General features: G+C 39.8%; 2 protein-coding genes across 2 annotated transcripts; both read right to left on the bottom strand.

Annotated features, from left to right (window-relative positions):
* Nucleotides 1–2,907: 2,907 nt before the first annotated feature.
* Nucleotides 2,908–5,680, bottom strand: LOC104095848 (small ribosomal subunit protein uS4y-like). Its single transcript, XM_009602069.4, has 3 exons — nucleotides 5,504–5,680; nucleotides 4,279–4,660; nucleotides 2,908–3,273 (listed from the first exon to the last, which is right to left on the bottom strand). The coding sequence occupies exons 1-3, from the start codon at nucleotides 5,529–5,531 to the stop codon at nucleotides 3,090–3,092; spliced, it is 594 nt and encodes a 197-aa protein (XP_009600364.1). The 5' UTR covers nucleotides 5,532–5,680; the 3' UTR covers nucleotides 2,908–3,089.
* Nucleotides 5,681–31,198: 25,518 nt separating this feature from the next.
* LOC138901791 (uncharacterized) lies at nucleotides 31,199–98,874 on the bottom strand. Its single transcript, XM_070189583.1, has 2 exons — nucleotides 98,454–98,874; nucleotides 31,199–31,356 (listed from the first exon to the last, which is right to left on the bottom strand). The coding sequence occupies exons 1-2, from the start codon at nucleotides 98,872–98,874 to the stop codon at nucleotides 31,199–31,201; spliced, it is 579 nt and encodes a 192-aa protein (XP_070045684.1).
* Between the last annotated feature and the right edge of the window lie 16,189 nt (nucleotides 98,875–115,063).

Genomic DNA, 115,063 nt, shown 5'->3' with positions numbered 1-115,063 from the left:
TTGTTGGAATTAAACATCGAGGAAAAAGAAATAAAATGGTACCAATATTTCATCAACTTGCTTTTTCTTTGTGTTTGTGTGTTGTTTTTTCCTCGTATTCTAATTTGAAATTTAAAATATATCTTTATTTTAGTAAAATAATAAGTAGGCTTATTGGTAGCACAATAATTCATAGGCAACACATTTTGGTAATTTTCGGGCGTGTTAAATTTAAGAAAAAAAGTCCCTAATTTATTTAAACCTCGTTAACTTCTGAATAATCAAAGAGTTTGTATTTTTATTCGTTGATAATTCACTTGTTAATAGTATTAAATAAGATGAGATATCTTCTTTTAACATAAGAAAAACCATGTGTTACATTAGAGGTGGACCTCGATATATAGAAATAAATATTTGTAAAGGAGTATCAACTCTACTCTTTCTTTTTATAGACTTTTCTCATTAAGTTCTTGAATTAAAGATAATTGATTGAGTAATTGTACCTTGAAATATTTATTTAGCATTCAAGATAATCAAGAAAATTCAAATGGTGAAATTAATGCAACTTGAATAGTAATACCGTGAGTTCTAATTTGAGTATGTGTTATTTCTTAATCAGATTACTCTTTTCTACATACATATACATATATATATATATATATATATATATATATATATATATATATATATATATATATATATATATGCAAGATTTTTTCTAAATAAGAATAGCTTAATTGATAATTAATAAAAGTAACTTTATGTTTTGGTTTAAAATGGCGTCTTAATATTAAGGATTAGCCTTTTGTAAAATAATTTATATTTTGCTTGGTTATAGTAGTTAATATTCTGCTTATTCTTATTTTTAATATCAAATAGAATATTAAGACGGAAAATGTTACTCGCTTTTAAACTATAAAGCAAGAGAAAAAATATTTACACAAATTAAATATTACATAATTAGTACAATATTTAATTAGTGTATTCATTTAAGGGAAAAAATTATTTTTCAAACCTAATGTAATTGTTTCTTTTGAGTTGAGAGTGTATCTGAAACAGTCTTTTTACTTTTGCGAGGTAAGCGTAAGGTTTATGTATACATTACCATCTCCAAATCACATACTCTAAAAATATATTGGATATATTATTATTGTTGATTTAAGGAGAAATTGGATGTGAGATGATAAATTTAAGTAGAGTTCACATAGTCAATCATCTAAACATGTACATAGGAACGTAAATTGTAAAATTATGGTGTGAAATAATAAATTTAAGTGGGGCCCATGAATATAGTAGCCTTCAACCTTGTTGAACGTGTAAATGGCAAATTAAAGGGACCCACTGTTTCAGCATTTTATCTAGACTGATAAATAAAGGCAGAGTATTTAAAGCACATTAGACGTGAATACCAAAACTACCCCAGATAAGTAAGGAGGATGACAGGAGATAAACTGAAATGATTTGGGCTTTTCAGTCCATTCACTTTGACCGGAAGCAGCTCCTGATTCTCCTTTACTAATAGTAGCAATAAAAACCAGAAATTTATTTCCACCTATTCAGATTCTTTGAGATAATTTTTTTTATATTTTTCCCTTCAATTTTTTTTAAGGTCAAATTTATCCTCGGGTTGAAGCTTTATTACAGATCAAAGGTAAAAAGTAAGATTTTAAGGTGTAAAATTATCCTTGGGTTAGAGATTTGTTAGGGATTAAAGGCAAAATAAGATTAGACCAAAAATTTAACACATGCCGAAGTTATACTCGATACTAAACAATACATAAGCAAATTTGGACTTCTAATAGTAGAATGGGTGTAAGAGTTTCGTTCTATAATACAAATATATATATATATTTGTAAGTGATTGAATCATATTAGAAGTATATTTAAAGTAGTTTATCTTATAAGAAGTATGAAGAAATAGAGTGACTACTAGTTCGTATTCTAGTATGATCTCGCTAGTACTAAATATTTATGAAACTTATCAACATTCATAGCGTCACCTACTGTTAATCAAAGCACAAAGACATCTCTCTTTTTTTCGTTTTGTTTTTAGCACAAAGGCATCTAATAGCTCTGAGAATTTGGGCAAAAATTTCCCAAACTGACATGACCATTGAACCTACCTTCACACTTAGACAGTACCATTTTTGCAGTTATGAACTACTGAACCCAGACTCCGTCCTCCCCAAACCTACAAACTAATCGAGGTGCTTATCCTTTTCTTCCATGTTTTAAACAGAAAATTCAGTGTTGAGCTCTGATCAGTTGATATTAAACTCAATATTAGCCAAGCTTTTGGAAAGTCAGGAGAACTTCAAAAAAAAATTAAAAAATTGAAGATTTGGAATGTTACGCCAAAAACCCAATAGACCGGGTTCCTAGACTTTCTTATGTTCATATAGACCCAGTGGTATAATCACTGGTAGTTTCTCTCTCGCCCATTTCATATGATGCACTTTGATTGGAGCAAAATTTAATTAAAAAAATAACTTCTAAAACTTATGACTTAAAGCAAATCATATAACTCATGTAATTAAGGATAACACGAATAATTTAAAGTTAAATATTTCTGAATGTAAAAAGAGTGTATTTTTTGGGACAAACTAAAAAAAAAAATATGTCGCCCAAATTAGGTTTGAAGGAGTATTATTTCTTTGGAGTCGGGCATCAACTATAAGCAACACTCGACAACAAAGTCCAAGTTGCATCTCATTTTCGCTATTATTTTAGCAAGTCCAACGCTTCTATATACTTGCAGCTTTTTCCCAACAATATCTATCAACTGCAAGCATCAAATACCTAAGTACTGTAAATCAGACAACTGCTATAACTAGCCAGTAAGAAACGACTGGGAGCTGTTATGTATGATCTCCAATTTGATTCAAGTAAACCCCAATTCATTGTCTTCTAGTTTAAACAAGACAAAACTGCTCTTAAAACAAGGTCATCTGATTCAATCATAAATTTAGGCCAAAGCCTAACAAGTGATAAACCAAACCCAAAATATCTTCATTAAAAGCATCTCTAACACACGACAGTACATAGAAGTTGCAAAACATAAAACAAGTACATAGGCAAGTATAAATCCAAACATAAGAAAAGATAAGGGCTCATTCTTCATCTTCCTCATCTCCATCGCCACCAGATGCCTTCTTTGCAGCAGCCTTTTGGTTCTTTCTCTTCACTCTTCCAGGGCGCCCACCACCGAAAGGACTGATGAGAGAGAAGTCAATGTGCTTCTGGGAGTCCAGTCTCACCATAAAAGAAGGAACATTCACCACCTGCCTACCAACTCTGCAATACAACAACATTAGATACATACTAATAAAGTGATAACTAGCCTAAAGTGAGTTATGTGCACAGAAGTACTAACAACAACAACAACAACAACAACATACCAAGTAATATCTCACACCGTGGGGTCTGGGGAGGATAGTGCGTACACAGACCTTACCCCTACCTTGTGAGGGTAGAGAGGTTGTTTCCAATAGACATTCGGCTTAGGAAAGCATAAGCACCACATTAATGACTGCACAAAAGTACTAAATAGAGAACAAATAATTTTAATCTATTACCACTGTAGAAACAATGGCAATAAATGTGACAATATTTTTCCTTCATTTCCTTAAATATAAAATTGACAGTGCTAAAACAATCTTCACAAGATGCATTCTGATCCCGTTCAGCAGGATCAGACTAGGAACTATTGTTATAGTTCAAGGATCTTACTCGGCCTTAAAAGATGCTCTGAAACTTTTTGGTACAGAAGCACATCTTGAAATAAATTGGTGCATTCGGCAGAGGACTCGAAAATGAAAGTAAAGAACTCAGGGAGGCCTTTCAAATGGAAGTAGAACCCAAATACGACTTATCTTTTTCCTCAAATAACACATCAATTATATATGAGCGCAAGGATTCATGATTATTTGATTATTCGAATATTTTTGCTAGCCCTCAACGTACGACAACCATGCCCCTTTTATATCATAAGCTCATATTAGTAATTTCAAAGTCTACAAAATATATTATGTTACCTCAAACATAAAATATATGTTAAACCTCTTTAGTAAAAAGAAAGTCACATCATTGACTGAAATTGTAACATTTCTTATAAAACAGTAAATTGTTTGCCTATTAACATTAAAAAGCCATATATTGTTTTATCATTGTAGCAAATTCTTCTTCGCTACAAGAATTCCTGCTACGTACATTTACAATCAAAGAAAGTACCAAAAAAGAAAAAATAGACTTGAGGTTATTTATTTGAACTGTGTCACTAAAACTGTAATATGTTATTACCTGATATGCCTTTGTCTAATGAGCACTCTAGCATGGTGGATAGACTTAGCCATGCCAGTCTTGAAGACAAGGGTTTGGAGACGACGCTCAAGAAAGTTCTCCACAGTGAGAGACAAGACATAATCGAGCTTGTTTTGGCTCTCATCCAATAACCCATATCTGTTCATCCTCCTCAAGAGTGCTTCACCTTCAAAAATACGACGTGGGTCTTTCTCATCCAAGGTCAGAAGCATTCTTGCAGCATTCCTGATACGGCTCAAAGCATACTGAACTCTCCACAGCTCCCTCTTGCACCTCAATCCATATTCTCCTACAAGCTTCAACTCTGCATCCAATCGCTCCTTTTCATAGGGACGCCGAGGCTTCTTAAAGGTCTTCCCATCTGGGGTACACATCAAAGTACAAAAATTAAATATATGCTAAAACTATTAAGAGAAAATACAGATAGAGACAATGGTATGTATCTTGAAGATCATTAAAAAGGAATCATTGCATGTTACTGGATTTTTTTAAGTGCTCTTGCCAGCTGACATTCCAATACAATTTCATAAAGCATTAACATCAAAATAAAAACTCAACTCTTCTAACATAAAGCAATCTGTACTACCAAGAATATAATAATACGAAAGCAGGCATTAATCCCAAACAGAGCTGGGTAATTATTAGGCAGTTCTCTAAAACTAGAGATTCTCTATATTTTTTACATCCCTCCACTGACATAAAATTTTCTAAAATATTCCAGTATTTATCAGCTGATCATGAAGAAATGAAGTTCCAATACAATGGCATAAAGCATTACCATTTAAAAAAAATCAATTCTTCTAACATTATGTATCCATATTACCAAGTATATGATCATACAGAAACAGTCATCAATCCCAAAACGAGCTGATCTTCTATATCTTTCTGCTCAACTTGGGCATGTTTCATTCCAATATTAAAACTAGAGATTCTCGAAATCTTTTACATCCCTCCACTGACATACAAATCTCTGAAGAACACTGCGCCTAATACCAATAACAGCTCTCACTTACTAATTTGTATCGCCTATTAAATTTTTTAGCTTCCTAACTTATAACTGATCGAATTTATCAACACCGTCAAAATGAACCATACAAATTGCTTAAATTCCTATTAATAATTTTAAAAAAACAGAGAAATCAACAGGACAAGCGGATAACACGGCAAGCGGATAAAGAGAAAGAACACAAATTTGAAGACTTACAGTTACGATAAAAGGCGACGTGGACCATGTTTTCCGATCACCGCCGCTGTCGTCGGCGATCTGCTGAAGGGAAGGGGAAGGGGAAGGGGAAGGGAGATGATCAGAAACTAGGGTTTTCAGCTAGCCTTTTATATTTCAACTCTAAACCCTAATGGGCTATAATGTCTCATAACTGATATGGTTTTAACGTCAGGCCCAATATTTATCGGTGTAGTCACCCAAATGGCAGATTAAACTTCATCTCAACTCATTTTATTTTATTTTATTTCGTCTAATAACTCTTTTAATTGATTTTTTTTTTTTTGGTTTCTAATTCAGTGTTAAGTACTCATATTAAGGCCCCAATTAATCCAAATTTACACTTCATAAGACCTATTTAAGGAGAAACACTTCTTAACATTCTTTTTTTATATTCAAGGCTCGAACCCGAGACCTCTGATTGAGGATGTAAGGATTCTATCTTTTTCACCACAGTCCTTGTTGGTTCTAATATAATTTAATCATGCTCCCCAAATTTTAGATGCCTATAACTTATCTTGGAAAATGCTTGCATGGCTTATTTTATGTAAATCATTTTTCAAGAAAAATAAAATTCGGTGTTTGATTGCGGAGTGAGAATCATTTTTCAAAAGGATTGTTAGAGACTAGTAATAATGTTTGCAAACGAGTTAGTGATTAGATCAAAAGAGAAAATTTTACCTCATGTATCAAAGGTATACACTCTATTTATTATAAACTAAAATTATTTAAAATATTATTTTCTATAACTACCTTTTATATTTTATAGCAAATAGGTATTTATGGTATATACTACGCTATTTATGTTTTTCCTCTCTCTTTCTTTCAATTAACACAAAATTCTCTCCCACAATTTTTCTTCTTTCTCTCTCTCTCTCTTTCTTTCAATTAACACAAAATTCTCTCCCGCATCTCCCTATCTTTCTTCCTTTTCTCTCTTTCTTTCAATTAACACACGATTCTCTCTCAAAATCCCAACAAAATTTGTCTTCTCTCTCTCTCTCTCTCTCTCTCTCTCTCTCTCTCTCTCTCTCTCTCTCTCTCTCTCTCTCTCTCTTCGAGCAAAATACCTGCTTAGTTTATATGTCGGATATTGCAATGGATATGTGTAACGACCCGGCCGGTTGTTTTGAGTATTACAGCCACGTTCCCCCATTTACTGTTAAATTTATGCATTATAATTATTGTATGACTTGTCGGGGTAATTGGTTTGGGTCCGATGAGGTTTTGAAAAGAATTGAGACACTTAGTCTCCAAGATAAAATCTTAAGTTGAAATAGTAGACAGGATGACAACTTATGTGTAAAGGACCCCGAAATAGAGTTTTGATGATTCAAATAGCTCCGTATGGTGATTTTGGACTTAGGAGCGTGTCCGAATTTTTTTTATGGAAGTCCGTAGTTAAATTAGGCTTGAAATAACTAAAATAGAAATTTAAGTTTGGAAGTTTGACCGGGAAGTTGACTTTTTATATAGGGGTCGAAATCCATCTCTGAAAATTTTCATATGTCAGTTATGTCATTTATGATTTGTGTGCAAAATTTGAGGTCAATCGAACTTGATTTGATAGGCTTCGGCATCGAATGTAGAAATTAGAATTTTCTCAGGTCATTAAGCTTGAATTGAGGTATGATTTGTGATTTTGACGTTATTTGATGTAATTTGAGACCTCAAGTAGGTATGTGTTATGTTACGAGACTTATTGGTATATTCGGACGAGGTCGCGAGTGACTCGGGTGAGTTTCGGACGGGGTTCGGATCGATTGATGCCTTGATGGAGTTGCTGGAAATTTTGGGTTGCTGGTGCAACCGCTTCTACGGAAGCTTAGTCGCAGAAGCGACTCCGCAGAAGCGAGCAGCCCTCCATAGAAGCGACATGGGCAATGCTGGGCAGGAGCTACATATGCGAAAAAATGTGCACAGATACGGTGGAATTGATCGCAGAAGCGAAAGGGCTGGCGAGTGGTCTCCACAGAAGCGGCCTCCTGATCGTAGAAGAGACGCCGCAGAAGCAGCTACTATTGTCGCAGGTGCGAAGTGGCCTGCACAGAAGATAAAATCGTGGGTTTTGGTTTCTTTCTTCATTTTCGGATTTTGGAGCTCGGATTGAGTGACTTTGGAGATAAATCTTTTCACACAACTTGGGGTAAGTGTTCTTGACTCACTTGTGATTATATTTCATGGATTAATCTTCATTTTTGGCGTATGATTATCGAATTTTCAAGAGAAATCGAAGGAAATTTATATAATTCCATAAAGCGAATTTTTGAGTTTTGAATACCGATTCGGAGTCGGATTTGAGTGAAATTAGTATAGTTGAACTCGTAATTGAATGGGTTGTCGGATTTTGTGAGTTTCGTCAGATTTCGAGACGTGGTCCCCATAGGTGATTTTTGAGTTAAATTTCGATTTTTGTTGAAAAATTAGTATTTTCATATGGAATTAATTCCAATGATTTGTATTGACTGAATCGAACTAATTGTGACTAGTTTTGAATTATTTTGCGTGGAATTGAGGAGATATGAAGGCGTTTAGAAGTTGATACGCGCAAAATAGAATTTCTAGAGCATTGTTTAGCTTGCTCGACATTGGATTCGTCTTGTTTGAGGTAAGTAATACTTCTAAACTTGATTCTGAGGGTATAAATCCCTTAATTATATATGATGTGAATTGTTGGAGGTGACCCACATGCTAGGTGACGAGCGTGTTGGCGTGCACCATAGAAACTGTGACTTAAATAAATTCTGGGGAGTTGTAAAAATTGAAGAATCGTGTTATTATCCGCATATTCTCCTCGTGTTAGAAGAATTGAGCTGAGGCTTGTAGTAAAGATCATGATTACGCTACGTGTCGATATTTTAGGACCCACAGGGTCATGTTGCTGTTGAATTTAATTGTTTTAAAAATATATATTTCATACTCAATCATGTTCATCCATTGTAGGGATATTTATGGGATCGGGGATGCCCGCCTGCAGCAGGCCATATCGATTATATATATATTATTATTATATAGATCGGGGATACCCGCCTGCAACAGGCCTTATAGGCTTTATTATTATATGGATCGGGGCTGCCCGCCTACAGCAGGACTTATAGGCTTTATCATTATATGGATCAGGGCTGCCCGCCTGCAGCAGGCCATGTCGGCTTTATATCACGCTTGGGCTAAAGAAGCCCCTCCGGAGTCTGTAACCCCCCCAGTGAGCGTAGATGATTATATATATTCGGGATGGACTTCCTAAGGCATAGACTTTCCTTACTTATTTATATTGTGATGAATTTTACCTAGACATGGATCTTGTCTGTATCATTTACATGTGGGGATAAATTACCCCAGGGCTGGATTGACCTTATACAGTACTGAGTGACTGACTGTTAGTCGATGTGTATATATATACGGGATGGAATATCCCAGGGCTGGATTAGCCATAAATAATATCGAGTGACCGAATGATTAGTGACCAGTAGTACAGGAGGTTTTTTCACTGAGATGTCATTCCGCATATCATGCAGTATTGATCTATTTTGCTTGTACTGAGTTTAACTGTTGAACTTGAAAGCATGCATGCATTCCTGTACCATTATTTATGTACTGGACTATACCTGCGGAGCTCGTCACTACCTTGAGCCCAGAGGTTAGTCTTGTTACTTATTGAGTTGGTTGTACTCATACTACACCCTGCACCTCGTGTGCAGATCCAGGTGCTTCCGGACACGACGACTGTTAGACCTCAGTGTGTTACCAGTTGGAGACTATCAAGGTAGTTGCTTGGCATCTGCTGACCTTGTCTCTCGTTCCTTCAGTTATTATATTGTTATATACTTTCAGACAGTGTTTTATCAGTTAGGCTTTGTATTCATATTAGATGTTCATGTACTCAGTGACACCGGGTTTGGGGAGTGTTCCTATATGTATTTGTGAGATTTCTTCTGCTGAATTTAAATATTATGTTTCAAACTTAAAAGATATGGTGGTTTATTGAGATTGTTGGCTTGCCTAGTATTGAGATATGCGCCATCACGACAAGTGAGATTTTGGGTCGTGACAAGTTGGTATCAGAGCCTATGTTACATTGGTCTCACGAGTCATGAGCAAGTGTCTAGTAGAGTCTTGCAGATCAGTATGATGACGTCCATACTTATCTTCGAGAGGCTACATGGCATTTTAGGATAAACTTCCCATCTTCCTCTCCTTATCGTACAGAATTGATTCAACTTGAAATATAACTCTTTGAATTTCTTCCACGCATTCGTGTGCGCATGTGAGCGCTTGGTATCAGCTGTGTATCGCCGACTTATGATTCCATGAACGAGGTTCGAGATGAGTATTCTGTGTTTTGGTGATGGACCAGTCTGGAGGGCTTGAGGCCAGGGTTAGACCGCAACTTAAGCTCGGTAACTTCAGTTGTAACTTGTACATTTGGACTCATATATCCGGTAATGTTCCTACAAGTGGAACTTGTGGCTCGATGAGTGGTAGAATGGCTTTGTGATGAGTATGATGTTGACTGCGGGATGCGTTAAGACAATTTGAATATGACGAGAAGTGTTTCCTTGAAATATAAAAAGGGCCATTGGGTGCTTGATTTTTGTTTTGATGTGACGTACAGTCTCGAGTATGAATGTTTTGAAGGACTTTTCACATTGTTTATTTTGGGACAAATTAAATTCTCATGTCTTGTGGTGAGTTCAGACCCAGGAAGATTATGTGATTGTGTAGTAATTGTGGCTGCAAAAGGGTGTTGCAAGATGCCAATTTGAGGTTATGCAGGTGGGTTGTCTCCTGTGGAGTAACCTACGTAGGTGTGTTCCTTATAATGTTGAGTGGGGAGCTTGTTTTCTACCAGCGGGGTATATGTGTTGAGATTTGAATTTGATTCTGGTTGGGAAAGTTGATTTGACCGTCAAGAGAATGAATGCGAGATTAGCGGATGATTGAGGTATTTTATGGTTGGTGTCGCATGAGTTTCAGAAATTCTTTTGTTGAACTGGCGGCAGTATTATGGCAGTAATATAGTATGAGTTTGTAAGTTATCGAGTGTTTTAATCTATGGCTTTGAGCCAAGTGGGGGATCCTGCTATTGATAATTCAATTTCATGATTATATGTTAAATTTTAGTTTTGGTATGAGACATACTTGTGGACCAGTTATGACTGCAGAGGTTGAAATTGAGGATGACTCGAGTAAGAAAATTCCTGGATACGGATTACATTGCACTTAATGAAAATATGAAAATTATGGAATGATTAAGTTGTTATTTTGAAGTATGTAGTGCTCACGAAGTATGAATTTGATTGGTTGTGGTAAGGCATGATTACTTCTTTGAGGGTTGATTATGCTAAAGGAGCACGTGTCTTTCAGCCCGTTTGGGCGGAGCAATTTAGATTTGAGCAGAGTGGATGACTTTCAAAAGGGTTCTAACTGATTCAAAATTTATATATAGCAATTGAGAATTTTTTCGAATTTGTGTATGGATAGAATCTGAGATTTACATTTAATAGTGTCAGACTTGTAGTGATTCTGTATGACTATGGATCATTCTAGTATAAGAAATGTAAGAAGAACAATTTTAAATTCACATAAGGTATTTTCAGAGTGAGTGTTACGGTTGTGGTATTTATAGAGGTGCTTAAGAAGAATACAATGGCTTGTGGGCCTTAAGACAGTGTGGTTTTATGTTAGGATGTCTTGTAGTGATCTTTGGGTAAGGATCGTTGAATTTTGACAGGGAGAAGTGTCAACTTGAGGGTAATTGAGAAGAAACTCGGAGGAAATAGGACGACTGGGTAATAGGCTGAACCAATATGGTATGATCGAGTCTTTAGGTACCTATGAAGTGGTGAGGCTTTACGGATGTTTTGGTGGAAATATTCTTGGGTTGGTGACCTGTGTGGCTTGGTCGAGTTAGAGGAATTCAGTTCTAATAGCTTGGTCATGTGCAAATGGATTTCAAAGTTTTCTTGATGGTTTCTACCATGGTTCGAATCAGATATTTTCTACCGGTGTGGGAAACGTGTTGTGTATTGTGATTTTCTCCTAGAAGGAAGCAAGAGGAAGGATTCTAACTGATCATGTATGTAATTTGCTGGTGACTCAGAGTGTTAATGAGGTTCTTATGTTTTCATGTAATGGCCTAATATAGGCGGCGCAGGGAGTGAGATTGAGATTTGCATGTGCAAGATGGTAGTTCAATCTTGAAGGGAAGGTCACGAAGTTTGGGCAGAATGGTCAGTTTCAATTATTTAGACGAATGTTATAATTGCTCGGTAGATCCGGAGAAGGATGCGCATTTCAGAAGGGGCATTGTGTTTTGAATTACGGATGTTCGTCGGTATGACAGTACTAACATGGTTTATATACTGCTGATATTCAAATTATTGCTATGTGGCACGAGAGAATTATGGAAGTATTCCTCGTGGAATGATCGTGCATGAAAGATGTGTTAGTCATTCGAATGCTAGAATTGGGATCAATTATGATGATTCATGTGTTCTATGAATTTGGAAATTGGGAGTTCTCAGAAGCATATTGTTTAAGGGTTGTGACATGTTTGAGGTGAGTATTTTATTTAAACTCAATGGAGGCACTAGTTGCGTTAATTATTTGTGATAGCTACGCGCTATGAGTGTGCATATAGGTGAGGTGTGAGCCCATGTGCGGGCATCAGGGCAAGTATTCATACTCGGAAGAATGCTTAGGCTATGATAACATTTCTCATATTTGTACCTTTGTGGAGAACTATCTGGGTTATACTTGAGGTTATAAAGAGGCTAACTCCTTGAGAAAACTTAGTAGTTACTATTTATGCGTTAACTTGCCGATTTGAGTTGTGATAGCAGACTTTGCACATGCCTACACTATGGCGTGTTATTTATACCAGTCTGGAGCATGAGAATCTTATTTCATTATCATATACATGTGTACTTGTTTAATTGCTCTTGTATGATATGCTGGGACTGGAGGCATGTGACCATGCCGTGCGGTTGATGTTAATGTGAGATCTAGAAGAGCTGGTTACCGTTTTTAGATTCGTGTGTCTTAGTTCTAATATATATGATGAGCTTATAGCATTGCAGTTGTGGTGGTGCTTGTTGAACTTGCAATATGGTTCTCTTCTTTGAGACATTTTCCAATTTTTTTGGGTACCCGGATTGCGCAGTTGTGGCTTGAGTTATATTGGTGTGGCATGTCTATGGAATAGTTGTGTATATAGTCATTTGACCTAGAATGGGTACTATCAAGTTTAATTACGGTATATTTGGGAGGATGACATTGAAAGTCAGCTTAGAAAGTGATTATGGTTCTGGTTGAGGCGGGAGAGCTCCATGACTTGTTGATCTGATAAGGGATTATGAGATTCCGCGTGTTTCTTTTATTATCAGCAATGTACGAAGGTTTTGGAATGAGGTTTGGCTTGATATGAGGTTTAATACTAGTATCAGGTTAGTTTGGAGTAGTTATTGTGATCAAGAATGGTGATGCGAGGATGCGAAATGTGTAGTATGTTATGCGAATATATCCGGGGTTATGGTTATGGCTTGATACAACTTGTTTAGAGTCATACAGTGTGTAGATGTGAGATTCGTGCCTTGAAAATAATTCTGGATGTTGGAAATTTGGGTTCTAAGTTTTACTGACTAAAGTTAAAGTAATGATCTTCAATTATGTTGTATCATGAGGCCTATATGGAATAGGGTGGTGTGGAATCACCCCCGGGTACTTGCATGGTAAGATAGAATAGTGATTTGATGGCTTGGAAACAACTCTTGGCACGTTCGAGGACGGACGTATGTTTAAGTGGGGGATAATATAATGACCCGACCGGTCGTTTTGAGTATTACAGCCCCGTTCCTCCATTTAGTGCTCAATTTATTCTTTTTGCAACTGTTGTATGACTTGTCGAGGTAATTGATTTTGGTTCGATGAGGTTTTGAAAAAAATTGAGACACTTAGTCTCCAAGATGAAAGCTTAAGTTGAAATAGTGGATCGGATGTCGACTTATGTGTAAACGACCCGGAATAGAGTTTTTATGATTTCAATAGCTCCGTATGGTGATTTTGGACTTAGGAGCGTGTCCAGAAAAGTTTTTGAAAGTCCATAGTTTAATTAGGCTTGAAATGGCTAAAATAGAAATTTAAGTTTAGAAGTTTGACCGAGGAATTGACTTTTTGATATCGGGGTCGAAGTCCAGCTCTAAAAATTTTCATATGTCCTTATGTCATTTATGACTTGTGTGCAAAATTTGAGTTCAATCGGACTTGATTTGATAAGTTTCAGTATCGAATGTAGAAGTTGAAAATTTCTTAGTTCATTAATTTTGAATTGGGGTATGATTTGTGATTTTGACGCTGTTTGATGTAATTTGAGACCTCGAGTAGGTCCGTGTTATGTTACGGGACTTATTGGTATACTCAGACGAGGTCCCCGGTGGCTCGGGTGAGTTTCGGACGGGGTTCAGATCGATTGATGCCTTGGGTTGCTGGTGCAACTGCTTCTGCTGAAGCTTAGTCGCAGAAGCGACTTCGCAGCAGCGAGCAACCCTCCATAAAAGTGACATGGGCAATGTTGGGCAGGAGCCGCATATGCGGAAAAATGCGCTGAAGTGCGACCGCAGATGCAGTGGAATTGATCGTAGAAGCGAAAGGGCTAGCGAGTGGTCTCCGCAGAAGCGGCCTCCTGGTCGCAGAAGCCACGCCACAGAAGCGACTACTATTGTCGCAGGTGCGAAGAGGTCTGGACAGAAGATAAAATCGTGGGTTTTGGTTTCTTTCTTCATTTTTGAATTTTGGAGCTCGGATTAAGCGACTTTGGAGAGGAATGTTTACACACAACTTGGGGTAAGTGTTCTTGACTCACTTGTGATTATATTTTTAATGGATTAATCTTCATTTTTGGCATATAATTATCGAATTTTCAAGAGAAATCGAAGAAAATTTCTATAATTCCATAAAACGAATTTTTGAGTTTTGGTTACCAATTCAGAGTCGGATTTGAGTGAAATTAGTATGGTTAAACTCGTAATTGAATGGATTCTCGGATGTTGTGAGTTTCGTCTGTCCCACAGACAATTTTTGCCACATACAATTTTTGAGATAAATTTTGAATTTTGTTGAAATATTAGTATTTTCATATAGAATTAATTCCAATGATTTGTATTGACTGAATCGAACAAATTGTGACTAGTTTTGAATTCTTTTGCGTGGAATTGAGAAGATATGAAGGCGTTCAGAAGTTGATACGCATATAATGGAATTTCTGGAGCATTGTTTAGCTTGCTCGACATTGGATTCGTCTTGTTCGAGGTAAGTAACACTTCTAAATTTGGTTCCGAGGGTATAAACATCTGAATTATGTGTGATGTGAATTGTTGGAGGTGATGCACATGCTAGGTGACGAGCGTGTTGGCGTGCACCATAGAAACTGTGACTTAAATAAATTTCGGGGAGTTGTAAAAATTGAAGAATCATGTTATTATTCGCATATTCTGCTCGTGTTAGAGGAATTGAGCTGAGACTTATATTAAAAATTATGAATAGGTTACGTGCTGATATTTTTGGGACCCATAGGGTTGTGTTATTATTGAATTTAATTATTTTAAAAATGTATATTTCATACTTAGTCATGTTCATCCATTGTGAAGATATTTATGGGATCGGGGCTGCCTGCCTGCAGCAGGACTTATAAGCTTTATTATTATATGGATCGGGGTTGCTCGCATGCAGCAGGCCTTATTGGCTTTATCATTATATGGATCGGGGCTACCCGCATGCAGCAAGCCATATCGACTTTATATAACGCTTGGGGTGAAGAAGCCCCTCCGGAATCTGTACACCCCCTAGTGAGCGTAGATGATTATATATATTCGGGATGGACTTCCTAGGGCATAAACTTGTCTTACTTATTTATATTATGATGAATTTTCCCTGGACATAGATCATGTCCATATAATTTACATGTGGGGATAAATTACCCAGGACTGGATTGGTCTTATACGGTACTGAGTGACTGACTGTCAGTCGATGTGTGTGTGTGTGTGTATATATATATATATATATATATATATATATATATATATATATATATATATATATATATACGGGATGAAATTTCCCTGGGCTTGATTGGCCATAAACAATACCAAGTGACCGAATGATTAGTGACCAATAGTACACGAAGTCTTTTCACTGAGATGCTATATTCCTCATATCATGCAGTATTGATCTATTTTGCTTGTACTGAGTTTAACTGTTGAACTTGAAAGCATGCCTACATTCTTGTACCATTATTTATGTATTTGACTGTACCTGCAGAGCTAGTCACTACTTTCAGCGCAAAGGTTAGTCTTGTTACTTATTGAGTTGGTTGTACTCATACAAACTCTGCACCTCGTGTGCAAATCCAGGTGCTTCCGAACACGGCGACTGTTAGACCTCAGTGTGTTACCAGTTGGAGACTATCAAGGTAGTTGCTTGGCGTCCACTGACCTTGTCTCTCTTTCCTTCAGTTATTGTATTGTTCTATACTTTCAGACAATGTTTTATTAGTCAAGCTTTGTATTATATTAGATGATCATGTACTCAGTGACATCGGTTTTGGGAGTGTTTATATCTGTATTTGTGAGATTTCTTACGCTGAATTTAAATATTATGTTTCAAACTAAACGATATGGTGGTTTATTGAGATTGTCGGCTTGCCTAGTATTGAGATAGGCGCCATCACGACAGGTGAGATTTTGGGTCGTAACAAGTTGTACTACTTAGTTTCTACGTCAGATATTTGCAACTTATTTGTACTGCAATATTAGAAAGAAAGAGACTACGACTTTCTTCTACGTCGGATATTGCAATGGATTCCTCTACACGGATACTACAATGTTTTTTTACGCCGAAGAAGATTTGAGGGCCGGGGTTTTTGTTCGTCTCCATTTTTAGTTTAAATACAATGTATATAATATTTTGTTTGGCCGAAAAATGCCATCTCCAGCGAACTTTCTTCCCTTCTTTGCTATTTAATCACATATAATGATACAAACACATTGTATTCTATACAAATTCACTCAAATACATTGTGTTTTTGTATAAATATATTATTTTTTGCATGTACTTATGTATTTCGAAGGTTTGTATTTTTTTAATACAGCTGAATACACATGTATTCATGCATGAATACATGATATAAACATTGAAATACACTGAATACAAACATTAAAATAGAATAGAATATAAATAGTGAATACATTTAATTTTAAAATATAATGAAATACACTGAATATAAATAGAAATACAGTTAATACAATCAATGAAATATACTGAATACAACAGTTATAACATATATTAGGAATAACTACAATACTGTTAATACAAATTCATTTGAATACACTGAATGTAAAATAGCGAATACAATAAATACAAACATTGAATCTAATGAAAGCAACAATCAAAAAAAATATTGAAACACACTAAATACAACAGTTATATACAAGTGAAAATTCATTCTAATTAATTGGGTTGATAATGAGGCATGTTAAAATTGATTTTGTTGAGTTATATTAGGAGTGTATCACAATAATTGATATTATTTCCGTTATTAGACAGCTGGACATACCTATTTTTAAGGTGAATACATGCGCATACAACTGGACTGCACTGATTTTAAGCGCTTTTTGCTGATGTATTCATGAATACAACAGCGCGAATACAACGAATACACTACCGTAACAATTGAATAGTAGCTATAGGAAGTAATTATGTATATGGTAGCTATAGGAAGTTAATAACCATTAAATAATAGTGATTTCTGAAAATTTCTAATTAAAATATTTGATTACTAAAGAATTGATAGATGTGTAAATATTGGTTGGAGTAATAACATAAACTTAGGAATTAAGATAATTATTAGTATAAATGATATTCACTCAAATGCAGAAGACATTATTTTTCCCTTTTGGTAGAAAATTTTGCTTGACAAAAATATTTTAAATACCAAACATAAAAAGATGACTTACTTTCTTGTTTTGTTGAACTTAAATTGTAGTATGTGATTTCTACTAGTCTTATATTATTTTTGCATGGCTTGAACTTTATCAAAATCATTCTTCTCTTCTATCTTCTACCTTCTACCTCTTCAATATTACAGACCATTCATCAAACCTAACTAAATCATCTTTAATAATAGAACGACCTGACCAGTCGTTTTGAGAATTAGCATCCCATTTGGCGACATAAGTTCTCAAACAACTTTTTATTATGTGTTATGACTTGCGTGTGTGTCCGAGTTCAGTTTTCAGTTGATTCAGGGTCAATTTGGAAGAAGGATTCTTGTTTTAGAAGCTTAAGTAATAGAAGTTGACCGAAATTTGACTTTAGTGTAGACGACTCCGAAATAGCATTTTAATGATTTCAATAGCTTCGTAAGGTGATTTTGGACTTAGACGTGCGTCCGGATATGAATTTGGAGTCCCGTAGGATAATTTGAAGCATTTTGGCAAAATAATGAAAAGTTGAAGTTTTGGAAGGTTAAACGGTTTGACCAAGAGTTGACTTTGTTGATGTCAGGCTCGGATTGCGATTCTGAGAGTTGGATTAGCTCCGTTATGTCATTTGGGACTTGCATGCAAAATTTGACGTCATTCCGGGTTGATTTGATATGTTTCGGCACGAGTTTTGGAAGTTGGAAGATTTGGAAATTCATAAGTTTAATTCATGGTGCGATTCATAGTTTTGATGTTGGTTGATGTGATTTGAGGCTTTGAGTAGGTCCGTGTTATGTTATAAGACTTGTTGGTATATTCGGACGGGGTCCCGAGTGGTTCGGATGGGTTTCAGACGGGTTTCAGATCGTTTAGAGCATGTTGGTTAAGGTTGGTTTTGGGTAGAGTTCTGGTATGGCTGCACCTGTGGACCACTGGGCGCAGGTGCGATGATTGAGGAGTAGAAGTGATAAAGACTGAGCTTGGGAGGCTTCGCATGTGCGGGATATGGGCACACTCTTGCGGCTTCGCAGAAGCGATATGTTGGTCGCATAAGTGACTTGGGGCGTCACACCTGCTGTTGCGCTGAAGCGGAAGAAGGTCCGCAAGTGCGAGGGGTTGACTATTGAGAGGAATCGTCAGATGTGGAAATTTGCTCTTAAATGCGAGTGCGCAGGTGCGCAAATCATGTCCGCCAAAGTGGACGGCACTGTGCAGAACATATATTTCGAAAGGTTTTTGGATTTTATCATTTTTGGAGTTGTAGACCTCGGCTTTGGGAGATTTTTCATAGATTTTTCAAGCAATTTATTGGGCTAAGTGTTCTTTACCCAAATCTTATTATATTTCATGAATCCATTGTTATCTTCATCATTTAATTAGTGAATTAATTTGGAAATTTGGAAAAAAATTGTAAAAATCTTTCAAAATGTATAATGATCATTTGAAGGGCGATTCGATATCAGAATTTGATAATTTTGGTATGGTTGGACTCGTATCGGAATGGGTGTTCGGGTTTTGTGAATTTTATCAGGTTCCGAGGTGCGGGCCCGGGGGTTAACTTTCTAGTTTAGTTAAAGATTGAAGCTTTATTATCCGGAATTGTGTCCTATGAGTTTGATTTATAATTTGAAGTTATTTTGGCTAGATTTGAGCCGTCCGAAGGTTGTTTCACTCGAGAAGGTCATTTTAGAGTACAGTATAGCTTCTTTGAGGTAAGTATCTTGCCTAACTTTGTGGGGGGGGGGGAGGAACTACCCCTTAGGATTTGAGTTATTTGTGCTAATTGTGTCATGTGAAGGCCGTGTACGTGAGGTGACGAGTACGTGCTTGGGCTTATTTATGGAAATTTGACTGTTTAGGGCTATTAGGTTCTTATGTTCATTGAATATGAAATTGTTTTGTCATGCTAAATCTCACATTTACTAAATTCACCCTTACGCGTTTTATTTGGAATTAATTGCTTCATGTTCTACTCTTACTGCCGATTAAACTCTTACATGCCTTAACTGAAGTTATTAGTATCTCTTCCGTAATTGCTTAACCTTAATTGAAATCACTATTATCTCCTCCGTAAGTGCTTAGCCTTAATTGAAGTTTGTCATTCCTTCCATTGTTGACGTATTCTTATTTGGAGTCACTGATTCATGCTATCTCTATTGTTGTCTAATTGTACTTTTGTGGAATCATTGTTACACATTATCTCTCCCTTGTTGAGCTTTTTTTTTTGAGACCATTATTCCCTGTTGTGTCTTTTTTGTGAGCGCACGTTCTTCCGTTTCTTTGTGTTCTGAAGTCCTTATGATGATTTACTTGCCGTATTCTCATGTTATTATTGTTGTTGTTGTTGTTGTTGTTATTGTATGTTGTGGTTGAGCCGTGGGCTTCTTATTGTGAAATTCTGTTATTTTTTGGTTTCTCTAGTAAATTATAATTTTGGGAACTTGAGGTGCGATTTGTGATACGTTGTGATATTGATACGCATGTGGTGGTATATGGTCTGGGTGTTGAAACATATGCGGTGAGATAAGGTGGGCTTGATATGTGTGGCTAGTAGGGGAACTACTAGAAGCCATGCGGTGTGATAAGGTGGGCTAAAACACGAAATGCTATTTCGGAAAAAATAATTTTTAAAACTAAATGTAAAGGCTCCCGCAGTGATATAAGGAAAGATTGTGATTCATTTTGTGATTTAAGACTACAAGGCCGTACCTCAGTAGTGACTCTTGTTGATATTTCCCCATTCTTTTGTACTTGTCTTTGACCGCTGTTTTTTAGCATACTATTAATTGTCTTTCTCTGTGTTGCACTATTTGCTTAGTTTTGTGTAGCTAGTCTTGTTATACTATTCGCTGTTTCAATTCCATTACTGTCTTTATTACATTATACATTTTGTGATGATCGTTTCTTATGTGCCATTCATTGTCTCTACTCTTACTTGTTGACTTGAATTGTGGTAGAACACTTGCACAATCTTACACGTAAATAAATCACCCATATCGGTCTAAGAAGATGAATCCTGATATTTTAACCATTTACATGTACTCCCGTGTACTTGCCTTATGTGTGAGAGTTATCCTGTTGGAACGTAAGTTGTCTGTGCAATCATGAGTCATTATTATTATTGTCACGCGAGTGGTCCGTGCGGATATTAGATATTTTCACTCCCTTGGCATATGAGTCATCCGTGCTGTTATGAATTGTAACGTGGGTACAAGATGCCAAGTGATTAGGATTCACGAATTGGGACTCGTGATTTGTTATTTTGAGGTTTGGTACCTGTCCTCAAGAAAATAAGATAACTCCCACCTCCATAAGTTAAGAGCTATTCCAGCTAATAAAAAAAAATATCAATCACACATCAATTGGTACCAATAATTACCCACACACTTATAAATTATTAACAAGGCAATGTGTTGAACTTCTAAGCACAAATAGTTCTAATGTGACACTTGAACATCAAGAGTTGACTTAATTCATCAAGGAAGCTCGCTCTTTTATGTAAGCCATTGTGGATCCCAAACTCCTCCTCTTCTATTCTCCGTTTGCTTATCTCACTTAAGAATGTAGCATTCAATTCAAAGATTTGTGAAAGGTTCACTCATCTCTCTCAAAAGAATGTCACAAGTAGGACTTTAAGTACCATAGGCTTGCCCCTCATGTAAATCACCACTAATGTAAGCTCGCACGACTTGAAATCACGTAGGGATTTTTCGGAATGCAATGAAGGCTTTTGGACTAAGGTTGAATATGCTATGATAGAACATGTTCATATTTTCTTAAGCACTCCATTTTCTCTTATCGGCTCATGCTTTGTCAACTTTTTGAGGCATTTTCTTTTTCATAGAGGGATTGGAGAGACTTAGCTTCACTCCTTCTTGGTTATGATATTCATTTTCTCCTTCTTTGTTTTTTTCATGCCTTGCATCATTACTATTCTTTGAAATCCCTTCAACTCTTCAACTTATTCACTTTCTTTTTACATTTTTCTTTTTGTTCTTCTTTCTTTTTTTTGCCTTTTCTTCTCTTCATTTATTTTTTCTTTTTGTGCCTTGATACCTTTTTCAAACTCCTCGTCTCTCCCCCAAACTTACATTTTTAGCCAATTATTTCACAAGAGTGTTAAGGAAAGCTCAGGTGCTACGAGAGGGTCACTACAGAACTGGTAAAGGCTTGTAACATGGTGATTAAATGAGAAGGGTTTTAGGCTCAAATGGGTTGACTAGGGATAACAACATTGGTGAGCCATGGAAAATTTTAAGCGGGTCAAGGAGAGCCTACAATCACTTCTCAAGCCAAGCAAAACTTAAAATTTCGCCTAGAAACACATTCGGGGCAAGTTCTAGACCATTTGCAAGGGTATTTGGACTTACAACAAAAACATCTCACCTCTCACGCAACTAGATTGTTAAAAAGGATAGAGTCGAGGTCCCATAACGACCATAATCAAGATTTGAAAATCACTATGGCTCGAGTAAACCACTCGATGATTGTCTAAGTCAACACAAGAGTCACAAGGTCACTAACTAGAGCTATTTCTTTTCAAAAGAAACTTGTTTCTAACCATAAGCACGTAGTTAAGTGAGTTGGTATCAAGTGAAATATATTTAACTCTTCGAGCTTGACTTAATTAGTCTTTTTATTCCTTATTACTACTATTCTTACTTAAACACCAAAAACGGACTCAATCCCTTAAAAAGGTTATCACGCCATCCATCGTTGGGAAGAGTCCCCCGGTTCACACAAAAACTACCTTTGGAAAGAACCTTGGCATTAAGAAAACCAAAGGATTATTGTCCACTCAAACTTAAAAAGAAGCTGCTAGTTTAAAAACAAGCTATTAGATTAAAAATAAGCTACTGAATTAAACATTGACTAATAAAAAAATAAAATAAAGAAGCTACAAAGCAAGCTACTGCAAGCATAATGAATGTACATAATGAGAGGGGAAAAGAGAAAATATATACATCAATAGAGAGAGAAAGAGGATAATCTATACATGATAAAAAGAAAAAGGAAAATGTTATCAGTTATTACAAACCAAATGTCAAATCATCCAAATATCCAAGTAAGCATTGTCCCCCGAATAAAAGTAAGCATTGTCCCCAATGCTTAACAAAAAAAGAATAAAGAAGGGTAAGAGTGAAGAGGACTCCCTATGTGGATGTGTCCATAGCAACGTCACCGCCCTCAGTCTTCTCTAACTAGATCTCATCATTCTCGGCTCTGGGAGTAACTGGGTGGGTGAACATCTATCGCACAACCTGAGCAGTGTCGGCAACCATGTTTGGCTCCTCAGACTGGCCAACTGGTGCCACTGGAACAAATGGTGCTGCTGGAGCTGTTGATGCTAGTGGGTCTGACCCTATGAGCAAATCGAATGGAAGCTCTCCAGCTGATGCTATCTTGGTCACCTCTCTCCTCAATATGTCAACTGATTTCTTGGGTGCCTGGGATTTCCTCTTTTTTTTTTTACCTGCTTCCCCAACTCCTCAATCACTGATCTATGTGCTACCAAGGTGTTCATGATTGTGGTTTGGTTTTCCAAGATCTTATTCAATGTGTCCTCCACTATTGGAGAAATCTGGGGTGTTAGGGTGGATGATTGTGCTACAACAACACTGGATAAGTCAGACAGCTTTGCAGTAGCTGTCTACATCCAGTTATCGAAGCTCGCCAGTGTCTGGGAGACTCGCAGCGCAGATAATGGATGAGTGGGCATAAGCACCGGCCTTAAAGTCGAGGTGGAGGAAATTGCTACTGAAGGCCCTGAGGAAAAAGGTGGTGGCATGGCAACTGTACTGGTAGAAGGCACTACTGGAGGGGAAGGCATGTCTGATGACTCTGCCGCTATCACCAAAGGCTCATCAGATTGGCCTATTGTAGTAGTTGGCTGACCCTTATTCTTCGAGTTCCTCGGGTCCTTCGGAGAGTACCAAGTGAAAGGCTTCTTTTCCCGAACCTTTGTGTCAAAATTCCTCGGCTCCACCCCCGCATCCGTAAGGTACTCCGTGATAGTGTTGGGGTAAGAGTAGGAGCCATCACTTTGCCTTCCAACCAAAAACATGTTGGCCGACATCACGACACCCACATTGATTGGGTATCCGGCCATGATAGAGGCAACTAGTACTGCCCGTGGGATTGGGAGATTTGTTTCATTTTGGCATGGGTCTATTCTGCTACACACAAACGTCTACCATCCCTTTGCCTCAAAATTTAGGGTGTTCCGCTGAATAGGAACCCCTGCTGTGATCCATGGTGGTGGTGGTCCCAGAGCTGCCAGAATCTCAGCTAGTTATGGGTGAGCTGCATCGCCCATAGCTAACTTTTTCAAGTATTGCACCGACTCAACATCCTCCAACCCTAAGTATGTGTTCAAGGTGCTCTGGTCAAACCTCACTTTAAGATTCCTCACTTTCGTCACTTTGGTCCCTTTCTTTATGTGCGCCACATTGGCGTAAAAATTCCCGGACCAGGTACTCTTTGGCATCTACCACACTTTGAGTGAACCATGTCCACCCCTTCTGCTCCCGGAATTGTCTCAACACCACTGGGTTGTATTTATCAAGATCTTTCAATAAGAACTGACGCTCAAGAGTGAGCTATCTCGACGACCACCACTCTCGGAAACCATTGAATGCAGTTAGACTGACGAACCTATCTTCCCAAATTTATTTATTCTTCGACCTCTCAAGGCCATAAACTCTGGTATCACCCCTTCGGCCATCATCCGGGATCTCATCCACATCCACTGTAGTAGATGGTGCGTCGGGTGAATGTGTAGATGAAGGCTCCGAAGCTTGACTGTTACCTTCCGACCCCTTAAAAGTGCACTCAGAAGAGGTAGGCCCATTTCTCAGTTGGTATATGTCCTGAAGAGGTTGTGGCTGTGATTGCACAGCAGGCCGCTCTTGCACTGAGTTGCCCTCTGATGCTTCCCTAGACTGGGCATATGAACTTGATTCGAAGGGCTCGAGCTGTCTTCGTCGGTCTGCTGTGGCTTTCTTACTGATTACTCTTTGGAGGGCGAGGGGTCAATTGCTTTTGCCTCTACCTCTGGAAGGTTCACCCCTCCCCTTTGATATATCACCGCGACCACGTGATCTAACCATTTTCTGCAACAAACAGCAGCATGGGTCAATTCTAACTCAATTGCAGATAAACAGAAAGTCATATAACAAAATATGTTGCAGGGTGGGGAAGTGCGGTCCACACAATTGCAAGTACAGTCGCAGGTTGGGTTGTGCGGACTGCACATTTTTAAGTACGGCCGCACAGTGAATACCTTAAAAATGGCAACTCTCTGAAGACAGAGAATGCCCCGATCTGCGGCCGCACATACTTTTCTGCGATCGCGATTGAATTTCTGCACTTTTGCCTAACAAATGCCCTAAGCACGTAATTCTACGGACCGCACAATTCCTTGTGCGGCCTCACATTTCAAAATTAAATTGGGCACAGTCCTATAGGGTTTCAATCTTTTACACAAATTGGGCATGGTAGTAGCATTTAAACATGATAAACCAAATACCCATCCCCCAAATAGCAACTAGGAGTTTACCTAACACAAATTACACCCCTCATAGATATGAAATTGACAAATGGTTTAAAATAACTAATAAATTATAAACTAACGAAGAAAATTGAAGAATTCTAGAAATGATTTGAACATATCAGTGATGAAGTGGTGTTAAGGAATGATAAAAAATGCTCAATTAAGTAGCAGATAATTGACTCAGTAGTGTGCAAGATTTTAGCCTTTGTTTTAATTTTTCAGAGAGTGTAAAGTCTCAATAGTAGCCTTAGGGCAACTATTTATACTATATGGGATTGGCTAAGGGTTCAAGAGACAAGTGCGGCCGCAAAATTCCTTTTGCGGTCCGTACTCTGTTACTTGTTGTTCAATTTCCCTCCGTTGATCTGCGGTCCGCAAAATTATATGTGCGAGCACAAGTTTTGGTGCAGACCGCAAATTTCCTTATGTGGCCGCACTTTGACCATTTCTCTGATAGACAAACTTCAGAGAGTTTGCAATTTTCCATCTCAGTTGGTGCGGTCCGCACAAGAATTATGCGGCCGTAGTTGACTTCTGCTATAGCATTCAAAATTGTGTAGTCCACACTTTTTTCATACTTAGCCAATATTTCTAAGCACAGTTCCTGCAACACACTTCAAAATCAGTTAGCATAAAATAAGACCTGTCTAAAGAAAAAGAAACATGGGTTGCCTCCTAAGAAACGCCTGATTTAACATCACGACACAACGCATATTATCCCAAATAATGCTTCACCCGGTGTCCATTGACTCAGAATACCTCATCACTTTTGTTCTTCAAGTCCAATGCACCAAAAGGTGTCACACCCACAATTTTAAAGGGAACACTCAATTTGGATTTCAGCTTTCCGAGAAACATCTTCAATCGTGAGTTGAACAACAAAACAAGATCGCCCACTTTGAACTCCCTATTTCGGATGTATTTGTCATGAAGGTACTTCATTCTTTCTTTATACAAGGACAAACTTGCATATGCATGGTACCGTAATTTATCTAATTCATTCAAATATGCAACCCGCAAGTTAGCAGTTGCATCCCAATCAAGATTTAACTTCTTTAAAGCCCACATGGCTTTGTGCTCGAGTTCTATCGGAAGATGAAAAGCTTTGCCAAACACCAACCGGTATGGAGACATCCTGATAGGAGTTTTGAAAGCAGTCCGATAAGCCCATAGTGCATCATCAAGCTTTTTTGACCAATCCGTCCGGTTAGCATTTACTATTTTGGACTAAATACTCTTTATCTCCCGGTTGGAGACCTCCACTTGACCGCTAGCTTGAGGGTGATAGGGAGTCGTAACTTTATGAGTGACATCATACTTGCTAAGCAAGGTGTCAAAAGCTTTGTTGCAAAAATGCGACCCCCCTATCGCTTATGATAGCCCTTAGAGTACCAAATCTTGTGAAGATGTTTTTCTTCAAAAATGCCACCATACTTCTTGCTTCATTGTTGGGTAGAGCAACGGTCTCAACCCATTTAGACACATAATCAACCGCGACCAAGATGTAGGTGTTTCCACAAGAACTCACAAAAGGTCCTATGAAGTCAATACCCCACACATCAAAAATATCAATCTCCAAAATGGTGGTGATGGGCATTTCATTTTTCTTTGAGATTATACTGGCCCTTTGACATTCATCACAATGCTTGACTAGATCACTTGCATCCTTGTAAAGAGTGGGCCAATAGAAACTGCAATTTAGTACTTTGGCCGCCGTTCTTGCTCCACCATAGTGACCACCATATGACAAAGAATGACAAGCCCCAAGAATTTAAACTTGTTCCTCCTCCGGTACACATCTTCTAATCACTCCATCCGTACAAATCTGGAAAAGATACGATTTTTTCCAATAATAGTCTTGACAATCCCGTTTGAGCTTCTTCCTTTGGTTTGAAGAGAACTCATCCGTAGTGATCCCACTTACAGGAGAATTTGCTAGATCCACGAACCATGGCACATCTTTTCTTGAAATGGCTAAAAGTTGCTTATAGGGGAAGGAGTCATTGATTTCAAGGCCATCATGCGGCCTCCCCTCCTCCTCCAAATAAGACAAGTGGTCCGCCACTTGGTTTTCACTTCCTTTTCGGTCTTGGATGTCTATGTAAAACTATTGAAACAAAAGCAACCATCTCATCAACCGGGCTTTGGAATATTTCTTGCTCATAAGGTAATGAAGTGCCGCATGATCCGTGTGGACAATCACTTTTGCACCCATCAAGTACGGGTGGAACTTCTCAATAGCAAACACAATGGCAATGAGCTCTTTTTTGGTCACAGTGTAATTTACCTAGGCATCATTCATGGTATTACTAGAATAGTAGACCGGATGAAAGATCTTGTTGATACGTTGTCCCAAAACTGCTCCAACCGCCACATTACTAGCATCACACACGAGCTCAAAAGGAATGTTCTAATTCGGGGCGGTGATAATGAGAGTAGTTGTCAACTTGAACTTGAGCAATTCAAATGCTCTCATGAAATCATCATTGAAGTAAAATTTAGCATCTTTCTCCAAAGGCTTGCACAAGGGGTTCACCACCTTGGAAAAATCCTTTATGAAATGCCGGTAGAACCCCGCGTGACCCAAGAAATATCTCACGCCCTTCACGGATGTTGGAGGTGGAAGTTTAGAAATCACCTCTATTTTTGCCTTGTAGACCTCTATTCCCTTCATTGAAATTTTGTGGCTAAGGATAATACCCTCCTCGACCATAAAATGGTATTTCTCCCAATTCAACACCAAGTTTGTTTCTTCACACCTGCCAAAACCTTATCCAAATTTGCCAAGTAATCATCAAAGGAATCCCCGACTGCCGAAAAGTCATCCATGAAGACTTCAAGGTAGTCCTCTACCATATCCGTAAAGATCACCATCATACACCATTGAAAAGTTACCAGTGCATTGCATAAGCCAGATGGCATCTGCTTGAAAGTGAAAGTGCCATAGGGACAAGTGAACGTTGTTTTCTCTTGATCTTCCGGGGCAATAAGGATTTGATTGTAGCCCGAATATCCATCTAGAAAGCAATAGAACGTCCAACCGGCCAACCTAGCAAGTATTTCATAAAGAAAAGGTAGTGGGAAATGGTCTTTCCTTGTGACTTTGTTTAGCTTCCGATAGTTCATACACACTCTCCACCCGGTCACCGTTCTTGTTGGAATCAACTCATTCTTATCATTGGTGACCACAATTATGCCCTTTTCTTCGGAACACATTGCACCTAAAAAGTCCACAAACTGTTAAAAATGGGTTAGACAACCCCGACATCTAACCACTTTATGATCTCCTTTTTGACCACGTCTTGTATGGCTTAATTGAGTCTCCTTTGATGTTCAATGGAGGGTTTGGCATCCTCCTCCAAGTTAATCTTGTGCATGTAAAATGCGGGGTTTATTCCTCGAATATCTGCCAAAGTCCACCCAATAGCTTTCTTCCTCTTGTGGAGCACCGCCAATGTAGAGTCAACCTGCATGTTAATCAAACAAGAGGAGAGAATAGCCGGTAAAGTAGAGTAAGGGCCAATACCTGAGATGTGGAGGAAATGGCTTCAACTCCAAGATAGAAGGCTCTTCAGTTGAAGACTTTGTTGGAGGAGTTTTCCTATTTTCGAGATCTAAGGAAAGTTTCCGAGGTGCATAATTATATGACCCCATCCATTGCAAAGAATTGACATTTTCCATGAAGCCATCTATTTCAGCATCATCAAAATTTAGCAAAACGGCCTCCAACATGTCACCTACATTAATCGTGGCACTTGTATCATCAATAATCACATCGGTCACCAAGTCCATAAACAAACACACTTCATTGCTATTCGGTTGCCTCATAGATTTGCACACGTGGAACGCCATTTTTTCAACACCCACCCAAAAAGTGAGTTCACAGGCTTCCATATCAATAAGAGCCTTTCTCGTTGCAAGGAAAGGTCTACCAAAAATAATCGGCACCTCTTAATCCACTTCACAATCAAGAATCATAAAATCCGCCGGGAGAATGAACTTGTCAACCCGAACTAATACATCCTCAATCACCCCAATGGTATCTTCATTGTACGGTCAACCATTTGTAATCTCATAGATGTGGGTCTTGGTTTCCCAATGTTTTGAAAATCGAATAGGGTATCAAATTGATACTCGGCCCAAGGTCACTAAGAGCTTTTGCAAATTCGGCACTTCCAATAGTACAAGGAATTGTGAAAGCACCAGGATCTTCCAACTTGGGAGCCACCGAATGCACAATTGCACTCACTTGATGTGTGACTTTGATAATTTCAAAATTCATCGATCTCTTCTTTGTCATCAAGTCTTTCATAAACTTAGCATATTTGGGCATTTTCTCCAAAGCTTCAACTAATGGCACATTTATAGAGAGACTCTCTATCATATCAATGAACTTCTTGAATTGATTCTCGCCATTTTTCTTGGCAAGACTTTGAGGATAGGGAGGAGGTGGCCTAGGCAATGGTGCCTTAGCTTTTTGCACTATCATTCCCGGTATGTCAATCATATGATCCCTAAACGGGTTCACATCCTCTCGAGTCTCTTCCACAGTGTCATCAATATCAATCCGCACTTCATTAATTGCTTGCACCACATTGTTCGAGATCTCCTCTTCTTCTACCACTTGCTCATCATCCACAAGTTGCCTTTAGCTTGAGGTAGGTTCATTCCTACCTTTTTTACATCTCGTAGTAACAACCATGGAATGCCCCGTAGTGTTCCCACCCTTCGGTTTCACTACCGTATCACTTGGTAGTGCCTCTTTAGGATGAGAATTTAAAGCTTGAGAGATTTGACCCATTTGCACTTCTAAGTTACGGATTAATGTGTTGTGTGAAGCAAGTTGGACATCAGAATTGGCATTCTTCTCCATCATTTGCTTGAACATGTTCTCAGTACGAATCATTTCATTGTTGGAGGAACTAGGACCTTGAGAAGGAAAATTAGGTGGGTTGCTCGGTTGTTGGTACATCGGGGGCCTTTGAACGCCCGACCCCTGATTTCCTTGGTTGTTGTTCCACCCGCCTTGGTTGTTGCCTCCCCAATTGACTTGATTATTATTATTTTGCCAATTCCCTTAGTTATTTCTTCCACTCCAATTGCCTTGATTGTTTCCACTATTCCAATTACCTTGGTTGCTAGAATTCCAATTGCCTTGATTATTCTAAGGTCTCCATTATTGTTGACTAGGGCCTTGGTAGTTTTTTCCTTCCCCTTGAAAGTTGTTCACATATTGGACCTCTTCATCTTGATCATTGTAAGAACATCCTTGATCAAACCCAATATTATCTTGCACAAAATTATCCACTCTTTGTTGCACTTGTGGACTTCTAGTTCTTCTCTTGTTTACCATTATATTGACTCCCTTCATAACATTGACTTGCCTCAGGTTTTGCACTTGTTGAAGTTGAGCCTTTGCCAATTGATTCATGGTGGTTGTCAACTCGGATATTGCTTGCCCATGGTCATGTAACTCTTTATGAAGAAGAATCACATTTGGATCACCTTGAGGGACATTGGCTCTAGATTGCCACGCCGATGAAGTATCCACCATTTCATCCAAAATATCACACACCTCCGCATACGGCGTAGTGATGAATTTCCCACCGGCAAGTTGATTCACTACATATTGGTTGGTGGTATTGATCCCCCTATAGAAAGTTTGTTGAATCATGTTCTCCGTCATATCATTGTTGGGGCACTCTTTCACCATTGTCCTATATCTTTCCCATATCTCGTGTAGTGGTTCATTAGGCTCTTGCTTGAATGCTAGAATTTCATCCCGAAGAATAGCCATATGCCCGGGAGAGAAGTACTTTGAAATAAATTTCTCCGCTAGTTCATCCCAAGTATGAATGAAATGATTTGGAAAATGTTCCAACTAATCTAAGGCTTTCCCCCATAGAGAGAAGGGAAAAGGCCTTAGCCTCAAAGCATCCTCGGAGACATATGTTTGTTTGCTCCCCCAACACTATTAACGAACCCCTTCAAGTGTTTATATGCATTTTGACCCGGTGCACCGGTGAAGAACCCTCGTTGCTCGAGAAAAGTGAGCATCACATTGGTTATTTGAAAGTTGCCCGCCCTAATACGGGGTGGGACTATAGAACTTGCATACCTTTCATTCAGCAACACCCGGTGTGGAGTCGCTCATGGTGGAGGTGGGGGTGGAACGTGCACATTGTCTTGAGGTGGTCTGCCTCGTCTATTGGCTTGAGGTTCAAGAGGGACCTCATCCATTGCATCATCATCAACGTCCACATCCCCTATGGCTATGTTTCCGAGCTCGTTGTTTGCCATGATTGCACCTACAATACTCACACATTAGTAACAAGGAAGGAAAAGAAGATATTACAAAAACACACCTAAATATATAGCTAACACTGGTTTTTAACTCCCCAGCAACGACGCCAAAGATTGATCTCGTCAAATTTCACTCCTCTATTTGAGGATATAAAAACGGTCGATGCAATAGTAATACCCAATAAGGAGTCGGGGTCAATTTTCCACAGGGAGCTATAAATGTGTCTTAGGGATATATATTATAGTGTATGAGCTTGAATTCTCTCAAATTGCACTTCCACAAACTTGGGTTGTTTCTAGGTCTAATTTAAACTAGAAAATTATTTTTGGTTGTTTTTCAAATGATATAAAAGGCCTAGGGCTATGACCTTCACTTAGGCGTTCACTTAATGGGTTGTAAGCCTTAAAGCTTGTTTTATTGGTCGGGGTGTATTATAGCTATCAACACTTAACTACTCACTCGATATCTCTCGGTCAAAGAGTGATTTTGCCCAATTTGGCTTTCTCAGGTCCAAATGGATATTAAACAAAGTAGTTGATAATAAGCTCAAGTCGGGGTTTACTATCTCTAGGTTCAACCCTTTAATTGGGCTTATCAATCTCTCGATTGACCCAATTTCTTGCTAGCCAACTTTTCCTAGACTAAATCTCTCTTTCTCAAGTAGAGACCAAGTCTAATAGGCATGAAATAATGTTTGCAACTATTAATTCTTCAAATTAAAGCAAGAATGAGGCTAGATAATCAACACCCAACCATAAACAAACAATAAATCAAACACCCATTAAGTTCACACACTAGGGTTGGGTGACAACCCTAGTGAGAATCTAGCTACTCATGCTTAAATTGGAAGAAAAAGAAGAAGAAGTGATAATTAAACCCATATTGATAATTAAAATTATGAAATCAATGTTCAAAAAGCTCAAAATGGCAAAAACTACTAAAAAGAGTAAAAGAAAACATCTACTCTAGCTGCTGATGTTGTCACGACCCAAAATCCATTAAAGATCGTGATGACGCCTAACACCACTGTCATGCAAGCCAACAGTAAAAGTTTAACTTAATTATACATTTTAGTATTTTGAAATCGAAATTTTCCTTCAATTAAATAATCAGGAATAAAATTAACAGAGTAAATGATAATATTTTCCCAACTACAATACTGAGCAACTCATAAGTATCCCCAAAACCCAGTGTCACAAGTGCATGAGCATCAACTAGGAAGTAAAATAAAATATAGCATCTGTCGGGAATAATAATTAGACAAGAAAAATACAAATAACCCTAGAAGAGACCCTAATGGCTGCGGATTGTAACATGAAATGCAGCTCACGGTAAGTCCTCGCATCATCCGCGCCTCCGCACCCAAAGGACCACCAGACATAAAGGTACCTTCATGAAAATGTGTAGCAAGTGTAGTGTGAGTCCGTAAATCAACGTGTACCCAGTAAGTATCTAGCTTAACCCCGAAGGAGTAGTGACAAGGGGTCGACATCGACACTCACTAGTGGTCCAATAATATCAGGTACAGTAAAGAGGTGAACAAATATGAGGCAGAGTAAATAAATAAAATAAACAAGTATAGATCCGTGGTACAATTCTCCTCTTTATTATAGGCTCAAACTCTCAATTAATAAATTTTCTCCTCAACTGGAGCATATATATAAATATATAGTGGACCTTACCAAAATGGATCGTTATACTTCAAATTACGAAGCACTCACAGATACACTGGCTTCTTGCCAAATATTACGCACGATTCCATGAGGATATTTTATAGAAATGCCGAGGCGTACGACCCGATCTAACATAAATATTAATCTGTGCACTGCCGAGGGTCGAACGACACGAACTATAGATGCATCTATTAAACTGCCGAGGCGAACGGCCTGCTCCCATAAGAGTGTGATACATAAGTCCTGCTGAGGCTAACGGCCCGATCCCATTAGAATGTAGTACATAATCCTACCGAGGCGAACGGCCCGATACCATTAGAATAAGAAGCTTTAGCGGGTCTTTGACCCTACTCACGAATAAACGTGTGAGTTATAATTTTAAGAAAAAACTTTCGATGAAAATGCAAAACACGGGAGAAATCCATAAGAGGAACACAATTATTCCGTGGTCAGTCATGAAACTCGCGAAAACTTTACAATAGCAAATCTATTACTCTACCCATGTATAGTCTTAAGTTGTAATGCGAAATAAAAGAATTAAACGAGCAAAGATAATCCCTATAGTACAAGTACAACATGGGGTGAACCTAAGTCTACCCGGACAATAACATAGATCTAACTACGTACGGACTCTCGTCACCTTGTGCGAGTCCCCGCAACAAGTTTCACATATTAAATTTATCACCTAGGGGTAGTTTTCCCTTCACAGAGTTAGACAGGAGACATACCTCATCTCAAAGCTTACTTTCCGATCCAAAATTGTGCTTTAAATCCTCAACTCGGTGCCAAACGACCCAAAGCTAGTCAAATGTTATATAAAATAGTCAATACATACTCAAGAGTTCACATCCCAACTATTAAAGTGATTTTTCCAACCCAAATTGAAGAATTCCTAAAATTCAACCCGGCCCCACGTGCTCGGATTCCGTAAAATTTTGAAGAAAATTGTTACCCATAACACCACGAACTCAAATATATAATTTATTCCTAATTCCATGCCTAATTTCGCGGTCAAAATCCAAAAGTATAAATTTCTAGGTTTTTTCATAAATTCTCAAATTTCCACTAGTTTTCATGTTAAAATCTATATATAATCCAAGTATTTAACTCAAAATGAGAAAAAGTCACTTACCCCATAATAGAGGATGAAGATGGCACTCCAAACCTGCTCCAAAATCGGCTCCCATGGACGAAATGAAGTGAAGTTGAGCCAAAGTTCCGATTTAAAGACCTCACTGCCCAGCCACGACTTTCGCTTCTGCGGTGAGAAGGTCGCTTCTGCAACAGTCGCTTCTGCGGTTCCACATCTTGCACCTGCAAGACACCACGCCAAGGTCGTTGGCCGCTTCTGCGGCCCTCATGAGCATCTACGCTAACGTTTCTGCGATGACCACTCTGCAGGTGCAGTCCCGCTTCTGCGGCGAGATGACCGCATCTGCGGTCTCAGCTCTGCCCAACGAAAATCCGCATATGCGCCCCCTCTTGGACGCTTCTGCGGCTCTGCACCCATGGCCCAAACCTCGTAGGTGCGGTTACACAAGATACCGACTGCCTCGTCATTCCTTTAGTCCAAAAGTTGATTCATTAACCATCCGGAATCCACCTGAGGCCCTCGGGATTTCAACCAAATATACCAACACATCCTAAAACATGACACAAACTTGCCCGAGACATCAAATCACATCAAACAACGCCAAAACATGAATCATGTCCCAATTCAAGCTTAATGAACTTTAGAACTTCAAACTTCTACATTCGATGCCGAAACCTAACAAATCATGTCCGATTGTCCTCAAATTTTGCCCACAAGTAATAATTAACATTACAGACCTACTCCAACTTCTGGAATCGGTATCCGACCCCGATATCAAAAAGTCCACTCCCGATCAATCTTTCCCAAAAACCTTTAAATTCCTAACTTTGGCCAAATGACCCCAAAATGACCTACGGACCTCCAATTCCACTTCCGGACGCGCCCCTAAGTCCAGAATCGCCATACGGAGCTATACCTAGGTTCGGAATCCCAAATGGACATCGATAACATTGAAATGTACTTTAACCCAAATTTATGAAATTCTTCCAAATGCCAACTTTCCACAATAGGCGACGAAATGCTCCCGGGTCATCCAAAACCCAATCCGGACATATGCCCAAGTCCAAAATCATCGTACGAACATGTTGGATCCTTCAAATCCTGATTTAGAGGTCGTTTACTCAAAAATCAACCCTTAGCCAACTCTTCTAACTTAAAGCTTCTGGCATTAGAATTTTCTCTCCAAATCAACTCCGAATTTTTCGAATTTCTATTCCAACCACACGTACAAGTCATACTACCCGAAGTGAAGCTACTCATGGCCTAAAACCGCCGAATGACGCGCTAGAGCTCAAAACGACCGGTCGGGTCGTTACATTCTCTCCCACTTAAACATACGTTCGTCCTCGAACGTTCTAAGAACTGCTTCGGAGTTTGCTGAAATCATTATTTTAACACCTTGAGCACCTATCCATGCTACCACAACCCAATTGAGCATATTAGCTCGAGCCAGTCTGAAGATTCCCTCGTTTATTTAGTTAAAAATCCTTAGAGTGAGATTCCAACATCCAAAATTCCATACCAGGCCTGTTTCCAGCATACGAACAATGTATCAATCATTACACACTGTACCAAACATGATTGTATACCCTTACTGAATTCACACCACGCACCGCATAATTCACATGACCATAATAACATCCTTTGATAACAATAGTTGAAATTTCACGAATCCGATGCCCACAACGCACCTCATAACACATATAAGTCATGTCCCAACTCTTGCGATGCTACCACGACGGAAGAGATGTGTAAAAATTCATAACCAACTGCCAAGTCAACAAATCATCGAGTCTCTCCTCTTGACAAGAACCATCACCTCATTATGAACCAAATAACGATATTTGCTATTTAATATGCTTCATATAAATCTGATCGCACTAATCCCAGGTCCAATAATCCCGTCTTCCCCAGTACAAGATGCTCACGCAATAAGCCACCTCAAACACTGCCAAAAGTCTCGTATAATGCCATAAGGTGCCAACAAATTACAAGCTCACTTGTGATACATAAGGAAAAATAAACTCTTGAAATAAATACTCCACCCACGTAACTACTTAAACAACCGAACCGCAACCTTGATCCTCAACTTCCAATTCCCATGCCGCCCACTGCATCTAACATGCCAATACGCGAAAGCACAAGAATTTCATTAAAATTCCTGAACCACTAATATGGTACACACTTCATTATATAGAAACCTTTCACTAAACTCATTTCAGGAGAACCATTGCAACACGCGACCGAATTCTCATAACCGCAGAAAATACAACCCCAAGTAGTGTTCTAAACCACCATGACTCTTTCGGGATCCATCTACACATAACATGCCCTAATAATTCGAATGCCTCAACCGCCACAACCACCTGTAAAACTTAACGCGTTGAAGGAACTGATCATTGCCACAATCATGCCGATTCAACCATTGCTAACCAATCCGACTTTTTCTAATTTACTCCGGACTTGCCTTAGGAATAATAATAGCTCCATTCAAAACATGACGAACCCAATTCGCACTCATCCAGAAGAACCCTATTTCACGAGACCACGTTGTCTCAAAACCCATAAACCATCTCATACCCTCCTTGTTCTCACATTCGCATCTTCAACTCGTACACCCTTTCTGATATTTCCTTTATGAATCCGAAGTTATTTTCTCCCATTTCTCCAGTGCTACACCACAGACCGATGATAACATAGAACACTCCAAGCCCCTTTTTCGTAATCCGCTGCAATGCTCGATACTTAACTATACTACGAACTCGAAACCCTTAGGCACCACACTTTAAATTTTTTAATCCACTAGGACCATTGTTGAGAGTCACCCACTCTGACTTGTTCCCAAATATGATCAAACTCCAAGGCTCTGCTAGTACATGAATGCCCTCACGAAGAAGCACCCGACTGAATCACCTATCTTGTACATCACATATACATGAAGCATAAATCCTGAGTCTTCCCAAAGCCTGAACATGAATCGATAAGGCCAATTATAAAATACATTCCTTAAATCGTTTGCTCAAATAACCACTGATGTTCTCTTTCCTTAGTCGTAATAACCCACTTGTGGAAATTTCCATGCCGACATCTTCCAACGACGCTGCTCTGGGTACCATTACTACGAAATCAAAAAATTATTCTGAGCGCGTGCTCCTCCACCAGCTGTGCAAGTCCGTTCCCTCACCATTGACATCAACTACAGGTGCGACACTACATTCCAACCTGAAGTCATGTTGCAGTCCTCTTCATATCAAGCAACTCCTTTCTGTAGTATCCAATCTTCCTCAGAATAGTAGCCATTATTCCAACCTAAGTCCGTAGACCTAGTCACTACCCATCATGAATCCCAAATCACTCAAAAATTTCCTCAACGCATGTAGCTATCCTACCATAGAACCCATATGATACTCTGCCACTCTCCCAATTTGGTTAAACCCTCTCCTTTAAGCAACTACTCGACTTATGTTCTCACACTTGGCCTCCTAGAAATCTAACCATCGCAAGACACCTTCCGCCCTGTCTTTCCTCATCTTGTGCTGCCCAAAAACTGCCTCAAAGCAAAACCCATCACTATAGCACCTGACATGATAAATTGCTACCAACTCTAAGCCTCCTCGAAGATCATCTTTCTCAAGCCATCGGTATTAGAAACGCCGATTCGATTCTGAACCACTGCACACCATGATTTCTGACACCCGCTTCACCGACACCCTTTCACAGATGAAAATTCCACCATACTCAAAAATACCAAGTCTCGTTACTCCATCAACCCAAATCTAAACATTGTTAGTCCGATTGCCTTTCCTCCACCGGAAATAAAATACTTAATCTCTGAATCATGCACTAAGTAAAACCTCCTTTCAGGTCATTGATTGCCTCGACGGTTACACAAACATCCTACCATTACATCACTACTGTGCGATAACAACTTACGAACATCATGCAACCCGCGCATAACCTCAAAACCATCAGAAATACAACTACTGAGCCGAAATGATAGAACACCCTTCCGCAAGAAGACAATAATAACTTGCTCGAATGCGCAGGGAGACACATCCTGCACCACCTCTGCAATACCATTAAAATCCTTCGATTCCCAATTGATAACAAGCGCTTCACATCGCATAAGATTGAATAGGAAAGAAATGAAGGCATAAGCCTCAAAGGAATCAAATCGCACGATGAGGAATCAATAAGGGAAGTGCTCCTAACAGTCCTGTAACCTCTCGAAGATAAGTACATACATTTCCGTACTGATCCGCAAGACTCTACTAGACTTGCTCATGAGTCGTGAGATCTATGTGAACCTAACGCTTTGATACCATGTTGTCACGACCCAAATCCATTAAAGGTCGTGATGGCGCCTAACACTACTGTCAGGCAAGCCAACAACAAAAGTTTAACTTAATTATTCATTTTGGTATTTTGAAATCGAAATTTTCCTTTAATTAAATAATTAGGAATAAAATTTACAGAGTAAATGATAATATTTTACCAACTACAATACTGAGCAACTCATAAGTACCCCCAAAACCCGGTGTCACAAGTGCATGAGCATTAACTAGGATGTAAAATAAAATATAACATCTGTCCAGAATATAAATTAGTCAGGAAAAATACAAATAACCCTGGAAGAGACCCTACTGGCTGCGGATCGTAACATGAAATGCAACTCACGATAAGTCCCGCATCATCCGCACCTCCGCGCCCAAAGGACCACCAGACATAAAATACCTGCACGAAAATGTATAGCTAGTGTAGTATGAGTATGTAAATCAACGTGTACCCAGTAAGTATCTAGCCTAATTCCGGAGGAGTAGTGACGAGGGGTCGACATCGACACTCACTAGTGGTCCAATAATATCAGGTACAATAAAGAGGTGGACAAATATGAGGCTGAGTAAATAAATAAAATAAACAAGTATAAATCCATGGTACAATTCTCCTATTTACAATAGGCTCAAGCTCTCAATTAGCAAATTTCCTCCTCAACTGGAGCATATATATAAATATATAGTGGACCTCACCAAAATGGGTCGTTATACTTCAAATCAGGAAGGACTCACAGATACACTAGCTTCTTGCCCAATATTACGCACGATTCCATGAGGATATTTTATAGAAATGCCGAGGTGTACGGCCTAATCCAACATAAATATTAAATTGTGCACTGCTAAGGGTCGAATGACACGAACCATAGATGCATCTATTAAACTGACGAGGCGAACGACCCGCTCCCATAAGAGTATGGTACATAAATCTTGCCGGGGCAAACGACCCGATCCCATTAGAATGTAGTACACAATCCTGCCGAGGCGAATGGCTCGATCCCATTAGAATAAGAAGCTTTAATGGGTCTTTGACCCTAGTCACGAATAAATGTGTGAGTTATAATTTTAAGAAAAACCTTTCGATGAAAACGCATAACATGGGAGAAATCCGTAAGAAGAACACAATTATTCCGTGGCAAGTCATGAAACTCGCGAAAACTTTACAATAGCAAATCTATTACTCTACGCATGTCTAGTCTCAAGTTGTAATGCAAAATAAAAGAATTAAACGAGCAAGGATAATCCTTATAGTACAAGTACAACATGGGGTGAACCTAAGTCTACCCAGACAATAACATGGATCTAACTACGTACGGACTCTCCTCACCTCGTGCGTACGTAGTCCCGGCAATAAGTTTCATATATTAAATATATCACCTAGGGGTAGTTTCCCCCTCACAGAGTTAGACAGGAGACTTACCTCATCTCAAAGCTTACTTTCCGATCCAAAATTGTGCTTTAAAATCCTCAACTTGGTGCCAAACGACCCGAAGCTAGTCAAATAATATATAAAATAGTCAATACATTCTCAAGAGTTCACATCCCAACTATTAAAGTGATTTTTCCAACCCAAATTGAAGAATTCCTAAATTTCACCCCGGTCCCACGTGACCAGATTCCGGAAAGTTTTGAAGAAAATTGTTACCCAGAACACTTCGAACTCAAATATACAATTTATTCCCAATTCAATGCCCAATTTTGCGGTCAAAATTCAAAACTATAAATTTCTAGGTTTCTTCTAAAATTCTCAAATTTCCACAAGTTTCCATGTTAAAATCTATATATAATCCAAGTATTTAACTCAAAATGAGAAAAAGTCACTTACCCCATAATAGAGGATGAAGATGGCATTCCAAACCTGCTCCAAAATCGGTTCCCATGGACGAAATGAAGTGAAGTTGAGCCAAAGTTCTGATTTAAAGACCTCACTGCCCTACCACGACTTCCTCTTCTGCGGTGAGAAGGTAACTTCTTTGGCTCCACGTCTCGCACCTGCGAGACACCATGCCAAGGTTGCTGGCCACTTCTGGGGCCTTCATGCGCATCTGCGCTAACGCTTTTACGATGACCACTGGGGTGGTACAAAATAATGATATCATAGTCTTTCAATAGTTCTAACCACTTCCTCCGCCTCAAATTGAGATCCTTTTGCTTGAACAAATACTGAAGGCTCCGATGATCCATGAAAACCTCACACGACACACCGTAAAGATAGTGCCTCCAAATCTTCAGCGCATGAACAATGACTGCCAACTTTAAGTCATGGACAAGGTAATTCTTCTCATGAACCTTCAACTGCCGTGGCGCATATGCAATCACCCTGCCCTCCTACATCAATACCGCACCGAGCCCAACACGGGACACATCACAATATATCGTATAAGATCTTGAACCTGTGGGCAGCACCAACACTGACACTGTAGTCAAAGTAGTCTTGAGCTTCTGAAAGCTCGCCTCACACTCGTTTGACCATCTGAACGGGGCACCCTTCTGGGTCAACCTGGTCAACGGGGCTGCTATTGATGAAAACCCCTCCACAAATCGACGGTAATAACTCGTCAATCCCAAGAAACTCCGAATCTCCCTAGCTGAAGTGGGTCTAGGCCAGTTCTGAACTACCTCAACCTTCTTAGGATCCACTTGAATACCCTCTGCAGACACAATGTGCCCTACGAAAGTGACTGAGCTCAACCAAAACTCGTATTTTGAAAACTTAGCATATAAATGGATGTCTCTCAGAGTCTGAAATGCAACCCTAAGATGCTACTCATGCTCCTCTTGACTGTGGGAGTAGATCAAGATATTGTCAATAAACACAATTAGAAAGGAGTCCAAATAAGGCTTGAACACTCGGTTCATCAAATCCATGAATGTTGCAGGGGCATTTGTCAACCCAAAGGACATCACTAGAAACTCATAATGCCCGTACCGAGTCCGAAAAGTTGTCTTAGGGTCATCAGATTCCCTAATACTCAACTGATGGTAGCCAGACCTCAAATCAATCTTTGAAAACACCTTGGCACCCTGAAGCTGATCAAATAAGTCATCAATCCTCAACAATGGATACTTGTTCTAGATGGTGACTTTGTTCAACTGCCCATAATCTATGCACATTCTCATCGATCCATTCTTCTTCTTCACAAGCAACATAGGTGAACCCTAGGGCGAGACACTAGGTATAATGAAGCCCTATCAAGCAAATCTTGCAATTGTTCCTTCACTTATTTCAACTCTGATGGGGCCATATGGTATGGCAGAATAGAGATGGGCTGAGTGCTTGGAGCCAAATCAATACAGAAATCAATATCCCTGTAGGGTGGCATCCCCGGTAGGTCTGCAGGAAACACCTCTGAAAACTCACGAACAACTGGTAATGAATCCATGGAAGGAATCTTCGCACTAGAATCACGAACATAAGCCAAATAAGCTAGTCACCCCTTCTCGACCATACGCCGAGCCTTTATATAAGAGAAAACCCTGTTGGTAGAATGTCCAGGAGTCCCCCTCCACTCTAATCGAGGCAATCCTGGCAAGGTTAAGGTTACCATCTTAGCGTGACAGTCCAATATAGTGTGATAAGGTGACAGCCAATCCATACCAAAGATAACATCAAAATCGACCATATCAAAAAGTAAAAGATCTACACTAGTCTCAAGACCCCCAATGGTGACCACACACGAACGATAAACATGATCTACAACAATAGCATCTCTCACAGGTGTGGACTACACATGAGCACTCAAAGAATCACGAGGCACAACCAAATATGAAGCAAAATAGGATGACACATAAGAATAAGTAGAACCCGAATCAAATAGAACTGAACAATTCTACTGCAAACTGAAACAATACCTATGATAACAACGTCATATGACTCAGCCTCAAGCCAGGCTAGAAAAGCATAACATCGGGGCTGAGCCCCACCACTCTGAACTACATCTCTAGGACAGGCCCTAGATGGCTGGCCCCCCACCTCTAGCAGCCTGACCTCCACCTCTAATGGCCTGACCTCCACCTCTAGCTACCTGACCCCTACCTCTAGCTGGCTGAACGGACGATGAAGCACCCGGTGCCGGGACCATGGCATGGGAACTCTGATGTTGTGAGCTGCCTGATGCCCGAGGGAAAAATCTAGTAATGTGCCTCAGATCACCACAAGTGTAACATGACCTCGGCTGCTGTGACTGCTGACCTTGAAACTAACCATGTCGACCTGAGTAACCACCTTGAAAACTCTGGAGCGGAGGTGCACTAATAGGAGCTGGTGGTGCACTGTAGGCTTGCTCGTCGAAATAAGGCATATGAGGGCAATGACCACCTGAGGCACCGTGGGATGCCTGGAGTGCTGAATGAAATGGCTTGGGAGGATGGCCTCTACCAAAAGTACCCCTACCTACAGATGAGGCACCGCTGAACCCCCCGGAATGACGGAGTCTCTTGTCAGACCCCTGACTTCCCTGAGCAAGAACCATCTCGACTCGCTTGGTGACATTGGTAGCAGCCTGAAAAGAAATCTCACTCCCAGTCTCCTTAGAAATCTGCAATCTGATGGGCTGAGAAAGTCCGTCAATAAACCTCCTCACCCTCTCTCTCTCTCGGTGGGAAGCAGAAGAAGAGCATGGCAGGCCAAATCCACAAAACGGGTCTCATACTAAGTAATAGTCATACTGCCCTGCTGGAGACACTCGAACTTACGACGATGTTCCTCTCTCAATGTGATAGGGAGAAATATCTCTAGAAAGAGCTGAGAGAAATAGTCCCAAGTAAGAGCAGGCGATCCAGCTGGTCTAGTCAACAAATAATCTCTCCACCATTTCTTGGCAGAACTAGTCATCTGAAATGCAGCAAAATCGACCCCATTGGTTTCCACTATACCCATGTTCTGTAGCACCTCATGACAGCTGTCAAGATACTCCTGGGGATCCTCTGAAGAAGCACTACTGAAGTGAACTGTAAAGAGCTTGGTAAACCTATCCAATCTCCATAAAGCCTTAGAAGACATAACTGATGTCACGAACCAAACCGTAGGGCCGCGACGGGCACCCTATGCCTAACTCAATCGAGTGCCAATGTAATGTATCATTCTTATCATACTATCATGGGTAAATGAACCGGAAAGACCGTCATGAGATAAGTAGAATAAAACATAAGGGAATACTAGACATAGGACGACCCAACATGATATAGAAACTTATACATGTGACATACGAGCCTATAAGGCCGACATAATCATTTGTATACTCAAGACATAGGCCGATAAGGCCATACAAATATCCATATACATGTCATCTATCTACAAGCCTCTAAGAGTACATAAATGTCATAAAGGTCAGGACAGGGCCCAGTCATATCAATCAATACATATTCAAATCATACTGACCAAAAAGGCAACTCCGGAGCAAGTGGAGTGCACAAACACCTTCTGCTGAGCTGATAGCCTACTAGGAGAACTCTCAACCTGTCTATCGGGACCTGCGGGCATGAAACGCAGCGTCCCCAGGCAAAAGAATGTCAGTACAAATAAAGTACCGAGTATGTAAGGCATGAAAGAAACATGGAGTAAGGAACTAAACCTGTAAGTCTGAATAGCTCTGTGAATCATGAAAATATTTATAATGTCATGCTTGTGCGTATAAATTCCATACCATGCATAAGTATATGCGTATATAACATCATCAAGCCTCTGAGGGCATCCCATCATATCATCTCAGCCACTGTAGGCGAAATCATCAACGTATACCAGCTGATCAGGTGGTGGTGCATATATAACGCCATAACCTTTTCCATATCCCGTATACATATAATATACGCGTATATAACGCTATCTGATCATGGGTCAATGTACATGTATAAATAAATGCAATACATAAGGAAGTAAATCTATAAGATCTCTCGAAATATCATAAGACCCATGAACATACGATATGATAGTAGGACATATGGGGAATCAAGAACATAGGCAACCCTAGTACTTCTAGGAATAGAATTATTTGTGAAAGTTTCGTACTTGCTCATTTCTTGCATCATATGGATCATGCCAAAAAGAAAGAATGGATAGCCTTAACATACCTTATCACAATATTTCCAATCACCAATTTGAACTCGCCTCTTCGTACCTTAATCTACAACAACAATAATAATACTATCATTAAGTTACGCAAGGTACAACTATCGCACAACGAACGACAAACTTATTTTGTATTAAAACGGGCAGCATCTCCCCTATAATCCTTACTTACTTCAAATTCAAGACAACACCAAACACAACAATATCAACATGTTTACATTATTTTCCAACCTTATATACACCACAAAATACTACAAAATAGCCCAACATACCCCAATATCTTCATACACAAAACGACCATCGTAGTAGTGTCAAACGACCCGAAAATGTTACGACGAATGACCAGCCCACCACCCTGCATTTATGTGGTATTTCTCCACAACATTAATCCTCAAAAACTCCACAAAATAGTAGTAAAACACGCATCCCAACAGCAACACAAAACAATCCACAAAACAGTCCGCTACAAGTGAATAACTCGAACTCACGGCTTTCGATCACCATCTCGTGAGTTCTAACTATTAGGAAACGAATTTATCAACCTTAATTGATATTTAAAAACTTAAATACAGAAAGTACACGTTTTATTAACTATGAATTACCTTCCAAAACTCAAACTACAAAGAAAAAGAGAGGCGATATAGCGATACTTACGTCGTAGGGATCGTTTTAATGTTATCGTTTCTTGATTCCGTGCCCGGGATGATAATCTTGTTTGAAGCTCTTGTAGAGAGCTTAAAAGTAAAGTTAGGGGCCTTATTTGGTTATGTGTTCTGGAAAATTGAAGAAAGAAATGAGATAAGGATATAAATATCCATTTTGTTTGAAAAGTCAAAAGGTGCTACTAGGCACCCTAGCATTTGTCCTTCTTCCAACACTTATAACTTTTTATCCGGGTGTCGTATGAATGAACGGTTAAGGGAATTGGAAACTACATTACAAGAACTTCTATTTTTATATAATATGTCTCAAAAAGACCTCATATAGCACACGAAATTAATTTCTCAAAAAGCTCTGTTATAAGGCAAATCCTTAGTCGGTTTTTCCGCAACTTTAATACGATTTTTCCCAAACTTTATATTTTCTATCCAAATATCATATATAGACATATTATGACTTTAAAATTGTTTAAATAATGATTAACCAGTCTCATATTCATTACGTCACCTTGGGACGCACATGGTGTAACAATCTTCCCCCCCTAAGAAACATTCGTCCTCGAATGTTAAACTCCTAGGAATCTATAGAAATTTTGGCAGAGTCTCCTCTGTAACGGTACTACTACCAACCTAAAGGTTGTGATGTCTCAGTCTGATCCTCCTCCGGAAGTGGAAACAAGTGAGGATACGTAGTCTTCATTTCTTCTTCAGTTTCCCAAGTCATCTCCTCCACATTATTGTTAATCCAAAGTACTTTACCGAAGCTACATCCTTAGTTCTTAATCTCTAAACTTGTCTATCTAGTATAGCAATGGGAGCTTCCTCATATGATAGCTGCTCTGTAACCTGAACATCGTCAATTGGAATGACTTTAGAGGGATCTCCAATACACCTACGGAGCATAAACATATGAAATGCTGGATGTACAGACTCCAATTTGAAAGGCAAGTCTAAATCATATGCTACTTGGTCTACTCTGCGTATAATCTTATAAGGCCCAATGTACCGAGGGCTAATCTTGTTGTCGATTATCTGCATAGGACTTCTGACGACTCTGTGCTGCTAATAGCCTTTCCCTTATAAGCTTAATCTTCTCAATTGCCTGTTGTACCAACTCTGGTCCTACTAACTTTATTTCCCCAATCTCGAACCATCTTATAGGAGACATACACTTTCGTCCATAAAGAGCTTCGTATGGAGCCATCTGAATGTTGGAATGATAACTATTATTATATGCAAACTCAATAAGTGGACGATGATCAACCCAGCTACCCCTGAAGTCCATCACACAAGCTCGTAGCATATCCTCTAGGGTCTGAATAGTATGTTCAGCCTGACCGTATGTCTGGGGATGAAATGTTGTACTAAGACTTACCTGAGTCCCCAATCCTTTTTGGAAGGACCTCTAGAAATTAGCTGTAAACTGAGCACCTCTATCTGAGATAATAGATATAGGGACATCATGAAGTCGTACTATCTCCCTAATGTAAAGCCTTGCATAATCCTCTGCTGAGTAAGTATTCCTGACAGACAGAAAATGGGCTATTTTTGTAAGTCTATCGACAATAACCCATATAGAATCAAACTTACGTTGGGTACGAGATAAGCCTATGATGAAATCCATATTAATCTCTTCCCACTTCCAAGTTGGAATCTCTATAGCCTGTAATAATCCACAGGGTTTCTGATGCTCAATCTTAACCTGCTGACTATTAGGGCACTGAGCAACAAACTCTGCTATATCCTTCTTCATTTCATCCCACCAGTATATTCCCCTGATATCATGATACATCTTCATCGCTCCTGGATAAATAAAATAATGAGAATAGTGAGCTTCTCCCATAACCTGTTGTCTTAACCTGCTGATAATTAGGGCACTGAGCAACAAACTCTACTATATCCTTCTTTATTTCGTCCCACCAGTATATTCCCCTGATATCATGATACATCTTCGTCGCTCCTGGATAAATAGAATAACGAGAATAGTGAGCTTCTCCCATAACCTGCTGGCGCAACCCTGCCACATTAGAACACATAATCGAACTCTATATCTGAGGACTCCATCTCCTGTAATCTAAAATAGTGTATTATCCTTTAGAGGGAATGTATCTCTGTAACGAGCTAGCACATGATCCTCATACTGGCGTTCTTTCACTTCAGTTACTAAAGAGGATATTGCCGTGTCCTGAATAGTAACTCCGATATTACCTGAGTCCAGTAATTGAACTCCAAGACTAGCTAGCTTATGAATCTCTTGGGCTATCCCACACTTCTTTGGCTGTAAATATGACAGGGTACCCATAGATCTACGACTGAGGGCGTCGGCTACTACATACGCTTTCCCCGGATAGTATAAAATATCAACGCCATAGTCTTTCAGTAGCTCCAACCATCTCCTTTGGCATAAATTCAATTCCTTTTGATTGAAGATATATTGAAGGCTCTTATGATCCGTATAGATATCAACATGAATTTTATACAAATAGTGCCTCCACATCTTTAGTGCATGAATCACCGCGGCTAACTCTAAATCGTGGGCCAGATAATTTTTCTCGTGCTTTCTTAGTTGTCTTTAAAAATAAGCAATTACTTTTGATGGTCATTCTGCCACTTGTTGCATGAATACATGGCTTATCTCATTGCCCACAAATACTGGAATTTCCTGTAACTCATATGATCTCCAATGTCATTTTTTGATTTTTTTTTCCCGTTCATTAGCCATGATAGGTGTCACTTTCTTATGGAGTGCATACAATGTTGTTATGAGACTGTTGTTACAAGACCATTTCTTCCTTATGTCACTATTCTTAAGTTGAAGCCTTCTTCCTTTTTCCCTCATCTAGTATTTCTTTGTAGTACTTAAGAGAGACCCTTTGACTCCTGTAAAGCTGCGAGCTTATTACATCGTATATCCGAAAGATTTTTTTGATGTTCTTACTTACCTATAATTATCCTTAATTACTTACCTCGGCACCCTTGTGCTCGTAAGGTTGATTCTGAACTGAAATTTTTGACTGTCTTCTCAGTGGCACCATTTTTTAAATTTTTGTAACACTTATACGGTACCTTTAACAACCCCAACTCATATCTTAATATTTCTCAAGGATTACGATGTCATCATATTTGCGAGACTGAATTCCTTATGTTGGGTTTCACTATGTTTATCTTGCACAACTTGCTGATTTGTATGTATCCTCTTGTTTATCCATAACTAGGCTCTTCCTGAATCAAATACTAGCTACATGTTAGTCCATTCTCATATCTATATTTTGCGTAATCTCTCTTGGGTTATATCCTGTCTTAACTTACCCCGCACACTGGCTCCTTATGTATCCAGTGTTCATTTGCACTTATTTATCAATAACATCTAGTGATGGAACCCTTACTGCCTCTCCCCGTCGTCATGCTTACATAATGTTCTAGAGTCGTATCATATCCGTAGGATCTGAATAAATGCAATCTCATTCCTTTTGCCTTTCTACCACATTCTTCCTTTACTATTCCATAGTTACCTTAACCACATAATTCCGACTTAATACCATATCACACCAATTTTCCCCCTTTAGGGGAGTAATAACATTTATTGCTATGAAGATTTACCTATAAATGTTTCACCTCTTCATATTTGGTGTCTTTTCACATCTTCACAGACTCTTACTTGCCTTGCGGTAACCATTCTGTACTAGGGATAATTTAATTTCTTACATAAAAAGGTGACACCTAGAGTAACTGGCACACTTAATCCCTTAAGCTTAACTCTGCTCACATCACTTGTTTTAGGGAAGCGTCTTCCTGAATGACCTTTAAAGGTTATTCTTCTGTTGTCCATTCAATTATTGCCGGAATGCGATCTCTGAAATTCTCACGATGTCAACTATTATCAAATCCTTCGGTCCCGAATTCATGTTCAATTTGTCTTATTCACTAGCCCATACTAATTTCTATTACTTTGGGGGTCTAACTTTTCCTTCTGGTAATCACGTATGAGTCACCTCCTCATTTCTCGAAATGAGGACATGACTTTATGGCTTATACTCTTTTATTGTCTCAAGGCCTATAACTTCTTGTCTTTTCCTTCACTTGACTACAGAATCTGTAGTCATGTCATATTTGGACTTACCGTTATCATACATTTATCACATCTTACTCATAATGCTTCATTTACTTTCTTCTCATTCTCCTGCTAATATTTCTGTCTATCACTTTATTATGAAAACTTCTTCAAAACATTCTTTCACTTTTAGCCCTCCTTGATTCAACTCACTGGCTCTTCGGGCCGCCTAACACTCTCTCTTTACTAGGGACGAGAGCCATACAAAGGTAAATATATATCCCTTCTAGGATTCCAATGGCAATCTTCTAAAATTTTTGAACATTCTAGTATTTATATTTGATTATACTATTCTAGAGTGCACCATCTGGGTGTCTCACAAGGAGAACCATTATTTGCAATATCCCTTGGAAATGTGAGCTAATGATAATAATCCATCCATAATTTTGGGTTACTATAACCCCAGCTGGATGCTAATATCCCATCCTTCTCTTAATTTATATTTGTTAGCTCCCACACGACATAACTGAAATGTGTGTTGTCAAGTGAATATATCTTTGTTATTGTTGAAAGTAACTCAGAATGCTTATATTTCTCTTCCTGAATTGTAAATACATATAATCTTCACTAACTGAGTACCTCGTATCCTTCTTCACCTAGCTTCTTTTACTTGTTGAAACTTGTATCTACCTTATGATTCTCTCGTTGCTTTTTACCATAGGGTTAGATAGATATTCATGGCTTAGGGATCCTTATCAAGAGGCTCACACGTCGTAGTACACACATATCTACTGAAGGCCTTACATTTACTCATCATAAGCATGACGCAAAATCAAGTTCCTCTGATACGAAGTTTGAAGGCTTGGGCATTTCTGCAGAAGCGGACGAAGGGCCGCAGAAGCGCTTCCGCAGGTGCGAGCCCAGTAGCTTAAGTGGTTTCCACAGAAGCGTAGGTATAATCGCATAAGCGATTCCGCTGGTGCGGATGAGAGGCCATAGGTGCGAAAGGCCTGGGCAGAACATATAAATATGGGACTTCGAGATTTTTCAATATTTTCACCACTTTGAGCTCGAATTTTGGAGGATTTTTAGAGGGAATTTGAAGTGATTACTAAGGTACGCTCCTTGTGTCCATTTATCTTCAATAATGATGTTTCCCCACTGATTTTACACCAGGTGAAATTTGGGGGTTTAGGGCTAGAGAATTGGAGAGAGTGAATTTTGGGGATTTGGATGACCAAATGGTGTCAGATTTTGTTAAAATTGGTATGGTTAGACTCGTGAGTGAATGAGCTTTCAGGTTTTGTGACTTTTGTCAGATTTTGAGACATGGGCCCGAGGGCCGGTTTGAGCTAATTTCGGATTTTGGCTTATAATTTTATGTTTTTCTTATGGAATTGATTCCTTTAGCCTATATTAATTGTATTGTACTGCTTATAGCTAGATTCGGGGTGTTTGGAGACTGATTCGAGAGGCAAGGCCCTTTGGAGTAGAGTTTTGCGTGGTTTGAGGTAAGTAACAGTTTTAAATCTAGTCTTGAGGGTATGAAACCCCAGATTATTGTATTATGTGAGTATTTTGGAGGTGACACACATGACGGGCGTGTGGGCATACACCGTAAAAATTGGGACTTGGTCCATTCCGTGATACTAGAAAGTTGAATAAGCTTGTTGTTAGCTATGTGCCCTTTCTGTGGTATAGAAGTTTGACAGTGAATCATGTTAGAAATCATGCTTAGGCTATGTGTTGGTGAAAACCTTCCTACTTATTATTACTTGTACTCAGTCATAGTATTACTTTATATTATACCTCAGTCTCTGTTATTCCCTGTTGATACATTATATCATTCTATTTTGGGTTGATTCCCCTTTAGAGGTCCGTGAGACTAGAGAGGTTGATGACTGAGTGAGGCCGAGGGCCTGTTTATGAGGTATTGATACCATAGCACGTGAGTTGTCCATGCACATCATGATATTTATACTATAGCACGTGAGTTGTTCGTACAGATTCTAAGATGATATTGTAGCACGTGAGTTGTCCGTGCAGATCTTGATATGATACTATAGCACGTGAGTTGTCAGTGCAGATTATAGCACTTGGGTTGTAGGATCCCCTCCGGAGTCTGTACACCCCAGTGAGCGCAGATACCTATTGAGTGTGAGTATTGAGGGTTGAGAGCTGAGTGTTCAGCTATTGAGAGAGCTTGAGGGACTGTTACCTTGAGAGGTTGCACTTGTTTCATTTGTTGCTGCACTTAGGTGATTTATATCATTGTTCTAAAACTTCAGGAAAATATTGTATTCGGTTTTACCTAAACTTGGTAATGTGTATCTGACTTGACTTAAATTGCCGGAATTGAAACATGTCTACTTTCATTGCTGAAATTTATGAAATGAACTGTATTTGTATAGCTCGTCACTACCTTTCAGTTCCTTAATTATTATTGTTACTTACTGAGTTGGTTATGCGCACGCTACACCCTGCACTTCATGTGCAGATCCAGGTGTTTTCGATCACAGAGGACGTTGATCTTGTGCGTGGTTGAGTATCGGAGATTCGCGAGGTAGTTGCCGGCGTTCGCAGTCTTTGTCTCTCCTTCCTTATTATCTTTTATTTTTTGTATTGGTTTATTGACACAGACTTTTGTAGACACTGTTTCTTAGACTGGTTGTTTAGATGCTCATGACTTGGTGACACCCGATGTTTGGGGCTATTTTTACGCACTGTATTTTGAGTTTAACTCGTGTTTTTACGAAAACTCTATCATGTAAAAGCTTTTGACTTATATTTTGTGAAACATTGGAAGTATTTTTTTGAGAATCGGCTTGCCTAGTACCATCGATAAGCGCCATCACGACAGGTTAGGATTTTGGGTCGTGATAAGTTAGTATCAGAGCCTAGGTTACATAGGTCTCACGAGTCATGAGCAGGTTTAGTAGAGTCTTGTGGATCGGTACGGAGACATCTGCACTTATCTTCGAGAGGCTGCCGAACCCTTAGGAAATTCCACATTCTTGAATTCTTGTCGTGCGACTATTTTGATTATGGTAACTAAATTTCTGTTGTTCTAATTCTCTCAAAGATGGTGAGGACGCGTACTACGGGACAGGATGGGCAACCACCAGTACCACCAGTCGGGGCCGCGGTAGGGGTTGAGGTGCAGCCCACACAGTATCTAGAGCAGCACATGCAGAACCACCAGTTGCCCCCAATTCAGGAGCAGGCTCCAGTCGTGGATGAGCCTGTGGGACCAGCTAAGGCACCACCTGTGCCCATTGTGATCCCAGGCCTTCAGGAGGCCTTAGCTCAGATTCTAATAGTGTGCACCAGTCTTGCTCAGGTGGTCTCTGTTTCGACCGAAGTAGCCACTTCTCAGGTCGGGGGAGGTGTTCAGACTCCCGCAGCCCGCAGACCAGAGCAGGTGGTACAGGGACTCTAGATGTCGGGGGTACCACTAACCCAGTCGGTTGCAGCTGCTCATGACTATGTGGTTCTTGTCATGCCCGATGATGAGCAGCATAGATTGGAGAGGTTTGGGAGACTCCAGCCTCCATCTTTCAGTGGTACAGAGGGAGATGATGCACAAGTCTTCTTGGATAAGTGCCAGAGGATACTCCGTACAACAGGTATTTTAGAGACCAGTGTGGTCTCGTTCACTACTTTTCAGTTCTCTAGGGCTTCCTTCAGTTGGTGGGAGGCTTACGAGAGACGTAGGTCGGTCGGCGCAACACCCCTTACCTGGCAGAAATTCTCCGTTCTCTTCCTGGAGAAGTTCGTGCCTCAGACCCACAGAGAGGAGCTGCGCAGGCAGTTCGAGCAGCTTCGTTAGGGTGATGTGTCTGTGACGCAGTATGAGATAAGATTTTCTGAGTTGGCCCGTCATGCTGTCTGGTTGGTTCCTACCAATAGGGAGAGCATCAAGAGGTTCATAGATGGCCTCACTTTTCAGGTGCGATTTCTTATGACTAGAGAGAGAGAGTGTCTGGTGCTACTTTTGATGAGGTTGTCGACATTGCTCAACTTATTGAGATGGTTCGCAACTAGGAGCGGGTTGAGAGGGAGGCCAAGAGGCCTCGTGGACATGGTGGATTCAGCGGTGTTCCTTCTGGGGGTCAGTTCCACCATGGTAGGGGTCGTCCTTTCAGACATGCTCAGACGGCTCGCCCAGTTCACCGTGGTGCATCATCTGGCCATGGTTTACATAGTTATCAGCAGGGCCAGTCTTCATTCAGTGTACTACCAGCGCAGAGTTCTCACCTTGCCTCGTCAGCTCGGGTGTCTACGGGTAGTTCCTCGGGGTATCAGGAGAAGCAGTTCCGTCAGAGGAGGGGTTGTTTTGAGTGCGGAGATTTTGGTCACATTAAGAGAGATTGCCCTAGGTTGTTGAGTGGGACTCCGCAACAGAGTTCTCGGCTAATGGCACCAGCAGCTCCACCACCCGCCCAACCAGCTCGGGGTGGGGCTCAGTCAGCTAGGGGTTGCCCCAGAGGGGGAGGCCGATGAGGGGGCACCCAGGCCCATTTCTATGCTCTCCTTGCCAGACCAGATGCCATTACTTCGGATGTTGTGATCACATGTATTGTCTCAGTTTGCCACAGAGATGCCTCTGTATTATTTGACCCTAGTTCCACTTATTCATGTGTCCTCGTATTTCGCTTATTATTTGGATATGCCCCATGAGTCTCTAGTTTCATCTGTTCTTATATCTATTCCAGTGGGTGATACTATTATTGTGGACCGAGTATATCGGTCATGTGTGGTGACTATTGGGAGTCTGGAGACTAGAGTAGATCTTTTGTTGCTTAGTATGGTCGATTTTGACGTGATTTTGGGTATGGACTGGTTGTCTCCATGTCATGCGGTTCTATATTGTCACTCTAAGACCGTGACGTTGGTGATCGGGGTTGCCGAGGGTTGAGTGGAGCGGATCTATAGACTATGTTCCCAGTAGAGTGATTTCATACTTGAAGGCTCATCGGATGGTTGAGAAGGGTTGTCTATCTTATCTGGCCTTTGTGAGGGATGTTAGTGCAGAGACCCCTGCTATTGATTCTGTTCCGGTGGTGCGAGATTTTCCGAATGTGTTTCTTGCAGACCTACCGAGCATGCCGGTTGATAGGGATATTTACTTCGGTATTAATTTGATGTCAGGCACTCAGCCCATTTCTATTCCACCGTATCGTATGGAACTGGTAGAGTTGAAGGAATTAAAGGAGAAACTTCAGGGGGAGAGGGTGTTCTACAAGATTGATTTGCGGTCAGGATATCACCAGTTGAAGAATTGGGACTCAGATATTCTTAAGACATCTTTCAGGACCCGATATGGCCATTATGAGTTCTTTGTGATGTCTTTTGCGCTGACCAATGCCCCGGCAACGTTCATGCATATGATGAAAAGTGTGTTTCAGCCTTATCTTGACTCGTTAGTTATTGTATTCATTGATGATGTCCTGGTGTACTCTCGTAGCCAGGAGGATCATGCCCAACATCTGAGGATCGTGTTGCAGTGGTTGAGGGAGGAGAAGCTTTATGCAAAGTTCTCCAAGTGTGAGTTTTGGCTCAGTTCAGTGGCATTCTTGGGGTATGTGGTGTCTAATGAGGATATTCAGGTGGTTCCGAAGAAGATAGAGGCGGTTCGGAGTTAGCCCAGACCGTCCTCAGCCATAGAGATTTGGAGTTTTCTTGGTTTGGATGGTTACTACCGTCGTTAGAGGGTTTCTCATCTATCGCATCGCCCTTGGCCAAATTGACCCAAAAGGGTGCTCCTTTACGGTGGTCGTATGAGTGCGAGGAGAGCTTTCAGAAGCTCAAGACTACTTTGACCATGACTGTAGTTCTAGTTCTACCATCAACTTATAGTTCTTACACAGTATATTGTGATACTTCTCGGATCGGTATTGGGTGTGTTCTGATGCAGGAGGGCAGAGTGATTGCTTATGATTCGCGCCAATTGAAGCCCCATGAAAGGAACTATCCTGTCAACGACCTTGAGTTAGCAGCTATTGTTCATGCCTTGAAGATCTGACGGCACTATTTGTACGGTGTCCATTGTGAGATTTACACTGTTCACCGGAGTTTGCAGCATCTGTTCAAACAGAAGGATCTTATCTTGCGTCAGCAGAGGTGGTTGGAACTTCTTAAGGACTATGATATCACCATTTTGTACCATCCCGGGAAGGCCAATATGGTGGCCGATGCATTGAGTCATCGGGCGAAGAGTTTAGCATATCTTCCAGCAGCAGAGAGGCCATTGGCATTGGATGTTCAGGCCTTAGCCAACTAGTTTGTTAGATTGGATGTTTTTGAGCCGAGTCGAGCATTGGCTTGTGTGGTCTCTCGGTCTTCTCTTTATGATTGTATCAGGGAGCGACAATATGATGACCCCCACCTGATTGTCCTTAAGGACACTGTCCAACACGGTGATGCTAAGGAGGTCACTATTTGGGATGATGGTGCATTTAGGATGGAGGGTAGGCTATGTGTGCCCAATGTAGATGGTTTGTGTGAGTTGATTCTCCAGGAGGCTCAGAGTTCGCGGTATTCTATTCATCCGGGTGCCGCGAAGATGTATCAGGACTTGAGACATCATTACTGGTGGAGGAGAATGGAGAAGGACATAGTGGAGTATGTAGCTCGGTGTCTAAATTTTCAGCAGGTGAAGTATGAGCATCCGCAACCAGATGGGTTGCTTTAGAAGTTAGAGATTCCAGAGTGGAAGTGGAAGCGAACCACTATGGATTTCGTTGTTGGGCTTCCACGGACTCAACGGAAATTTGATGCAGTTAGTAAACTTATGTGATTAATTTGGTTTTAACATATTGACTCCTAATGAATATTGAATTCCTAAATATTAGTGTCTAAGATAGTATTCCCATAGAACTCAAAGTTCAAGCGCAGTTGAAGAAATTATTGGAATAACAATTTTATCCACAACAAAACCAATTGTTTGAAAGAATAATTTAGTTTCAAAGGGCATAAGAAATTGGTTGATTAAAATCAAAATACGAGAATATAAAATATAAATATTCTTCTATCTGGAATTGGCACTCCAAAACAGTTACGCATACTCGAAAAGTTGGATTCTAATGGAGTTGGAAGTTTATGCAATCCGCTTTAGGCCTAGCAATTAAAAGTCTATGCAAATTCGTATATGGTCTAGTTTTACAATTTTATCCTATATGAAATTATCTTTTTGAAGACATATTTTAACTTTTAAGGACATAAAAGTCAACCAATATTTTGGGGATATTTTTGTCGTTCAACATTTAGCGTCAAACATTCGTGTTTTTATATTTAAACTAACGTTAGTGTACGTGTGTTGCACATGTACATCGCGTCAATTAAAAAATACTACATTCATAATGTTATTATATAACAAGATAAATAATTTCTTATTAATTAAAAAAGGCAAGTAATAAATATAAGGAAATAATGAATATTTTAATATTAATTGTAAATTTTGGACAATCATCTTTTTAACAGAACTAAGAGCGCACTCTCTTAGTTGATATAAAACAAAATATAAAAACTTTATGCTAATTACAATCATGTAACGAATCAATTAGTTTTTTACTTTTATGAAAAATAAGGAAAATAATATTTATTTTTAATTTATCAAGATTCTAAAAATAGATATTTTATGTTGTAACGACCCAACTTGTCATTTTATGAATTGGCGTCCCGTTCAACTGTTTAAAGAACTGAGCAGCTTCGTAATATGTATTATGCGGTCGAGTTTGGTTTTCGGAAGATTCAGAATTTAATTGAAAGAACAATTCTTATTTTTGAAGCTTAAATGAAAAGAGTTGACCGAAGTTTGACTTTTGAGCAAACGACTCCGGAATGGAAATTTGATTATGTCAATAGTTTCGTATGGTGATTTCGGACTTATGCGTATGTCCGGATTTGGATTTGGAATTCCGTAGGACAATTTGACGCATTTAGGCGAAAGTTGGAAAATGAAAGATATTTAGAAAGTTTGACCGAGGAGTTAACTTTTCGATATCGGGGTCGGAATCCAATTCTAAAAATTTTCATAGGTCTTTTATGTCATTTATGACTTGTGTGAAAAATTTGAGGTCAATCGGACTCGATTTGATAGTTTCGAATGTAGAAGTTGGAATTTGTTAGTTTCATTAGACTTGAATTGGGATATGATTCGTGTTTTTAGCATTATTTGATGTGATTTGAGGCTTCGACTAAGTCCATAATATATTTTGAGACTTATTAGTATGTTCAGACGGGGTCCCGAGAGGCTCGGATGAGTTTCAGAGTGATTTCGAACCATTTCTAGGCTATTTTTAACTGCTATTTTTTTGGCTACAACAGTATGCATCGCAGAAATTTTTGCTGCATAGAGCTAAATTTGAAATTTTATATCTCGTAATCTGTAAAGAATTTCAAGATGATCCAAAAATAAAAATTGTAGTCCTTTGAGTCTAGTTTCCAGAAATATAAACCATTCATCATTTGGACATTTGTATAGAAAGTTATGATTGATGAACTAAAGCCTAGTATTGCAGTTGTTTTGCCTGGCAGTGTGCATCGCAGAAATTTCTGCTGCACAGGATTGACTTTGGAAGCTTATATCTCGTAATCTATAAGGAATTTGGCGATGAGCCAAAAATAAAAGTTGTATCCCTTTGTATCTAGTTTTCATAAATATAAACCATTTGGAAGTTGGAGTTGGGTTCAAAATGTTATGGTTGATACACTATAGGCTATCTAGGAAGAGTTTTGGAAGAGTTTGGTATTTTGAGCATAAGCATGTACCGATCTAAAGATCGATTTTTAGTTCTAGAGATTGAAATTCGATTTTGAGACTTCTGAGAGTTTGATAATGAATTATAGGAATGATCTAGAATATTTGGTCTAATTTCATCAAGTCGCGGTTGGATTTTTAGCGCGAAACATGAGTTAATTGTTTAATGAGCGAAATTGGTATCGCATCTAGCAAATGAGCTCCGGATTGAGTTTTGATTGAACGACTAGGTTTATATTATTATTTGTGACTCGTAGGAATAAGAATCATCGAATATCGAGTTCGTATGATGGAGTTAGAGTCTTTTTAGTGAAATATTCAGCATTTTTGGAGCTAGGGAACTCGGATTTGGGTAATTATTTAGAAGCTTTTTACCAAATGGATTGGGGTAAGTGTTTCTTACTTAGTTTTAATTATATTTCATGATTTTATGATTATTTTCATCTTTTATTAGTAAATCAATTTGAAGAAAATGAGTTTTTTGCAAAATTTTCAAAAACGAAAATTTAAGATTTGGAGGTCGATTCATTATTGGAATTTGGTAAATTTGGTATGGTTGAACTCGTATCGGAATGGATGTTCGGATTTCGTAAAAATTCTGTTGGGTTCCGAGAGGCAGGTCCCGCATTGACTTTTGGTTGACTTTTTAATGCAAAATTTTAAGTTAACATTTTATTATCCGGAATTGTTTCTTATGAATTTTAATGAAGTTATACAATCAATTTGGATAGATTTGAGCTGTCCGGAGGTCAATTCAAGCAAGAAGGCTATTTTGGAATATTGGCATAACCTAAAAAAAGTAAGTATTTTGCCTAACCTTGAGTATGGGAAATTACCCCTTCCGCATTGAGTCTTATGTGGAAATTGTATAATTGAAAATCATGTACGCGAGGTGATGAGTACGTACTTAGTTTATATGTACAAATTATATCCGTTAAAATTTGTAGACTCCCTTATGTATTAAATTAGAAATTATTGGTACTTATTAAATCATGTATTTGTCATCCCTCATTCCTTGTTTGCCGGGGTTGTTTTTATATGCTAATTTGATGTGATTGTCACTGTAATGTTTATGTGAAATACCGTGGTTAGTTGGGTTGACATTTTTTGAAAATAATTTTATTATGGATTCCTTATCTGAAAATAATTATTAGATAAGTTTAAAATGAGATATTAATATATATTTATCAAAAAAAATTAGATTAAAGAAGACGTTGTCCTAGGTTGAGTTACTTTTCCATCTCTGTTGTTATTTTTGAGGTTTTATATACAATGTGTGGGGCCTTGGGCTATTTGTTGTGAAATTAATTATTTTTGTTTGTATTTTTGGAGTTGGTTGTGACCTGTGGGCAAATTGTGATATGAATTATTGTATTGTGTTGTCATTTAAACACTCTTCATGATGTTATTTATGCTTCCTACCTTACTTGTTAATGATATACATGTGCTTGGTAAGGAAGAGTGTAAAGCATGAAGAGTGATGCCGTGCCATTCATATATATTAATATGCACGAAGGATAATGCCGTGCCATTTCATTTACATTATCATATGAGGGAGAGTGTTAAGCACGAAGGGTTATGCAAAACTATTTCATGTATATTATCATGTGAGGAAAGGTATAAAGCACGAAGGGTAATGCCGTGCCATTCATATACATTAATATACACGAAGGATAATGCCGTGCCATTGAATATACATTATCGTATGAGGAGGAGAGTAAAAGCACGAAGGGTGATGTCGTGCCATTATTTTTATATTATCATATGTTCATGGCACGAAGGGTGTTTCTGTGTAGGCGAGGACAAGAGACATACATTATATTGTGATATCTTTTCGTTGTGTATACACTCATGCCTTTATCTTGAACTGTTAATGTGCACCTATGTTTTCTATGTGACTTATAGTCGTTGTTGCTTCCTGTGTGCCTCCCACTTTATTTTTTTTTTGTTATTGGCATTTCTCCCACTATATATATAAATGCACGAAGGGTGTTGCTGTGCCAATTGATTTGATATATATATAATATATATATATATATATATATATATATATATATATATATATGTATATGTATATGTATATATATCAAGTGAGAATGAGACGAGTGCACGAAGGTATTACCGTGCCGTTCGATATGATATGTTGAATATATTTCTCACACCAGAAAAGTTAAGTGAGGTGTCACATGGTGACTTTTACTTGAAAGAATTATATTCGAAAAGTATTTATTTGAAAGAATTATATTCGAAAAGTATTTACTTGAAAGAATTATATTCGAAAAGTATTTACTTGAAAGAATTATATTCGAAAGATATTTACTTGAAAAAATTATATTTGAAAGATATTTATTTGAAAGAATTATATTCGTAAGATATTTATTTGAAGAAAGTATATTTGGGATATATTTAATTGTACGAATTACATTCTAAAGATTTTTATTTGAAAAACTTATAGATAAAAAATTTATATTTTGAAGGACTTGATTAATTGGCTGTACTTGTGTTTATTATTTGTTTGAGCAATATTTATGGTATTCTTGTTGCCTTGCTGTTTATGTCACAAGTTGATTATTGTTGCCATCATTGCTATTTATTTTCTATTATTTTTGTATGCTATATTGCACAGGTTGTTTTTGACTAGTGAGTGTCTTGACTGTACCTCGTTACTACTCTACCGAGGTTAGTTTTGATACTTACTGGGTACCGACTGTGGTGTACTCATACTACACTTCTGTATAATTTTGTGCAGAGCCAGGTATTGGAGATATCGTATTCGGACAGAGATTAGAGTGTGATCGCAAAGATTCAAGGTAAGACTACTTGATCGTCGCAGTTCCTCGAAGTCTTTCCATTATATTGTACTATCAACTTTTATTCGAACGGTATTAAATATTCGATCCTTGAGATCATTGCATGTATTCAGTTAGAGTTCGTGACTATATATTACTAGTCTTGGGAGGTTGTTATAATTATTTCCACTGTGAGTTTCGATTATCTATTTTTAAAAAAAGGCTTGAATTGTAATTGTAATTGGCTTACCTAGTCTGAGAGACTAAGTGCCATCACGACACCTGTGGTGGGATTTTGGGTCGTGACAAGTTGGTATCAGAGCTCTAGGTTCATAGGTTCTACGAGTCACGAACGAGTCTTACGGATCGGTACAGAGACGTCTGTACTTATCTTTGAGAGGCTACATAATTGTTAGGAAATTTCCACTTCTTTCATTCCTGTCGTGCAGAATTTGTTGATTTTGGGGTTTGCCCCTTTGTATATCTACTCTCTCACAAATGGTGAGGACACGTGCTACCGAGTCAGCTGAGCAGACACCCGCGCATTCTGCTAGGGACGCAAGAGGCCATGGCCGAGGTGGAGGCCAATGAAGGGCACATGCCGCAACTAGAGCACTGGTCAGGAGTAGCGTATCAATGGTGGCAAGCTTATGAAGGGGGTAGACTAGCCGACGCAACACCACCAACTTGGGCTCAATTTTCGGAGATGTTTTTGTAAGAGTTTGTTCCCAGACTCTCCAGGATGCGTGGTGCATAAAGTTTGAATGGTTGTGTCAAGGCACCATGACGGTGTCAGAATATACTATCAGGTTCAGTGAGTTAGCCCGTCATGCACCTATCTTGGTTCCTACAGTTAGAGAGCGAGTCTACAGATTCATCAAAGGGCTTGATTATGATTTTAAAATATGTATGGCTTGAGAGTTGCAGACTGGCATTCCATTTCAGCAAGTAGTAGAGATTGCCAGGATGTTATAACGTGTTCAAAGTGAGGAAAAGGAGTCTAAGGAGGCCAAAAGGTCTCGAAACTCTAGAGGATTAAGTGGATTCTACTCTGCAGCTATGACTCATCATGACGGAGTCTTGGGTAGTCGGTCAGCCCAGTTTGCAATTCAGAATACTCATAGTGCTCTAACTAGTACTTTTAGTGCACCACCAGCACGGGGTTATTACAGTGGTTATTCCAGTTATCCGGCACAGACTCAGCACGAGCAGCCGCGACCTCAGAGGGGTTGTTATGAGTGTGGTGATACTAGGCACATCATGAGAGATTGTCCCAGATTTGGGAGAGGCGAATTTCATCAAATTACTCAGGCTACAGGCTTTATTCCAGTTAATACTCTAAGTGCACAACCAGTTAGGGGTGAAGGACAAGCGGGTAGAGGGCGTCCTAGAGGGGGAGGCCCAGCCCATTGATACAATTGCTATGAATTAGCTGAGGTCAATATACCAGATGTTGTCGTTACTGGTATGATCTTGATTTGTTATAAAGGAATATTTTCCTTAATTTGATCTGGTTCTATGTATCGAGGTGAGTCCTCCTATCATGCTCCACTTATGGGCGAGCTTCATAATTCTGTAATTTACTTTTGTGTTTAACTTTATTAGGAGATTCTATGGCGATAACAGTGTCTATCATTCTGTTTTGATCACTATTGAGAGCTATGAGGCTAAAAGTGACTTTCTGTTACTCATTACAGTGAGTTTTGATGTAATTTCAGGATAATTGATTACAACTTTATGAATTTTATGCCCTACCGGTATGGGGGTTCATTATGTGCTGTGAAATTGCTTCAAATAATTTATAAAAAAAATGGAAAATTTCAGTTGGCACAATGTGCAAAGTACTTGTGATTCATAATTGAGGATGGGATCCTCGCGGTTTAATGTCATTTGATATGTTTAACCTTGGCTACGTGCCACGGTGGAAGTTATATCAGGATGAGATCCTTGTGGTTAAATTCATGTGTTTTAAATTCTCTCTTTGTGAAATTTAATTTATACTGTAGTACTGATAGGGAATCATGCATGTTAGGCTTATTTGATAATTCTTCTATGTGTTTTTGTGCATATTTAACCATATTTGTGTTGTAATTATTGAGTTTTAGCCTGCAAGGTGAGTGCCTAGGTGAAGTTAAATGTGACTCATTAATTCTAGTAAATAATTATAAGGTCTTCATGCCTCGCGAATTGATGTTAGTGTTGTGAAAATTTGAAATGAGGTTTTGGTTAATATGAAGTTAATTGACGATGCTCGAATGAATTATGAACAACTATTATGACCAGAGACGTGATTATGTGTAACGACCCGACCGGTCGTTTTGAGCTCTAGCACGTCATTCAGCGGATTGAGACCTTGAGCAGTTTCACTTAAGGTATTATGACTTGTACGTGTGGTCGGAATTTAATTTCGGGAAGTTCGAAGTTGATTTGGAAAGAAAATTCTAATTTCGGAAGCCTTAAGTTGGAGGAATTGACTAAAGTGTAATTTTTTAGCAGACGGCCTCAGAATCGAGATTTGAAGGTTCCAACAGGTTCGTATGATAATTTTGGATATAGGCGTATGTCAGAATCGGGTTTTGGATAACCCGGTTGGCGCCTATTGTGGAAGGTTGGCATTTTGGAAGAATTTCATAAATTTGAGTTGAAGTGCATTTCAATGATATTGACGTCCGTTTGGGATTCTGAGTCTCGGAATAGCTCCGTATAATGATTTCGGTCTTAGGAGCTCATCCAGAAGTGGATTTGGAGGTTCGTAGGTCATATTGGGGTCAATTGGGCAAAAGTTGGAAATTTGGTTAATTTTAAGAAGTTTAACCGGGAGTGGACTTTTCGATATCGGGGTCGGATTCCAATTCTGGAAGTTGGAGTAGGTCCTAATGTCGAATGTGACTTGTGTGCAAATTTTGAGGTCAATCGGACGTGATTTGATAGGTTTCAGCATCAAATATAGAAGTTTGAAGTTCATTAAGTTTGAATTGGAGGGTGATTCGTGTTTTTAGCATTGTTTGGTGTGATTTAAAGGCTCAACTAAGTTCGTAATGTGTTTTGGGATGTGTTGGTATATTTGGTGGAGGTCCCGAGGGCCTTGGGTGGATTCCGGATGGTTAACGGATCAAGTTTGAACTTGGATGAAATGTTGAGGCAGCTGATATCTGGTGCAATCGTACCTACGTGAAAAGGGCCGCAGGTGTAAGCCACGAGTCACATGTGTGATGGAAAGGAGGCTGGTCAAGGAACGTAGGTGCGGAACATTTGGGCGCACCTGGTCAGGGACCACAGAAGTGGCTATTGCACCGCAGATGCGAGGATCGCTAGGAAGTGAGGTTTTTCTAAAACGAGGTTTTGGCTCATTTTTATTTCATTTCGTCCATGGGAGCTGATTTTGGAGAACTTTGGAGTGCCATCTTCATCAACTATAATGGTGTAAGTGCTTTCTTCACATGTGAGTAAAATACATGATTTTTACATGGATTCAAGCATGAAAATTTGTAGAAATTTGGGATTTTGAAGAAAAACCTAGAAATTGATATTCTTGGATTTTGATCATGAATTTGGGCATGGAATGGTGAATAAATTATATATTTGAGTTCGTAGTGCTGTGGGTAGTGTTTGTCTTTGAAAATTTTCGGAATCCGGGCACATGGGACCGAGGGTTGCTTTATCGGCTTTTCGAGCGGAGTTGGGAATTTGTCTAAATTAATTTGTTATGAGTATTAGAGTATATATTTATTGGTTTGCACATTGTTTGAATAGTTTTGGAGCGACAAACATCGATTTGAGGCGTTAGAGGGCTTTAGAGCCGGTTATGGAATTTCAGAGTGAGGTAAGTCTCTTGTCTAACCCTGTGAAGGGAAAACCATCCCTAGGTGATACTTATTGTTATGTGCAACTAGTTGTGGGCGTTACGTACGTACGAGGTAACGAGAGTCCGTACGTAGCTAAAGCATGTCTATGTCCGGTTAGACCTAGGACCTTATCCTGTAATAATTGAATTCTTTTGAACTTGTTTTGCTGGCTTATTTAATTAAAGTTATAACTGAAATTGATTTAGAAATAAAAGTATCAGGTCAAGCTTTAATACCCTGAGTTGTTGCTAAGGTATTCGATAAATGTAAAAAGATGTACCTATTATTGTGCTCATGTACTTTATTGTAAGCGTGTATCTTGTAATTCGGAAATTTCCTTCCTTTCTTGTGGGGCGGGCCGAATGCCTTGGCAGTATATAGAGGTGCATCTCTGGTTCGTGTCGTTCGACCCTCGGCAGTGTACACACTACTCCGGATCGGGCCGAAAGACCTCATAGTCCGAATATTTACGAGATAAACTTTTCACTAACTCTCGGTATTTTATGGTATTTCTTATCTGATTGGTATTGACACTTGGCATTTATTCTGAGATATTGAGGTAGGGTACATGATCGATAAAGTTTGATAAAAAGGAAATTAGTGGAACATTATGAAATTTCAGATTTCTCCCCTATTGCTGTGTACTTTACAATTGTATGAATTATTGTATTATTTAATTAACTGGACTTCTAGTAAGTGTCGATGTCGACCCCTCGTCACTACTCCTCCGGGATTAGGCTAGATACTTACTGAGTACGCGTTGATTTACATACTCATACTATACTTGCTGCATATTTTTGTGCAGGTGCATATGTGACTAGTGGCCTTGTGAGAGCAGAGGCATGTATGCATACGGGGATTTACATAAGCTGCATTCCACATTACAACCCGCAGCCGGCAGAGTCTCCTTCAGAGTATTTTTATTTCTCCTGTCCAAATTTGGATTCCGGACAGATGTTGTATTTTATTTTACATTCCTAGTTGATGCTCATGCACTTGTGACATCGGGTTTTGGGGTGACTATGAGTTGTTTTGTATTGAAATTTGTTAAAAATATTATCATTTACTCTGTAAATTTCATCTTCTACTGTTTGATGGAAGGAAAAATATGATTTTAAAATATTAAACGAGAACCAAATTGAGTATTTATTGTTGGCTTGCCTGACAGCAGTGTCCGGCGCCATCATGACCTTGAATAGATTTTGGGTCGTGACAACATGGTATTAGAGCACTAGGTCCACTTAGGTCTCACGAGTCATGATCAAGTCTAGTAGAGTCTTGCAGATCGGTACGGAGACGTCTGTACTTATCTTCGAGAGGCTACAAGGCTGTTAGGAGCACTTCCCTTCTTGATTCCTCATCGTGTGATTTGATTCCTTTGAGGCTTATGCCTTCATCTCCTTCCTATTCAATCTTATGCGACGTGAAACGCTTTTCATAAATTAGGAATCGAGGAATTGTAATGGTACTACAAATGTGGTGCAGGATGTTTCTCCCTGCGTATTTGATTAGACTAGAGTCATAGCCTTGCGGAAGGACGTTTTGTCGTTTCAGCTCAGTATCAGTATTATCTAAGGTTTTGAGATTCGGCAGTGATTGTTATGACAATTCGTGTGTTGCTATCGTACAATGTTTGTGTAATGGTAGGACGCTTGCCTATGCGTCGAGGTAGTGAATAACTCAAAAGGAGGTTTTACTTAATGCATGATTGAGAGTTTATGTATTTTATTTCCGGCAGAGGAAAGGCAATCAGATTGAATATTCAAGTTTGGGTTAACGGAGTAACGAGACTTGGTATTTCGAGCATGGTGGAATTTTCATCTATGATGTGGTGTCGTCACCCTGGATTAAGTGTGTTAAGTTTGCCGGTGTTATGGTATTCATCAATTTGCCTTCGGGGCAGGGTAGTGTAAAATAGTGCCTAGGAAGCGGCTGTCAGAGATCGTAGTGTGCGGTGGTTCAGGGCTTAATCGGTGGTCCGGGTGTTGAGGGCTCAAGGAAGATGATCTTCGGGGAGGTTTAAAGTTGGTAGCGATCTATTAGTTCAAGTGCTATAGAGATAGATATTGAGTTAAGGCAACAACTGGGCAACGAAGGATGAGAAAGGACATGTGGGAGGTGTCTTGCGGTGGTTAAATTTCTAGATGCCCAAGTGTGAGAGACAGAAGTCGGATAGTTGCTTAAAGGAGTGGGTTTGGCCAAAGTGGGAGAGTGGCAGAGTAGCATATGGGTTATGTGGTAGGATAACTACACGCCTTGAGGAAAGTTTAGAGTGATTTGGGATTCTTGGTGGATAGTGACAAGGTCTACGGGCTTAATTTGGAATATTGGCTACTATACGGAGGAAGGTTGGATACGACAGAAGGGAGTTGCTTAATATGAAGAAGGATACAACATGACTTTGGATTAGAATGTATCATTGCACGTTTAGTTGATGTCAATGGGGAGTGAACGGGCTTGTACAACTGGTGAATGAGCATGGGCTCAGGATGGTTTAAGGATTTCATAGTAATGGTACTCAGTGCAGCGTCGTTGGAGGGTGTCGGCATGGACTTTCCACAGGTGAGTTATCTCCTGTGAGAAGGCTGGCGGTTGTGTAGTGTCAATGAAGCGTTTACAAAGAATTCTACCAGCTATCCAGTAAGGGATCGAATAGGTGAACGTGGCTAGTGATTTAGAGTGTTCATAAAATATTTAACAGAAGGATTTCGATAAAATTTGGCAGGTTTATTATGCAAGATCATATCAATTGGAGGGTAAGTAATCTTGGTTGGTTCCAGAGTTATGCGATGGTAGCTTCAAGCTAAGTGTGAGAGCTTCACCACCTACGATTGGATTGTATGGTTGTCTGCTTGTGAGGTTTCATGTGATCGACATATTGGTGGGTTATTATGACCAAGGGAAAGAGAACAACAGTGGTAATTTGAGCAAAGGATTTGAGGAATGTGTGCTATAATTGGCCTTATAAATTCATGTTCAGGCTTGGGGAAAACTCAAGATTTATGCTTCGTGTAGAGGTGATTTACAAGGAAAGTGATTCAGCCGGATGCTTCTTTGAGAGGGTGTTCATGTGTTAGCAGATCCTTGGGTTTGATTATATTCGGGACCAAGTCATAGTGGGTGACTCTCAACAACAGTCCTAGTGGATTCAAAAGTTAAAGTGTGGTGCCTAAGAATTTCGAGTCCGTAGTATAGTTAAGTATCGAGCTGTTGCAGCGAATTATGAAAGGGGATTGGAGTATTCTATGTTATCTTCGGTATGCGGTGTAGCGGTGGTAGAATGGGAGAAAATATCATCAGAATTATAGGGAAATTATCAGAATGGGTGTAGCAGTTGAAGATGTGAATATGCGCACGAGGAGGGTATGAGATGGTTCGTAGGTTTTGAGACAACGTGGTCTCGTGGAATAAGGTCACTCAGGGTGAGTGCGGATTTGGGTTCATGATGTTTTGAATAGAGCTATTATTGTTCCTAAAGCAAGTTCAAAGTAAATTAGAAGAAGTCGGATCGGTTAGCAATGGTTGAATTGGCATGATGGTGGCAATGATCAATTCCTTCAGCGTGTTAAGTTATACATATGATTTGTGGCGGTACGTGCGAGGCTTGACGGCCGCCGTAATTGGTTTTAATTGGAGGCATTCGGGTATTACGGCTTGTTATGTATAGATGGATTCCAGAAGAGTTATGGTGGTTTAGACCACTACTTGAGGATTGTATTTTCTGCGGTTGTGAGAATTTAGCCGCGTGTTGCAATAGTTCTCCAGAAATGAGTTAAGTGAAAGGTTTCTATATGATGAAGTGTATACCCTATTAGTGGTTCAGGTGTTTTGATGAAATTCTTGTACTCTCGCGTATGGGCATGTCAGGTGCAATGAGCGACATGGAAATTGGAAGCTGAGGATCATGGTTGCGGTTCGGTGTTGACAAGAATGTCACGAGCTCGGATGAGCAGGGAAGAATTCAGATGTGTAGAGTAAGCTCATATTGTCTTTAGTGTCACCTGAGATCGGTGTCCTGTGTAAGAGGCTTTGTGCACTGATTTGCGGCTTCTTGATCTGCTTTACAATATTAGTGTGGCCAGTGGTATGGATGTGTAGGCTGGTTACCTGGTGCGGAAGGTCATGGAAACGTATTCCAAGGGAAGATTGTATAAGTGTGACATGTAGTCACTTGATTGATTAAAGATATGAAACCAAGTATGAAGATTTGGTACTATCGCTCATGTGAGAGTTTAGGCCTGGAGGGCGCTCTATTCAGTTGGTTGTGAATTGTGGAAGTTTGTTCCGGATTTGGCAGTTGTTCTTGTGTGTCATGGGAAAATGGGTTGTTGTGTATCCATGAAAGGTTATTATCCTAGTACGTTACGATCAGAATCAACTTGAGGTCTGTGGATGGATCTAAATATAAATGTGGGCTCTATATCAGGCCGGATGTGTTTATTTTGGCATAAAGCTATTTTCGGAGGGGTCTTCGGGCCTTGGATGTTATTTCTGTTGTCGGCCCTTCTATGTAGTCTCAAATGTGCCATGTGAGTTGTGAGGCGGTTTGATTATTCGCACTCGTATTGAGATCCCATATAGTTTGTGGTGTTATATGAGCATGATGGCTCTCGAGATGCAAGCCATTTATATCACCTTAGTTGTGCTTGCGTTTTATAGCGTATGACGCTACCCGTCTCCCCGGGATTTGTATTATGCACTTGGCGTGCTTATGGTTGATATTCATAGCATTTCGTGAGTATAAGCATTACTGTTCGATGTGTGTTTTATTTAGACTATTATGTGTAGATCGAGTGGCACGCTGCCGCGGGTATATGGTTGGATCGGGTGGCATGCTGCCACGGGTATATGGTTAGATCGTGTGGCACGCCGCCACAAATATGTTGTTTGGATCGGGTGGCATGCCGCCACGGGTATCGTGGTTGGATTGGGTTGCACACCGCAATGGTATCATGTGTGGATCGGATTGCATGCCGCAACAGTGTGTTATTGAGTACACTTTCCCACATCTATTATTGTGTGTTTTGCTTCTCATTTCCTGAGGAAGGTCCATAACATCTTTTCGGTTGTTTAAATTAGTTATGTGGGTTGAGTAGATCTTCCCAGAGTTCCTTTTCTTATGTATCACATTCGAGTTTGTAGTTTGTTGGCATATTGTGGCATCATATGAGACTTTTGGCAGTGCCTGAGGTGGCTTATTACCTGAGCAGCTTGTACTGGGTGAGACGAGATTATTGGACCTTGGATCAGTGCGATCAAATTTATATGAGGCACATTAAAGAGTAAATATCGATATTCAGTCCAGAATGAGGTAATGGTTCTTGTCGGAAGGGGAGACTCCATGAGTTGTGATTCGGTAGGTGGTTATGAGTTTCTACACATCTCTTCTGTCGTGGCAGTATTGCGAGAACTGAAACGGGACTTATATGCTTCATGAGATGTGTTGTGGGCATAAGATTCGTGAGATTTCGGCTATTGTTGTCGGAGGATGCGATTATGGTCATGTGAATAATGTGGTGCATGGTGTGAATTCGGTAAGAGTATAATCAAGTATCGGTACATCGTGTAGTGATGGATACGGTGTTCGTATGTAGGAACAGACCTGGTAAAGGATTTCAGATGTTGGAATTTGGCTCTAAGGCTAACTTAACTGAATAAAAGGGAGAATCTTCAGAATTGCCTGAGCTAATGTGCTCAACTGGGTTGTGGTAGCACGGGTAGGTGCACAAGGTGTTAAAAATTGATTTCGGACTCCAGAGCAGTTCTTAGCATGTTCGAGGATGAACGTATGTTTAAGTGGCAGAGAATGTAACAACCCGATTTGTCGTTTTGAGCTCCAGTGCATCATTCAGAGGTTTGAGACCCTGAGTAGCTTCACTTCAAGTATTATGACTTGTATGCGTGGTCGGAATTTAATTTCGGGAAGTTCAGAGTTGATTTGGAAAGAAAATTCTAATTTTGGAAGCCTTAAGTTGGAGGAATTGACTAAAGTGTATTTTTTAGCAGACGACCTCGGAATCGGGATTTGAAGGTTCCAACAAGTTCGTATGATGATTTTGGACTTAGGCGTATGTCCGGATCGGGTTTTGGATGACCCAGGAGCATTTCGACGCCTATTGTGGAAGGTTGGCATTTTGGAAGAACTTCATAAATTTGAGTTGAAGTGCATTTTAATGATATCGACATCCATTTGGGAATAACTCCGTATGATGATTCCAGTCTTAGGAGCGCGTCCGGAAGTGGATTTAGAGGTCCGTAGGTCATTTTGGGGTCAATTGGGCGAAAGTTAGAAATTTGGTTACTTTTAAGAAGTTTGACCGGGAGTTGACCTTTTGATATCGGGGTCGAATTTCAATTCTGGAAGTTAGAGTAGGTCCGTAATGTCGAATGTAACTTGTGTGCAAAATTTGAGGTCAATCGGACGTGATTTGATAGGTTTCAACATCGAATATAAAAGTTTGAAGTTCTAAAGTTCATTAAGTTTGATTTGGGGGAGTGATTTGTGTTTTTAGCGTTGCTTGATGTGATTTAAAGGCTCGACTAAGTTCATAATGTGTTTTGGGACGTGTTGGTATATTTGGTTAAGGTCCCTAGGGCCTCGGGTGGATTCCGGATGGTTAACGGATCGAGTTTGGACTTGGATGAAATGCTGAGGCAACTGATATCTGGTGCAATCGCACCTGCATGAAAAGGGCCGCAAGTGCAAGCTCGCAGGTGCGAGCAACGAGTCACAGGTGCAAAGTAAAAGAGGCTGGTCAGGGACTGCAGGTGCGGAACATTTGGGTACACTTACGAAGACGCAGGTGCGAAGTGGGCAACGCAGGAACGGGCGATGGGCGCAGGTGCGACGTATGGACCGCAGAAGTGGATGCGCAGAAGTGCCACATGGAGCATAGATGCGGGACTATTGGGCTGAGCTTGAACCGCACTTGCGATGGAATTTCCACAGGTGCAGAGCCACAGAAGCGGCTATTGCGCCGCAGGTGCGAGGATCGCTAGGCAGTGAGGATTTTATAAAACGGGATTTTGGCTCATTTTCACTTCATTTCGTCCATGGGAGCTGATTTCGGAGCACTTTAGAGTGCCATCTTCATCAACTATAATGGCGTAAGTGCTTTCTTCACATTGTGAGTTAAATACATGGTTTTTACATGGATTCAAGCATGAAAATTTGTAGAAATTTGGGATTTTGAAGAAAAACCTATAAATTGGTATTCTTGGATTTTCATCACGAATTTGGGCATGAAATGGTGAATAAATTATATATTTGAGTTCGTACTGTTGTGGGTAGTGTTTGTCTTCGAAAACTTTCGGAATTCGGGCACGTGGGCCCGAGGGTTGCTTTATCGACTTTTCTAGTAGAGTTGGGAATTTGTCTAAATTGATTTGTTATGAGTATTAGAGTATATTTTTATTGGTTTGCACATTGTTTGACTAGTTTTGGAGCGACGAACATCGGTTTGAGGTGTTAGAGGGCTTTGGAGCCGGTTATGGAATTTTAGAGCGAGGTAAGTCTCTTGTCTAACCCTGTGAGGGGGAAACCACCCCTAGGTGATACTTATTGTTATGTGCAACTAGTTGTGGGCGCTACGTACATACGAGGTAACAAGAGTCCGTACGTAGCTAAAGCATGTCTATGTCCGAGTAGACCTAGGACCTTATCTTGTAATAATTGAATTCTTTTGAACTTGTTTTGCTGGATTATTTAATTAAAGTTATAACTAAAATTGATTTAGAAATAAAAGTATCAGGTCAAGCTTTAATACCCTGAGTTGTTGCTAAGGTATTCGATAAATGTAAAAAGATGTACTTATTATTGTGCTCATGTACTTTATTGTAAGCGGGTATCTTGTGATTCAGAAATTTTCTTCAATTCTTGTAGAGGGGGCCGAACGCCTCGGTAGTATCTCTCGGAATGGGATAAATTCCTTCCTTTCTTGTGGAGCGGGCCGAACGCCTCGGCAGTATATAGAGGTGCATCTCTGGTTCGTGCCGTTCGACCCTCAGCAGTATACACACTACTCCGGATCGGGCCAAACAAACTCGGAAGAATCATACATTATACCTCTAGTAGTCTGAATATTCACGAGATAAACTTTTCACTAACGCCCGATATTTTATGGTATTTCTTATCAAATAAGTGGAACATTATGAAACTTTAGATTTCTCCCCTATTGCTGTGTACTTTACAATTGTATGAATTATTGTATTATTTAATTAACTGGACTTCTAGTAAGTGTCGATGTCGACCCCTCGTCACTACTTTTCCGGGGTTAGGCTAGATACTTACTGGGTACGCGTTGATTTACGTACTCATACCACACTTGCTGCACATTTTTGTGCAGGTGCATATGTGACTAGTGGCCTTGTGAGAGCAGAGGCGTGTATGCATATAGGGACTTACATGAGCTGCATTCCACATTACGACCCGCAGCCAGCTGAGTCTCCTTCAGAGTATTTATATTTCTCTGTCCAAATTTGTATTCCGGACAAATGTTGTATTTTATTGTACATTCCTAGTTGAAACTCATGCACTTGTGACATCGGGTTTTGGGGTGACTATGAGTTGTTTTGTTTTGAAATTTGTTAAAAATATTATCATTTACTCTGTAAATTTCATCTTCTACTGTTTGATGGAAGGAAAAATATGATTTCAAAATATTAAACGACAACCAAATTGAGTATTTATTGTTGGCTTGCCTGACAGCGGTGCTCGACGCCATCACGACCTTTAATAGATTTTGGGTCGTGACTTTATGGGCATACATATGAAGTGTGTGTAAGCACAAATTGCTACAACCAGTTGAGACTAACACGAAGTGTTGATATAAAAAAAATGGACCTTTTAAAATTAATTGGGGTGTGAGAAATTTGGCTTTGAAGTTTATAAATGTGGATAAAAAGAAATAATCTCAACTGAGATGGTGTTTTCGGATCCATGTTAAATTTGCGGTGACGTGGGATCACCTGCGAGTATGTGTGTAATAATACACTCTGTAATTTAATGTTCTCAGAATAATTCTTGGCACGTTCGAGGACGAACGTATGTTTTAAGAGGGGGAGAATGTAACGACCCGACTTGTCATTTTGTGAATTGGCGTCCCGTTCAACGGTTTAAGGAACTGAGTAGATTCATAATATGTATTATAATGTACGTGTGCGGTCGAGTTTGGTTTTCGGAATATTCAGAATTTAATTGAAAGAACAATTCTTATTTTTGAAGCTTAAATGAAAAGAGTTTATCGGAGTTTGACTTTTGAGCAAACGACTCCGGAATAGAAATTTGATGATGTCAATAGCTCTGTATGATGATTTTGTGCTTAGGCGTATGTCCGGATTTGTATTTGGAAGTCCGTAGAACAATTCGACGCATTTTGGCAAAAGTTGAAAAATGGAAGAGTTTTAGAAAGTTTGACCGAGGAGTTGACTTTTCGATATCGGGGTCAGAATCCAGTTTTGAAAATTTTCGTAGGTCCTTTATGTTATTTATGACTTGTGTGCAAAATTTGAGGTCAATCGGACTTGATTTGATAGGTTTCGACATCGAATGTAGAAATTGAAATTTGTTAGTTTCATTAGGCTTGAATTGGGGTACGATTCATGTTTTTAGCGTTGTTTGATGTGATTTGAGGCCTCGACTAAGTTCGTAATATGTTTTGGGACTTGTTGGTATGTTCGGACGGGGTCTCGAGGGGTGAGGGTGAGTTTTGGAGTGGTTTCAGACCATTTCTAGGCCATTTTTAATTGCTGGTTTGTTTTGGCTACAACAGTGTGCATCGCAGAAATTTCTGTTGCACATAGCTGACTTTGGAAGCTTATATATCGTAATCTGTAAGGGATTTGGAGATGATCCAAAAATAAAAGTTATAGCTCTTTGAGTCTAGTTTTCAGAAATATAAACCATTCATCATTTGGATATTTGTGCTGAAAGTTATAATTGATTAACCGAAGCCTAGTATTGCAGTTGTTTTACCTGGCAGTGTGCATCTCAGAAATTTCTGTTGCACAGGACTGGCTCTGGAAGCTTATATCTCGTAATCTATAAGGAATTTGGTGATGATCCAAAAATAAAAAAAATGTAGCCCTTTGTATCTAGTTTTCATAAATGTAAACTATTTGGCAGTTGGAGTTTGGGTACAAAATGTTATGGTTGATATACTACAAGCTATCTGAGAAGTGTTTTGGGAAGAGTTTGGTGTTTCGATCATAAGCATGTAATGATCCAAATGTCCATTTTTAGTTCTAGAGATCGAAATTTGATTTCGAGACTTTCGAGAGTTTGATAATGAATTATAGGAATGATCTAAAATATTTGGTCTAATTTCATCAATTCGCGATTGGGTTTTTAGCGCGAAACATGAGTTAATTGTTTAACGAGCGAAATTGGTATCGCATCAAGAAAATGAGCTCTGGATTGAGTTTCAATTGAACGACTAGGTTTATATTATTATTTGTGGCTCATAGGAACAAGAATCATCGAATTTCGAGTTCGTATGATAGAGCTAGAGCCTTTTTAGTGAAATATTAAATTACTGGTGCAAGAAGGTTCTGGTGCAGACCTTTAGTCATGGGAAATGGGCTTTTAGTTATGGGAAATGGGTTTTTATTGAGCAGTTTCGTTTTTAGCTCATTTCAACATTTTTGGAGCTAGGAAACTCGAATTTGGGCAAGTTTTAAGAGGATTTTCATCAAATGAATTGGGGTAAGTGTTTCGTACTCGGTTTTCATCATATTTTATGATTCCATGATTATTTTCATCTTTTATTAGTGAATCTATTGGAAGAAAATGAGATTTTTGCAAAATCTTTCAAAAACAAAAATTTAAGTTTTGGAGGTCGATTCGTTATCGAAATTTGGTAAATTTGGTATGGTTGAACTCGTATCGGAATGAGTGTTCGAATTTAGTAAAAATTCTGTCGGGTTCCGAGAGGCGGGCCCTGCGTTGACTTTTGGTTGACTTTTTAATGCAAAATTTTAAGTTGACATTTTATTATCCGGATTTGTTTCCGATGAATTTTAATGAAGTTATACAATCAATTTGAATAGATTTGAGTTGACCGGAGTTCAATTCAAGTAAGAAGGCTATTTTAGAATATCGACATATCCTCAAAAAAGTAAGTATCTTGCCTAACCTTGAGTGGAGGAAATTACCCCTTAAACATTGAGTCTTATGTGGAAATTGTGTAATTGAAAACCATCGAGGTGACGAGTACGTACTTGGTTTATATGTGCAAATTATATCGGTTAAAATTCATAGACGCCCTTATTTATTAAATTGGAAATTGTTGGTACTTATTAAATCGTGTATTTGTCATCCCTCATTCCTTGTTTGCCGAGGTTGTTTTTATATGCTAATTTGGTGTGATTATCACTGTGATTTTTATGTGAAATACCGTGGTTAGATAAGTTTAAAATGAGGTATTAATATATATTTATAAAAAAATTGGATTAAAGAAGACGTTGTTCTAGGCAAAGTTACTTTTCTATATCTGTTGTTGTTTTTGAGGTTTTATATACGATGTGTGGAGCCTTGGGCAATTTGTTGTAAAATTAATTATTTTTGTTGTATTTTTGGAGTTGGTTGTGGCCTGTGGGCAAATTGTGATATGAATTGTTGTATTGTGTTATCATTTAAACACTCTCCTTGATGTTATTTATGCTTCTTAACTTGCTTGTTAATGATATAGATATGCTTGGTAAGGAAGAGTGTAAGGCACGAAGGGTGATGCCGTGCCATTCATATATATTAATATGCTCGAAGGATAATGTCGTGCCATTTTATATACACTATCATGTGAGGGAGAGTGTAAAGCACGAAGGGTTATGCCGTGCTATTTTGTTTATATTATCATGTGAGGAAAGGTATAAAGCACGAAGGGTGATGTTGTACCATTCATATACATTAATATGCACGAAGGATAATGCCATGCCATTTCATATACATTATCGTGTGAGGAGGAGAGTAAAAGCACGAAGGGTGATTCCATGTCATTATTTTTATATTAACAAATGTTCATGGCACGAAGAGTATTTCCGTGCAGGTGAGGACAAGAGACAATTATTATATTGGGATATCTTTTCGTTGTGTATACATTCATCCCTTTATCTTGAGTTGTTATTGTGCACCTATGTTTTCTATGTGACTTGTAGTCGTTGTTGATTCCTGTGTGCCTCCCACTTTATTTCTTTTATTGTTATTGGCATTTCTCCCTCTTTGTTGATACTATTATATGTATGTACGATGAGAAAGAGATAAATGCACGAAGGGTGTTGCCGTGCCAATTGATTTCATCTACACACACACCGGGATGAAGGTATTACCGTGCCATTCGATGTGATATGTTGAATATATTTCTCACACCAGAAAAGTTAAGTGAGGTGTCACATGGTGACTTTTACTTGAAAGAATTATATTCGAAAGGTATTTACTTGAAAGAATTATATTCGAAAGATATTTACTTGAAAGAATTATATTTGAAAGATATTTATTCGAAAGAATTATATTCGTAAGATATTTATTTGAAGGAAGTATATTAGGGATATATTTAATTATACGGATTACATTCTAAAGATTTTTATTTGAAAAACTTATAGATAAAAGATGTATATTTTGAAGGACTTGATTAATTGGTTGTACTTGTGTTTATTATTTCTTTGAGCAATATTTATGGTGTTCTTGTTGCCTTGCTGCTTATGTCACAAGTTGATTATTATTGCCTTCACTGCTATTTGTTTTCTATTATTTTTTATGCTATATTGCACATATTCTTTTTGACTAGTGAGTGTCTTGACTGTACCTCGTCACTACTCCACCGAGGTTAGTTTTGATACTTATTGGGTACCGACTGTGGTGTACTCATACTATACTTCTGCATATTTTTGTGCAGAGCCGGGTATTAGAGATATCGGATTCGGACAGAGATTAGAGTCTGATCGCAAGGATTCAAGGTAAGACTGCTTGGTCATCGCAGTCCCTTGGAGTCTTTCTATTATATTGTACTGTCAACTCTTATTCGAACAGTATTGTATATTAGATCCTTGAGATCATTGCATGTATTCAGTTAGAGTTCGTGACTTTATATTACCAGTCTTGGGAGGTTGTGATAAATATTTCCGTTGTGGGTTTCGATTATCTATTTTAAAAAAAAGGCTTGAATTGTAATTGTTATCGGCTTACTTAGTCTTAGACACTAGGTGCCATCACGACGCCTGTGGTAAAATTTTGGGTCATGACATATGTAGATGTCACGACCCAAAATCCCAACCTGTCGTGATGGCGCCTATCATGGTACTAGGCCAGCCGACTCCTTACCAAAATAACGCAATATTTCATTTCAAAAATAACCTTCAAGCTATTTAACGATAAATCTTTCATCAGTAATTTAAATCAAAGAAAAATGCGAAAATAAAGGCCCGACATCGGGTGTCACTAATCATGAGCATCTACAATATCTGTCTGACAATACCAAGACCAATACAGTCTGTAAAAGAACTAAAAACATCTATAAGAGAACATGAGGGAGAAGAGCAGGGCTGCGATCGCCATGAAACTACCTTGCTAACTCTAATAGATCCGCGACGGATGAAATCAACACTCGCTAGCACGTCCAGTAACACCTGGATCTGCACACAATGTGCAGGGAGTAACGTGAGTACGCCAACTCAGTAAGTAACAACCATAAATAAAGGCTGAACAGTAGTGACGAACAATAAAACATATCAAGTTCATATCACAAAAATTCAGTAAAGTACAGCATGCTTTAAAAAAACAGCGTTTGAATCCATTCATCTCATTTAAAATCGGTTCCAGTAAAACTCATTTAAAGATATTTTTCAATAGTTTTTCAAACAAAGTCTCAATGCAAAGGTGAGCAAAAATTATAAAATCATGAACAACCCCTCGGGAAAAGCATCATTGATATACAGTCCCTCGGGCAAACCTCACAGTCACCCGTGCTACTCGGGCATACCTCACAATCACTCTTGCCACTCAGGCATACCTCACCATCACTCTTGCTACTCGGGCATACCTCACAATTACTCATGCCTCACAGTCACTCGGCACTCGCACTCAGTAGGTACCTGCGCTCACTGGGGGTGAGTACAGACTCCGGATGGACTCCTTCAGCCCAAGCGCTATATCAAGCCAAATCATGGCATAAATCACTCAGGCCCTCGGCCTATATCAAAAATTCTACGGCGTGCATCCTGATCCCATAAATATCCTCGCAAATCAGGCCATCTGCCTCACTCAGTCATAAACCTCTCAAGCCACTCATGCATTTGAGTAGAAACAGGGAACTCAACCCAAAATAACATTTATATGCATCAAAATAGAGTAATAAAACTGAGTTATGCAGTAAAAAGGTATGACCATGACTGAGTATTAATTTTCAATCGAAAACCGTGAGAGGATAGTAAGAAAAGGCCCCTGAGGGTCCAAGCAGTACTGGCACAAGGCCCAAACATGGCATTCAACCCAATTTACAGAAACTTTTTTCTAAAACACATAAGTATTATACAATTTTAATAAAATAAGCAACTCTACAGTTGCTACGGGACGGATCAAGTCACAATTTCCAACGGTACACGCCCGTCACCTAGCATGTGCGTCACCTCAAAATAGTAAAAACGATACGAAAATCCTAGGTTTCGTACCCTCAGGACAAGATTTACAATCGTTACTTACCTCAAACCGTGTAAATTTTTATTCCGTTATGTCCTTGCCATGAGAATTTGTCTCCGAAAGCCTCGTATCTAACCACAATTAATTTGATTCAGTCAATACCAATTATTGTAATTAATTCCGTAAGGAAATACTAATTTTCCAATAAAATTCTAAATTAACTCAAAAATTGCATGTGGGGCCCACACTTCGAAACCCGTCAAAAGTTACAAATTATGAACGCCCATCCAACCACGAGTCCAACCGTATAAATTTCACCAAATTCTGACATCAACTCGACCCTCAAATCTTTAATTAAAGTCTATGAAGATTTCTACCATTTTCAACCCAATCTTTACCCGTTTGAACTTAACAATCTTTTCAAAACTTTATTGGTATGTATACATAATACTCTTACACCCAAGAATTATACTATTATTCAACCATTTTTACTTCAAACTTGAAATTGAAGAATTAGGAAAAGAAATTCTTACCTCTTTGAAGCCCTAGCAAGATCCTTGTGAAATCTCCAAACCTTGAACAATAATTGATGGATAAATGAGTAATTCTTCATTTTCTCTCTCTAAAATGCTCTCACCTCTTTCTAAAATGTCAGATTTTGGCTAAAAAATGAGCTTCAAGGGCTATAAATCGAAGTTGGGTCGGGTCAAAAATTAGAAAGAATGGAAGCTCTGACGCAGTTATGCGAAGGTATGTGGTCCGCATACCGGCCACATAATTTAGTATTGACACTTGGCATTACTGACCCGGTCTGCGGTCATTATGCGGCCCGCATACTTGTTCTGCGGTCGCATAATGCACCGCAAAACAGGTCTGCGATCGCATAGTGCACCGCAGATTTTCCTCAAATCTTGCCCCACTCCTGATCCACTTTGCGACCATTATGCGGTCCGCAGAGTGATTCTGCGACCGCATAGTGGTCATAGAAATGATTCTTTTTCCGATAAAATTTTCCTTTATACATCGGTGCATTGTTCAACCTAAAAAGTGCGAGCCGCGGCGAGCAAGCGAGAAATTTCTATAATCTTTGTACTAATTGATCTACCTCGACACCACCAAACCTTAATTTCCTTAGCAAAATTTTTCCGGGATCGTTACACATAAGTCAATATCCGGTCAACCTTTTCAACTTAAATTCTAAACCTTGGAACTAAGTGCTCCAAATCATTTCAAAACCTCACCGGACCCAAACCAATTACCCCAGCAAGCCAAATAACAACTGAAACTCACAATCTGAGCAGTAAATGAGGAAACTGGATTACAATAGTCAAAACGACCGGCCGTATCATTACAGTAGATAATGAAGTTAAGCTACTTTTATAACAAAATAGTTTAAAAGTTTAAAAACGTGTCATGCTCTTTATTTTCATTCCTTGTCCTTTTCTCGGATTGATTTCACTCATATTTTGTCAATGATAAATATTTTGTATCGGAGTTTTATACTTCTATAATAATATAAATAAATAAATAAATATTATTTCTGAATTTTTAGTTTTAAATCATCTCAAATTTTGAATAATGAAGTGTTTATATATTTTTGTCGAATAAAATTTTTATTTTCAATGTGTTCAAATAATTTTTTTAATATAAGATGAAACAATAATTAATTCTTAAGTATTAAACATTAGAAGATCCTACATATTTGTTCAAATAATAATAAGCAAGTTGTAATTTTAGCTAAGAAAATCTTTATTTTTAAGTGTTCAAATGAGAAAAGAATTTATAAAAATAAAACTTAAGTGATTTTAAAATCATATACGTTAGGAATTCTTGAGTATAATTTAAACAAGAAATAATTTAATAAGATATATTTTATTTTAATTTTAAAATCTTAAATATTAAAAAAAAATACTATTTTTTCAAATGTAAAATCAAAATTTAAAAAGTTTAAAATGTAGATTTTCTTGAAATTTAGTGCGTTTATAATTGCAAGTAAATGTACATATTAACTTATTTACATGATTTGTTCTGAGTAGAGTTTCGCACATTAACCTAAATTATATTCCATACATTAACTCTAAGTAAAATTTTCTTTTTTAGGAGAGTTTTTATTGTCTATCGTGAAATTTATTTGTTCATTAATCCCTAGAGCAATTGTTCATGCATTTATGAGTCTATTTATCTGGACGTGTTTTATCAAATTAGGGGGTTTTCCTCTTTTCACATTTAAGTTTCAATTTATCTTTTACGGAAGTCACTTTAGAATTTTTATAATATATGGAAATCAAGCTATTCAAAAAATAATTTTAAACTCCTAAATATTAGAATATTATACATAGTTCAAATAACGAAAAATTTAATAAATATAATTTATTGGATTTTTAAAATCCTAAATATTGGAAGAATAACTTAAATTACTATTTTGTCTAATGTGAACTTTTATTTTTAATGATAAAAAGGCTAACGATATTTTGTTAAGGACCTTCGTGCTTTTAATATAGTATAGATGTTGTTGAAGATAAAGCTAAGAATATTATCTGCTATCTTATTGTGAATTTTTTGTCATCTACCATGTAAATAAACGAAGCGACCACTTTTAATAAACAAAAGCTTAGAATGGTTCTTTCATCCTAAATCGCAGCGGAATAAAGAGTGAATACATGCAAGTATGAATTGATTATCTCGAAATTCAGGAAAGTTGAAAAGAACTACTAACGAATAGCTCATATAAAAAGAGTATTTAAAGGAAAAGTAAGATGCAAACAACTACGTACTTAATAGGAGCATTTTATTTATGTCAAATATCCCTAAGAATATTCATAGGACGCGGCGGTGCGTATTTACGGTAGAACAATTTTTTTTTACTTAGCTCAGTGTATAAAATTACTATAACAAAAATTGAAAGGAAGTTCCAACTATCATAACAATTAATAATTCTCAATTCAACCAAATCAGTGTCACGATCCCAATTTTTCTCCGTAGGATATCGTGACGGCACATAGTCTCTAAGACTAGGCAAGCCTAATATGTATCCAGAGATAACCGAAATAATAATTAAAGGCTCAAAATCCAACAACTAGCATAAGGAAAATCTCCATAACTCAGTATATACATATTTGCCCAAAACCCGACGAAATACAAGTCACAAGCTCTATGCCAATATCAAAGTCATCCCTATAAAACTATATCTAGTAAAGAAGAAAAATATAGAAATTGATAGAAGGTGACTTCGAGGCCTGCGGACGCGGGCAGATGTACCTTGAAATCTCCAAATGCGAACTCATCTCACTAGTGTCGGGACTGATAGGAAGTATCTGGATCTGCATAAAACGATGTGCAGAAGCGTAGCATGAGTACACCACAATGGTACCCAGTAAGTGCCAAGCCTAACCTCAGTAGAGTAGTGACGAGGTCAGGTCAAGGCCCTACTATAAATAATAAAAAACAGGGAGAAAGATTTAACAATATAATAATAATAATAATGTAACAACACGACCGGTCATTTTACTTTTTAGATCCACATTTCCCTAAATAAGACTCCCCGTATGTGCTTTTTCTGTTTAATGACTTGCGGGGATGGTTAGTTCGGGATTTGGAAGGGTTCGGTTGAAATCGGAACACTTGGCTCCTTAGTTTGGCTTTAAAGGGCTATGTTTGACTTTGGTCAACATTTTGAGTAAACGACCCTGGAACTGGGATTTGACGGTTCCAATAGGTTCGTATGACGATTTTAGACTTGGGCGTATGTTCGGATCGGATTTTGGATGACCCGGGAGTATTTCGGTGCTTAATGTTGAAAGTTGGCTTATTGAAGGTTTAAAAGTTCTTTGAATTAGGTTTGGAGTAGGTTTTGGTATTATCGAGGTTCATTTGTGATTCTGAGCCCGAGAATAATTTCGTATAGTGATTTAAGACTTGCACACAAAATGTGGTGCCCTTCCGAATAGTTTAAGTATGAATCGGCATGTTCGGAGTAAGTTGGAAGAATTTGAAGTTCATAAGTTGATCCTATTGGTTTTGGGTTGTAATTCTTAGTTTTAATGTCGTTTTCCGCATTCTGAGGATTTGATAAAGTCCGTCTCATGTTTACAAACTTGTCGGTATGTTTGGACGGGGCCTCGGGTACAATCCAGACGATGCACAGATCGATTTAGAGCTCAAAAGGGCTGCTGGTGCACCAGTTCTTGTGTGCCCGCACCTGCGAGCTTTTGGCGTAGGTGCGAACTCGTAGATGCGAGCTCTTGGCCGCAGAAGCAGCTTTGGGAAATTGGCCAGTGGTCTGCAGAATTGGAGAAGCACGCGCAGAAGCGGCCTCGCTTCTGCGATGACTAGCCTGCATGTGCGAAAGGGCGCTTCGCCATCCGCAAAATTGGGATCCCGTCCGCAGAAGCGAAGTCAGCCAGCCTAGGCATTTTCGTAGAAGCAGACCTTGTTCCGCAGATGCGGCACTGTGACCGCAGATGCGAAAGTCCTGGAGGCAGAAGGCTTCATTTATTACGGGACTTAAGCCATTTCTAACCTATTTCTCTCACTTTTGGTGCTATTTTGGAGCTTCTTGAGAGGAGTTTTCACCTAGCAATTTGGAGGTAAGTAATTTCTATCCAATGTGAGTTAAATACATAGTTTATGGGTAGATTTTAATATATAAATTTGTGAAAATTATGTGTTTAGATAAAAAACCTAGACTTTGATAAAAATAGAATTTAACCACGAAAATGGTTATGGAATGGGATGAAAATTATATATTTGAGTTAGTAAGGTTATGGGTAACGATTTTCTTCGAAATTTTTTGGAATCTGGGCACGTGAGCTCGGAGGAGATATTTAAGAATCTTCCAATTTTGGTTGGGTAGTTACTCTAACATCTAAATCATTAACTTTTGAGCATATATTGATTAATTTATATAATATTTGACTAATTTCGGGTTGTTCGACACCGAGTTGAGGCTTTAGGGTGAATTTGAGGTCGGAAAGTGAGCTTTGAGATAAGGTAAGTCTCTTGCCTAACCTTGTAAGAGGGAATTTACCCCATAATTGATTTAAATTGCTATTTGCTTCTAATTGTGGGGGCTACGTACTCACGAGGTGATGAGAGTCCGTGCGTAACTTCTAATTATGCTTATGTCCGGGTAGTTTAGGACCAGAATCATGAAATACTTGTAATGTTTGCACCTTACTTGTTAATTAAAGTGCCTAAATTATATTGGAACTTGATAAAGGAATTGTAAAAGACTGAATTTCACTTACTTGAGTTTTGGCGTGTTACTTGACTGTTAATAAGAATTTTGTTTCGTTGTATAGTAGCCTTGTATTAGCTCTTAAATCGGTTGTTTATAAAGTATCCTCTCTTCTTGTGGAGCTAGTTGAACGCCTCGGCAGTTGATAGATATATCTATGGTTCGTGCCGCTCGACCCTCGGCAGTGTACACATTATTCTGGATCGGGTCGTACAACCTCGACATATTCGTGTGTGATAACACTCGAAGTGTAATTATATATTTGATATCTTTTTATGGCTTGAGAGGCTAAAATTATATAAGCTAGAAAGTAATTTGGGACTTACCATATGTGAAAGAATTATTTACTTCTGGCTTGTTATTGAGTTGTTATCATTATTTACATAACCCATGCTTATTTATAACTTATGTATTTCTGTACTGTTAGCACATAGTAGGTGTCGATGTGGACCCCTCGTCACTACTTCTTCGAGGTTAGACTTGATACTTACTAGGTACATGTTGTTTATGTACTCACGCTTAACTTCTGCACTAACCGTACAGGATCTAAGGCAGGTGCATCTGGCGGTCACGCCGGTGCGCATCCGCGATACCTGAGGCCTAGTGGTGAGATGCTTCCTAAGTCGTTCTGTGACACCTAGAGCCTTTCTTTTGTATTTATTTTTCGTCTATTTTATTTCAGACAGTAGTTAGAATTTTGTATATTCTACTAGGGCTCACACACTTGTGACACCAGGTCTTGGCACACATTCTAGTAGACTTTATGGTCTTTGAGTTTTTACATATCTATGATTGCACTCAGTTGCTTTTGTTTTATTTATTAAACTTTCTACTTCTTACATCTCTTAATAAATGAAATTTAATTACTTGGAAACCTATTAAAAAGAGCAATCATGTAGTTAGTTCACTGTTGGCTTGCCTAGTGGCGACGTTGGGTGCCATCACGGCCTACAAGAGAAATTGGGTCGTGACAACATGGTATCAGAGCACTAGGTTCACGTAGGTCTCACAAGTTATGACCAGGCCTAATAGAGTCTTGCGGATAAGTGCGGAGACGTCCGCACTTATCTTTGAGAGGCTATAGGATGTTAGGAAACTACTTTTTTCTTCATCTCCTATCGCGCAGGTGATATTGTGCTAAGTATCATTCTCTTATTCTCTCACAGATGGTGAGAACGCATGCGGCAGATGTACCCGGTCATGGAGGAGCTGCTCCCACTATTGCTAGAGGCTGAGGAAGGGCTCCAGCTCGTGGTAGAGAACGAGGGCGTCCTAGAAATATTCCAGTCATGCCACCCGTGGATCCAGTAGAGGATTCTTTTATTGAGGAGCAAAGTAAGGTGCCTGCTGCAAAGCCAGCCCCGATGGATTTCATGTCCGCACCGGGATTCCAGGAGGTCATGGGCCGTATGCTGCGGCTCATGGATTCTATGACTCAGGCAGGTTTATTTCCAGCAGACCCAGCCACATCTTAGGTAGGAGGGGGAGCACAGACCCTTACCGCTCAGGCTCCAGGGCATGAAACTACCGTATATCAGACCCCGAGCACACTACCCATGGGCGGAGCTCAGCCAGTTGTAGCAGCTATACCTGAGCCCAGACCAGCTGCGACCGGCGATCCACAGAAGCTATTGGATAAATGGACCAGACTTCATCCTCCTGTCTTTGGAGGTGAGAGACATGAGGATCCCCGGGATTTTATTGATCGGTGCAGGGATAGACTGCACAACATAAGGATATTGGAGACCCATAGGGTGGACTTTACCACCTTTCAGCTGGAAGGCAGGGCCTATAGATGGTGGCAGTCCTATCTTCTTGGCAGACCAACAGGTTCTCCTCCCATGACCTGGGATCAGTTCACACGTCTCTTCTTGGATAGATGTATTCCACCCTCTCAGAGGAGAGAGTTGCGGTTTCAGTTCGAGCAACTTCACAGGGTCAAATGTCGGTGACCGACTATGAGGCGAGATTCTCTGAGTTGTCTCGCCATACACTTATGATACTTCCTACTGATGAAGAGAGAGTCCTGAGGTTTTTTGCTAGTTTCCACTCTGGTATCTAGGCCACCATGGCTCGAGAGGTAGAGATGAGGACTTCTTACGGGCTAGTTGTAGAGATAGATCAGAGGATCGAGGGTGTCCGTCAACGGAGTCGAGAGCAGGCAACGAGGGATAAGCGGTTTTGATATTCTAGAGAGTTCAGTGGTGCCCCGGCTGGGGACAGTGGTAAGTTTGTGAAGGGCCAGTCTAGCAGGCCCACATATCTAGCACCGCAGCCTCCTCGAGGTTCTCCAGTGCGGCCTTATTTCAATGCCATGCTAGAGAGTTCCTACCGCCCACCAGTTATTCAGGGTCCCTCCGGTGGGTATTTAAGCCATCAAGGTCAGACTTCAGGTCAGCAGTCCACCATACCGAAAGGTTGTTTCGAGTGTGTGGACCTTAGTCATGTGCGGAGGTTCTGCCCTGACCGACTATGAGGCGAGTTTCTCTGAGTTGTCTCGCCATACACTTATGATACTTCCTACTAATGAAGAGAGAGTCCTGAGGTTTTTTGCTAGTTTCCACTCTGGTATCTAGGCCACCATGGCTCGAGAGGTGGAGATGAGGACTTCTTACGGGCTAGTTGTAGAGATAGATCAGAGGATCGAGGGTGTCCGTCAGCGGAATCGAGAGCAGGCGATAAGGGATAAACGATTTCGATATTCTAGAGAGTTCAGTGGTGCCCCGGCTGGGGACAGGGGTAAGTTTGTGAAGGGCCAGTCTAGCAGGCCCACATATCCAGCACCGCAGCCTCCTCGGGGTTCTCCAGTGCGGCCTTATTTCAAGGCCATGCTAGAGAGTTCCTACCGCCCACCAGTTATTCAGGGTCGCTCCGGTGGGTATTTAAGCCATCAGGGTCAGACTTAAGGTCAGCAGTCCACCGTACCGAAAGGTTGTTTCGAGTGTGTGGACCTTAGACATGTGCAGAGGTTCTGCCCCAAGCTTCGGGGCAAGGTAGTGCAGCAGGGTCAGTAGGCTATGATTACAGCACCAGTTTCCCCACTAGCCGTCCGGCCGCCTAGAGGCAGAGGGCAGGTGGGTAGGGGCCTTCCTAGAGGTAGAGGCCATCCACGAGGCGCTCCATCCAGATTCTATGCCTTCCCAGCCATACCATATACAGTAGCCTCAAATGCCGTGATCACAGGTATTATTTATGTCTGCGGTAGGGATGCTTCGGTACTATTTGATCCGGGGTCTACATATTCATATGTTTCATCTCTGTTTGCTCATTTTCTGGGAGTTCCCCGTGAGTCCTTGGGTACTCATGTTTATGTGTCCACTCCAGTAGGCGATTCTGTTATTGTGGATCAGATCTATCAGTCATGCATTGTTACTTTCTGTGGTTATGACACCCGAGCAGATCTTATGTTGCTCGATATGACCAACTTTGAGGTCATCCTGGGCATATATTGGTTGTCTCCATATCACACCATCCTTGATTTCCATGCCAAGACTGTTACCTTAGCGATGCTGGAGTTGCCTAGATTGGAGTGCAAGGATTCGTCTGTCAGTATATCCAGTCAAGTTATCTCCTTTCTGAAGGATCGACACATGGTCGAGAAGGGTTGTTTGGCTTATCTAGCTTATGTTCGGTGTACTACTACAGAAACTCCGGCGATTGATTCAGTGACCGTGGTCTGGGAGTTCTCCGATGTATTTCCTTATGATCTTCTAGGCATGCCACCCGATCGTGATATCGATTTCTGTATTGATTTAGCTCGAGTTACCCAGCCTATATCTATTCCACCATACCGCATGGCTCCGAAATAGTTGAAGGAACAACTTGAGGAGTTTCTAAAAAAGGGGTTCGTCAGACCGAGTGTGTCGCCTTGGGTTGCACCAGTGTTATTTGAGAAGAAGAAATATGGGACTATGCGGATGTGCATTGATTACCGCCAGTTGAACAAAGCTACCATTAAGAATAAGTACTTGTTGTCGCGTATAGATGATTTGTTTGACCAGTTGCAGGGTTCTAGGGTGTTCTCTAAGATTGACTTGATATCGGGGTACCATCAGCTGAAGATTCGGGATTCCGATGTTCTGAAGACGACTTTCCGAACTAGATATGGTCTTTATGAGTTTCTAGTGATGTCTTTCGGTTTGAGTAACGCCCCGACAGCATTTATGGATTTGATGAACTGAGTGTTCAGGGCATATATTGATTCATTTGTCATTGTCTTCATTGATGACATTTTGATCTACTCACGTAGCATGGAGGAGCACGAGCAACATTTGAGAGTGGTCCTTCATACCTTGCGGGAATAGAGGCTATATGCTAAGTTCTCCAAGTGTGAATTATGGATGGATTCTGTGGCGTTCTTGGGGCAATGTTGTATCGGGCAAGGGTATTAAGGTAGACCCCAAGAAGATCGAGGCAGTTCAGAGTTGGCCTTGTCCTACTACGGTGACTAAGATTAGGAGCTTCCTAGGTTAGTAGGTTATTATCATCGGTTTGTGGAGGGCTTCTCATATATTACAACACCATTGACTAGATTGACCAAAAAGGGTGCTCCGTTTTGATGGTCTGATGATTGTGAGGCGAGCTTTCAGAAGCTCAAGACCGCATTGACTTCATCACCAGTGTTAGTGTTGCCTTCTGGTTCAGGAATGTATATTGTGTATTGTAATGCTTCACGTGATGGTTTGGGTTGTGTATTGATGCAGGAGGGCGAGTTATTGCATATGTTTCACGCAAACTAAAGCCCCACAAGAAGAATTATCATGTACACGATTTGGAGTTGATTGTTCATGCTCTTAAGATCTAGAGGCATTATCTGTATGGGGTGTCCTGTGAGGTTTACACCGATCATCGTACCTTGCAGCATTTGTTCAAGAAGAAGGATCTCAATTTGAGGTAGTGCAGGTGGCTTGAGTTACTAAAAGATTATGATATTACCATCCTTTATCATTCGGGCAAGGAAAATGTAGTAGCGGATGCCTTGAGCAGAAAGGCAAAAAGTATGGGTAATTTGGCATTCATTTCAGTAGAGAAAATGCCACTAGCTTTGGACATTCAGTCCTTGACTAACAGACTTATGAGGATATTTCAGAGCCAAGCAGAGTTCTTGCATGCGTTGTCGCCCAGTATTCTCTATTCGAGCAGATCCAGGCTCGCTAGTTTGATGATTTGCACTTTTTAGTTCTCAGAGAGACGGTACTACAGGGTAATTCCAAGGAGGTTACTATTGGTGAGGATGGTGTTCTACGACTTTAGGGTCGCCTATGTGTTCCTAATGTTGATGGCTTGAGGGAGAAGATCCTAAAGGAGGCACACAATTCTCAGTATTCTATTCAGCCAGGTGCTACGAAGATGTATCGCGACCTGAGGCAGCATTATTGGTGATGAGGGATGAAGAATGACATAGTTGAGTATGTAGCGAGGTGCCTAAATTACCAGCAGGTTAAGTATGAACATCAGAGTCTAGGTGGCCTACTTCAGCAGATGACTATACCTGAGTGGAAATGGGAGCGCATTACTATGGACTTCGTAGTAGGGTTATCGCGGACCTTGCGGAAGTTTGATGCAGTTTGGATCATTTTCAACAGGTTGACCAAGTCGGCACACTTCATTCCGGTTGTTACCACGTATTCTTCAGAGAGGTTGGCTCAGATTTACATTCAAGAGATTTTTTGATTGCACGGTGTGCTTGTCTCCATTATATCAGATAGAGGCCCTCAGTTTACTTTGCATTTCTGGAGGGAAGTATAGACTGAGTTGGGGACCCGGGTAGAGCTCAGCACAACCTTTCATCCGCAGACTGACGGGCAGTTAGAGCGGACAGTTCGGATCTTGGAGGATATGCTTAGAGCATGTGTGATTAAATTCGGAGGGCAGTAGGACCGGTTCTTGCCTTTGGCCGAGTTTGCTTACAACAAGAGCCCAGCATCGAGATGGCTCCATTTGAGGCTTTAGATGGTCAGCGATGTCGTTTTCCCATCGGATAGTTTGAGCCTAGCGAGGCTAAGTTATATAATACTGATTTAGTGAAGGATGCCTTGGAAAAGGTAAACTTGATTCAGGAGCGACTTCGCACAGCACAGTCTAGACAGAAGAGTTACGCGGATCAGAAGGCACGTGATTTATCATTTGCGGTGGGCGAGAAAGTTCTCATGAAGGTCTCGCCGATGAAGGAGATCATGAGGTTCGGGAATAAGGGCAAGTTGAGCCCAAGGTTTATAGGTCCATTTGAGGTGTTGAGATAAGTTAGGAAGGTTTCTTACGAGCTTGCTTTGCCTCCCATTCTATCGGGAGTTCATCCGATTTTCCATGTGTCTATGCTCCGGAGGTATACATGCGGAGCAGATATCCACACATATTCAGCACTCCAGGTATGATTCTAGACCCGTTCTAGGATGAATGTTTGTTTAAGAGGTGGAGAATGTAACGACCCGACCGATCATTTTGCTTTCTAGATCCTCGTTTCCCTAAACTTGTCGAACGGGTTTGAGCAGTCTGTCTCATGTTTACAAACTTGTCGGGATATTTGGATGAGGCCTCGGGTGCCTCGGGTGCAATCCGTACGATGCACGGATCGATTTAGAGCTCAAAAGTGCTGCTGGTGCACCAGTTCTAGTGTGCCCGCACATGCGAGCTTTTGGCCGCAGGTGCGAGCCCGTAGATGTGAGCTCTTGGCCGCAGAAGCAGCTTTGGGAAATTGGCCAGTGGTCTACAGAATCGGAGAAGCATGCGCAGAAGCGGCCTCGCTTCTGCGATGACTAGCTTGCAGGTGCGAAAGGGGCCGCAAATGCGCTTCGCCATCTGCAAAATTGGGATCCCGTCTGCAGAAGCGAAGCCAGCCAGCCTAGGCATTTCTGTAGAAGCGGACCTTGTTCAGCAGCAGTGCCATAGATGCGGCCTTGTGACCGCAGATGCGGAAGTCCTGGAGGCATAAGGCTTCATTTATTACGGGACTTAAGCCATTTCTAACCTATTTCTCTCACTTTTGGGCTATTTTGGAGCTTCTTGAGAAGAGTTTTCACCTAGCAATTTGGAGGTAAGTAATTTCTATCTAATGTGAGTTAAATACATAGATTATGGGTAGATTTTAACATGTTAATTTGTGAAAATTATGGGTTTAGATGAAAAACCTAGGTTTTGATAAAAATAGAATTAAACCACGAAAATGGTTATGGAATGGGATGAAAATTATATATTTGAGTTAGTAAGGTTATGGGTAACGATTTTCTTCGAAATTTTTTGGAATCTGGGCACGTGAGCTCGGAGGAGATATTTAAGAATCTTCCAATTTTGGTTGGGTAGTTACTCTAACATCTAAATCATTAACTTTTGAGCATATATTGATTAATTTATATAATATTTGACTAATTTCGGGTTGTTCGACACCGAGTTGAGGCTTTAGGGTGAATTTGAGGTCGGAAAGTGAGCTTTGAGATAAGGTAAGTCTCTTGCCTAACCTTGTAAGAGGGAATTTACCCCATAATTGATTTAAATTGCTATTTGCTTCTAATTGTGGGGGCTACGTACTCACGAGGTGATGAGAGTCCGTGCGTAACTTCTAATTATGCTTATGTCCGGGTAGTTTAGGACCAGAATCATGAAATACTTGTAATGTTTGCACCTTACTTGTTAATTAAAGTGCCTAAATTATATTGGAACTTGATAAAGGAATTGTAAAAGACTGAATTTCACTTACTTGAGTTTTGGCGTGTTACTTGACTGTTAATAAGAATTTTGTTTCGTTGTATAGTAGCCTTGTATTAGCTCTTAAATCGGTTGTTTATAAAGTATCTTCTCTTCTTGTGGAGCTAGTTGAACGCCTCGGCAGTTGATAGATATACCTATGGTTCGTGCCGCTCGACCCTCGGCAGTGTACACATTATTGTGGCTCGGGCCGTACGACCTCGGTATAATCATGCGTGATAAGACTCGAAGTGTAATTATATATTTGATATCTTTTAATGGCTTGAGAGGCTAAAATTATATAAGACAGAAAGTAATTTGGGACTTATCATGTGTGAAAGAATTATTTACTTCCAGCTTATTATTTAGTTGTTATCATTATTTACATAACCCATGCTTATTTATAACTTTTGTATTTCTGTACTGTTAGCCCATAGTAGGTGTCGATGTCGACCCCTCGTCACTATTTCTTCGAGGTTAGACTTGATACTTACTGGGTAAATGTTATTTATGTACTCACACTACACTTCTGCACTAATCGTGCAGGATCTGAGGCAGGTGCATCTGGCGGTCACACTGGCGCGCATCCCCGATACCCTGAGGACTAGTGGTGAGCTGCTTCCTGAGTCGTTCTGCAGCATCTAGAGCCTTTCTTTTGTACTTATTTTCTGTCTATTTTATTTCAGATAGTAGTTAGAGTTTTGTATATTCTACTAGTGCTAGTACACTTATGACACCAGATCTTGGCGCACATTCTAGTAGGCTTTATGGTCTTGGAGTATTTACATATCTATGATTGCACTCAGTTGCTTTCGTTTTATTTATTAAAATTTCTACTTCTTAATACTCTTAATAAATGGAATTTAATTACTTGAAAACCTATTAAAAAGAGCAATCATGTAGTTATTCACTGTTGGCTTGCCTAACGGCGACGTTGGGCGCCATCACGGTCTATAGGAGAAATTGGGTCATGAAAAATGACAAGGAAATGAAACAAGGAGTAAACCAAGAGTTATCTACAAAAAATCAAGGCAAATAATACATCACGGAAGGAAACAAAACAACCAAAGACAAGTACAACAAATAGAGAAAGATCAACAAGGGTCACTACCGAGGTACCGCCTCGTAGTCCCAATCACAGGAATAACTCACAATCATTTCTTATATCACCGCGAAGCCTTTACATTTAGTTTTGAAAATCAGTTTCCCGAAATAGCATCTCTCGTTTTAGCCCACCTTATCACACCGCATGACTTCTAGTAGTTCCCTTGCTAGCCATGCGTATCAAGCCTACCTTATCTTGCCGCATGCGTTCCAATCCCAAAAACCTTATACTACCACATGCGTATAAATATCACAACGTATCACAAATCTCACCTCAAGTGCCCAAAATCACAACTTTCCAGAGAAACCAAACAAATACAATATTTTCACAGTAAAGAGCCCATGGCTCAACCACAATGTACGCAAAAGCCTCAACAATAACAACCGGAATGAACAACTCAACATAATGGTATTTCATAACTTAACACTTTGCCTCAATTTGAATCACGGCCTTTATATCTCAATACCAATTTCAACAACAAGATATTCCACGGTTTAACAACTTCAAGTAAAGAGTTCAACGATCAAATAGTGAATATGGAATAAAGGAAACAAGAACTTCAATTAAACATGTAAGACAATTAACATGTAAGAGAATAAGGCAAGTAGACATGTGAAATTAGACTAGAGATGATGACTATAACATGCTAAGGTAACTCCATTACGGCGTGAAAGGAATCTACATAGCTAAAACTGGTAATTTTTATATTTAGCCCGTATACACACTCGTCACCTTGCGTATATGGCTTTCACATATCACAATTATCACAACCAACACAAATCCTAAGGGGTAATTCCCCCATACATGGTTAAGCAAGTCACTTACCTCAAATCACGCTAAATCAATCTACTAGTAGGCATTTCCATCGATTATCCAACTCCAAACGACTCAAATCTAGCCAAAACAACTTCATACTATAAATATAAACTATAGGAAACTAATTCAAACAATGAAATTACAATCTTTGCAAAGAATTAAAAATCAACCCAAAAAGTCAACTCAGGCCCATGCCTCGGAACTCGACCAAAATTACAAAATCCGAACACACATTCGATAACTAGTCCAACCATACAAGAATTACTCAAATCCGACATGAAATCGCTTTTCAAATCCTCAAATTTTTAGCCTAAGAAGTTTCTAATTAAATGATGGAATTATCAATTGATTCATGTAAATTAACCAAAACCGAGTTAGGATTCCTTACCCCCAAATTTTTCCTTGAAGAACCCTCAAAATATCGCCTCTCACTAAGCTCTCTAAGTCCAAAAATGGATTATGAAACAAACCCTCGAATTTTCCCCTTTTCTGCCCAGCGAATTCGCACCTGCAAACCATCTACTACATCTGCGGCTCCGCACCTGCGGAATTTCCATCACATGTGCGGTCATGACTTATCCCATCAACCTCCACTTCTGCGAGAACCACGCTGCATTTGCATATGCGCACCAGCGGTGAATAAGTCGCACTTGCGATCCAGCCTGCACATGCGCTTCCCTCCATTGCAGAAGCGACCTCGCTTCTACGGAGACCATCCCGCTTCTGCGGAGACCATTCCACTTCTGCGACCCCAGCTGGGAAAGTCCATCTTTGCTTTTGCAATCCACAGTTTGCTTTGTGAGTCCGCATTTGCGGCCATCCTCTCCGCAGGTGCGATGACACCAAAAGCTGGAAACTTTAGGAATTGCCTCGAGTAGGTCCGTTTCCACCAAAAAGTTTCAAACCACATAACGGACCTACTCGAGGCAAAAAATCATATCAAACATCATCGATTCTACGAATCGCAACACAAATTCAAGCCTATGAACTATGAACTTCTGAATTCTGAAACCAATGTCGATTCATACCAAAACAACTCTGATTGACTTCAAATTTTGCACACAGGTCATAAACGACATTACGGGCCTATTATAACTTCAGGAATTGGGATCTGGTTCCGATATCAATAAATTCAACTCCCGGTCAAACTTTCTAATCTTCTAAAACTTCAACTTCCCAACTTTCGCCAATTCACGCCGAAACGACCTACGATCCTCCAAATCAACATCCGGCCACACTTCTAAGTCCAAAATCACCATACGGAGCTATTAGAACTGTCAAAACTCCATTCCAGAGTAATTTTAAAAAACGTCAAACTACGGTTAACTCTTTCAACTTAAGACTCCAACTGAGGGACTATGTGTCCCATTTCCCTCTGAAACTCATCCGAAATCAAAACCAAACACCCCGGGGCAGTCACATAATCATGATACAATATAGATGAGGCAATAAATAGGTCAGGGCTAAAATACTCAAAACGACCAGCTGGGTCATTACAATCAGTGAAAAAACTAGAAAAAGAATAATACCTTTGGTCAAAAGTATCACGTCCCGAACCTGGGCCTAGACGTAACATAACGCTCGGTGTCTAACTACATGTGAATGAGCGAACCAACTGGCTGGCTAAAACAACATGTGTTATCATAACATACTGAATATGAAAGATAAACTAACACATGTTATTATACTGAAAGTTTGAATGATATAAATCAAAGTTCATAAACATTAATATAAGTCTGAAACATAGATGTAGTCAACATTGCTTAACATGAAAAGCATGCGACTCTATCTAACTATTATTCTAGTATATGAAGCCTCTAATGAAGTACTGAAAATACTAACTGTCTGTAAATACTGAAAGAGTGTAAAGTAATGGTAATACCCTGAAAGAACTAGGGCTCACCAAATAGCTGGTACAAGGATCCTAGCACTATGAATCATCAACATGTAAATCATTGCATGTATCGTGAGATGCATGTCCCGGACAAAAGGGACGTCAGTATATTTGAATTGCATTGGTTATGTAAAATAACTAAAAGAAAGAACTATAATTGCTGAAACTGAAAGGAGTTGATAACTGATAACTGAAATGATAACTATTGAAACTGGAACTGAAACTGAAATGATAACTCATAATTGATAGCTAGAATGATAACTGATAACTAAAATGATGACTAATAAGTGAAATGAACAAAGGAAGTAAGGATGTGAATACTCCCTCTTCTGAATGATGAACTGCCTGTTTATCTGAATAAACTATGGCCTCGGGCCTAATATATATGTGCACAAGCTACGGCCACAGGCCCAAGTATACGTATACATAACTACGGCATTAGGCCCAAACATGCATAAAATATAAACTATAGCCTTAGGCCCAAACATGCATAAAGCATAAACTATGGTCTCATGCCCAAACGTGCATAAAGCATAAACTACGGCTTCAGGCCCAAATACAGGTGTTCAACATTCAGGAATTTAAATCGAGGAATTGAGAATCATACTGCAATATGTGATGCTGAAATACTAAATCATATTGAGTTACATGATATTGGAATACTGAATAGGGCTAGACTGAGACATGTATTCTTGGACTAATTATGAAAACTGAAACTTTAATTGTTTATGACATGCTGAGTAATCTAGACTGAGACTCATGGGCATCAAACCCAAGTATATATTGATTACGCACTGAGCTCACAACATTCAGAATGAAAGTCATGAACGAGTTATGAAGCTATAGAATAGAAGTTCTGCAACTATTCAAGGAACTATGCTTAACTATATATATTTCTGAGGCAATTAGTAACGTCGTAAAAGAAACGTAGTGTAGGGAGAATCATTAACATTCCCCAACATAGAGAGTTAGCCTCACATACTTTGACTCTAGCCTTTTTAAGCATATCACAATGTCCGTCTCCTCTTTCAATGATAATCTATGACAATATATATCAAGAGGAACCAATATTAGCATTAATGCTCATGTTTTAGTCACTTGGGCATTTTATCAAACACCTTATGGGCGTAAAGCCTCATAGCCCTCATTAATGGTGTCTCTACACCGAACAACCCCATTCTCTTACTCGTAATAAATTCTAAAATATCAAATTTCTTATAATCAATATCATCCATCATCATCCATAAGATAAACAACACCCTTAACCAATAATCAACAATCAACAACCCAAACCTTTGACCGTTCATGCTTTTCTATCATATCCATCAACTCATATCTCATGAACTTAGAGTGTTGGAGAATTGAAATTAACTTAGAATCACCATTATAACTTACCTTGGACGGTGGAGGGACCTTGGAGGAAGTTAGGTTCTTGAGAGCTTCCCTTTCTAGAGCAAGTTTTTGTGGTTTGGGGTGTGGGGGACAAAGTAGGGCTTTTAAAACAACCCCCCGGGTGCGCCCCCATGCAGACAAAGGCCCAAATGCACACTTGAACACGCAGAAGGGCAGTAGCACTGCCACAAGTGCGCGGCCATGCATGGGACCATCCGGGAGTGCACCTGGGTGCGCATACTGCGCATTATCTAGTAAAACGCACATGACTTTTTTCACATAGATCCGTTTGGGATCCACAATATATTGTTGGAAAGCTATTTCAAGGGCTACAACTTTCATGTATTATGTTTTCCCAAATTCTCAACATATTTTCATGAAATCCTACTAAAACAGACTTTCCATAAACTTAGTCGATTTTATCAAATCTTATACACCTCACTCTCCGTCTTGATTCCAAAACAACTATTTCTATCCATACTCATCCCGATAGGACTTTATATTCCAAAGATATCACATTAATACTCATTTAACACATCCACACCTAATTCGTATTTATGGAGTGTTACATTATCTCCCCCTTGGTATCATTCGTCCTCGAATGATTATCCTTGCAGTAACTATGGCTAACTCTGGACCTTAAATGGGTCTGATGAAAACATGTGATCATTGAACTGTCTTGACCAGATACATACTAAATTGAATGAATACATGATTACTGAACTGTTGAGATACTGAACCGCATAGGTACTGAATTGACTAAATACCGAGCTGGCTGAAACACCCGCCAGCTAACATAGCATAACACAAGCCTCACACGACATCATAATGCGCATAACATGAAATATATAGATGAATACTGGTCTGTCATAGATATGTGAATACTGAACTAATATGGATATATGAATACTGAACTGACACGAATATTTGAGCATTGTGTTGATATGAATATATGAGAACTAAAATGTCATCAATATCTGAGTACTAAGCTGGCATAGATATCGGTGTCCGTAACCCGGACCAAGTGATAGATACACCCCTTGTTAATCATCTTCGTGGCCTTAAGGTAATAAATAAACCTACCCTTCGATACCACATTATCCCCCTTCCACTCAACAACTGTCTCACTTAGAAATTCAAACCTCACAGTTCTAGTTCGGCAGTCGAGCTTAGCAAAACATGAATAAAGCCAATCCATTCCCATAATTACATCAAAATCAACCATCCCTAATTCAATGAGATCGGCCACGGTGTCCCGACCACGCATCGTGACAACACAACTTATATACACTCGTGCGGCCACAATAGACTCGCCAACCAGAGTAGATACAAAGAATGGCTCATGAAGTTGTTCCAGTTCTATCCCAAATTTCATAGCAACATAAGGGGTAACATAGGACAAGGTGGAACTGGGACCAATAAGAGCGTATACATCATGAGTTTGGACAGTCAATATACCTGTGACAACATCTAGAGAAGCCTCTACATTCTGGCGACTGCTCATAGCATAGAAATGGTTGGGTCCTCCTAAACTCTGCGTACCACCCCTGGCTGCACCATGCCCTGCTGGTGCCGGAGGGCCTCGAGCTGGAGGGGGTGCTGAAGATATAGCAGCTGCAGAATTGGATGGCTATGATGTGCCCCTGCCCGCACCCTGGCGGGATGAACGACAGTCCCTCTGAATATGACCCATCAATCCACACCCATAACATATAGGTAAGTCCATGTAGCAGATCCCCGAGTGCATCTTCCCACACCTGGGGCATGGGGGTCTCCGCTGCTGTGGGAATCTCCCTCTTGATCGGCCCTAATGGTGGGGTCCCTTGCTTCCCTGATTGGGCCTGAAGCGACTCCCCTGCTGCTGACTGTGCCCCGCTGGTGGTGCACTAGCTGAAGACTGAGCATGAGACTGGGTTGTCCCTCCAAATGACACCCCAAAGTTGCTCGTGGACCAGGCCTTGCTGGTACCCTCTCGCTCCTTTCTGTTCTTCAACTTGCGGTCCTCTGTAGCTTGAGCAAATGCTACCATTTTCCCATAGTTCATATCCGAATTCAAGGCAGCTGTAGCGGCCTCATTGATAACTAAGGGGCTAAGGCCCTGCACAAACCGGTGCACTCTAGCCTCCATAGTAGGCAACATGTGAATAGCATATTTTCATAGGCGCGCGAACTCCATGTGATACTCCCACATACTCCTACTCCCTTGCTTAAGATTCTCAAACTCTGCGGAATGGGTTGCCCTAGTCTCGGCAGGCAAGAAATGGTCCATAAAGGCATTCGTAAACTCACTTCATCTCGCTGGAGGGCTCCCCTCCTCCCGAGAGTCCTCCCACAGCTCAAACCACGAATATGCCACACCTTTCAGGCGGTAGGCGGCTAACTCCACTACCTTCATCTCAGTAGCGCGCATAACCCGGAGAGTCTTATGCATCTCATCAATGAAGTCATATGGGTACTTATCGGGATTAGCACCCGTGAACACGGGAGGATCCAACTGTAGAAACATGTTCACCCTAGAACCACTAGAATCCCTATGTTGGCTAGAGGATGTATGCGCAGCATTCGGCCTTTGGGCCTGAGAAGCCACTATCTGAGTCAACATCTGAATAGCTCCCCTAAGATCCCCATCAGAAATACCAGAGCCGGAAGCTGGGGCTGGAGGTGGAATCGGAATATCAGGTGGAGGAACCGTCGCACCCTCAGTAGGTGTAGGAACTGGTGTGGGCCGATGTAGTGGAATCAGGTAGTGTAGCAGCTGGGGGATTACCCTCACCTCTCGGGTGTTCGCCTGCATCATCAAGTAAAGGGTCAACTGCCACTCCTAGGGCGACATTGACTCCTGGTCCAGTTCTTGCTCTCTTCTTAGGTTCCATATACTGAAAGTTAAAGGAATGCACGAGTTAGAGGAGGAATAGTTGCACAATTAGTTTCATCGCATGATCCAGAATATCAAAAAAGGGTATTGTTCCTAAATGTCCAAGCAGCCTCCAACTTATAGATGTGGTCGACAACACACCGATAAGAAGGACTCTACTAGACACGGCTCCGAGGCATCCTAGGACACTTTACAACCTTAGGCTCTGATACCAAGTTTGTCACGCCCCGTCCCTGGGAAGCGCGACCGACGCTCAACCGAATTAACCCGACCGAGCAAGCATGTTAGATACTTTCTACCCAATTAACCTATGATCAAGAAAATGCGTGATTTCATTAATTATAAAATAGGAATCTCATTCATACAATCATAAATCATTTCATTAGTCATTGCTCCTTTAAGTCTCAAAATACATATTCCTTATAGTTCAAGTGGAACAAGTGATCAAACACAACATAACTTGTTTAACATTCCTAACACCCATATACAACCCACATAGTGTCTACAGAGCCTCTAAAGATATAAAAGAGAGTAAAGATGGTGCCGGCAACAAGGCCCTGGTTATACCTCAAAAACGATGACCTTGATATAAACAAAAGGTACAATACATGACCCTAGAATGAAATGGGGCTCACCGAGTCCACTGAGAAGAAGATGCAGGATTATTTGAGATCCGCACTGTCTCCTATGTAACCACCTGCATCCATTTAAAGATGCAGCGCCCCCGACAAAAGGGACATTAGTACCGTCGAATAGCACTAGTATGTATTGCTAAACACCAACTCAATAGAATGAATAATAATATAAGAGGGACAATCAAGAGTTCAATAAGGGCTTCAAATAATAGTAAAACAACAAGTTAAGGATCATATACATTTTCAAGACAATTTCCATATTACTAGGTTGGGTGACCTTTAGTACCGATATTCCACAATTCTCAATACCTCTGTATTCTTACCCAGAGTCCGATCTCGGCCCGATCGGCTAGGCAATCTCATTTGAGACATTACCATAATTTCATTATAATTTCCGGTGTAGTACCACTATGTGTGCGGCATGGCGTCCGATCACGGTCCGATCGGCTAGGCTATCTTATTTGAGACATTACCATAATTTCATTCACAGTACCACCGTGTTCTTACAAGGAGTCCGATCTCGGCCCGATCGTCTAGGACATCTCATTTGAGACATTACCTTCTTCAGTCAATCATCTCTCATCGAACTTCTTTCATATACTTTCAATTCATTGGCACTAGTGATTACGATTACAAAGTCATTCTTGGCACTTGGTCGTATTTCATAATTCCAGTTCCCTTTCCCACCTTCAAATATCATTATCATTATCATCACTAATAGGTCTTCCCATTCAAGACCTTAATTCACATATGAGCAATTTGGGAAATCTCAGGCACATAGGGGCCTTTCATATAATTTGGCAAAACAACCTTTATTTCAATCTTGACATGAAGTCTTAATATTCTTAACACATATTCCACATTTTGAACATATTCTCAAATGGCAAGATGACATAATGAATCATTTAGCATAAACATTGAACAAATATCCTTCAACACAACCACATTAGGAAAAGCCAATTCAAGAATGATCAAGGACTTACTCCAATTACATGAGCACCGTGGGATTCGATTCTAAGAAGAAGTAAGAAGAAGGGGGTTTAGCCAACATACCTCAATTGAGCCTCTTAAAACTCTAAGATGTTCCGGACTATTAGCAACTTCAATCTATTTTAGTAATATAACAAAATTGAACCAAAATTAGGAAGATGAACATGGTTTTGGCTCATTTGAGCATACTATCAAACACTAGGTGTGCATCAATGTTTTAAGGCTCTTTTGTGGAAGATTCCATCATTTTTCAACCCACTCTCTACCATTATTAGCTCACAATCTTCCCACATACTACAAGGATACATGCATGCAAGATAAGCACTCTTGTCCCCGTGAATTACCTTACCAATGGCCCATTCTAGTTACATTTTGAAATTAAGAGTTTGTGTGGTAGAATCTTACCTCTTAGGAAGAAGACCTAGGTGCCTCTCTTGATAATCTTCAAGATTTAAGTGAGAATTGAATAACAATTTGATGAAGATCACTTCTCCCTCTAGGACCCTCTCTCTCACTCTAAAAATATCAGAAAATATGCTCAAAATGGTCCATGGGGTGTGTTTTAACGAGATAGGGTCGGGTTTTAAAAAATTCAAAAATGGAGCTCCGGAACAAGGTCTGCAATCGCATATGCGATCACATAATCAATATGCGAACCGTATATTGGTCGCATAATTGCAGACCAAAACGACCAAAAATATGTCTGTGTTTGCGATCACTATGCGGTCCGCATAACTGTTTTGCGGTCGCATAATGCACTGCAGATCAGTTATGCGGTCGCATAGTCGACCGCATAATTGGTTCCATACTGACCCTCTCCTGCCTCACTTCTGCGGCCATTATGCGGCCCATAGAATTATTCTGCGGTTGCATAATAGACCGCAGAAACACACTTTTCTGCCAAAATATTTCCTTTACTTTTCGGTGCATTTCTACAATCCACAAACACATGAGCCTAGTCCGGCACCATGAAACATTATTTTTCTTTTTGCAAAATTTTACGGGGCCTTACACTGATACGGCCCGATGTATCTGGGACAGAGCTTTCCTTTCTTTCCAAATCTTATATCACCTTTCATAGGCCAAACTTTCAGAAACACCCAATCATCAACTTTAAACTCTAGGTCTCTACGCTGCACGTCTGAATAGGACTTTTGGCAGCTTTGAGCTGTCTTCAAACGCTCTTGAATTAACTTGACTTTCTTCGTAGCCTAATAGACCAAATTTGGTCCCAACAACTCTACTTCACCAACTTTGAACCAACCAATTAGCGATCTACACCTTCGCCCATACAGAGCTTCGTACGGTGCCATCTTGATATTAGAATGGTAGTTGTTATTATAAGAAAACTCAATGAGAGGTATGTGATCATCTACCTTGAAATCAAGGACATATCCTTAAGTGTCTGAATAGTGCGTTCTGTCTGGCCATCTTTTTGAGGATCAAAAACTATGCTGAGGTTTACTCTTGTGTCTAATTTTTTCTGAAAGGTCTTCTAAAAGTTCGTTGTAAACTGATCACCGTGATCTGAAATGATGGAAAACGGAGTCCCCTGCAATCGTACGATCTCCTGAATGTACAACTTGGTATAATCTTCTGCTAAATCTGTGGTCTTTACTGGCAAGAAGTGCGTTGACTTGGTAAGTCGATCTACAATCACTCAATCAAATCATGCTTTCAAAATGAGTGAGATAATCATGTTATAAAGTCCATATTTACAATCTCCCCTCAAGAATATGTGTATTCTATGGTAACACACTAGGCTTTCTGTTGCTCGACTTTCACTTACAGACAATTTAGATACTTGGCTACAAAGTCTGTGACATTTTTTTTCATGTTGGTCCACCAATCAATCTCCATGAGATCACGATACATCTTTCTAGAACCGGGGTGGATAGAATGGACTTCTAACATGATCCTCCTCTCTAAGTCCATCTATGTCTGGAGCACACAACTCGTCTTAGTACCTCAAAGTACCATCATCTCCCCTTTGTACAAAAGCTATCGTCTTATGCATGTGAATCCCCTCTTTCAGCTGCAACAAGTTGGGATCATCAATCTATTTCTCTATCGCTTCGGCTACTAAGGAGGAACAAGTCCTGTTCTGGACAACAACTCCACCATCTTCGGAGTCCGAAAGTCGAACTCCTAGCTTGGCTAAGCGGTGAAATTCTTGCACCATAGTTATCTTGTCTACCTCAATCATGAGCTATACTTCCCATACTTGATTATATTTTTAAGGTACTTCCTGAAAACACTCATAGTATTGTTGTGAGCTAAGTCTTTGACCAATACTTTGGAGATTAGAGTCTCGTGCAATGATACTACCCTCATGATACATAAATGGGCATGATTTTATAGTTTTTATATCCCATGCTAACTATGCAAATTGCAAATCTCCAACTGGACTTACTGACGATTTTAATATCTCTCCCTTAGACCAAAGGTTAAGGTCTTGTACTTGCGGTTTCTTCTCTTTTATTGGGATCCTAACAAATTTCCTCATCTTCTGCAATTCTTTGCACTCTACGTCAATGACGAATCATCTTCTGACTTACTTTTGAGCAATCTTTCTTAATATGAAAAACTAAATTATTTACATAAACAGAAAACTAATATATTCACAACTATCATACACAATCTTAAATGATTTAACTCTGCTCACACTGTCAATCTTGGGTAAACCCCTTTTCGATAACTCTTAAAGGCTATTCTTCTGTAGCTTGTTCTCTTACTGCCTAGCTGGTTTTATTTTTTTTCCACTGTCACTAAACTTCGGGTTTAACTTAAACTCTGTGTGTTCTAACACGCGTTCAGTGTTTCAAACTGTTACCCACTCACTAATGTTAACTTAGCTAAGTAACTCAAATCGTACCTCTACTAGCTCTGCTAAAATTGCTAATTCACTGTATTTACTCAATACTTGCGTACTATTCTTTTACTAATCACCTAGTAGAATCATGTTTTTGTGTTCTACTTTGAATAACTAAAGTGAAGCATAAGGTTATTCCTAACTTCTCTCACTATTCGACCCTATTTTACGATCGTATACTATCTTTTTTCATTTTTTTATGTACATGGATCACACTTAGGGAAATTGTATCTGTCTTAACGAAATTGGAATATCTAACCCCCAAACTTTTTATACACTTCAAAATCATATCAGACTATAAACATTCGGGGTAAACACGTAGTCACATAACCTAAGGGGGAATTGTAATATATTTTATCTCACAATAATTGATGCTTCTTATAGTAGCTTACTAACGTGGTACTTTCTAGTTCTGATTTGAATAGATGTAAACAACTAAATATCATTCCCTGAAATTCAATATCGCCTGCTCTTAGTTCTCATTTCGTATATCATATCTTCTTAGTCATATGCATGAATCATATGAAAACACATCCTTGGTAATAACAAACATTCCTCACTCCTAGGTATTTTGCCCTTAGGCTCTTTTCGGTCCAAAACTATAGTGATCAATTTTATGTCTACTGCGGTTAAATTGTTAAATTGTTATACCGTGGGGTCTGACATATAAACTATCATCATCCAACTTGTGGCTTAATTTCCAAGATTTAAAAATACAATTATTATGTGAGGTAAAACACATACAGATACACTACCATACACAAACTTCTCCTTCAAAGTATACCACCATCTGATAAATCACTTCTTGCACCATCCGGCGAATCTTAGGTCTTAATCCAGACCTAGAACTGTCACGACCCAACTGGAAGGTCATGACTAGCACCCGGGCCATACTTGCCGAGCACCAACGTACATTTTATCTAACCTTCCTTATTATCTTTAAGGGCCGACAAGATCAATATAAATAGTAGACATGGATCATGAACATCCAACAATGAAAGATAATGTCATGAACATACATAACATGGGACGACAAGACTGTCAAGAAACTATATATAAGGTACGAGCTACCATGATGCCATGAAAGACTATACAACAAAAATCAGCCGACAAGGCATTCTAAACCATACATAAGTCGACACCTGTCTATGAGCCTCTAAAGGAACATAAGTGCTACAACATTGCCGGAACAGGGCCCCGACATACCCATAATGTCTATAACAAAAATGCATACCAAGACCACGGCAAGTCCGGAGAAGGGATCTCGCCAATAACCGCTGAACTGGACAGCCTACTGTGGTGGGGGAGCTACGTCTACCTGTCTATCAGGACCTGCAGCACGACATGCAGTGTCCACAAATAAAAAGGACGTCAGTACGAATAAAGTACTGAGTATGTGAGGCAAGAAAGCATAAGTAAGAACAGTAATGTAAACAGGGATAGAGAATATACAACCTGTGACATCTGGGTACCTCTGAGGGCTACTGACATGAAATACATGATACATACATATATATACATAAACTTTTAAAACATATGCCTTTGTGGGCATCACCATCATCATATCGTACCCGGCCATAATAGGCTCGGTAAAACGTACCCGGCCATCATAGGGCTCGGTAGAATCATACCCGGCCACGTGGAGCTCGGTAAAACCCAACTGATCAGTGGTTGCACAATAGGTGCCGTACCCGGCCGACTATAGCGCGGCTCGGTAGAGTAAAATAGATACATATATATGATGCATGCTGGACTCATTGGAATCACATTTTGAACCTTTCGGAGTGACATAAGGTTGGTATCCTTCGTACACGTTATTAGGATTAACTCTTCATCAAGAATCTTATAAGAATCAGGAACTACCAACAACATTGATAATATAAGAATAAGAGAAGTAACATCAATATCAATCGTTTCATAAGAAGGGCAGCAATGTAAGTACTGCTAGCTTCTAAGAGTAGAGTATCTTTGGGAGCTCGTTCATTACATTATGTACAATCGGAGTCGTGCAAAAGAATGAAGGGGATAGCCTCACATACCTTGTATATACTGCCCAACCTCAAGCTATGCAAATGTCACGACTCCTTAGTCTACAATAAGACAAATGACACTATCATTATCGTTTAAGCGTCGTAACTATTATGTATCGACCACAACCTATTTTACGATGAAACGGACAGCACCTCCCCTATTTATATGACTTCCCACAAGTCAATACAATCACCAAACAGCCCAAACAATATCATTAATAATCATATTGAGCCTCCAAAATAGTCCACCAACCAACAACATTACTACCAAGCCTTTCGATATATATTTCACAAGTTCTAGCTTCAACGACTTAGCTGCAACTTGGATAATCTTAAATATATATAGAGTAAGAGGTTCCTTACCTTTAAACAGAAAGAACAACTCCAATTTGACCTTAATTTTCCACGAAATATCCCTTCAATTCTGCCACAAGAACAAGGAAGCGAAACTAGCAATTAATTCGGGTTTTTCGGCACTAGAATTACTTTAGAAGACTTGAAATCACCTAGGGTTGATATTAAAAACTTGAAGGTGTATTTATAGGACATAAAACACTTAAAACAACTTCCCACACGAGCTGGAACAACACAAAAATCAGCAACAACAAGAAGAACAAGAAACTTACTAGCGCCACGGGATTCCCGACATTTGATTTATGTTGTTTGCCCTTTGTTTGGGTCTTGGATCATGAGAGAACTTTGAGAGACTGTTTTTAGGGTTATAAGGTCTGAATATACTGAAACATAATGACTTAAAATGGGGTTTAGGTATCTTATATATGTCCATATGTCTTAAACCGCCTTTGTGGGCCCCATAGAGAGCAGCTTGGCGTACTCTCGCGAAAACGCGAATATCTCTCTATTCCGAGATCGTATCGATGAACGGTTTAATGCGTTGGAAACTAGACTCATAGATATTCAATTTGATAGGTATATCACCCCATAATTCCAAGCACATTGGGAGAAAAATGCAGTAACATTTGACCTAAAGTTTAAGTAAAATTATAAACCTAGGTTGCGACAACGTTTATCGACTTTTGTTTCATAACTCGCTTGACTTCAAGACTTATGATGCGGATATTATATGATTCAAATACATTAAAACAAGACCTCTTGGGACAATTAATCACCTCTAGTGTTACCCGAAAATACGGGTTACAACATCCTTGATTCGTTTAACTTCAAATACTTGTTAACCACTCTTATACACCCTTGTATCGTTTAAGACCAATAGGATTAACTTCTTATCATCTCAAAGATAATCTCTTCTTGGATTTACGTCGACTAACTTACGACGTGATCTATGGTATGCGAATTTGGGTTGTAACACCCTCTCCCCCTTAGGAACATTCGTCCTCGAATGTAAGGGTTTATGGGGTGTCTAACTCATTGTGGATTCCGACGGAGATTTCCGGCTGAGTTTCCCCTATAAATTGGACACTAGCCAAACTTGCAAGCAGTTAAACCTAACCTATGGCCTTACAAGACTATACAAAGCATTATGGATATATACATTATCTGCATATTATCATTTTGTATTTTAAAAAAAAGAGTATTCACAAGCTATTGCTTACCTCATAGAGCCGTTTCACCTTATAATGAGTCCTTCTTTCCCCCGGCATCCTCGTTATCTTCACTCTGGAATAGGTAAGGGTATTTAGACTTCATCTCCTCTTCTGCTTCCCATGTCATTTCTTCTATATTCTTGTTCCTCCATAATACTTTCACGGAAGCTACATCCTTTGTTCTCAGCTTGCGGACTTGTCGATCTAATATAGCCACTGGCACTTCATCATATGATAGATCCTTTGTAACTTGTACATCTTTGATAGGGACGACCCGAGAAGGGTCTCCAATACATTTCCTCAACATAGATACATGGAATACCGGGTGGACAAATTCCAATTCAGATGGCAATTCTAACTCGTAAGCAACCTGTCCAATTCGTCGAAGAATTTTGTACGGCCCAATATACCGTGGACTCAACTTACCCTTCTTCCCAAAACGCATAACACCCTTCATCGGCGAGATCTTCAGGAAAACCCAATCACCAACCTCAAATTCCAGATCACGACGTCGGACGTCGGAATAAGACTTTTGCCTGCTTTGTGCCGTCCTCAGTCGCTCTTGTATCACTTTCACCTTCTCAATGGCTTGGTGAATCAAATCTGGCCCATATAATTCTGTCTCACCGACTTCGAACCATCCAACTGGTGATCTACATCTCCTCCCGTACAGTGCCTCATACGGGGCCATTTTAATACTGGAATGGTAGCTATTATTGTAGGCAAATTCTATAAGTGCCAGATGGTCATCCCAATTCCCCTTGAAATCTAGAACACATGCTCGTAGCATATCTTCAAGCGTCTGGATGGTACGTTCAGCCTGTCCGTCAGTCTGCGGATGGAATGCAGTGCTGAGATTTACTTGTGTGCCTAAACCCTTCTGAAAAGACCTCCAAAAGTTAGCCGTAAATTGAGCTCCTCGGTCTGATATAATAGATACCGGCACACCATGAAGCCTAACAATCTCCTTGATATACAACTTCGCATAATCTTCAGCCGTGTAAGTTGTCTTAACTGGCAGAAAATGGGCAGATTTTGTAAGTCGATCAACTATCACCCAGATGGAGTCAAACTTATGATAAGAGCGAGGTAATCCAATAATGAAGTCCATATTAATCACCTCCCATTTCCAGGTCGGAATCTCTATATTCTGAATCAATCCACTAGGTTTCTGATGCTCGATCTTTACTTGTTGACAATTAGGACACTAGGCTACAAATTCTGCAATAGACTTCTTCATGTTATCCCACCAATACTGCTCCTTAACGTCATGATACATCTTTGTCGAGCCAGGATGGATAGAATATCGGGACTGGTGAATCTCAATCATAATCTTCTCTCGCAACCCTGCCACACTAGGTACACATAATCGGCCCTGGTATCTCAGTGTCCCATCTCCTCCGATCTTGAAAGTTGTAATCTTACACTGCTGAATTCCCTCTCTCAATCTTACTAAGGTAGGATCTTCATATTGCCGTGCTTTTACCTCGGCTACCAAAGATGATTCTGCTGTATTCTGTACAGTAACACCTCCGTCATCAGAGTCCAACAATCTGATTCTCATATTGGCCAGCTGGTGAAGCTCTTTGGTCAACCCTTGTCTACCTGCCTCAATATGTATTAAGCTTCCCATTGACTTACGGCTGAGAGCGTCTGCCACAACATTAGCTTTACCGGGATGGTACAATATCTCGACATCGTAGTCTTTCAGTAATTCAAGCCACCTACGCTGCCTCAAATTCAACTCCTTCTGCTTGAAGATGTATTGTAAACTCTTGTGATCTGTGTAGATGTCAACATGGACGCCGTATAAGTAGTGCCGCCATATCTTCAAAGCATATATTACTGCAGCCAATTCCAAATCATGAGTCGGGTAATTCTTTTCATGCTTCTTCAATTGTCTTGATGCATAAGCAATCACCTTCCCACGTTGCATCAATACGCACCCCAAACCTATACCTGAGGCATCACAATATACCACATAACCTTCTGTTCCTTCTGGGAGAGTAAGCACTGGCGCGGATGTCAATCGATTCTTTAGCTCCTGAAAACTATGTTCACAAGCATCAGACCACTGGAACTTGGTAGCTTTCTGTGTTAACTTAGTCAATGGTGCTGATATAGAGGAAAACCCTTCTACAAACCGCCTATAATATCCTGCTAGCCCCAGGAAGCTGCGGACTTCTGACGGTGTTGTAGGTCTCGGCCAATTCTTCACTGCATCGATCTTCTGAGTGTCGACACTAATACCCTCATCAGATATCACATGGCCAAGGAATGCTACTGAGTTCAGCCAGAATTCACATTTAGAGAGCTTAGCATATAACTTATGATCCTGAAGGGTCTGTAATACTATCCGCAAGTGGCCCGCATGTTCCGCCTCCGAACGAGAATACACCAGAATGTCATCAATGAATACGATCACGAACACATCAAGATAGGGCCTGAATACACTATTCATGAGATCCATAAAAGCTGCTGGGGCATTTGTTAGCCCGAACGACATCACCAAGAACTCAAAATGCCCATATCTTGTCCGGAAGGCCGTCTTTGGAATATCCTTCTCCTTAACCCTTACCTGATGATACCCTGAACGCAAGTCAATCTTGGAGAAATACTTGGCACCCTGGAGTTGGTCAAACAGGTCATCAATTCTTGGAAGTGGATACTTGTTCTTTATTGTAAACTTATTCAACTGTCGATAATCGATACACATCCTTAACGACCCATCTTTCTTCCGCACGAACAAGACTGGTGCACCCCAAGGTGAAGTGCTAGGCCTAATGAAACCCTTATCCAGCAAGTCCTTCAACTGTGCCTTCAACTCTCGCAACTCTGCCGGGGCCATCCTGTATGGAGGGATAGAGATCGGTTGAGTGTCAGGCAATGCATCAATGCTAAACTCAATCTCCCTTTCAGGAGGAAGGCCTGGGAGTTCATCTGGGAAAACATCTGGAAATTCATTGACCACGGGGATTAATTGTAGAGTAGGCGGCTTCGCCTCCGCATCCCTAACGCGAACAAGATGATAAATGTAACCTTTTGAGATCATCTTCCTTGCCTTAAGATAGGAAATAAACCTACCTTTCGGCGTAGCAATGTTCCCCTTCCATTCAATGGCGGGTTCACAAGGAAACTGAAACCTAACCATCTTCGTATGACAGTCAACATTTGCATAGCATGAGGCCAACCAGTCCATTCCCATTATCACATCGAAATCAACCATTTCTAACTCAAATAAATTTGCCGAGGTTTGACGACTACAAATCATCATAGTGCAACCTTTATATACCCTTCTAGCAATCACAGAATCTCCTATCGGAGTGGATACCGCAAGTGGTTTACTTATCAATTCAGGTTCAATGCCAAACTTATTAGCCACAAAGGGTGTAACATATGATAAGGTAGATCCTGGATCAATTAGCGCATATACATCATAAGAAAACACAGACAATATACCTGTAACAACATCCGGAGATGACTCGAGATCTTGTCGACCTATTAGAGCATAGGTTCGATTTTGAGCACCACTCGAACTCGGCACTGAACCTCTACCTCTACCACGACCTGTCGACTGTTGAAAACCTTGTGCTGGAGGTCGAACTGATGAGGAAGAACCAGACACAGATCCAGTCGGTTGAGCCATACCACCACCTCCTCTGTTAGGACAATCCCGCATCATATGGCCACGCTGTCCGCAAGAATAGCACGCATCGGAACCTCGACGGCACAGTCCAAAGTGGGCCTTGCCGCACTGATCACAACGAGGTGTTGGGGGTCTCGTCTGACTAGTATCTCTATGAAATTGTGAGCCTGATGCCCTCAAACTCTGACCTGAACCAGAATAGGTAAATCGATCATACTGAGGCCTCTGAAACTTTGGAGGAGCACTAGCTACAGGTGGCGCCGAACTCCTCGAAGATTGGGGCCTAATACTGCCTCTGAACTCATCAGAATACCCTGCAAATCTCGCCCTCTTATGCTGGCCCCTATCCTGCTCCCTATCTGCCCTTTGCTGGCGCTTACGATCCTCTAGGGTCTGGGCATAAGCCTGAATACGGGAAATATCCATGCCCTCTACCAAGGAGGCTGTTGTGCACTCATTTATCAGATGTGGTCCCAACCCGTTCACGAATAGATGCACCCTATCACTCATCTCGGCCACCATATGGGGAGCATACCTTGCTAAAGAATCAAAGTGTATACTATACTCTCGTACACTCATATTACCCTGTCGAAGGTTCAAGAACTTATCAGCTCTAGCTCGTCGTATCTCAACTGGCAAGTAGTGATGAAGAAAGGCCTCAGAAAATTCCTTCCACACGGCTGGAGGAGCGTTCGGACCCCTAGATCTCTCCCAACTATCATACCAGAAAACCGCTAAATCCTGTAACCGATAAGAAGCCAACTCTACTACCTCCGTATCACTAGCATGCATAACCCGCAATGTACGATGAATCTGACCAATAAATGTTTGTGGGTCCTCCTTGGGGTCTGATCCGGTAAACACTGGAGGGTCTAGATTAATAAAATCACGAACTCTCGCACTAACCGGTTTATCAGCAGCACCTGTATTCTACCTCTGAGCCTGAGCAGCTACCAAGCTAGTCAACAATTGCACCGCACTGCGCATATCATGGTCTGTAGTGCTAGACGGAGGAACTGGATGTACTGGGTGCCTCCTAATATCCTCTGGAGGAGACGGAGAGGTATGAGACGGCATCTCACTCTGAGCCTCACTTTGGCCTGCTCTGGCTGGAGGCACCTGAATGTTACCCTCTCCCACAGCTGTATCAAGCCGTTTACTAATTGCTTGCTTCCTAGTCGAAGGCATCGCTGAAAGAAAACAAGGTGAATATTAGATATGAACACTTACTACTCAACTCTACGCACGATCTAGATTCAGGAAGAAGGTAACAACCCTAGATGTCACGTAGCCTCCTGATTATAAATGTGGCGCGCTACACATCCATAATCAAAACTCTACTAGACACGGCTCATAGACATCCCCTAGGACAGACTTGCTCTGATACCAAGTTTGTCACGACCCAACTGGAGGGTCATGACTAGCACCCGGGCCATACTTGCCGAGCACCAACGTACATTTTATCTAACCTTCCTTATTATCTTTAAGGGCCGACAAGATCAATATAAATAGTAGACATGGATCATGAACATCCAACAATGAAAGATAATGTCATGAACATACATAACATGAGACGACAAGACTGTCAAGAAACTATATATAAGGTACGAGCTACCATGATGCCATGAAAGACTATACAACAAAAATCAGCCGACAAGGCATTCTAAACCATACATAAGTCGACACCTGTCTATGAGCCTCTAAAGGAACATAAGTGCTACAACATTGCCGGAACAGGGCCCCGACATACCCATAATGTCTATAACAAAAATGCATACCAAGACCACGGCAAGTCCGGAGAAGGGATCTCGCCAATAACCGCTGAACTGGACAGCCTACTGTGGTGGGGGAGCTACGTCTACCTGTCTATCAGGACCTGCAGCACGACATGCAGCGTCCACAAATAAAAAGGACGTCAGTACGAATAAAGTACTGAGTATGTGAGGCAAGAAAGCATAAGTAAGAACAGTAATGTAAACAGGGATAGAGAATATACAACCTGTGACATCTGGGTACCTCTGAGGGCTACTGACATGAAATACATGATACATACATATATATACATAAACTTTTAAAACATACGCCTTTGTGGGCATCACCATCATCATATCGTACCCGGCCATAATAGGCTCGGTAAAACGTACCCGGCCATCATAGGGCTCGGTAGAATCGTACCCGGCCACGTGGAGCTCGGTAAAACCCAACTGATCAGTGGTTGCACAATAGGTGCCATACCCGGCCGACTATAGCACGGCTCGGTAGAGTAAAATAGATACATATATATGATGCATGCTGGACTCATTGGAATCACATTTTGAACCTTTCAGAGTGACATAAGGTTGGTATCCTTCGTACACGTTATTAGGATTAACTCTTCATCAAGAATCTTATAAGAATCAGGAACTACCAACAACATTGATAATATAAGAATAAGAGAAGTAACATCAATATCAATCGTTTCATAAGAAGGGCAGCAATGTAAGTACTGCTAGCTTCTAAGAGTAGAGTATCTTTGGGAGCTCGTTCATTACATTATGTACAATCGGAGTCGTGCAAAAGAATGAAGGGGATAGCCTCACATACCTTGTATATACTGCCCAACCTCAAGCTATGCAAATGTCACGACTCCTTAGTCTACAATAAGACAAATGACACTATCATTATCGTTTAAGCGTCGTAACTATTATGTATCGACCACAACCTATTTTACGATGAAACGGACAGCACCTCCCCTATTTATATGACTTCCCACAAGTCAATACAATCACCAAACAGTCCAAACAACATCATTAATAATCATATTGAGCCTCCAAAATAGTCCACCAACCAACAACATTACTACCAAGCCTTTCGATATATATTTCACAAGTTCTAGCTTCAACGACTTAGCTGCAACTTGGATAATCTTAAATATATATAGAGTAAGAGGTTCCTTACCTTTAAACAGAAAGAACAACTCCAATTTGACCTTAATTTTCCACGAAATATCCCTTCAATTCTGCCACAAGAACAAGGAAGCGAAACTAGCAATTAATTCGGGTTTTTCGGCACTAGAATTACTTTAGAAGACTTGAAATCAC

The sequence above is a fragment of the Nicotiana tomentosiformis genome, chromosome 11 (genome assembly GCF_000390325.3).
Source record: "Nicotiana tomentosiformis chromosome 11, ASM39032v3, whole genome shotgun sequence".
NCBI lineage: Eukaryota > Viridiplantae > Streptophyta > Magnoliopsida > Solanales > Solanaceae > Nicotiana > Nicotiana tomentosiformis.
This window is presented reverse-complemented; position numbering and strand designations above follow the sequence as displayed.

Coding starts and splice junctions, on each gene's coding strand:
- LOC104095848 (XM_009602069.4), bottom strand. CDS start 5,531: ATGGTCCACGTCGCCTTTTATCGTAACT. Junction 4,661..5,503: donor CGTCGCCTTTTATCGTAACT/GTAAGTCTTCAA, acceptor TGTGTACCCCAG/ATGGGAAGACCTTTAAGAAG. Junction 3,274..4,278: donor ATTAGACAAAGGCATATCAG/GTAATAACATAT, acceptor GTTGTATTGCAG/AGTTGGTAGGCAGGTGGTGA.
- LOC138901791 (XM_070189583.1), bottom strand. CDS start 98,874: ATGAGCAGTCGCCAGAATGTAGAGGCTTCTCTAGATGTTGTCACAGGT. Junction 31,357..98,453: donor GGATAATGTGGTATCGAAGG/GTAGGTTTATTT, acceptor TGAGTATTGTAG/GTGCAATCATGGCAAACAAC.